The sequence below is a fragment of the Antennarius striatus genome, chromosome 10 (genome assembly GCF_040054535.1).
Source record: "Antennarius striatus isolate MH-2024 chromosome 10, ASM4005453v1, whole genome shotgun sequence".
Taxonomy (NCBI): domain Eukaryota; kingdom Metazoa; phylum Chordata; class Actinopteri; order Lophiiformes; family Antennariidae; genus Antennarius; species Antennarius striatus.
Genome location: NC_090785.1, coordinates 17,867,514 through 18,011,692, shown reverse-complemented (window position 1 = coordinate 18,011,692; position 144,179 = coordinate 17,867,514). Strand labels below are relative to the sequence as shown.

The 144,179-nt window shown below is 41.8% G+C and overlaps 6 protein-coding genes across 6 annotated transcripts in view; 4 read left to right on the top strand and 2 right to left on the bottom strand.

The window, feature by feature from the left end:
• LOC137602355 (endothelin receptor type B-like) overlaps positions 1 to 11,232 on the bottom strand; it is a 13,404-nt gene extending 2,172 nt beyond the window's left edge. The window contains exons 1-8 of the mRNA XM_068324987.1: positions 11,068 to 11,232; positions 5,771 to 6,390; positions 4,870 to 4,982; positions 4,582 to 4,786; positions 1,330 to 1,479; positions 1,101 to 1,234; positions 887 to 995; positions 1 to 779 (exon numbers count right to left, since the gene is read on the bottom strand). The exon at positions 1 to 779 is cut by the window's left edge and continues 2,172 nt beyond it. Coding sequence (XP_068181088.1) covers positions 633 to 779; positions 887 to 995; positions 1,101 to 1,234; positions 1,330 to 1,479; positions 4,582 to 4,786; positions 4,870 to 4,982; positions 5,771 to 6,178 — 1,266 coding nt within the window. The 5' untranslated portion in view covers positions 6,179 to 6,390; positions 11,068 to 11,232 and the 3' untranslated portion in view covers positions 1 to 632. The remainder of the gene's footprint in view (positions 780 to 886; positions 996 to 1,100; positions 1,235 to 1,329; positions 1,480 to 4,581; positions 4,787 to 4,869; positions 4,983 to 5,770; positions 6,391 to 11,067) is intronic.
• Positions 11,233 to 62,861: 51,629 nt separating this feature from the next.
• On the top strand, positions 62,862 to 64,842 carry LOC137603074 (uncharacterized). The gene is made up of 2 exons (XM_068326275.1): positions 62,862 to 62,997; positions 63,447 to 64,842. The coding sequence occupies exons 1-2, from the start codon at positions 62,963 to 62,965 to the stop codon at positions 64,237 to 64,239; spliced, it is 828 nt and encodes a 275-aa protein (XP_068182376.1). The 5' UTR covers positions 62,862 to 62,962; the 3' UTR covers positions 64,240 to 64,842.
• A 12,684-nt stretch (positions 64,843 to 77,526) lies between these two features.
• On the top strand, positions 77,527 to 83,374 carry lpar4 (lysophosphatidic acid receptor 4). The gene is made up of 3 exons (XM_068324876.1): positions 77,527 to 77,811; positions 81,443 to 82,220; positions 82,330 to 83,374. Exons 2-3 carry the CDS (start codon positions 81,645 to 81,647, stop codon positions 82,816 to 82,818), a joined length of 1,065 nt encoding a protein of 354 aa, XP_068180977.1. The 5' UTR covers positions 77,527 to 77,811; positions 81,443 to 81,644; the 3' UTR covers positions 82,819 to 83,374.
• A 1,941-nt stretch (positions 83,375 to 85,315) lies between these two features.
• On the top strand, positions 85,316 to 98,643 carry LOC137602405 (uncharacterized). Its single transcript, XM_068325099.1, has 6 exons — positions 85,316 to 85,908; positions 88,444 to 88,650; positions 88,725 to 88,905; positions 89,590 to 90,511; positions 94,100 to 94,362; positions 97,713 to 98,643. Exons 2-6 carry the CDS (start codon positions 88,466 to 88,468, stop codon positions 98,559 to 98,561), a joined length of 2,400 nt encoding a protein of 799 aa, XP_068181200.1. The 5' UTR covers positions 85,316 to 85,908; positions 88,444 to 88,465; the 3' UTR covers positions 98,562 to 98,643.
• A 144-nt stretch (positions 98,644 to 98,787) lies between these two features.
• LOC137602299 (integral membrane protein 2A-like) lies at positions 98,788 to 104,119 on the bottom strand. Its single transcript, XM_068324877.1, has 6 exons — positions 103,925 to 104,119; positions 103,393 to 103,527; positions 101,459 to 101,644; positions 101,250 to 101,360; positions 100,621 to 100,765; positions 98,788 to 99,951 (listed from the first exon to the last, which is right to left on the bottom strand). The coding sequence occupies exons 1-6, from the start codon at positions 103,994 to 103,996 to the stop codon at positions 99,857 to 99,859; spliced, it is 744 nt and encodes a 247-aa protein (XP_068180978.1). The 5' UTR covers positions 103,997 to 104,119; the 3' UTR covers positions 98,788 to 99,856.
• An 18,252-nt stretch (positions 104,120 to 122,371) lies between these two features.
• On the top strand, positions 122,372 to 130,595 carry tbx22 (T-box transcription factor 22). The gene is made up of 8 exons (XM_068325877.1): positions 122,372 to 122,764; positions 123,052 to 123,295; positions 124,486 to 124,587; positions 124,660 to 124,834; positions 126,397 to 126,561; positions 127,890 to 127,954; positions 128,186 to 128,271; positions 128,356 to 130,595. Exons 1-8 carry the CDS (start codon positions 122,626 to 122,628, stop codon positions 128,895 to 128,897), a joined length of 1,518 nt encoding a protein of 505 aa, XP_068181978.1. The 5' UTR covers positions 122,372 to 122,625; the 3' UTR covers positions 128,898 to 130,595.
• Positions 130,596 to 144,179: the final 13,584 nt, after the last annotated feature.

The window sequence follows — 144,179 nt, the reverse complement described above, 5'->3', positions numbered from 1 at the left end:
CTGTAAGACGTCCGAGTTTCAATTTTCCACATGACTGTGTGTGTGGGGTGTGTTTTTCTTTTTTTTTGGTTTGTTTGTTTGTTTGGTGGGTTTCTTTCTTTTTACTGGTGTGATGTGACCGGGGCACATGAGCACTGACGTTCTCGGTACATGCCGTGCATTATAAGATAACCAGCTTCTGATTGTGTTCAAATGCAGAGTTTCCCTCTGACATGAACCAATAAGGCCAGTTTATCATTTCTAGTCTTGCAACTTGCCTGCAGATAATCCTTTACATATATTTCTATTTGCTATTAAACGTTCTTTATAAACGTATTAAACATGTTGGTCCATTGACAGACTTTTAGTCTTCTATTCAAACCTAGATTTCAAAGTGAGAGATATATCTAGGATTGGATCATAATATTTTGCCATTGCTAGTAAAGCATGAACAGGTGCCGTCCTGTTTCTTCATTCATCAGTTCATATCAGTCCTTTTAATCAGTGTCTTCTACCTTCCGCGTCACTCCCGTTGTCCCCCTTTCTGTTCAGTTGGCAGTGATGACGCTGCTTCTCTGCAACAGGAACACTGGGACATGGGTTTGGCAGAAGCAAGTTGTGTGACGAGTGTGTGTGTGTGTGTGTGTGTCTGTTTAAGAAGTGCTTGTGTATCTCTGACTGGAGCTGGAGCGAGAGCTGGAGCAGTCCAGTCCGTTCCCGTTACAGGAGCCCTTCCAGCGACCTCCTGAACCTCTTTCATCCAGGGGAGATGTCCTGTAGCACCAGCAGCACAGGCAAGACTGCAGGACGAGAACACACACACACACACACATACACTTTTTTTTATTTTTTGCTTTTCTGCAATTTAATCACTTTACATTTTTCTTGTCAGTCTGTCCCCTCTTACCTGGAAGCAATTTTTAAACTTCTTGCTAACAAAGTAGAGGGCGATCGGGTTAATGCAGGAATTTAACGAGGCCATGTTGATGCCGATGTAATCCATCACTAAGAGGAAGCTGGCAGGAAAAAGGACAACAGTTTCAGAAACGACAGGAAGTCGCAGAGCAGAGAACAATGGCTGTACAGCGTATGTGCGTCGGTTGCTGCATCTACGTCTCTACCTGAGCAGTTCACAGCGGTTGGGGTCATTTTGGTTGTAGATTGTTTTCTTCAGAATACGGCTGAGATGAAGGGGCAGCCAGCAGAGAGCGAAAATCAACACCAGGCAGAACACGGTTTTCGCTACTTCCCTCCGCTACACAAACAAACGACAGATGTTGATGCTAATGAGCGTTTTCCATCTTGTTAGGGCGTTTCTGAACAAGCACGGTAGTTCATTCGCACTCATACCTGTTTCATGTGGTCGTTGAGAGCAATTCTCATGCCTTTTTTGCGACTGAGCATTTCACAAGACATGAGCGTGTAGAAGATTCCTGTGCAGACCAGTGGGAAGCAGAAATAGAAGCCAAACAGCCACCAGTCCTTCACATTCTGGTAGAACTGGAAAGGAGAAAACAAGTGTGGTGTTACCCACTGACGTGCTCATCCAGATGAAGACGATGAAGAACACTTTAATAATACCAAATGGAAATTATTAAGTCAAATCCAGTCAAATCATAAACAGTCATGTCATGTATTTCCGTGTAAAAGTGCTTTTAACTCAGAGATTTTTGAACTGAATCACCTAAAAGTGCACCTCGGCATCAACTACTGCCACTTTGTATATGTAATATTACAAGCTGGTTTACTGTGTTGCCAGAAAATTAATCACAAGTGTCTCATCAGCCAGACAGAGCCAACAAAACAGAAGCTTAAACTCATTTCGCGTGAGGTTCAATCAGCCCAGTCTCCAGCAGCGACATGAAACCGGTTGCTATGACGAGCACACAAGCTCATTACTGCCGACTTTGAAGCTACACGTCACCCAGACAACTTCTGATCACCACTTTAGATCCTGGTCTAAACAACATTACTGTTCTACTTTGATGCTAATGTCACATGTGCCTTTATCATCTCTGGAACATTACTTTAATACTAATATTAAATATTCAGTGAGGAAATCATTTGGTTCTTATTAGTTATCTTATCTTTACAAGAATAATTTATATTGTAAAATAATTATAATATTTACAGGATGTCTTTGTGTTTTTTAAGTGAAAATACTCATTCTTCTCAACCCATCAGTGTTTTGTTCCATTATGAGTTAACCAAACAGACCAAGCTTATTTTGGTAAATCTGGATCAACCTTACCGTAATTACTGTGGTAGGGAAACTAACCCGGTCTATGGCAAATAATCTATCAGAAAAGCTGATTTTACTGCTGACTCTCTGCATAGTGTGCTACAACCTACACATGCACTTTCCCTAATCAGGCCAAAAGTATGGAACCAATCTCCTTTGTGGAGGGATGGGTCATAGGATGAGTAGAGGTCATCCCTCTGACTAGAGGGACAGATCTGTGATGTTTTAAAATTTACATACATTGCTAAAATGCAATCTATGTATCTATCACCTAATGTCTTCAGCATTTATGAGTGTATATAGTGTGGTGTGAACCTGCTAATAATCTAGATCTGTTGGATTAAAATATGGATTTGTAGGATTTGATCTTTATTTAGCTGCAGCACAAAAAGAGCTGATTCTTCTTTATGTTTCCTGTAGAAACTACTCCCCACTGGTCAGTAACATCCTCGCTCTCTTTTCCCCATCACTGTTTTCCACAGTGGCTCATTTTGATGACTCGCCATGCAGAACAGTACACTTGGGTTCCTGAACCTGTCTCTGATTAATCTGATTGTCTGAACTGGGAGTGCTCAAGCCTGAATAGGCTGATTCTGGTCAGGAGTTTCATTTTAATCTCTCTTCAAAGCATTATTTGTGGAACAGGCTGGAGCTCATTTATGTTTTTGCTTAAAACTCTTCATCTTCTACTGCTTCTTCCACTTCTTCAGGCTCACAGGGGTTGTTGGAGCCTATCCCAGTGGACTTAGGGGTGAGAGGCGGGAGTACAAACACAGATGTGCCGCTAGGGCATCTCAAAGCCACATGAAAGATGAACAACCACTCATGCACAGGATGCTGGACAACCCAGAGAGAACCCACGCAGACACAGGGAGAACATAAAAATTCTGCACAGAAAAGACTTGAACCTGGAACCTTCTTGCTTTGAGTGAACAGCGCTACCCGGCTGGGGATGTAGCTCAGTGGTAGAGCTGCCCTGGGTTCAATCCCTGGCATTTGAAGCCCTACGGGGGCACAAGCTAGTGCCAATTGTAAATAAATGCAGAGAGTTGCAGCAGGAAGGTCTTGGTTTCATTAAACTGGTATAAGTATATGCTGATATATTGCAGGTGTCGTTGTAGTTGAACACACCATGAATATAATGATATTATTTTATATATTAATGTCCGTTTGTTGTTGAAAACAACCCATTAGGTGCAGAGTCATCCAAATAACTATGTTTGTTTGCTTATTTGTTTGTTTAGTTATTTGCAACTTAGTCTTGAGATGGAAATCTATCTGTGTGGACGCTTCGACACAAGCCTGAGGGAAAATAAGATGTGGTCTTCTTTGTAATCAGAGTAACATTTATCCATGCTAACAACGTGTGTCTACTGTAACCAATTGGGTGGGAATTTACTGACGTCTTTGATGCTTAAAGGGTGAAATATAAAGACTTTACTAGAAAAGTAAAAAATAAAAATCTGCTTTGGTTTGCCTCAGCTAGCGCCAACTTTTTTAATGCTTAACATCAAATAGTAGCGTTAACACGTTAACCTGGGATGACAACCAGCATGAAAACATACTTGCTGGATGTTAGTCTGTTGATGTATGAAATAGTATATAATCCATGCTGTCAAGAGAAGAGTGCTGAGTAGTGAGGTGTGTTCTTAACAGGAGTTCATTTGTTCGTTTTCCCCGGGGCTGGGGAATGAAGATGGGTGGGGAACGGGAAAAATCAGCTCTTGCTTGTACAGATGAGCTCCTCAGTGGGTAGAGATGAGAGCATCTGATCTGAGATCAGTGAAAAACCTCTTCAAGCACGTTTACAATCCAACCTTTAAACTAAGGGAAAGATTGTAAAGATCAGATTTACTGTCTGGTGTGCAGTTTTGTGAAGTACTGTGCAATAAAAAACTTAGCCTCTCCTCAACCGCTGTAGCACTAAAACACTTCTTTACGCCAGAATACATCAGAAATCACGATCAAACAAACATAAAAGGCTTCTCTTCACAGGTGCATGTCATCAAATTTGTATCGGTATAAACTTTTTAAACTAAAATGTTCAAAATTTTTCAAAATATATATATTAAAAGCACTTGTTCAGTGTGTGGGAGGTGTGTGCATCTTAGGAGTTATGATCTGGAAAATAACAAATGGATGGGTGAAAGTCATTCCTCTGTCTTTCTCTTTGTCTGTGGTGATAGTAAGATAACAAAGGTCTGTAATAAAACCGTGATGGAGGAAATTGTGCTTCATAATGACTTTAACCTTTGATACTTTCATACATCGACGTCTCTTTAGGAATCTTAATATGACTTTTACTTGTGATGAATTTCATTTTATTGTTGAAATATCTGCTAACTGGTTAGCAATCTAACCTTCATAAAGTTGGTGGTCTGCTCCGGATGCAGCAGACACACTCGCAGCTTGTTGCCTCTGTAAGGCAATTCCAACATGTCGAAGGCCATCGCCTCGGGGACGGCGAGCAGCACGGCAACCAGCCAGATCAGAGTCACCTCCACCGCTTTCCACAAAGGGATCCCTATCCCCTTCACCCTGCTCCAAGATGTCACTGCATGGTAGCTACACACACACACACAGATGTATCTTTAGCTGGTTTCCAATCAGACGTCTGATGAGAGTGTGCAGACTGCTCGTCTGCTTACCGGTCAATGCTGAGAGCACACAGGCTCAGGACGGTGATTCCCACTGAAGCTTTCTGGATGAACGGCATCAGCTTACAGATATAGACGCCAAACGGCCAGTCCTCAGCCAATAACTGGTGGAAGTCAACAATGGAAACAGACAAGATATAATTAATTGAATTGGAGACACATCCGGACACCTGGACAAAAGTCTCAGACGTTCATGTCCGGTCTTTTTAAAAAAAAATTATTTATTACGGCATCAGTTAAATCTAAAAAGAAAGAGATTATAAAACCATTGTGGACCTGTCAGCCTTTTATCTGGTTACGTCACTGGTAAATTAAGTTGACCTTCCATTTTTCAAAACTAAATTTCTTCAATTCCCATTTTATTAAGTCTTATTTTCTCTAATCACGTTAACCGTCGCAGTTTGTTGTCACAGAAATTATAGATCAAACAAACTGCGACTTGGATATCTCCCGATAAATCTGTTCAAGCCTCATATTGAGTTTTGATGTTGGACTCTTTCCTTTACGTCTGCAAAGTCTATAAAGTAAAAAAAAAAAAATCAAAAAAATCAAGAGAACAGTGTCAAAACCTGCCGCATGTAGACAAACCAATGGAAAAGTTGGTAACAAACCGCAGCTCAACCACAGTACAGCAAGTGGTTTGCTAATTATTTCAAAAGCACCACACAGTGTAATTAGTTTAGATACATTTAAAACTTAATTCGACACATATTCAAACCTGGTTTTTTACTGTCTTTATAGATATTTTCATGTACGTGTAAAATAAACAAAAAATATATCCAAAACTTAGTAAGAACATGATGAATATAAATAGTTAGGGTTCCCCTCAGTCACAGCGACAAAAACAGTAACACTGCAAACACGAACACACTAGAAGAATGGATGCAGTCACCTTGTAAACGTTGATGGGGATGGCGATGACGATGTAAAGCAGGTCCCCCAGTGCCAGGCTGCCAATCAGGACATTGGGTCCATTCCTCATGCACTTATTCTTATATATGATCCTGAGCAGCGTTGAGTTGCCGATGATCCCCACCACAAAGATCAGGCAGGACACCACCGTGTTCACGTACTTGAAGGCGTACTTGATTTCTGTGGGTTTTACGCACATCGGGGGGTAGGGCCCCCGCGGCCGAGGTGGCTGTAGTGGTGAATGTGGGACGGAGTCATTGCTCTTAGGCGACTCCGAAAACTTGGAGCCGACCTGGGAGTCACGGATGAACCGAGAGGCTCCAACTTCAACGACCATCAGGAAACACAAAAAAGCAGCGACCCTCATCCTCGGACGTTTATGGGCCATATGCGGAAAAAAAAAAAAGTTTTGCTCAATCAAGCAGTGTAAAAATTCTAGTATAAAGGATCTCAGGCATACATAGTCACACACACACACACACACACACACACACACACACACACACACACACACACACACACACACACACACACACACACACACACACAGATCCACACACTGGGCCTTGCTTCAGGGATGGAGGTGTGAAAGTCTTCGTCCTGCAGAGAGAACAGACACACCACCAGTAAGACACAAAGACAAACAGAGTCCCAACAACTATCAAGCCATCATACGTTTCTAGATATTTGGATTATTGGTGGTGAACTAAGGTTTGAAACATCCACACCCCAGAGAGATGACTTCATTTGTGCTCGACCCCACCTTTTTTCTCTTTTTTTTTTTCAAATCAAGCGTGATATTTGTTCATGAGTAAATCAGTAGTGAATCAACAGGTGATTAAAATATATATATTTTTAGAGGTTTTTGAAAAATAAGGGGATTACAGAAGGGTGAGAAAAATTAATAAGAACTATTGAGATAAACTAACACAAATTAGAGGAGTGACACATGAAACAGAAAATTGGAATAATGATGTGTGTGAACGACAGACAGAATGCTTTTTTTTCTCTCTAATGGATAGCAGTAGCTTGGCACTGAGCCTCTAAAGAATCATGAGTGCTGCCTAGAACGGCCTGCAGCGTCGCACGGGATGATAGGGCTTATGTCAATAGGAACAATATCTGTTGAGACTTTCAGTTCATTGCACAGAGACAAAAAAACATCACCGAGCAGCTCTGCAAACTTTGGAGATTGTGGATCAGTGAATGAGAATACACCATACAAACACACAACCGGTAGTCCTAAATACATTTGGATGAGTCACACACAGGCTGATTCTGTTTACCCATAAAATTTTTTTTTTTTTTTTTTTTTTTAAATCACATGGGTGAGCTCACACACGTATCACAAGAGAAGCATTTTGAAAAACCCAGCCAGATATATGTTCTTTCTCATCCGTTATTCTGCTTCAATAAACCCTGTCAGGGCAGGACCTTCTAATCTAATCGGAAAGCTGAATTTTAATTGCCTTTATCCTATTAATTTAATTGTATCCCAAACATATCTGACCTTTAGCTCTTCTGGCTACAAAAACTGGCAAGACTAGGGTGGGAAGTTGGCAAAGAGCAGAGTGGAAATAAAATTAGTGGCGGTCAGAATTTGTGTTTTCATGTGATAAGACAAGCATGAGCAATGAAAAAAAGTAGATGGAAATTGCAAAATGCACAGTAAGCAGTGAATTTAAGAAATTCAGTGATGGTTTTATCTTTGGTAATGCTTCTAAAGACAACGAAGAATAACTGATAGGCAGGCAGGACAAGGCCAGGATGAGAGAAAGATGTGAAGACTGAACAGCCACTGAGCAGCGTTCAAAATCATTTGAGAGATTTCCGTCAAGTGTTAAAGGTTTGGAAACATTCTGATGTCACTCCATTACAAGCGCAAAAAACAGCAGTTGTGGTCATATAAAATATTTGTTAAAACTAGTAATTGCACAATAAGAGCGGCAAATGTGTCTGTGGTGAAGCTGATAGGAACTTCTAGACATCTGTTTTAAGAGAAAGGGCACCAAAGAGGTCGTCTTTGTAAGAGGCCTCACGCAAAATAAGTTGGAAACCTGCAGTTTAATCTTTAACAATATTCTGCATTTTATAACCTCGTGTGTTTTTAATGGGAAACCAGAGATTCTAACCAGATCTAAGAAGAGTCAAGTTCCTTAATGAGTTCCTCAGTGGGGAATTTTCAGTCAATATATATTTCACTAACGCACACGCGCGCACACACACACAGACACACACACACACACACACACACACTCACAAAAACATACAAAGAGCTTGTAAACATGCAATTAAGGGAGAGAGATGGTCTAATGAAAGCCAGCTTGGAGGTGAACTGGTACCTCTCCATCTACTAGCTCACACTCCCTTCTTCTGTCCAAGCTAGACTTGAAACAAACCAAGTCCTTGTGGGCTGAGCTACAGCCCCCCCCCCCCCCCATTTACCAGAAGCGGAGTGCTTCACAGGAGTGGAGATGTCTTCATATTTAGTTCATTAATTCTTGATTTTTTTTCTGCCAGTAAAGTTGTTGTTTTAATTGTTCTTCCAGTCGCCCCAGTGCCAAAATTAAATACAGTCAAAAGAGAAGAGAAAGCAAGCGTGAGCATACAACAGAGCACCACCAGCTCCTTTTTGACTTGATTCAAATGCATGTGGGCATTGACAGAGACACAGACTCTGTGTCTTTGTCTCACACACGCACACACACACACACACACCGGCCCCCTTGATTTCAAACAATGGAATTGTGACAGGTAATGAGGTGGTTTGAACACAATCACTGCACAATTACTGAAGCCTCTGTTGTTCATAGGGTGCATGCCTAAAGCACTGCTCCAACTGCAATCCCATTAATCTGTTACTGTCTCAAATAATAGCCAAAGGGCAAAAAAAACCACACATCACAATGACCCCCGTCATCACGGGCATTATCACCCCTTTATGACCGCCGAGGCCACAGCTTGAGAGTCAATTCATCTTATTCATAGCTTTAAATAACTTTTGTGGTTCAATGTCAGGGCATTACAAAGCATGAGCTGTGAAGATGTAAGCCTGTAGGGAAGCATACTTTCGGCATTTATTGTAATTTATTTTTATTCAAAATAATAATAATAATAATAAGACAATTCCAAAACCCACACTAAATGAAAGCAAACACCTCAAAATATCTTGGACCCACTATTCCCCGAAAAGCCCACTGAAATCAGTTTTAAACTTGGTCAAGATTTGCCACGACCCCACGGCCACATCTTTTCAGTTTGACACAGATCATTCATAGATTTTCATCATGAGGCTGTTAATATTGTATTTACCGAAAGTCAGTCAGGTACAACCTGTTGAAGGTGTTTGCTAAACTAAAACTTCTGAACATGATGAAAATTACACCCGATTTGCACAAAGTGCCTGACTTCCTGCTCAGTTTAAGTTGTGACTCCAAGAGACTTTGACATAGATTTTGGTATTAGACACACTGACGTCATGTCCATTAATCAATTTTCTTGTGACAAGATGATCGCAATCATCTCATCTACAGATTTATCTGCCTCGTGGGTCTTGGGTCTGCTGGAATCTACCTCAAATGACTATGGGCAAACGGCAGGGTACACCCCGGATTAAGACACCAGCTCACCGCAGGGCCACATAAAAGACAAACAAACACTCACACCTAAGGACTCTAGGAGAGTCATTGTTTCAGATTCCTGTAACTATATCAGATCATAGCGTCTGTGAAGGTTCTCATTCAAATCAATCATTCAAATCAATCGTTCACATCCATCCACTGGACTTGTAGAAAGTTCCTTAGAGACATTTCACTTCATCCAAGAGTTTTCCTCAGTTCTGCTGGTGGTTGACAACACCAATTTAAACTCCTTAGGATCTGATCATATTTTTAATCTGATCATAATCTTTCTCCCGTTAAAAAACAACAACCAACAACCGCTGCTCTGTTTGAGAACCCAGTATTCCATTACTATCTCAACAGGGTGGTCGATCACCCCTGAAGCAATATGAGGTTGATGGCCGCTAGCAGTTCCGCTCGCCACTAGGTGGTAATAAGACTACTGATGTGGACTAATTCAGGCTGGGACTCTTGTCATTCTTTCATTCATCTAAACTTATTCAAACCCGTGTCATGGGTAACGCTGACTATGGGCGGGGTACACACAGGACCAGTCGTCAGTTCATCCCAGGGCCACACAGAAAGACAGACACCCATTCACACACAGACACACACAGACACACACAGACACACACAGACACAGACACAGACACACACACACACACACACACACACACACACACACACACACACACACACACACACACACACACACACACACACACACACACACACACACACACACACACACACACACACACACCAGTTCACCTGAGATGCATGTTTTTGGAGTAAACTGGAGAACTGAAGACCTCACATTCCAATAATCACATTAAAGCTTAAGTATCTGCTGCTACTGAATACTGCTATAATAATAGTTAAATACTATCGTATCTTCTGTGTGGACCTCTTACCCATCGTGTAGATATACACATATAGATACACCTATCTACATGATGGGATACTGTATATATTTTACTTGTTAGAACTTCCTATAAATGGCAGAACACTGAAATGTCACCTGCTTCACCCATAAAGCTCCTCAGACTGCCCTTCATACAAAATATCTGTGAAATTTACTCTAAGTTCTTTTCTTCTTCACGGTCACAACTCCCATTAGCACATACAGTAAGTAATTTAATTTGCATAAATCCTGTTGTCTATCAATATCAATTGATATTGCAAGATTTTTTTTTTTTAATGTTTTCGACCCATTTGTCGTTGAAGGATCTTATCAGAAAAAAACCCGAAGCGACACATCATATTCTAGGTTATGCAGAAAATGCACCCTATATAGCAATTTATAAAACGTGTCAATTCACATTTTTCAGTCACACGAAAATGCGAAATGAATGTTTGAAGCTGCACAATATGATAAAAGTTAATCCAATCGGGAGCCATGTGGACCTTATTTAACCGAATCAGATGGGCGACGCAGAGAGACGCTCATAGACAGGGTAGGAATGAATATAAAAGGGGCTTGTAATAGCATCCAACCTAATTAATTTATTATCTATATATGTAACATAATTTATGTCTTTTACATCAAAATAACCGCAATCACTTAAGTCATGTATTTGTGGTTATCTGAGCATGACCCACATCTTTTTTCCCCACCATTTAAGGAACTTAATAGTTAAATTATGCTCCAACTTACCGCAAAGCAGCGTGCGATCAGGTCAACACAAATACTTTCTTAACAATATTCCACCACTTGCACTAATTGGTTGATGATGATTGAATAATTGCGATTTCTTTCTCAGTGTCCGCAGTTAAAGCGCACGGTGAGTCCAGCGGGTCCCGTCGTGCGTCAGCGTCCAGCTCAGACTTGCGCTCTGGAGCGCACGGAGACGGCTTGGAGCTTTATAACCACAGACTCCTGCGGCAGCCAATCACATCACACCCAGCAGCTTTCCGTCTCCTCTGTCGTCCGGACAACAAACATACACCCTCGGAGTTCTTTTAGGGGCGCAATTCCTAGAATACAGTGACAGTTTCTGTTTATTAATTTTGTCACATCCACTAAACACTAATGTTGACGACACTTACACAATGCAGGTATAAACTAGAGAAGATAAGGGAGCTGTGTTCCCTGTCATGGAAATAATTCATCCTCCTGGACTCTACCCTGCAGGATTTAACGTCAGTACACAAGATAAACACACTCTCTGGCATCTGCCCCCTCCTAACATGTACATACTGACCCTTGCAATACACTTCACTGGATTTAATTTGAAAAGTGTTGCACAAGGTTTACATGGTTCTGCTCATAAAACATGCCAAGGACCACAATAACCAATTAGAATTAGTAACCTATTTGTATATTCACAAAGAAATAAATGTTTGGTCTGGCGTCTTTTGGTCTACTGAAGACATTTTCAGTAGGTTATAATAAGATTCTGATGAATTGGGTGGAGTGGTGCGGCCTCTGGAGCAATCCCTTATATCTCTATCAGGATCCAGAAGTTTTTTAAAATTATTATTACCACCTTATCGTTATCGGATGAGTGCACTTATGTGGTTTTAGCCTGTAGCTTTATGAATAAAGCTCTCATTGTTGGGAAAACAATTATTTAATGATAATAAATCTAACATGCATCAGTGCACCACCTGGATCCAGGTGTTATCTGGTGATCCACCAAGTTTAAATTTAAAGAACTTGAAGTGAAAATTCTCCTCTGTGAGATAACGGATAATAAAGTAACAGAATTGAACTGAGATTAAATTGTAGCTGTAACAGTTCGTTCAGATAGATGCCAGATTTACTCAACTTGAAGATCATTCATTCATTCATTCATTCATTCATTCATTCATTCATTCATTCATTCATTCATTTTCTACTGCTCCATCCCCTGGAGCCCATCACAGTTGACTGACGGTGTGAGGCAGGGGAAACTCCGGGCGCGATGATCTTCACCTTTGATCTGCTTTCCAGGGATACAGCGTGATATACGGTACATCCACAAATGACTCGCTGCTATGATCAATGCTGATTGTGTTGCTACTGTCATTTAAGGACAATGGTGGTGATAACTGATCTTATGTTGTCCAAAGCCAGGGTTACAATTTTTCACAGTGCATGTGATACACTCATGCACACAAATCACATTGCTCTTGCAAATAAAGACCCCAAAACGTCGCCTGAGGAAAAACCTCATAAATGTCCCCATACCTCACAGCATGGCCATCAGTCACTAAAGTAGTGGGTTTAACACTCCCACCACCCACCCACCCACTCACACATACACACATACAACACACAACAAACAAGGGACCATTCTTTGAGTTTAATGACACGTGTTTTCCCCTACTCTATTTTGGGGGGGGGGGGGTTCTATTTCTGGTGCATCATTATTGCCATTAACACAGACTGAACCATTAGCAGACTTTATTCACCATTACGGCTACGCATCACTGCTCCCCACCTCAATGCTGCAGTGCTCACAGACTTTGTGTGTGTGTGTTTGTGTGTGTGTGTGTGTGTGTGTGTGTGTGTGTGTGTGTCTGTGTGTGTGTATGTGTGTGTGTGACTTAATTCACATTTTACAATATCTACTGTAGTTCCTTACAGATTGTGAACGCAAGTAAGATAGAAACAATGCACCGATCTTGATTATGGAGGAACGTGGAATTGCTTTTTTCAGGCTGGTGTTGTCTTGGGAAGGCAAATATTGATCTGCTGCACGTCAGTCTCTGCGGCACAACGTCTGTACTTGTGTCTCTGAGCAATCCAGCTGCTCGGGCCTCCCTTACTGCCCACAAAAGTACCAAGTGACTGCTACAAGCACATTCATGTTAAAAATAGAAGTAAACTCAGTTTATGAGCCTTTTCTGTCCAACTACTTAATTCACTATCAACAAATCTTTTTGCTTTACAGTAGAGTTTGACTCATTTGTGTCAAACAAAACAATGCACTATTATATCATAGTATTTACTATTTGCTCAACCGTGTCAAATATATTTTGCTGATTTCTGAGGCTTCCTTTTTATACAACAAAGGGTTCATGGAAATTTTATTATGTTTTAGAAATAAAAGATGCATCTAAAATTGATCATTAATTGCTGTGTAAATCTGACTCATAAGCATCACTGAGTTTTTTGTGGCTCACCAATAAGAAGTTCAGTAAAACTGTTGGAGCCCACAAACATGAAGAATAAAGGAAATCAAAATAAAAAACAATTTTTCGTAGCCTAAAGCTTTCACGTAATATATACAACCGTATAAATCACGAATCTCAGCAAAGCGTTCTTCACTCTAAAAATGTACGACTGGTCTAATCGGAAATTATGGAAGAAAATTAAATATATAATTTGCCAAAAGGTCCAAATTGAGCATGTTTGCAAATGTGTGTCAATAATTAAAATAAATTAGGGAGCGTATGTTGCCCACTGATTCTGCAGACGTCAATGTGTGACTCCACATCTAAAATTTACCCAGTTCGACATTGGCTTCACAAATCAAAGCCCCCAGAAACAAGGTTTACAAAATAAAACATAGGAGCTTTGGTAGCACATTTAGATTATTCTCTCATGTGGATTAGGTGGTAACTGTCTGTTAGTTTCCAGGCTGTGAAGCACTGTGACTAAGAAAGATGATTCCCTTGATGTTCACATGATTCCACCATGTATGAAGACATGCATGTCAGGCCAAACACGCAAGACCAATCCTTTAATGATGAAAAATTAACATTCCTGTGTCCTTGAATTCCAAACACAAGAGTTATATTCAATTCTCTCATACAATGGCTTACACCCAGACAAATACACATGAATAGACACAGCAGTGTAAAATTGACTTTGCAAATTATAAGACAAGCAGAGCAGCATGCACACAATCATTTAAAATATCAAGAAAAGTCATTCAAAAATCCTCTTTTGTATGACTAACTAATCTAAAACTACCTTTTCCTCTCATTCCCTGAGCCTGCAACATTTAAAGTCATGCAGGAAAACACACATGGAATGTGTTACAATCCCACACCTGTGTGGACCTTTTCCCAATAAATCAGACCTCCCTTTGACTCAAATGTGTGTAACAGGTCTGTGTTTGTGTGGGATCCCAAATACGGCTGCATTCAGCATCTGTGCTGGTTAGTTTATCTCCCACAGGGCTCTTAAACTAACCCAGACTTTTTTGAGCACTGAATGCTGTAAAATACAAACTAGGATGAATCCATCAGATCATAACGGTGGTAAACTTTCCCTTCTTATTTCCTTAAAAAAACAGGATAAGGATGCCCAGTGAAGAATGGCCACATCAACTGGCTGCACTTATCTGTCATGTTTCTGTTTTGGCTTAGTTGCTACCATCTGTTCTGGGCTGCAAAAAGGATGCCGGGCTCTGGGTTGTTGCGTACGGGAGTACACACTCCTTTCACACCAGTGGGACTTCCTCCAAGGATTCCTTGGCGATTATTCAGTCGTGACGTGGAATATGGCATCATTGCTTCAAGTCCTGCTGTTTTTAATACCATACGGCTGTGAAGACAAACTTCTCTTATCTTTTCTCACCTATTTAGAATTCTTTTCTGTTTTTATCAGTGCCTGGATAGCTCTCACTCATTAAATGTATTGCTAGGTATGCATTTGGGTTGGAAAGTTTTACAAATAACCTTTTTTTTTTCCCAAACAGCCAATCTTTACATCATTCCAATAAGGAAAGAGGGATTAAACAATTATCTTCATCTATTAAATCATAACAATTATCATTATCCTATCTTTCTTGAAGTAAAGCAGTTTGGTCTGTGCTTAATTTCAAAGTTCAAAGTGTCTACAGTCAGCAGGTTCATGCCCAGCTTTCTGGTTTGCAGCTGCAATAGGTTGAAACTGTCATCAAGTTCACAGTAATTTTTTGGGGGGTATGAAACTTGATATTTACTATCAGGTTCCCACCTTTATTAGTTGGTATATTGTTAACCATAACATAGAAACACATGTAAAAAATTGTTGTTACCCTTAACTTGAGACACTGCAATCAAACAGTTTGTGTACCTGTCAGCAGAGGCTGTGAAAGCATTAACTGATCCTGTTGTGTTTGAGGGACACCATCTTAAGATGGCATTTTTCAGCTTCTTCCCCAGATGTTCATCAGGATTTACATCAGGACTTTTCAGAATAGTCCCATGTTTTGCTCTAAACCATTCTTGGGTGCTTTTAGCTGTCATTTCTAGCTGTACATATAGGGTCATTATCCTAGTCTGGAAAAGAGGTGAAGAAGTGTGTACAGGCAGGATGGAACGGGTGGAGGAAAGTGTCAGGTGTGATGTGTGATAGAAGAGTTTCAGCTAAAATGAAAGGAAAGGTGTACAAAACTGTGGTGAGATCAGCAATGTTGTTTGGTCTAGAGACAGTGTCACTGAGGAAAAGACAGGAGACAGAGCTGGAGGTAGCAGAGATGAAGATGCTGAGGTTCTCTCTGGGAGTGACCAGGAAGGATAGGATCAGGAATGAGTACATCAGAGGGACAGCACATGTTAGAGGTTTTGGAGATAAAGTCAGAGAGGCCAGACTGAGATGGTTTGGACATGTCCAGAGGAGAGACAGTGAATATATTGGTAGAAGGATGCTTAGTTCTGAACTGCCAGGCAGGAGGCCTAGAGGAAGACCAAAGAGGAGGTTTATGGATGTAGTGAAAGAGGACATGAAGGTAGTTGGTGTGAGAGAAGAGGATGCAGAAAACAGGGTTAGATGGAGGCAACTGATTCGCTGTGGCGACCCCTGAAGGGAAAAGCCGAAAGGAAAAGAAGAAGATCCTATTGGAAGACCCATGACCTGAGACTGAGATTAAGCTTTCTGATGCTATCAGATTTCTTTTCTTTGTTTCACAACAAGGACACTGTTCTTCTCTTAGTATGCTTTATTTTTGCATATGTGAACATAAAGCGGATGTGTCTTGCCTGAAAGCACCAGTTGTGTCTCATCTAAAGGACATCCTCCCTGAAGCTTTCCTCGTTAGTCGTCTCCAATAAAGTCCACAAATGTCAAACAAGGACATATGGTATAATCTAACACTGATGTAGCTTAATCTTGGAGGTCACCTTTAATTCCATCCTGCTTCAAAGCAGTGATTTATTGTGATTGTCAGCGTTCGTCTGATCGTCCGTTCGTTAGTCCACCAAATATCTTGCAACCGTCGCAGATAGAAAGATGAAACAAAAAGCACATTACTCGGGCGGCAAAGGGGATGAAAATGAGATGATGACCTTGACCTTGAGAAAAGTAGGTCAAGGTCAAACTTAAACTTTTGTACACTCAGGAACCGTAGATCAAAGCTAGTGCTTTAGCTTTGACCTTTGACGTATGAAAGTAGGTCAGGGTAAAATTTTGAATTCAGGGGTTTCGTGGGATGTTGCAGTCTGTGACTGCATTGGTTCTAGTTTCTTCGGAGGTTGTTTCGGATTCTCTTTCCCATTTGTATTATCCATCTATTCAATCTATATCAATCTTCGTCCTGTGGCCAGGTTGGCTACAGACCTTAAACTTCGAAAATAATGTAATGACACAGTGTGGTGACGTCAAAAACTGAACACTTTATTAACTCTGCTTTTTCCGCTTCCAAAGTCCTTGGTATCACAACTTCCCCTCTGCTGGCAATTTTGTCTTTCCATTCATCTTGTGGGTGTTTTGATGCCAACATAAGAAATGGAAAGGAGGAAGTTACGTTTTATTAGTGTGCCATGTGTCTCTAGTCTGTCTCTTCCTGTCTGTCTGTGATCTCTCCTTGTCACTGAGTCTGATGTATGTACTGCATATATTTTTGGGTCCTCATTTTTTACTCGATTAAAATGCATGTGGGCATTGACAGAGAAACAGACTCTGTGTCTTTGTCTCACACACACACACACACACATAAAAATTTATATACTGTATATATATGTATATATGTACATTTATATCTGCTTTAGGTTTGTCCATAATCCAGTGTTGTTTACAACCAGCCGTTGTTTCTGCGGTTTGCATGTGAGGGTAGACTGTAAGCCTGTATGTACTCGTGGGCATCTTGGATCACAGTCAGGAGTAATAAAATTTTCAACAGAAACCATAGGTTGTAAGACTGTATCTGTGCTTTGATGGTTGTGACAGAAACTCAAACTCCATGGAATTAAAATTTATTGGGCTTTTTTTTTTTACTGACTTGAGATTTACCAGGTCAATAAAAAAGCCTGCTTGGTAACACAACTCAGATTTGTACCAGCAAATTTGGTGGTGCAAAGCTTCTTTTTTTTTTCTTTTCCTGTAGATAAAAGAAAAGTTAAAAACAGGTTCAATAAATCAAGAGAAAAGAATTGTCATGTGATGATAATAAAATTGCAAACTGCCCGAACTGCTCAGAATGCTAATGTTTAGAATCATCAATGTTGAGGAGGATCATAGAATCCTGTGTAAATACAATAAATGAGTGTCGACTGCATGATCGCATCGATACATAATCGCCTGCCTTATTGTTTAGGGGTCTATACATTTTTAATGTACTTTTAATGTTGGCAAGACAAACTGAAATAAAATATATATTTTATACCTCACATAAACCTTTGTCTGTGTGATATTTTTCTAGTGAGCAAACTTTTGGGCTAATTTTGAGTACTTTGAGCTCTCACAATAATGAAACAATCAGCAGATGGATTCGATTTTTATTAGTCCTGTAAAGTGACAATAGAGAAAATGAAATCTGTGACAGAAAACAAAGTTGTACAGCAGGTTGCTTTGCTGTTCTTGCTGAGCTCTTGCCACACAGCTACATGGTCCATACGATTGTAGATAATTCTATAAGACACACCATGGAATGTCTACCACTGACTTTGACTTTATCTAAAGTTCTACGACATTATATGTTTGGTGGATTGGAGTTAGCATTTTGACAGATGGTTCAGCCTATCATCTTGTAATAATGCTCGGAAGTGACTGGCCTTCTCCAAACGACTTCCAAAAACACCTTCCAAAATGACTTAGAAGAACAACTCCATGTGAAATTTCAGGTTGGAACTGTCCTCTTCCCGTGAAAATTGCAATTACAAAGATAAGAATAAGAATTCCTGGTCTTTCTGGAAGAAGAGATCGTGTATCTCAATGGGACCTTCCTGGCTGGCTAAAGAAAGACTAAATAAAATATTGGAGCTCAGCTTCTGGTGTGTGTGTGTGTGTGTGTGTGTGTGTGTGTGTGTGTGTGTGTGTGTGTGTGTGTGTGTGTGTGTGTGTGTGTGTGTGTGTGTGTGTGTGTGTGAATATAGAGCTCATGCTGTGAGAGACTAAAAAGTCATTTAGACGTTCTTGATCCCCATCCTTGTTCTTTTTACTGCTGTCTAGGTTAGTTTATGAAAAATCCTTTCTGGCTTGTGACTTCTTGTTGTATGGACCTCTTCTTTAGAGGTTACTTTCTGACCTCATTTTTTTGATGGTGACACACACATACACCTCTTACCACCACATGGTAACAACTCGACCAACTTGAACCGACTCTGACGCCGAACACACTTCAAGTGATTCAATGCAGGTACGATTTGTCCCTGTAAGCTGAGCTAAAAGATGGTGAGTCCTGTGATTTCAACAATGCGTATGGAGTACTTGTAATTCTAAATGTAAACGTCAAGTTTTGTTCAATGACAGCAGTAGAAGAGTTCAATCAGTCTTGTCACTGGGTTACAAGCAGGAATCAGTGGCAGAATATTTACTGTCATCAGTTTCAAGAGAGGGAAAAACATTCAGAATCCAGTTTCATCTGGTTACCCCTCCTCACTGCAGCTGACTGACTCCACAAGGAGTCTCATGTTTTCTCCCAGCAACTAATCAGGCTGGTGTGGTTGAGCTAAGTTTGATGCTCTGATAGTGAATAAAAATTAACTTCTGTTTATTCAGATCTGACAAATTTGTGAATTTGTTACTGTTAGCGTCATAATGTGTCATTTATAAGGAAGCTTGGCTCTTCACTGTGAATTCAAGCTCATATTATCAGAATGCACATTCCACATGTGGATTTACTATGTGTCTGCTTGTGTGTCTGTGTGTGTGTTGTAACATTTCTTGTGTTATTTTCTGTTTATTATGTGTGATGTCTTCACTAAAACATCAAAGCTGGCAGTCAAATCTCCTCTGATCCGACACAGGATTTTTTTGGTTAGCTGTCAGCTCCTAACTCTTAATGTCTTCATTTATTGAAGTTCTTCCCTATAATAAATGTTTTCTCAGCCCGTTTGTGTGTTTAATAACTTGTGATGGTGATGACTTGGTGATGTGAATTGGTGTGAAAGCATGTGCACTCAGTGTTATGGTTACACTATTGTGTGACTTAAAATATTTTCCAAAGATTGGCAGGTCTAGAACAGTGACTCCAAACTGACATCAGCAACTGTGAATCCTCCTGTAGACATCCGCCCGCTTACTGGCTAAACAATTTTTGCAAGGAGCACAATGTTGGTGTCACGGGAACTGATCTTTTTTCCCTCTGCGGCAACAATATGAACAAAAAAGACAGCTTTTATCAGGGTCAGGAAAGGTGGGTACTTCCTCTACGCTAGCAACCCTGAGCAGGAAGCTGCTGACATACAAAGAAACCAGTGAAGGAAGATAAATTCAAGGATGTAAATCCTTTCAAAACTCGGTGTTCTAAGAATTGTTGCTGAAAATACAGCTAAAGGTTACAGTCAGGGTTGATAGTGTTTTTAGATGGATTTTTTTGTGTGTGTTGAAAGTCTTTAAACTTCCCAGTACTCTGAGAGTAAAAGTCTGGCGTCTATGGTTGCTACAAGCCCTCACATCTGCTGCATTTGGTTTCAGATTAGATATTTCACAGACTGGAGATTAAGATTCCACATCTGTTGGATATTCTTCCAGTTAACTTCACAACAGGTTTTGAGCTGCCCTGGGCCAAAGACTGGGAGTAGGTACAGTTGTGACATACGGTCCTCTGCACAGACCTACAGCAGTGAGCCTTTAACTTGCCTTTATAGAACTGCGTACATGATTGATATTTTATTTGAGCTTATATGACTGTAGCTGTTCAGTTGTTTATTATATCTGAGTCACATAAAATAAATGAAAGAGCTTGTTGAGTGTGGTGAGCTTGCCTCTCTCAGCTGGATGTGTTGGGCTGTCAGAGGAGTCGGGCGTTGCATGTTCATGACAGGAGGGGTTGAGATTTCTTTTACTGTGTAGACACTTAATAAATCCTTCTGGTTTCTCCAAGACCATCACAGCTTTATAAATAAAGCTCTAAAAGACTTTGATTTAGCAACTTTACATTTATTTCTTCTTTCATTTTTTCATTTTTTTAGGAGTTTTTTGTTCCTCAGTTGAATTCACGTGGTGTCTTGTCTCATGTTTTTCATTTCATGATTCTATGTGATTTTCCAGTGCTTAATCTAAAAATTAAAGGTCAGTGTTTGTTTACAAAAGATAATCTAAAAAGACAGAGGTAGAGAAACAGAGAAATACTGACAGACAAAAATAGAAAGAGAAAACAATTCATTACTAGACTGAGAGGTGGCTTGAACCTGAAAACCAGCTGAGTAATATTTACCATTTTTGTCCAACCATGTTTCATTTGTTCATTATGGAAAATCTGGAAATCAAAATCACTTTCTGCTTTCCACTTCCTCCTGTTCTTGACTGTCACCCATGCCCCAGAGACTATGGGTCAGTTTACTCATGGCGTTGCAGCACTTGCATTGCTCACAAATCTTCAAACTCCTCCACAAGAGCTTTCAAGGGGATTATCAGTTTGCAGGTGTTTCCATAAAGGGTGATAATGCTCAAGCTCCCCGTCAGTCCTAAACATCTTTTCAAGTAGTGACTGAATTTCCTCTGAGACAGTAGTGATCAGAAACTCAGAAAGTAGAAATGGGAAAAATCCCTGTGTTGGTAAAACCACACCTTGAATTTTCCTGGAAAGCCAAACTTTTCAACATCCTTCAGCTAACCATCCAGCTCTTCAATGTTCTGGATGGAGGCTGTGTCCCTTTGAATACTGTTGAAGAACTTTCCCAAGTTCTTTATCAGCCTTTCATGGATTGATGTTCTAGCAATGGAAAAACAGAACTTCTGTGCCATTCTGCCCTCATTCAACACCAAAGAGCTTGACTTTGTTGGCTGAACAACATCCTGGTCCATCCCATCTGTTTTATATATATATATATATATATATATATATATATATATATAAGAAGAAGAATACTTTATTTATCCCCGCAGGGAAATTACACAGTCACTCAATACATGCTGTTGTGTTACTTCTTTTAACAATCAATGTATACACCGGCCCCCTGAACACAGCACACAAAGGGGCCTGCAAGCATGCAGTTACTACACATCAAGCAACACACATCAGGGAGGCAGAGTGATGGGCAGCGGCTTCTGGAACGCGCCCCAATTGAGCAGCTTGTAGGGGGGACGGTGCCTTGCTGAAGGCCACCTCGGCAGTGGCTGCGAGGTGAGCTGACGCCTCCCACCGTCAGCTCACACTCCTGGTGGCATCCTGGCGGGAGCGGGATTCGATACACCGATGGTTGGGGCGATCTGTCTACAAGACGTCTGCTGTACCACTGAGCCACTGCCGCCCTATATATATATATATATATATATATATATATATATATATATATATATATATATATATATATATATATATATATATATATATATATATATATATATATATATATATATATATATATATATATATATATATATATATATATATATATATATATATATATATATTGTGTGTGTGTTATGTTATCCCAAAAGTAAAAACAGAATATGTAGAAGCCATATGCAAGTTTTGACAATAGTACAATATAAAAACTAAAAACAGACTGTTAATTTCAATGATTTTATCAATAACAATGTCATAACTGTTTAAGTAAATTTATAAAAGCGTAAAATGACATATTTTCATCAAAATGTTAAAGCCTGGTAGTCATTCTTAAAAAAAAAATGTTTTAGAAATAAAGAAAGATGTAATACAATTTTTTCCACTTTTTTTCCAATAGATCCGGTCCAAGCTGATGTTGTATTCATCTGCCAACCAGCAGTGATGTCCCAAAGCATGGTTTGTATGTCAGATTTTCTTTCATATGTTGAACAAAAATAAGGATATATTGATTGCTCGTATCGTAAAAAGGTCTAAGTTGATCAGCTCATATCCCAAGGTTCTACTGTATATCCATTCAAGTGTACAGCTAGGAGGCTGAAGAAAATCTTCCCTTCAACACTGTGTAGCAACATTCTACAGAACTGGCAGATGGTCTTGGAGTCCTCCTTGTTAGAGATTCACACCACTGCAAAATGCTGCTGCTTTGACCGTCATGCTGGTGTAGAAGTTTGGGACAGGGTAGTAGACTTTGTGAGATATTCTCGCCTGCTCCTGGTGTTGACCTGTACGCTACCGCTTTCCGGTACACCTCCTGAATTTCTTTCAGGAGTGGCTCTCTCAGAAGTGAAGTGGAAGTAGACTGGTGAAGTGCTCAGTAGACTGTTGGTGTTATTACAGCCTAGGTCTTCCGGTGGGGTCACTGAAGGTGTCATGGAGGTGTTGGTGGACTTCGTCCTTTTAACAAACCAGGCATCCGCTGTGTCTCTACTCAAGAAGATTCGTGACAAAATCAAAGGAGTTGTTGATGAAGGGAGCTTGTTTTTTAGCCCCCTCCCTCCTTTGTCTCCTATGTTATTGTGCTTCTCGCAGGACTAGGAGCCTCTTCCTGGGAATGAGACACAGTTCTGCCAGCAGTGCCCTCTCCTCTGCGCTTGTTTCTTCAAGGCTTTCAGTTCTTTCCTGATGTTGAAGAGTTTCACCACCCTGTGGGTCTTGGTGTGACAGTACTGTTTATATGTGTGTGTGTGTGTGTGTGTGTGTGTGTGTGTGTGTGTGTGTGTGTGAGTGTGTGTGTGTGTGTGTGTGTGTGTGTGTGTGTAATTTCCCCTGTCATTGCAGTCTTTCTGAATCTCCGATCAGTTAAATTTAGCTTTATCGGAACCATGGATCAGTTAATACACTCTACTAAATTCATGTTTTTGAAATTCAATCAGCTCCCTCAAAATTTGTCAATGATGGTTTGTGCATAACATGAAATGTGTGTAATTTGATCAGGAGTCACATACTGTACCAATTCTAATTCTGTCTAATAACTATAAAACTATTTCAGGCTGTTGTTTCTGAAGACATTTGGAAGTGGTCAAGATTTGAATGTCTCTTTTGTGGACGCGTAGCAACCAGGAACCTACAGCTGTTGTGGAGTGATGATTTAATGAATGAAATACGATGATGCAGATGAAGAGTTTAGGAGGGAAAAAGCAAGAACAGAACCAAGTCAGTACTCTAAAATGTAAATTAATCTAATTTCACTGGTCTTCTCTCCTTCTCTCCAGGAGATTCTTCTGTCTCTCCTTGTGTTGTGGAAATAAACAGCAAATGACATACAAATGTTAATTATTTTAATGAATAGCATGAGCTAGTTGTTAGCTTAACTCTAGCTTTGAATAACACATGCAGGACACTACCTTCACCTTCCCATTATGTCAATCCTACCAAATTAACATGTCCAGTTGGAACGGTGTATGTGACTTGCATAGATCTTTAATTTTAACATGCAAATTTGTAATATTTGAAATACAAAAATCCATTTTCACCTCCTCATTTTTTTCTGGAGACTTATTTTCAAAATCTCTACAACAAACAGTAGGTGTATTCTAGAACAAAATTATGTTGATGTTAATGCCTTATTTTAATGCTTTTTCAAAAGGAAAACAATTAAACCATAGTAACTATAATAGCTATTTTGTAGCTGAAGCTTGACCAGATCAGGACCAGGCTGCTTGGATTCTCTGCATGGTGTTTTATAAGTGCTTGATGGCAGACCTGACACTATGGAATACATTAAACTCACCTAAACAATGTGTAATTAGGAGGGCATTGGGACCCATTACTCCAGGCCCAGAAGTCCCTTTTAATTAAATTCAAGTCTGATCCAACTTGCAATTCACTAAATCCAATAAGAACCTAATAAGTTTAGGTTAATAACATTATAAAGAATGAGGGGAGAAAAAGACCTGGATCCATTTAGATCTATTCCAAAGTTCGTGGTTCTTCTCGCTACATTCCAGAACCTCCTGGTAAGTTTAATGAAAAAGATAAGATAATGTACACTTAATAGATGCAAATAATACAAAATGTCCTATACAGACAGACAGACCTCTCTGGCAGGACTAATAAACTGCCATCAGTCTGGAGTATGACCCGTGGGCTAACTAAAGCGCATAGGAGAGGCTCCAGACATCGAATCAGAAGAGCCTGATTTAAAAACTTACAGTCCAACTTCATAAACCATGCAAAGTTTAGATTTTGACAACCAAACTAAAACAAAACAAATACAATACAGCTCAACTGGAAATAAAGGGGCTTTGCACCTGTTAACCTGCTTCAAACAAATGGAAAAATGATAATAACAAAATTAAGGGCTGTCCAGAAGTGAGAATTGCTGGTATTTTCCTTGAAGGAACTAATCTGAACCTCTGTGAGGAGGTGATGTTTTTGCTGGCCTCAGTCTGACCGTTAATGGATGAGACAAACTTCATGACGATGCTTCTTGAGTGTTAGTGGGAGGGTTTGATGTCAGGGAAGATCTCGTTGAATTATGGAATGCAGGAATGTTTTCTTCATTTTATGATCTTTGCAAGAGAGATTTTTCTGTTTTTGTCAATTTACACATAAACAGTTTGACGGATGACCGTGAAACTGGGTGGAAAAGTGGGGAAATATTTGTGAACAAAAAAAAAAACAACTTTCCAAAGCAAGATCCTGAAGATCAACATACCGTATTATGAGGGTCAGTCATTGGACTGTTTTTATTAGGCGTAGTCAAGTAATGGGATGCCTGAGTTATCTTTTGACTTATATGTGTGCCCCTTCTGCAGGGAGGCTCAGAGGACTCCATCTGATGCCAGTAAAAGAAAAAGCCAGCGGGAACCTCCACTTAAAGGATCAACCTGGAGCAGGTACAGTAAATGCACGTGCCAGTTGAGGATTGTCCCTACCAGCAGTCATTTTTCTGTTGCTGTTTGCTGTGTGTTTCAATTCAGTTCAGTTCAGTTTTATTTGATCATAACAAAAAAATAATCTCAGGGCTCTCAGGTAGAGCAGGGGAAGAGCTGCTGTCATAGAACCTGTCCCCAATGATCAAGCATTTTGGTGATGGAGGCAAGGAAAAACGTCCCTTTAACAAGTAGAAACCTTGAGCAGAACCCAAGACTCATAGTGGGCTGTCATCTGCCTTTACCGGTTGAGTAGAAAAAAAGAAAGAGCGAGAGAAATAGACAAAATCAGTGACATAGAGAAAAAAATATAATAAATACATAAATTAAATAATACACACATAAAAAGAACAAGGTAGAGAGACCAGGAGAATAATAGAGAGGGAGAGACTGAACCAAAGACAGAACTAGGGAGAGACAAAAGAAGAGAGAAAGAGAGAGAGCAACAGAGAAAGAGAAAAAGAGAGAGATGAGATTTTAAATCACGTTTAGTCATAAAAGCCAAATTACAAGATAATCACGTCGACGCAAAATTCAAAAGAGATTGACGCAAAAAGGAATTCACATCTCAAAAACATACAACGATTCAAATTTACAACTGTGTGTTTCCTGAACAAAGAAAACATCTAACCTTTTGACATTTATCAAACCAGAAAAATACAGGCTTTTAAAAAAATTCAATAAAACAACTGATCGTTCTCCACAATCATCTTTTTTACTTTTGTCATTAGTTTCTTCAATCTAAAAACCTCTTGGTCTATAAAAACTGGTCGGTCACTTCCGTCTGGATTCTACAAATAAAAGCTGATGCTAACCAGAAACATGTTGAGGTCAGAAGAGCAATTTTCTACTTTGACCCTTTAACCTTTTGTGTCTTGCTAGAATTTTGTTTATCTTTTGCAAATCATATTTTTCTGTTATGGCCTCTTTCAGACTGTCGTCATTAGAGAGAGAGAGAAGCAGAGAGAAAGAGAGAGAAAGAGCAGGATGGAGAGGGACAGAAAGACAAGACAGAGCGAATAGGAGCAAACTGAACACGATGCAGTTTTTAATCTATCACTTATTTCCCGTGTCCTACCACTGACTGGCAGACAGTGTAATCAAAAACACAGGTACAGTTCTGATTCAGACCTTGTTTTGAACACTGGAAAACGTTGAGATAATTCCATAACAGAACAGCCTCAAGGCACAAACTGATTTTGATCAGTGGGGTTTCAGGTTCTGAGCTTGTGAAATGGAATATGATAGACATCAGAGCATCTTGTCATTGAAACAAAACTTAAGAAAGATTCTATTTTAACCCAAACCATATGTTCAAATATCAAAAGAAAAACACGAGGCCCACATGTGACATGTGACTACTGTGTGACCCTCGCACCCACAACAACAAGCTTGTTTTACAGCTCTAACTACCCTCATGCTATGACCTCTATATGTATCTTGCTCATAAAACTTTATGGTCTCTCCTCTTCAGATTTATCTTTGCCCCACTCTACTGACTTCAAGTTTCTGAAAACAAAATGTGCCATTGTTGCCTTTTTCAGACATAAGATAACAGCAGAAAGATAAGCAGTCTTAGAGGAACTGACATTGGGGATTCCCATACCATATTTTATGTCTATTTCACACGATTTTCTTCATAGAACTGTAAACAACATTTCATGTGGAACATAAATACGCCACTTTTTGTCATGTACAAAATAATTTTGTTAAGTAACAAATTCCCATATGTTCCAGTTTTCTGAGACCAACAAGAGTCAGATATCTCTCAGTTTTTTGTTGTGTAAACCTGTTTTAGTCATAAATTTGAAATTTCTTCTCAAACTGCTTAGAAAAAAACAGAATGTTTGAATTCAAATATTAAAAGTGAGTGGGAGGTGAGTGACTTCATTGTTCCTGATTACAGTCAGCCATATTCATATCTACTGACATGCACCATTTTTCTGTTCCAGTGCTGTCGAATCAGAAGAGCTGTCACCAGTCAATTCCACTCGGGATCTATCAATGGTTTGCATTGATGAGGATTGAAGGTCACAACCTCCTGCTGGACCGCACCAACAATACAAAGTGGATCCTCCGAAGACAGCTTCAATCCAGAGATGAGGCTTCCTGTATGAGGGGATAACAAGTGACTCATTGTGTTTGACCGGAGGGTCAAGAACGGCCCTGATGAAGAGACTGTGACCAGGTGTCATGTGATGGGTGGGGGCAAACACAATCGCTGCTTGAAGGAGAATGTAAACAACTTTAACCTCTTCTTCTTCACCTAGCTCTTCACCTATTTGCATATGCTTCTGTGCTACATAAGCCGTTTTTAGCCAAATAATGACCTTCTGCTTCTAGCCTGCAGTGTTGGGTTTCAGTCCCATGAAGGGAGGCCAATGTTGTCACTCAAACCCTTTCCCAAGGTTACATATCTGCACCATTTTGTGTTTTGTCTTTGCTGTTCTTACAATGTTGTGTTGATAGTGTTTACTTTTATTCTTCTCCAGTTTAATCAAAGCTATTGCATGTCTAAACAGAGTTAAACACACAAACAAAATGTTCCAAATGTCATCAACATCACTCTACAAACCCTTTGTAGAAACATGTTTTGCCATATTTTCTGTCTGTAGAAACTTTGAAGTTTGCTCCAAGATGTAAAGTTCTGGTCTGCAGCTCTGAATGATGGATGGCTGATTTTCATGATGTGCACATCTGTTTCTTTAATGCTGATCTGTTAGTGATTTTAATTGTGTTTTCAGTGGTTGGAAGTGTTTCAGAATATTTTGATTAATAATTTTGAGAGTGATTAGGAAAAATTGGTTAAACAGCATCAGTATCCACCTATATCTGCATGTGTCGTTTCTTTATATTACCAGGGACACATTAAACTTGGACTTATTTTATTGTGAACCATCGTCAATAAAAGACGAACGGATGGATGGATTTTTTCATCCACCTGTACATCTTCTTGTGGATGAGAAGATCGCAATGATCTCATCTACATCCGCTCATCCATCTTGCAGGTCATGGGTCATTTGGAGCCTATCCCAGATGAGAAGAGCGGTGGGGTACACCCCGGATGAGATGCCAGTTCATCAAGGTAATCTCATTCCTGTTCATTGATTAATCATAAGACTTTGAGAGAAATACATAATATCCTGTATTGTATGTATTCTTTTAATTTATATTTTCCTCTTTTTATTCTACTTTGGTTTTCTCTATAGTTCTACTATTTTCACTGATTCAGAAACCCTATATTTCATGATTTAAACACAGGAACATATGAATCATATATGACTTTGTTTTTCAATGCATTAGGTTCATTCATCTGTGTCAGAATTCCTTCAGGCAAAAATACTTTAAAAACCGCAAATGAAAAATATATGAACATGATTATTTTGTCCATGCTGTAAATATTATCAGCAATAATACAGCGGGAGGGTCTTGTAAACCCTGAATATGTGCTGTGTTTGAAGCTTCTCAGGCAAGACAAAGTTAGCACTTTAGAAAGCAAGGGACACAATTACACGTAGATTTCAAAGTACTCCCTAAACTGATGTTATGCAGTTTTAAGTGCAAATTAAAAAACCAAGAGAAATGGAAAATGTGTCCTATTAGAATTATAAAATGCTTTTCAATTCTTGTCCTTGTTGTTTATTGACCACCGACAGTAACACGTTATCTGATGGGTCAAAAATATAACAGCTTGATGATTTATTAATACAATTTCTTAGAAGAAAATTAACACAGACTGTTAAAAAACAAAGCATCATCTATCCTAGAATCGGTCACTAAAAAGTTGTGCTAAAATTGACACGTTCAAGTTCTGGAGCTCTGCAGTTTCTGTTTTGAGTTTGGTGGGAACGAGGATCCTCCTGGTCCGAAGCACAGGTTGGTTCTCCCACATTTTGAACTTGAGATGGCTGCCTGGCGAGGATGTGAATAAATCACAGTCCTCTGGATGAGAAAGTGCTTTCTGCACTGGAATATTGTTATTATATGAATAAAACCCTGTCAGGTTAACGTTGAATGTGAAGATGCTTCAGGGTTGGCTGAACAGCGATGACATTTCCTGGCTGAGAGTGATTTGATTTATCTGCATCAGTCAGTAAACAGTCAAACAGAAACAATAAAAAAAAGCATTAAACCGGTTTCACCCAGGATGACCCACAAGAGCTCGACCTAGACAGATGTGGTGCTGTATTAATGCACAATATTAATACACAAGTTTAACTCAAATAATTCAGCTCCAATTACAAATGTAGTCTATCAATTTCTTCCCTGCCAGTTTGAAATAAATTGTCCATAATTCTAGTTTCGTAGGGAGAATGTGGTCCCTCGCATGCAGAGGAACCTTTCTGGCAAAGTCTTACATTATGTGCTGTTTTGACTGGAACCAAAGCGGCGACAGAACTGAAGAAAGAGCTCAGACTGGAAATTTGACCACATTCCTCTGAAAAGGCCTGACCTGGATGCAATCAGAGTCTTACAAGGTGTTTGTTAGTTCAAGGTTTTCCAAAATCATAGCAAACGCAGATCCACATTCCTGGTGCTCTACTGAATCCCAAAATAATATGATTTATCCGTCACCTGGGAAAAGACTGTCACAGCTCAAGAGATGCAATCTCTGGTGTCAAAATCATGGTGCAAAGCAGTTCGTACAAAGACCTCCTGTTAGCCCCAACAGTGACAACAACAGCTGTGTTTGTGCAGATTTATTGCAAGACAAGGACCTCAAGAATCCTCTTTATGAACACTCATGCAATTTTAATGGACCATGGCATTCATTTTCATGGAACTAGCACAGTTCTCAATCATTGTCATTCTACAATCATACCTTTAGTGCTTTAAATCTGTCTGGGAAAGATCAATTAAATTAAATTAAACTGAGTCTAATCTTTCCAGTGGCCCCACTAGAGTTTGTGCTGCGTGTTATAAGTGGTCAGTTGTAGCATTTGTCTCACAAAGGCCTCATTGTCTCTGAAACAATATAGAACAGTTGTGGTGTAAATAACAAGCACTGTGAAAAATTTAAAACCGTGTCCTGACCCAAACAAAGTCAACTCAACTGTATCGTTGAGGTGGGGAGCCCGAACGATAAAGAAGAGGGTGGAGACAACCAATCTTGACACAGAAAGATAATCTAACCAACAGATTTTTACGAAATCTGAAGAGCTGAAGTTTGTCTTCACTAAATAACTCTTGACTTTCTTTTTCCGCTGTGAGAACCAAGAGGAGAGCAATTTAACTAAGATAAATAAAGACAGATTTGCATGAAACTTCAATCGGAGATGAGAATGGAGGATAGAAGCAGTCATCTATAAATCCAACAGAGCTGGAATTTATGACAATTTTGGTGGCTGCAACATAACAAAGAACGATCCAGGTATGCATTCATGCACTCCGATGGTAGAAGGGTCTAAGTGGTGTAGGTGTGGCATATAAATAGATACTGTACGTAACTTGCAGGGATAAGGGACCCATAAGTCTTGGAGGAGAGTTACAATATGAAGGCCTTTCATTTGAAATCAGGCCTTTACTGAGTGCTTCTCTGCTAACAAGGCTGATTCGACAGAAGCTGTAAACTGAAGAATGAAGTATCTTGATTGAATAGGACCGTTAATGGTTAGAGTTAACCATACAAGAAACAACACAAACTTTCTTTCTGACAGTTCCTTCCATCATTAACCATGACAAATGTATGTACAACCCAAGTCTGGCAATTTTAAAAAAATAACTATAAAGCTTTGTTTGTGCAGGGTAAGGTGCTTTGGGGAAAAAAGAGGGTAGAAAGTTTAGACATAACATTAATCTATAGCAATACAACATTTCAAAAAATGCATCATTTCCCTCTCCCTATTTTGAGCCACAGCAGAGACAGCCATCTATAGCAGTACCACTTGTAGTCTGGGTCTCAAAATGAGCAAACACCTTAACAGTATTGTAGTGGTGGGTGTCAGCTGACTGTGTTTTGTTCCAATTTTTTCCTCTAAAGGACAAAAAAAACCCGATACATGTTGAAGAACCCTCTTTTATCATTGCAACTTTATGCTGCTTGTCTAGCAGTGAAGGCAGTTGGTGTTTCAGTAATTAATTTGTCTTTTATTCTTTGTTTTACTTGGCAGAGGATGATGTAGTTCATTTGTAGACTGGGAAATCTGATGTGGATACAAATTTAATTTCCTTAAAGAAAATCACATCTCTGTCAATTTGGTACATTACTGTCGGGTTAAACACATCACCAACCAAAGTCACTGATTGGGACTTTGGCCCTCCAAGACAATAAAAGCCATTCACAGATGTCAGTTTTTGCTGTTTGTTAATGATGCAACTACATGAGGAAATGCACATTTGCCTTACTGGTGGTAGCCATTGTTGTATGGGTTAGCTTGCTTGCATTGCATGAAAATAAAAATGAAATGGAATTTAATTAATTGTTAATTAGTAAAAAAGCAAAGTGCGATTGTCATGTACTCTTAGATTAATACATATATTTAAAATCAATCAGTTTTAATGGTCTGACCTGCATTTTGATTTGGATTAGCATACAAAACCGAACCATTAGCAAACCTCTTGTCTACAGCCACTTATTCCCCTTACAGATCACGGGTCTGCTGGAACCATTTCCAAACTTCTTCGTGAGATGTTCATATGGAAATGCTTTCATCTAAAGGTCTAACACCTCTGTTAGCTGGTTGCATGCAGCCAGTGATACAGTGAGTTGGTAACTGGAAGGTACCCTGGGTTTGCTGAGCTAGCTTCCTAGTATAGGCCCACATCTGGGAGCTCTATCCAAAGAAGGTGCTCTCCTATCTTTACTATGTGTTGTATATCATTGCTCTTGGCAGCTGCTCAGGATGCTCTCAATGGTGGTCCTGTCAAAGTTGAGCAACAGTCACTCCCTTAACTCCTCGAGTAGGAGCATTCTCTTTCTCTCTCTCATCGGGTTTGGAGTTTTTGTTTTATACTGTAATGATCCCAGGGAAAATTACTTTTCTACCCTGATATATATTTCACACACATATACAGGCTACAGCATAAGCAACGAACAACTTCTCCTTTGCTCAAGGGCACCTCAACAGTGCTCAGGAGGTGAATTCACACATTTCCAACTATCAATTCATACTCCATAATTTTTGGACTTTTTGGTGCACGTTGATCTTGAAATGACCACCCTCTGGTGTTCAAGGCAAGAGCTAGTGAACTGAGCCACCGCCCACCCCCCTCAGTTGGAGGTCAATGTCATGTTTTTAACCACACAGATTTCAAGGAACTTCAGTCTATCCACACTTCATACTGCTGCTTTGTGCATGTGGATGGGGACATGGACTATTTTCCTTGTGTGATCCTTGGGTGGTCTAAATTTCCCAGTTTGGAATAAATAAATAAATAGACAGACAGACAGACAGACAGACAGACAGACAGACAGACAGACAGACAGACAGACAGACAGACAGACAGACAGACAGACAGACAGACAGACAGACAGACAGACAGACAGACAGACAGACAGACAGACAGATAAATAAGGTCTGTCTGTCTGTCTATCTATCTACCTATCATTGTCATCACTTTGAGAATCAGGAAAACTATTGTACAGTTGTCCACAGATTATTTTATGGTGTTCAAGGTGTGGATGCCACAGAAAGGCTTTGGAGTTCCTGTGTTTGAATTACTGAGATGGAAAGTTATACAAGACCTTTGTCAATTCACCAGATTTGACTGATTTTCTTAAAACTTACAGTATCTAACTGTAAATGTTGCAAACTCATCAACCCCCATTTCAGTCCTAAAATGGGGTGTGTTAACTTTGGGATGAATGTAAACAAGTACAAAAAAAAGTTAAGAAAATTCTCTGGGAACGTGAAAGCGACAAAGACACAGTCATTAAATCCTTGTCTGGAGTGCACAGCTTCTTTCTGACGTGGACATTGGACTACCAACCGGGCTTCATATAAAAACCACTGAGATATTGTTTAATGGTGACATCATGGTGGTGGTCAACTCCAGTGGGGGAGACGAAACCATCGAGCTACAGTCCTTTGTTGATAATTGCCATGAATTAAGCCAAGTCTCCACAGAAGCGTTCATGTACTCGTGCAGGTGGTTCCAATTAACTTGTTCGTTTTAGTCAAGAGTGAGCGGAGATTGGTAAAGATGACTGCCGGCAGCAGTGTTTACCTTTCTCTCAGTTGTGCTATAATACTTTCTTCTTTTTCTGGATACCACCATGTGGTGCCTTGAAGTTAGAATGATCTACTTCAGTTGTCCATATCTCAATCTCCTCTAGAAGTGTGCCGGTTGAGTTTGAGACACTGCAGTAGCTCTTTTGAAAATGCAATTCTTAATATCTTCGTGGTGAAGCATAAACCAGGGGGGGCAGAGCTCCCAGCATATAAATGGAAAAAAATCTAAAATTGACTCAAACTAAAGCAACAAATCTGTCATGTGATGAGTTAGGACCCATATGCAGAACACCAGAGAAGTTCATATTCATACTATTTATGTGAACATAAAAATCCAGGAAACGCATGGAAACTCAAGTCCAACAATAGAGGCGTGGACAAGGGTACAAAACAATCTGGCCCAGAACCAAAGGAGAAGCCGGTTTAAAAAACCTCAGCTTAATCAGCCTGATCAGCCATAGGTGTGGAGATGAGGACTTCTAACCTGCCATGAGAGGATGCTTCAGCTCGATAAACACCACCAACCTTCTTGTTTATGGCTGTGGCTCAGTGGTAGATTGCTCACAGTGTCTGCTCCACTGGTGGCTGAGAGAATGAAAGGGTGAAGTGCTTTGAGTAATCAGACAGACTATGCAAAAAATATACAGTATAACTAAAAGTCAACTTACCATTTAACTCTGCTAACATGTAATGTTTTGTGAAATGTACATCAGATTTGACAAACCTTAAATATCAAGTTCTATTTTTAGGTTAGGGAGGTTTTATCCAATTAGAATTCAGCTAGCTCGTGTTGCCAGGTTGGATGAAATCTGCCCAGGACCTTCAGAATCTTATCGTGGTGGAGGGGTTTGTGTGTCCCAATGATCCTAGGAGCTAAGTTGTCTGGGGCTTTCTGCCCCTGGTAGGGTCACCCATGGCAAACAGGTCCTAGGTGAGGGACCAGACAAAGTACTGCTCAAAGACGCCACATGATGATTAAAAACATTGGAACACGTTTTCCCTTGCCCGGATGCAGGTCACCGGGGCCCCCCTCTGGAGCCAGGCCTGGAGGTGGGGCTCGAAGGCGAGCGCCTGGTGGCCGAGCCTGCACCAATGGGGCCCGGTTGGGAGCAGCCCGAAAGGACAACGTGGGTCCCTCTTCCCATGGGCTCACCACCTGTGGGAGGGGCCATAGGGGTCGGGTGCATTGTGAGCTGGGCGGTGGCCGAAGGCAGGGACCTTGGCGATCCGATCCCCGGCTACAGAAGCTGGCTCTTGGGATGTGGAATGTCACCTCCCTGGCAGGGAAGGAGCCTGAGCTGGTGTGTGAGGTCGAGAAGTTCCGACTAGATATAGTCGGGCTCACCTCCACACACAGCTTGAGCTCTGGTACCAGTCCACTCCAGAGGGGTTGGACTCTCTTCCACTCTGGAGTTGCCCATGGTGAGAGACGCCGAGCAGGTGTGGGTATACTTATAGCCCCCCGGCTTGGCGCCTGTACATTGGGGTTCACCCCGGTGGACGAGAGGGTAGCCTCCCTCCGCCTTCGGGTGGGGGGCCGGGTCCTGACTGTTGTTTGTGCGTATGCACCAAACAGCAGTTCAGAGTACCCACCCTTTTTGGAGTCCTTGGAGGGGGTTCCTTGGAGGGGGTTCACGTTCCGGGGGAGGCAGGGGACATTGAGTCTGAGTGGACCATGTCCCGCGCCTCCATTGTCGAGGCGGCCGACTGCAGCTGCGGCCGTAAGGTGGTCGGTGCCTGTCATGGCGGCAACCCCAGAACCCATTGGTGGACATCAGTGGTAAGGGACACTGTCAAGCTGAAGAAGGAGTCCTATCAGACCTTTTTGGGCTGTGGGACTCATGAAGCAGCTGATAGGTACCGGCTGGCCAAGCGGAATGCGGCTTTGGTGGTTGCTGAGGCAAAAACCCGGGCGTGGGAGAGGTCTGGGTTCTCTGAGGCGGGCTCTCCTATCTCTGGGGTTGAGGTCACCGAGGTAGTTAAAAAGCTCCTCTGTGGCAGGGCCCTGGGGGTGGATGAGATCCGCCCGGAGTTCCTAAAGGCTCTGGATGTTGTGGGGCTGTCCTGGTTGACACGCCTCTGCAACATCGCGTGGACATCGGGGACAGTACCTCTGGATTGGCAGACTGGGGTGGTGGTCCCCCTTTTTAAGAAGGGGGACAGGAGGGTGTGCTCCAACTACAGGGGCATCACACTCCTCAGCCTCCCTGGCAAGGTCTATTCAGGGGTTCTGGAGAGGAGGGTCCGTCGGGAAGTCGAATCTCGGATTCAGGAGGAGCAGTGTGGTTTTCGTCCTGGCCGTGGAACAGTGGACCAGCTCTACACCCTCCGCAGGGTCCTTGAGGGGGCATGGGAGTTCGCCCAACCAGTCTACATGTGTTTTGTGGACTTGGAGAAGGCGTTCGACTGTGTTCCTCGGGGGGTTCTGTGGGGGGGTGCTTCGGGAGTATGGGGTACCGGACCCCTTGATAAGGGCTGTTCGGTCCCTGTACGACCAATGTCAGAGTTTGGTCCGCATTGCCGGCAGTAAGTCTGATTCGTTTCCAGTGAGGGTTGGACTTCGCCAAGGCTGCCCTTTGTCACGAATTCTGTTCATAACTTTTATGGACAGAATTTCTAGGCGCAGCCAAGGCGTTGAGGGTGTCCGGTTTGGTGGCCTCAGTATTGCGTCTCTGCTTTTTGCAGATGACGTGGTGCTGTTGGCTTCACCAAGCCATGATCTCCAACTCTCACTGGAGCGGTTCGCAGCCGAGTGTGAAGCGGTTGGGATGAGAATCAGCACCTCCAAATCTCAGACCATGGTCCTCAGTCGGAAAAGGGTGGAGTGCCCTCTCCAGGTTGGGGATGAGATCCTGCCCCAAGTGGAGGAGTTCAAGTATCTTGGGGTCTCCTTCACGAGTGAGGGTACAATGGAACGGGAGATCGACAGGCGGATCGGTGCAGCGTCTGCAGTGATGCGGACTCTGTATTGGTCTGTCGTGGTGAAGAAGGAGCTGAGCCGAAAGGCAAAGCTCTCGATTTACCGGTCGATCTACGTTCCTGCCCTCACCTATGGTCACGAGCTATGGGTCGTGACCCAAAGAACGAGATCCCGGATACAAGCGGCTGAAATGAGTTTCCTCCGCAGGGTGTCCGGGCTCTCCCTTAGAGATAGGGTGAGAAGTTCGGTCATCCGGGAGGGACTCAGAGTCGAGCCGCTGCTCCTCCGCATCGAGAGGAGCCAGTTGAGGTGGCTCGGGCATCTGGTCAGGATGCTTCCTGGACGCCTCACTGGTGAGGTGTTCCGGGCATGTCCTACCGGGAGGAGGCCCCGGGGACGACCCAGGACACGCTGGAGAGACTATGTCTCCCGGCTGGCCTGGGAACACCTTGGGATTCTCCCGGAGGAGCTGGACGAAGTGGCTAGGTTGAGGGAAGTCTGGGCTTCCCTGCTTAAGCTGCTGCCCCCGCGACCCGTCCCCGGATAAGCGGAAGAGAATGGATGGATGGATGGATCGTGAGTGAACAGGAACATATAGTTGATAGACAGATGCGATAGCCAATCAGATCACAAGTTGGCCTTCCATTACCTGCTAGCTAGCTCACGTTGTCCTGACATGTACATGTCCTTTGATTGGATAGTCACTCTGAGAAGGCGGCACTATGCAGACGCACATTTATAGAGAAGCTGTAGTGAGAGGAGGGTCCGATCCCTGAACGAGCTAACCTGTTCTAGCTAACCTGTTCTAGCTAACCTGAACTAGCTAACCTGTTCTAGCTAACCTGTTCTAGCTAACCTAAACTAGATAACCTGTTCTAGCTAACCTGAAATAGCTGACCTGTTTTAGCTTGTGGAGTGTTCTTGAGGAAAGAAAGGAGAATGGATTTTGTATTTAAATGAGCCGTTTGAAGAGTTGTGAATTGACACATTTCCAACTATCAATTCATACTCCATAATTTTTGGACTTTTTGGTGCACGTTGATCTTGAAATCTTGAGTTCGGTGAGTATAAGCATTTCATCTATCAAAGTTTTCATATTAAATGTTCTTGTAATTCAATTTCATTTATATCAAATCAATTATAACAAAATAAAATGACTAATATACTAAAAATGAAAAATGAAAAAAAAAATCTTGCTCTTCTGCAATGTGTGTATATAATGTGGCGCACTTGCGCAGCTGTGTGATTGTAGTTGAAATACACAGAGACTTGTGTCCCTGCTGGAAAATAGCTTGTTTTATACATGATAGAGATGACGCAACAACTAGTAGTGTGTTAGTGTATATTTGTATTTCATTTCTCTAGCTGTGGTGTCATAAATGATGGTCATTTCTGTCGGTTTTGTTCTGTGACATAGTTGTGTGACGTCTATAAAAGGTGTGGCTGTGGGTTCTTCTGTACCAGTGACAATAAAAGGAGTAGGGCTGACGCCTCTTCAGAAGTGCTGGTTTTTGTCCCATTTGAGAGAAGTTATAAACACCTCAGGCCTGAATGCTACATTGGTGGAAGCAGTGGGAGCGGCTTACAGTATTATGGGATGTATTTCTTCACGTCTGACTAAAGAGAACATCAATGAAGGCCTAGGTGTGAAATGCACGGCCCGCCACTGACACAGACAAAAACCAATTCATGCTCACACTGACTGCGATGGACAATTTTTGGAGAGACCATTTCACCTAAATTACATGATTTCTTTGGTTGGTGGAAGGAAGCTCGAGACCTGCAAACAGACACAAACTCAGAAAAGCTCCAGGTGGAATCAAACCTTGGATCTTCTCGCTGTGAGGCAACAGCCCTACCCATAAGAGTTGCTGTGGTTTCTTTTAATTGTATTGTTTTATTGTTTTTATTGAGGCCTTTATTGTACAACTCTTAATGTTAATCAACCATACAACTTGTTTTGTAAAAATGTATTCATCATTGTGTCATGTGCATTTAATTTTCTGCCTGATCTGTGTTATATAAATAAACAGCTCTTCCGTATGTGATGATTATGACATGATTTCAGATGATTTAATGAAAAAATGAATGGGAAAATGTTAGCCAATTATGTTGTCGCTAGCTGTATATTTATACGGTATAATGGTGCTGATATGGATTCATCCCAATGTCTACGATTGTGTCACTACCGCTGTCATGGAGCACATCGTAACTTATGAAATATTTTGTTTGGCCAAGGTCCCCTTTGATCATAAAAAAAATAATGCCACCAAAACATTTGTTTAATTAAGTGCTTCCTGTCCCTTTAATAAATCAGATACAAGTGTTAAAAACATCACATTTCAATGGTTAGGCAAAACCTGAAACTTAGCCTTATTTGATAAGCTTGCCATATGGAAGAGACCTCTGCTGTCACAGGCTAAGCCAAACAACACATCAGTAAGTCAGTCAACCCTTACCCAGTGAACTAAAAAAACCACAAACCCATCCATGGCAGCCACTCATTTTACATTTCAAGGAGGAAGACCAAATTCCACGTGCTTCCAATTATTGGAGCACTTGAAAAGTCAGATAAAGAAAAGTGATTAAGATGAGGATCGACTCTAATTCTGGTACCTTGTGACATGATTTAATTCATTCCGTGATTCAAACAAATGTTCCTCATTTAAAATAACTAAAATCATCTTTATCCATTCCAGCCTTATAAAAAAGCCCCAAACCTCTTAAAATTATGTAAAAAAACAACACTTCTTATCAACGAATAGACATGCACACTATACCGATGGACCTTCCTCTGTGGACCTCCACCTCCGAGCCCACCAGTATCACCCCCATCTTTCCATGTGCTGTGGACCTTCTCCTCCAAGCCCACCAGTACCACCCCTCAACTATCCATCGGCTGGGGTCCTGCTTCCTTTCTTCCTCCTTAACCTTAACCTTAACCTTAACCATATTGATACTGTCTCTATCTGGCCTATCTGTCACTCTCTCTCTGCCTCTCTCTCTGATGCTGTTCTTATCTTCCTTTAATTTCTTTTCCACCCAACCGGTTGAGGCGGATGGCCACCCAAAAGAGTCTGGGTCCTGCCTGGAGTTTCTTCCTCATCGAGGGAGTTTTTCCCCGCCACTGTCGCTTATGCTTGCTCTGGAGGGTTCAGTTGGGTTTCTCTGTCTGTTAAAGCGCTTTGAAATGTCTGCTACCATGATTAAGCGCTATATAAATAAAACTTGATTGATAATTAATTATCTATGTTACGTAAACTGGGTGGCTCAGTGGGTAGTGCTGTCGCCTCACTTCAAGGTGGTTCCAGATTTGGGCCCTGTTCTACCTTTTTTTTCTACATCCAAAAAAACCTGCACTTCATGGGGGTTGCCCATTCTCAAATTGCCTGTAGGTGTGTGTGTGCGTGAGTGGTTGCTTGTCTTTCATGTGGCTCTGCGATGTACTGACGTCGCGCCTGGAGTGACCCCCCGAGTCTGGCACATAAGTCCGCTGGGGTAAGCTCCACCAACCCCCCATGACCCGCGAAAGTGGAAACAGCAGCTAAGAAGATAAATTAATGAATGTTATGCAAACAATGATAAAGTATAAAATGAAACTCAAAAGTCACAAGAACCCGATGTACATCTTTACTCCCAAATAGAGAATAAGATGCGATCTTAACTGATGCTGTATCTATCTGGCAACAAATGGCGGTGTCCCAAAGCATGGTCCTTATGTTGAATTTTTGCTTGTATATCAAACTCAAATAAATTCACAAAGCGATGGCTCATATGTCAGAAAAAGAATTTAAAACTTCACAGATGTCAGTTTGTGAAGAAATCAAAGAAGAACTCAAAAGAAAAATAAAGTATCTCACTGCAAAAAGTCCTCACTTGTTTAATGTTCAGAGACACTATTTTGAGAAAGTCCAAGGATGTCAACTTGGATGATACGGTTCTGTATACAGCTGAACAACTAGGGTCCTTTTCAGGATGTGAGTTCCAAGATTCTTCCTCAATGACTGTGACTTAGTAGTAAAAATGGGAGACAATCTCTAAATCACAGCAGAAAGGCCACTAGCAAAAAAAGAGAAGAAAAGAAAAAAGGGGTCCATTTGCAGCTTTGGGATTGGACTTGTATGCCCAGAGGATGTAGTCTGCAGTCTGCATCTGGGGAACTGATGCAGACTGTCTAGGATTACTTGGTTTTCATGGATGAATTGTTACAGTATGACTCCACCACTTCAACAAAAATGGGAAACAGATACCAGTCATAACCAACTAAAGCTGTTTAATTACAAAAGATGTTGAATGAACCAGCTTAACTCAACAAGTCAAACAAAATGAAAAAAACAGCTGACTTCAGATCTGCTTGCACTCTTCCATGCAGTGCCATCGAGAGCTTGCCAAATGCTGGTGTTAATACAGAGAGCCTGACACTTCCAGTCATCAGCCTGCATTCAGCACCAGAAAAACTCCACCAAACATAACTAAACAAAAATATACATTGAAATATGATGAAAGTTACTGAAATGATATTCTTCTTTATAAAACCTCTGCTAGTCAGTGAGAATAGGGATGAATGAGAGCTTTAGCTTTTTATACTCAGTCTCAAATGTATATTTGATTCTCATTTATCATTTTGGTTAAAGATGAATGAAACCTTTGTTAAATGATGCCTCTGGCAAGATGGGTGATAAAAGGACTGACAAGTCTGAGGAAGATAACATGAACAGCAGCTGTAACCACCGGAGACAAACTTGTAAATATTGTGAGAGAGCAGAAGATAAATAAATGGGACAGCAGATGCAATAGACGCAATGGGTGGAAATTAAATTTTTGTGCAGAGAAATGTCCTATTGATTGTATGATTTAATTATTTCTCACATTTCCACAGCAGTACATTCATATGCAAACATGTGATGCAATAAAACTTTTATCAGGTTGACATTAGAAAGAAACCAACTTTAATGAATTATATTTGATGTGTGTGTGATGTGTGTGTGATGTGTGTGTGTGTGTGTGTGTGTGTGTGTGTGTGTGCGTGTGTGTGTGTACATATACACATATATAGATACATACATATAACTTGCTCACCTCAACTTGCTAACTGTGCTCATCTTTATTGCTCCAGGGAAAGACACGATCTTAGTCATGAATAAAGTATTGAAAATCTTTTCAAACGATCAAAGACATTTATGTTGATTTGGAGGAGTGATGTTGCGGTAACGTTTAAAAGGGGTTTTTTCGACTTTGTGCGTCACAGAGAAGAAAAAACATGCTGGTGTATCAAATAAGTTTGACGTGCATCACAATACAAAATCACTGTTACAAAAGTACCCTGAGCCTGAAAGAGAGGTTTTAGTGACTCATGATGTTAGGAGTGAGGGAATCTTGTGTTACTGATGTTTCATTAACAGATCTGAGAACTGACTTTACAAATGTCCACTCCTCTTCCAGGAGTGGACATACGAAGCAATAGATATCGCATGTACAGATTAACAACACAATAATAACAACAATGACAATAACAATAATAAATGTATGACAAAGGCACGCTGATCCATCCAGTAGAGCGAGTCACCACCAGCCGATGAGGCACACAGAGGTCACCGATTGCCGAGGATCCACCACTCTGAGGACAGATCAAACAGTGCCTAAGTCATTGATCTCAAAAAAGTTATAGTTTAAGGTTACTCTGGCAAAACCCCAAACCACAGCAGAACCAAATGAGGCAGAACCAGCACTCCCCTAGTGGATGGTGAAACAGGACCACTGTGCAGCTTGTGCTATCTCCATCCACGGAAGCAGACAGAGGTAGCCGATTGCCGATGATCCACCACACAAGGGCCTGTGAGAGAGAACAGGAGAAGGAGGGAGAGAGACAGAGAGAGCAGGGGCGAGAGTGGTGCTAGAGGGACCAGAATAGCAGAGGATTAATGGGAGGCAGGGGCCTAAATAAGAAATCCTACGGCTCCTCGGCAGGACTAGGCTAAACCTAAACATTGAGACTGCCACCCCCAATATTACTTATATGTTAGGTAGAACAGATATGTTTTGAGTCTAGATTTAAAGACATCTACGGATTCAGACTGTCTAATACCTATAGGGAGATTATTCCACAAGAAAGGGGCACGATAGGAGAAGGCCCTCTAGCCAGCTGACTTCTTTTTAACTCTAGGAACACACAAGAGACCTGAATTCTGAGAGCGGAGAGCCCTAGTCGGCGTGTAAGGTTTAACAAGATCAGACAGATAGGTTGGAGCAAGCCCATTAATGCTTTTGTATGTCAATAAGAGTACCTTAAAATCGGATCTAAAATGAATCGGGAGCCAATGTAATGCAGCTAATACTGGGGTGATATGGTCAAATTTCCTAGTTTTAGTTAATATTCTTGCTGCTGTGTTCTGAACCATCTGAAGGCCCCTAGTACTAGACCAGGGCAACCCTGATAACAGAACATTAAAATAGTCAAGTCTAGAGGACACATAAATGTCTTACGGTACTCAATCGTGGCGCCAGAGATGGGTGGTGGTGATGGTGGAGCTCTGGAGGTCATGTTATGCAGGTTTTTGATGCGAGGTGTGGTTTTATGGTTGTCTGGGTGCTCATCTCGGGAAAGAGAACGCCTCAGGAGTCTTGTTTCTCTGCTTGTCATCACTTTCCTCGCACTGTTTTTGTCCATCCACAGTAATGTCTTAATTGGATGACTTTTGACCTTTGTGTCCCCTTATATTTATTCAGTGGCTGTCTTTCTGCAGAACCTTTTTTCTGCTTCCACTTGGAGAGCTTGAGTCTGAATTACATCCAGCTCTGATGGTAACACAGCCTTCCTATTGACTTTCTTACGTCTTTTCACTACAGTTTTTATATAGCCCTCCAGTTTGATCTGGCCTGCTGTTTAAATTATTCCCAGAAGTCTTCAAATTCCTTGCTTTGCTAAAAAAAAATCCTTTTGCAAATAAAATGCAGTATCGTAGGTTTCTACTACAGAGAATTTAAATCTGTTCCTGTTTTCATCTATTCATTTGCTTTATCTCTCTCTGGAGTTTCATCACCATCTGTTCATCATCTTCTGTACTCATCTATAAAACTTCATTCTCTAACTAAAACGATCTGACTTTGCGTAGCCCCTGCTGGGTCTTACCATTTTAAACTTTTTTTCAGAGAGAACTGACCCGATTTAATTCACTCATAAAATCCAGAATAATCCAAATTGGTGAACTTCCCTCTCCCATATCATGGCATATATTGTACTAGCGGGAACCCGTGGAATTTCCTCAATAAAACAATAATATCAGACTTCATACCAAACATGAAAATAGATGTACAGTGGTATCTCTACTTACAAAATTACTTGGTTCCAGAAGAAATTACGTAAGTAGAAAATTACGTAAGTAGAGACGTGTTTTCCATGCAAATGCCCTAATCCGTTCCAAGCCCACAAAAATTCAAACATAAATGTTTTATAAAGCATAAAAATTCATCAAAACATGTAACAAATACGGTCATTTACCTTCTAACAGCTTTTCCCATTGTTTTCTGCCCTCTTTGGTTCATGCGCTCCTATCTCACCATGCCGAACAACAGAACAAATTCCAGTCCTCCTTTTGAACTTCTCCAACCACCCACACAATGCCTTAAACTCCTTAAACTTCCTTTTGTTTAATAACGTGGCGATTTTAGATTTTTGGCCATATTCTTTGGCAAGATCAACCAAACGCATCCCTTTCTCATGCTCTTCTATTATCTCTTGCTTTGTCTGTATGGACAAAAAACTATTTTATGCGTCTTTTCTTTTCCTCTTTTCTCCGTCACTTTCTTGGGGTCCATAGTGAATACTGTACTCAAAAAGTTATTACATTTGCGCAAAACTATCAGAACACCTCAAGGGTCGAGTGCCGAATGCCGAGACACTCCATAAGGACCGTTCTAGCTCCACAAAGAGGTGGAGTGGCATCCCTCTTAGCCAATTGGATTCCAGGAAGATACGTAATAGGTAATAGCCAATGGCAGAGCAGCTATGAGAACGTTGCATTCAGGAACCTGTGGGAGATTCAAGTATCAGGCGATACTGTGTTTTAATTCGAGTATCAGCCGATACTGTGTTTTTACATTACGTAAGTCGAAATTTCTTTCGTAAGTAGAGTTAATGTTTTCCTGCTGAGAAATTTCCTAAGTAGAAAATTTCATAAGTAGAGACATTCGTAAGTAGAGGTATCACTGTATTGGTATTATAAACCAAGCGCACCCTCCATCACAGAGTTCTCCCACCAGCAGGCAGCGAATCCCGATCTGACCCAGAACTCGGGTTGGCGTCTTTGGCGAGGAACGTAAATAAATGAATAAACTTAATGAGTCATAAAGAAACAGACGAAAAATATCCAACTGTCAAGCATGTTTATCAATGCGTCTTCGACGTGCCGCTGTTATACGTCAGAAAATAGCCAGTTTTAACTCTGTCCATTCTGTGTGTACATGTAGGCATGGGTCACACACATGACGTCACAGTGGTTTTTGTCGCAAGGAAACCCCCCCTGGATAGAAAAAGTTTCGGTTACAGCGTCCACACGACAAAGCAGATCCGGCGTTTTCAAAAAACTTCACTTTGGCCGTTTTCATCCCGGATATCTGCATTGTCGTGTGGACGAAAGGCGTAACCGCAACAAAAAGCCTCGCTGCCCGATGTCTTATACCATATTGTTCACATGATTCCTTCTGCCAGATGCGCTGTGATTGGTTGGGTGCCGTGATTGGTTGGGCGCTTGATTGACAGGTAGTGGGTGGAGTTGAAGTGTGACAGTGTGACGTTTTCATGTGAACTTATTCATATATATAGGTGGGGAGATCATCTGCACACTGAAAAACACAGCAGCCACTGAGGCAGTAACTCAGTCCACATGCTTGGCTGGGACCAGATGGTGGTCCGTTCACTCCAAACAATGCAGTGTGGGTCGGTGGTTCTAGAGGTGCCAGTTCACTGCCGAGGTTACTTTGAGTAAGGCACCAAACCAGTAACCACTCCCAGGGTGCTGCCACATTGCTGCCCTTCACTTTATCACTCCACACTCCTCTCCATTGCAGGCCTATAGACCCTTTTTCTATGTGTTCAGGTCTTAAAATGTATGCAAAAAAAACTGTGCATGTGTTGTGTGAAGAGGATTTCCCCAATTAGAGATTCATGAAGGTTTTGTCTTTTTCCTTGTACTATTTTTCTTTATCAATGATTTCATTCCCTGAGCAAACAAGTTCCGTGGCGCTCCTGCCTCTTCTGAATCAACTTTGCCATCCAGCAACCAAAGCCCTGCTCTTCATGTGAAGGATGAACCTTTCATACACAACCAGTTCCATTTGTTTACTCATATGGGAGCAGTCATTTTGTAGTTTACTGAATCTTTTTCCAGATTTCGGTTCTGGAATTATAGTTACTCCCTTCCAGCTGATTTATTGCCTTCCATATCTGATGTATTCTCTACTCTTTCCAAAACTTACAGAATAATAACAACAATTTGCTCACTTAAGTGTTTAGTCATTCGAAGGAATTTTCTGCCCTTTTCAGTTCCCAAAAAGAAATATCTACATTTCCACTAATCTAACCACATTCATCTTTTGTGCCATATTTCAATCTTTGTTTTTACCTCAACCTTACTTCACTTCTTCAGGACAATTTTTGAGATGTGTAGAGCAACAAAGGATTTTACCGTAGGTTCAACTTTTGCCTTATGGGTTAATACCACAGAACTTCCATCATTATGACCTTTTACTTGCCTTTTTTATGATCATTGATTGCTTTATTAATTATAATTGATTATTGGATCTTGTGACCATATCAAGATTTCTGCTCATTCAATTTATTTGGGTATCATCTTATTATGGTGTTGATTTCTTCATTTCCTGCTTGTGTAATTAGGGACAGACCTTACTGCAGCTGATATTGCACCATACATTATTTCACAATTATTCATTCCTTTTCAGTTCTGTGCTTATTCTGTTACAAGTCTAGATTTGGTGTCTTATTTTCACTTTATAATGGTAGGCGGCACGGTGGCGCAGTGGTTAGCGCTGTCGCCTCACAATACGGCGGGTTCGAGTCCCGCTTTGTGCAGAGTTTGCATGCTCTCACCGTGTCTGCGTGGGTTCTATCTAAGGTTCTCCGTCTTCCTCCCACCTTCAAGAGCATGCACTTCAGGTTGATTGGCCGTTCCAAATTGCCCGTAGGAATTAGTGTGTGTGTGTGTGTGTGTGTGTGTGTGTGTGTGTGTGTGTGTGTGTGTGTGTGTGTGTGTGTGTGTGTGTGTGTGTGTGTGTGTGTGTGTGTGTGTGTGCATGGTTGTGTGGCTCCGTGTGCACTGCCGTCCTGCCCTGAGTGTCCCCCGCCTCACGCCCTATACCGATGAGATAGGCTCCTGCTACCCGTGACCCGCTGCAGCAGATATAGCGGTGGTAATCTGAAGATGACTGACTTCATAATGGTCTCTTTCACATGCCTGTCACATAGTAACCCTGATATATTTGCATGTGGTGCAATGCACTATGATTAAAATATGTGTTGTCCAATTTGGAAGTCTGTTGAAAATTTGTCGCATCTCCTTTATTGAATGAGATGCACAGGAAGCCTAAGAGAATAAGAGTGGTGTTGGAGATAATTAGTTTCATCTTAGCAGCAGCATAATGTATTATTCAATAGTAAACAATACAAACTAAAATGGTGTCATTTTGGAATGATAAATTTATTAGCTGACAATGAGGAAAATTTATTGTTACTACAGCAGCTCAAGAGGCAGGCAAGTGGGACCCAGTAAAAAAGGGATAGATAAAATAGAATTACCTTTGGAAATGTGCACGGAAATCAAAAATATGTGCATTAAAGTGAACTCACAGTGTAATTAAACACTAGTTGTATGGAAAGTGGTGCTTTGAGTGACAGTAGCAGTAACTCTTAATGCAGCATTTTACGGTTGGTGGGACTGAAGAACCTGTGGAGACGACCTTTCTTGTGTATGTGAGGTGTGGCCCATGTTGAATTACAATTTAGCCAGTATCCTCTTCTACCCCGCTGCCTCAACGGAGACCAGACACTATCCCATCTTAGTGTGCAGTCCAGTTTGTAGTTCAGGTCAACACCCAGGTAATTGTACGGTCTCACTCTGTCAGTGTCAAGTCCTTGGATGTTCGTCGGAGCAAAGTTTGATTGTTTTCTCTGGAAGTCAGCCATCATCTCCTTTGTCATGCTGCATTACTTTTGACAGGGTTGTGCCCATACAAGTTGACAGTGTTGTCTTTTGTATAGTCAGTGTTGATTTCCCAACACAAATCCAACAACGGCAGTGTAGTACCTTAAAGCAGATGTGTTTAGGGTGACGAGGGAAGGTGAGAGCGCTGTACCTTGAGGGGCCACTGTGCTGAAGACCTCCACATCAGACACATAGTCGTGCAGCCTCAAACGCTGGATACTATTTATGAGGCAGTCAGTGCACCCAGCTGGTTGTTAACCCCTCTCTATAACTCCACCTTGAGCAGTGGTGGCTGGAGTGTGTTTTTCCAGTATCCCACAGGTGGGAAACTGGTCTACACAGGGGTACGAGATCTTAGGCACTGGAACAAAAGTCTTTCGTTCCAGCCTCACTGAGGAAGGCAGAGAAGGTGGGAAGATGAGGGGAAGAGAGGGGAGCCCCAGAGATGATATTGGTAATTGGTAAGGGTTGGCACCGGCAAATGGATGCATTCTGGTCGGTACAGATTTAGCTCATTCATCCAGTCTCTGTCCCCATGTTCATGGTTGCTCGTCATGTTCATGGTCATTTATTTGTAGTCCTCACCAAATCTCCTTTGCGTTACTTTGGTGCAGGTATCCTCCTGTAGTTGGCTTTGTACTCTTTTGAAGTTCCCCTTGCAACACCTCCTGAGTTCTTCTCTGTCACTTGATTTAAAAACTCTCCTTTTCTCCAGCGGAAGGGATCTCCACTCAGGGGTCACCCAGCGCTTGTTGTTTGACCTCTTGCCCTCCTGGTGGGCAAGATTGTCTCCATGCAGAAAGTAATGTAGTCTGTCATGCAGTGAGTTAAACTGTCAATGTCCATTGCCATGTGGCCCACAGAGCACCACCCAGCCAGGGGCTTCAAAGCAATGCCTTCCTGTCTCCTCAGCCTTGTCAAATGACTTTTTCACATACCTTTTAGTGGAGGGGCTGATTTTTCATCATTGGTATGTAAACAGAGAACAGATGGACTAGGTTATGAGGCCAGTGGTCGATCTGGGGGAGGGAGGGGGAGCTGTGTCAGTTGTCTGTGCAGGTTCTGAGTCATCCAGGTTGAGATAAAGCAAGAGGAGCACAAAAAAATTTTAACTGGATTCGCTTTAAGTTGGTTGAAGACATTTCACCTCCTAACCATGAGGCTTCTTCCGCTCTGTCTGACTGGTAGAGTCCAGATACTGAAGTATCTGGCTGGATATACTTGAGAAGAAGAAGAAAAAGAAGAAGTATACTTTATTAAATTACATGGTCACTCAGGTATATACATTTTTGTGTTAGTTTAACAGTCAGTGTAAACAAGCCCCTGAGACACAGCACACAAGGGGGCCTGTAGGCATGCAGTTAGTACACAACATCAAACCATATGTGACCAGTAGAAAATGTCCCTCCTGGGCCACCAGAGTTGGATAGCAGTCAGCTCCTCCTACCAATCAGCCAGAAATGGTATAAGGTGTCACTATGCTTTCTTTCTGGCTAGGAGTTGATTGCTACACATGCTGCTGTAAGTTGTCTTCTGCTTTTTATGTTTATGTGCTTTGTATGTGTTTTTAGATATATTTTTGTCATATGTTAGGTTTTGTTCAGGGACTTCCCTCATGCCCAGACAGGTGGATTCCTGGAGAGGATTGTTCCACAGGAGGTAAAATGACAATTCCTTTAGTGTACAAATTGGTTTATTTGGCAGAGGTATTTAACCTGTCTTCTTTTTATTTTACACAGACTGCCACTGCTTTTTTGTTTTTATAGTTTGGTTTCATTGTTGGTTTTATTTTATTCGATTTTATTGGTTAGGCTTTTGTGCCCTTTTATACTCCTTGATTTTATTCTAGGCTTGTATTTTCCCCCAAGACAACAAACAGTACTGTTGCAGCAGTCCTGCTAGCTTTAATCATGTTTTTAATTGTTCTTTCTATTGCATGAGTGCTGCGGGGCCGGTGCCAGGGAGCTGCTTTGGACGGTGGAGCCATCAGCGGTCAGGGTCCCTCACTTCAGCTCCACACTCCCCTTAATTTGTGTGTGTAGTGCTTTTACACAGCCTTCATGTTTTACACTTTACCCCTTGTCTTTTTGGTTATTTGCTGTGTGAGTGTGAGTGTCAGGCACGGAGCTGGGTGAGTGCTCCGGCCTCGATTGGCTCCCTAATGAGTCATCCCGGCCGTCCTGCAGTGCTCATGCAGACCTGATGGGTCTGATAGGTCTCTTGGCATTCTTGTTCTTTTTACTCTTTTAATAAAGTTTTTAGTCTTGGGGGAAGAACTTTGTCTCTGCCCATTATTGGACCGTCGCTTGTCCAATTTTTAAAAAATATCTGTGGCCTGTTCACCAACTTAAACAAATCTTACAATTTTGTTATTTACTGTTCCTGAACTTTCTGAGTTCTCTGTTACAAGCAGCGGCTACATATACACCGGGAGGCAGAGTAACGGGCAGTGGCTTTCGGAAAATGCCCCAATTGAGCAGCTTGTAGGTGGGACGGCGCCTTGCTCAAGGATGCCTCGGCAGTGGCTGGGAGGTGAGCTCACACCTCCCACCGTCAGCTCACACTCCGATGATATCCTGGCTGGAGCGGGATTCGATCCACTGACGGCTGGGACGATATGTCTACAAGACATGTGCTCTACTGCTGAGCCACTGCCGCCCTGAATAAGTATCACGATTTGATCGGTTGTGTTTTTTAATACAGGTCCAGTATTGTGCCGCCCCTGGTGTGGCAGTCCACAACGATTCTGAGGAGAGTGGCAGACGGTGTGTGATGTCTGTAGTGACAACACAACACTGGAGATACTTGCAGGGTACAGCAACATTGACTAGGGAATGGACACACACTGCTCTAGTGATACAAAGATTAAATCTCCTTCAGCCAGGTCTCTGTGAAATGCCTCTGGCTGCAGTCATAGCACTCCCATTAGCACTGCTAGCTTGTCCACTCTCTTTAGGAGGGTCCTCATTAGTATAGTGGACAGTATCTCCGCCTGTCACGTGGGAGATAGCGGTTTGATTCCCTGACGGAATCACACAAGTTTGAATAATTTCCCTTTGGGGTTATTAAAGTATTCTTCATTCATGCATTCATTCAACCTTATGTAATAACAGCTGGAAGGAATGGCAAATACTGTCGTCTCATTTCCTGACAGTCCGTTCCGATTCTGCACCCTATACAGTGCACATTTGATCTTTGCAGTTAATGCATTCCAGGAGCCACACGCAATTAACGAATTCCGTGATGGAGTAACAAACTTATTTACGGTAATTTAAACGTTTGTGGCCCTCCCCATACTGATATTAAACCACGTTCTATTTGTATTACCTTTTCCAACACTCTTAGACTGTTCAAAGCACTTTTGTGTCTCACGTAAGTCCGAGACTCACAGAATATAGCGCACCTCCAGATGCCGTCAGCCAGTAGAATTCACATACAGTATCACGTGACTGCCTACCAAAAGTCCGCAATGAGGTGAAGTCGTGAACTTTGATACATGAGTGCATGCAGGTGCACTGTGGCACTGTGCTCCTCTTCCTCCAAAAGTCAGCAGGGATTTCCCTCAGGGTGTAACCTAGCTTGGTGGTGCACTAGCAGTTCAAGTAAACAACTGCGCCTTGACTTACTGTATTGACCAACACATCATCCATCCATCCATCTATTCATCCATCTGTTCCACTTTGCAGGTCATGGGCGTTGCTGGAGCCTATCCCAGTTTTCTTCGGGCGAGATGCACGGTACACTCCGGACACATTGCCAGCACTTTCGAGACACATCATTCAACAGTCTAAAAAATAAAATAGTAAATAACACAGTGGCAACTGGCTGCCACTCACATAGCACCGTCGAAAACACGAAGGATGGCTGACCCATCAAACGTTTGGACACGTGAGTTGGTCCAAATAACATAGTGGCTTGGCCGAACCTAAGTACATACGGAACCAAATTGAAGACAACAAATCAAAACATCAAACCCATTTCTACCAGTTACATTTCAATCTGGTCTGATAGATCAGCTCCAGCATTTACCATTTCTCAACCAGGAAAGACCAGGAAGGAATCACCCACCAAGGACGCATAGAAACTCTATGAAAAAGAAAACATGAATTAACAAAAAGCTTCACTTCAGTGTTAACATGTGTGCAAGATAAAATCAAATTTAAAGATCTAAATACCAAATTAAAATTCTAAACTGACAACTGAAATGAACATATGGTTCCTACATGGAAGTCCACAACAGTGCAATGAAGACCTTTGCGATGCCTTGGCAAACTAATGAACTGGAGAGAATGTTTTATAGTCACCAGTATGACCCCGACCCTCACCATCATCACAGAAACATGAATGGCTCCAGCTCACTTTAACATCTGCATCTTGTTTTTACGTATGTTTTTTTAACAAGGTGTCCCTACTTTGAATTAACAAAAAGCTTCACTTTGAGAGAAAGGTTACAATCCCTGCTAATCTGAATCACTTAAGGGGCAGTGAAAATGGAACATAAAGGAAAGAGTCTGTCAAATGCATCAATGTACGTACTATAAAAAGTGCTTCTTCAGAAACACATTCTTGCAGGGACTTTCCTTACCTCCAGTTAAGGTTTTTAGCTGTGAGGTAGGTTATCGGGGTAGCCACAGACGTCACGTCCAAGACATCCCTGCTAGAAGACTGAAACAAATATCTTTTTGTGCAAATGGAGGAGGCAGAGGATCATGTGCTTGATAGAATCTGTTTATGAAATAGAAATACAGTGCAGCTCTATGTTCTAATCCCGACTGTCAGCCTCAGCAGTCTGGTCTCTCACTGATGTTTTGTTTCTCTGATTAAAAGGGAGGCTAAACTTGTGCTCAGACAGATGAGGATATGACTTATCAAGAAATGTAACATTATTAGCAGATTCTGTTAAGTTGATTAGGTGCTACGGGGACAACATTTATGACATTTGGCATAGCTGACAAAAAAAAATGCACCACATCGCCTCTTAAAGTTGTTTCTTTTATGTTCTACATGTTTATAGATGGTGGATACTAACATACCTTAGTAATCAGCCTTTGGTGATGTAAGTATTCTAACTGCTGCAAAAGCCAGATACACACACACACACACACACACACACACACACACACACACACACACACACACACACACACACACACACACACACACACACACACACACAAACACACACACACACACACACACACACACACACACACACACACACACACACACACACACACACACACACACCCAGGCTTTTTAAACCTGGCTATCTTGAATACTGCTTGTTTTTAATGGGTGTAAGTCATGTAATACTATTTTTTTTAACTTTCTTAATGAAAAAAAAACCTCAAATCCCACACAAAAAATGTACTATTTAATTTTTTTATTAAAATTTTTGATCATGGTGACACAAATCTAATAAATTTCAAACGCTGCAGCTAAAACGCCTTCAAAATGCTAAAACAGTTCCACCTACAGAACAATCAATCAGTCTGTCTTTTTTTTCTTGTTTGGAGGGAAAGCTTCCTGATAAGACATTAATGAATAGACAGTCCTTGTTCTGCGCCTTTTATAGTCTGAGAAACTTCTCAAAAACACTTTACACAGACAAACCGACACTTTCCCACATGTACACTCATAATTGTACAGTGATGCCAGCAGCTACCATTACTTATGTCACTGTTCATTAAAGGGGTAACCATTCACAATGTCACAAAAGAAAAGCTATGAGGAACAAACTGGATTTCAGTAAATGTCCTAAGGTCACAGTGATTTGCAGCCGGCAGCAGCCGGGGATCAAACCACAAAATAACCAGTCTCCAGCTCTTGAACACTAAGACTAAACATTTATGAGGGCTTAGAATAAGATTAATAGATTCATAAAAGATATTTCAAAAACTGCTGATAGGGATGAATGATCCACACTTGAACTGCAAAAATTTAGTGCAGCGTTTGATGCAGCCGATCACAAGGTTCTGATTGATACGCTGCAGAATTAAGTGGACGTATCTGGCTGAATACTAAAGTGGCTCTGTTCCTACTTAACAAACTGTAAAATATATGTTTCTATTTCTGACTTTGTGTCTATTTGTGAGTATAAATGCCGGCCCACCCATCGCCCCTTCCCGTTTTTGGAATCCTGGACCACCCCAGGGGTCAATGCTTGGCCCATTTATGTTTACACTAAATGTGCTCTCACTTGGCCAAAAAATCCAGAGTTGTTTACTGGAATTAGAATACATTATTAGTTTTGGAATTTGACTGGTTTTCCTTTTGTGTTAGGATCAAATTTAACATTTTTCTTTACTCTTATAGCCCTACATACATGTATTGTTTCAAATACCAACCAGTGCACACAATCAGCTAACAGTTCCTAGTTCATGCATGAAGCCTGTGGGAAAGCAAGGGTCTGCAAGAGCTACCGGTATTTCTTTTACTTTTCGATTTTTAGTATTATTCTATTTTTAACTTCATTTTTTATCTGAATTTGATTACATTTATTCTGTTTGATTATACATTTATTTTTGATGCTACTGTAAAAGCCCTGAAAAGGGAGTAATTAGCTTAAGCATACACGGACACAAACTTTCTCATGTCGGAAGTGAGAAAGAACGGTGTCCCTTAGTGTAGCTGTACGAGCCTATGCTCCCCCTGCTGGAGCCTTCCGGTATTACTGCTGCTCCAGGTTCAGAAATGTAAAGATGTCACTATGTAGAAAACAATACACACCAGGCAACCAAACAACCTGCTACTGAACATAATACACATTGCTCCATCCATCACACTACACTTAACTGTGATATAAAACCTTGCTGGTTTTCTCTTTATTCCTTTTTGATTCTGATTCTGATTATGCTGTTTCATTCACACATTGGAGTAAACTTTATTTTTGCATTTGTGGTAAAGCTCTCAGAAGTAGGTTACACAGTAACAGTAACTATTTTCCTATAATTCATGCAGGTGAAAGGCGGCACATTTCCATTGCTTCTGTTATTCTACAGGTCTCTTTCTGACTTGCATGCTCAATCCAACAAGGCTGTTGTACTCTCAGAAAGGTAAAATGCGTTATTAAGAGGAGGAAGTGACCCAAATGGACTGTCAGTGGAGAACACAACTCAAGGCTGGCAATGTCAAACTCAAGGCCCGGGGGCCAAAAGTGGCTCGCTGCATCATTTTATGTGGCCCACAAGAGCATAAATAGTCAAAGTGTCTAAAAATAAATATGTCAAAAGTGTTTTGAGCAAAGCTACATTTCCCAGAATGCAGTAATTACGCCCATTTTTACACTGACAAAAACTTTTTAACAAAGCTGATGTCCCATTAGTTACATTTATTAGTTACATCTGGCCCTTTGAGGACAGCCTCAGCCTATGACAATGTGGCCTTTGATGAAAATGAGTTTGACACCCCGGAACTGCAACAATTAATGTGATGGTGTGACACCCAGTGGAGAGGGCATGTAACTCCCCATGACCACACTGTTAGTGGATACCTGACATGAAGATGAGGAGTACAGTGAACAAACTGAACAGGTGAATGTGCACCGGGTTATATATGAATGCACATACCATAATAATAAATAAAAACAGCTGAAGATTTCAGGTATAGAAAAAAAAACAGTTTTGGATCCTATGAAATTGAACTCTATTAGTTTCGTTGTTGAGTTAGAAAATGCATGTCATAGCCATTAGCTTTGTATAGAGACTGCAACCAGGGGGAACAATACAAACAATTTATGAAAGCAACAAATTATACAATACTAATAATAATCATGGATTTGATTTATAAAGCACTTTATTTAGAGGCTCAAAGGTCCTCACAGTGGTTCCATTATTCATTCATACTTGATGATGGTAAACTACACGTGGAACCACTGCTGTCCCACGACAGACTGATGGAAACATGGCAACTAATCCGCACTAACGGCCTTTCCGACCACCACCGGAACATTCAGGGTAAAGTGTCTGATGACTCGGGGGAATGGGCTTCGACCCACCAATCCTACGATCATTGCCAGTCCCTGCCAGTATCCTGCGCTACCACCTGAGCCAAATTCATAAACCAGGAGAGAGTCTTGTCAGAGTTGAGCTGTTGTCCTTGACCCATAATTTAGTCTTTACAAAATTAGATTATACAAAGTTAGGCTGTGTATTTTTGAAATAGAAAAAACTTTTTACGAAAATATCCACAGAATGAGAAAAATCTGTTGCACAAAAACAACAAATATGGACCTATCGAGTTAAACAGGACAGTGAGTAATGAATATTTATACTGAAAAACTACACTGATGAATATTTTAAAACAGCATCACTGATTGGCTGACACTGGGGATATGAGGCCGTAGAATACCAAAGCATTGGGTCACAACTTGAATGGACAACAACCAGGCACAATGTTGATATGGATTTATTTGTTTTTATGGTTCTTATGTATAACACATAGATTTATGAAATTCACTTAAACTTCAGGGACAGTAACATAAAATGTCTTCCATGTATCTATTCTAACGCAGTGTTTTCAGTTTAAATCTTTGAAACAAAACCCGAGCAGAACACATCTGAGAGACAAACAACTGGTAAAAATGTGTTATAGCTGATGAACAAACAATTTTTTTATTGGCCCCAAATGCTTCTAAACCGGAAAAGCAGCGGAATCTGGCTATTCATCAAATCTAATCATATAATTACATAATTATATTATGGCATGTAATGTTAGGTTAGATTGCAGTATTGTCTGCTAGATGGATGAATCCCAAGTTTGCTGTTATCCCTTCACCAAATGAATAGCTTCAAGCCTTATTTATATCCCCACCTATTTAGAGGAATCCAAAATAGTTGAATATGTGCAAACAAGCACATGGATCTAATCTGACAGTGTAAAAAGTCTAAATGTATTGAACTTGTCTGAGGCATCACGTGTCTATTCCATATAAATATCAGGACAATACTCATTCATAATTAATTATACCACGAATGAACACTAAATCCTTTTAAATTGAAGTTATTGTTGATATTATTGATGTAAATTGCTGACCTAATAAAAGCGAATGATTCAGGTCATAAGCGTGCAAGACCAAACAGACACATGGCTGTATTTATATACAGGAAATCAGGAATCACATGTTTTTAATGAGTATAGCCCAGACAGAAGTCTTTAGTGTTAAAGTACAAACAAACAGATGTGCATGTTGCTCTGAATGCAGATATATGTGATATATCATCGAGATTTAATCTGTATTTTATAACAGTCGATCTTGCGGCTTTTGATGCTGCTGACCACAAAAGTGATTTTATTAAAAACCAGCATGGTGTCAAAGAGAAACAGATTATTCCTACAATTCCCTTTGCCAGGTGATCTTTGTTTCTAGATGATTTAATCTAATTGAAGGCAGTAATTGCAGGATGTTCACTAATGTTTTACAGTTAAAAACAGCCTGAGATTGAGTTGATCCTAAATCTTACAGATGATAGATGTCTTCACGTTTGATATCTCTGTCTGTGAAATAATGTGACTGAGTTCTAGCTCTGCCAAAAAGCTTCTTCATTGCAATGGATCGTCTTGAATTTTTTTTTCCAGGGGTTTGAACAAGAGCAGATTACATTTTCGTTTTTTTGTGTATTTTTGTGTGTGTGTGTGTGTTGTTGTTTTTTTGCTGTACAAGAACCAGGACTTACTTACTGGACTTAAAATGAGCTTCTTTGCATTTGTTTCAGCAATGCTAACAACTGACTTGATGCAGGCTGTGACTTGTTTCTGCGCCATAATAATAATAAAAATAAGAACGACAAAATATGACTCCGCAGTCCACTGGCGTCGCGACCGGAGTTTCCCCCACCTCACGCCCTCAGTCAGCTGGGATACGCTCCAGCACCCCTGCGACCCGCTACAACAGATGAAGCGATCGATGATGAATGAATGAAGAATAAAAAGAATGACAAAATAGTTTAAAAGGAAAACTAGGAAGAGAGTTTTTGATGCAGCTGAATATTCCTTAAAGAATTAAAAACAGAAATTTGCGACAGCATAAAAAATTGTACAATCAAAACTTCTGTTGCTCATTGCAAACTTGCAAGAAGTAATTCATTACAAACTTGCAAAAATTAACTGGATCAATTCTAGTCTGATGTAGACGGTGAAACACATTCACTCCAAGAAGTCTTTTTAAACTTCTCTTGTTGAAGTCTCAAAACAAATACATGTGTCTCACTTACAAATATAAGATTAATCACACTGATCCAGACTCTACTGGTGGTTTTCCAGTTGTCATCCATTTTCTCAGAAGAGTTTTTTTTTTATTTTGTTATCATCAAAACATCATCTGGTCTCAAACCTGTGACTCAAATACTGTGGCTCAAAACTGAATAGTATTATCCCTCTAAATACCTTTTTCCATAATATCTTCAATTTGCTTCCAGTAAGTTAAGAGCATTAAGGACACGATAATGGTTTTACTTTTTTCCATTCCAGCATCAAATGTTTTTAAGAAAATCTGTTGTGCAGGCCTGTTAAGGAATTTTACTATTTTCTTCCATCCAAATTCTCTCCAGGACAGATGTACTCTTCTATTGTTGTTTATTCAATTGTTCCCATGTTTCCAATTGCAATGTCACCATTGACATATTTCCTTATTTTTCTCATTTTCCCTCTTCTGTAACTCTGCCTGGGTTCTCTCTGGGTCCTCTGTCTTCCCCCCACCATTTTAAACATGCTACATCAGTGAACAGACATGAACGTTAGATTAGTTGTTTGTCCTGGGGCCCTGCAATAATATGGTGACTCATCTTAAGCGTACCCCACCTCCCACTGAATATCAGCTGGGATAGACTCAAACCACCCGGGGACCCTTAAAGGTCCCATATTATGTATTTTTAACTTAAGCTGCCAGATGTCCAACTAGACTGTATTCCAAATATTTTGACCTAAAGTGATCTGTGGTCCTAAATATCAGCTTTTCAAAATCGCTCATCTGAGCTACTCACAAAACGCTTCGTTTCAGGCCTCCGGCTGTAGTATGTTAATGAGCTCCGCTGGTCAACGCCTCCTTCACCTGGGCCAGGCCCCTCTGAAGGAGAGCGTTAGGCTAACGGGACACTGGCAGAGAGGTGTAGGTTCCCAGGTGATGTACTTCCAAGGACAGGCTGGCTATTCCAGTGCCTGTGGAACTGGCAATGGGAGCATATCTGCTCCACAGACAAGAATGTTCCCGGTCTTGTGGTCCTTACATCACATTTCCGGGTGCAGACAGGACACTCGGCAAATAATTTCAGAAGACAGCTTTCATACACTACGCATTTTTTGATCTTCTGGGTGGGAGTGGATGATTCCTGCCTGTATCAAAGAAAATGAGAACACAATTAGAAATTAAACAGTTGTCTTCAGTAGCATACACTTAACTTAAACATGGGTACAACTACTGATGTAAATAACAGCAGCATTACAAAGGCAAATATAGTCAAAAATTGTAGAAAATCTGCAGGACAGGAAGTCCATGTTCCATAGAGGCTCACGTTTTGTGAATATAAACCGTACAATAGAAACGTAATGAAATAAGGACCCAAAAAAACATCATATGACATACATGAGTCTCAATTTTTTTTTTTACCAAACTCTTCACTTCACTTACTGTCTTGCTGGAATATTTGAATACACAACACTATTATTTTTTACTGAACTACTATCAACACATGTGCACTCATTAACACAAACAACAACATAATGGGTGACTTACGACACAAGTGTTGACTCTGACAGTGCTGTGATGGACTCTGCAGGATCATAGGTGCGATCATCCCCCTTTGAAGCTAACATAGTAGAGCTGCCCTCTAATGGATCTTCCTCAAGCTCCTCTTCAAGGTCCAGACGAGTTCTCTTTGAGGGTCTCTTTATAGGTGTTGATGAAAAAAGAAAGGATGGGTCTGCTGGGGATGTTCCAACACCAAAATCTTTACAAGACACAGTTGTCTGAACACCTATAGACAACAATATTTAGAAAATTAGTCTATTTAACCAATTTTATTAAAAACATATTGTATGGAATATGACTTGTACATACCTTTACTTCTATAGTGGGAAAGAAGAGTCCTGAAGGACAGCTGTGTACCAACACTATGGATATCTACTGGCTCACACAAACGCACTACACAAACGCGAAACAAAGGAGACCTTTGCAACAAAGCAGCACTACCTAATTAGCCAAATAGCACTTGATCACTCATGCTAACAGACAACTGCTAAAAAGATAAATGTGGTGAGACTTACCTGTAACCGGGGTGCAGGTCCTTGGTCCCGTATGGTTGGGAGTGATCCTTGAATGAGGATCAGTCTCAGGCAGAGCCCCGTCTGTACTGACCCCCATTGCTAAAACAGGCTGGAGTGAAGTAGTTCGCACACACAAACAAACGTGCAGGTGATGTAGCTGCACAGAGCCATTAAAAATGAAATGCAACCACACTCTCTTCTGTTCTTCATTGGATGGGATAAAGAATAAACACTGGTGTTGATTTGTACAATCAACAACTGAGCAACTACCTTGTCTCCTTCTCACAGAAGCCATTTCAACAGACTGCTGCCTCACGTCCAATGCAAAGTACTTGTCTTGGGGATGACCACGCCCTTGGGCATGTCAACCAATCCATATCATCCAATACTCTGTCCAATAGCACAGAGTCCCTAGTCTGACGTCAAGAACGGGGACTCTAGCGCTCGATTTGAGTCGTTCAGAGCCATGACTTCCTAAAACTCTAAATATCTATTGATGCAGGGAGCATTTGTTTACCAGATTCTAGGAGTTAGTTACTTTAGGGAGGACCACTATGTATATGTAGAGACCTGAAAAAGTGTGATTTTCATAATATGGCCCCTTTAAGAGAATAAATGGCACGGACAATGAATTAATGAATGAAACTGTGTCCTCTCCACTCACCTCATTTATTCCATTATACAGCATTGAGATATTTCTGACACCACCACTGCACCGTGAATAAAGGATTACTTATATCCACCAAGATATTTATCTGAGAGCTCTGCAACAATTTATATTGTTTGGAAGGGAGAGAACATCTGTCTCTTTGGACAACTGAAAAGCCCTTGACCATATCCAAGGTTTATTTCCCTCACTAACAATTCTGATGATAATTTTATCTAGTTCTTGGACTTATCTGTATGGGAGTTCAACTGGAACAAATCTCTAGTGTATTCATTGTTATTACTTCCTCTTCCTGTGCTGTACTTAGAAAATATAACAGGTTCCATTTTGACAGATCCGATTTAATCTAAGAAACTAAAGGTCATAATTTATTCATCATGATTTATTGATAATTTCGTCAAATGTTTTGGGGATATTCACTCCCAGATACGTCATGACATTGCTATTATTATTACATTTGTGCGCCACATGTTCTGTTTAAGGTGTACAGGATGGAGAGGAAATAAGGATCAGTGCTGTTAGATTGACTTCCTGACACAAAATAACAGCATTGATTTTTGGTTGTAGGTGAACAAAGGACTTCACAAAACTGTTTCAAGGTCAGCTGGTCTCCAGCGTGTCTGAAGTGTTTTCCAGCCTCGCTTTAGCAAGAAAATGATGGAGTTGTCTGAAATCGAAGGAACCTCATGATGAACTTTCCACTGATAAGAAAACTCTTCTTAATACGTAGACTATATCAGAAGGAATTATATGGATCAGTGATGAGACGAATGAATTTCTCAGTGGTAAACTTGAAAATTAATGGACGCTTAGACATATAGAAAACGAAGATCAAACAAAAAGTTTTATATTATTCATTTGAGCCACTTCAACACTTCAAAATGTTTTCATGTTTTTCTCTCTACATTTTCTTTTATATGTATCTGTTTCTGGCTGTTATTCTGAATAATATATCCCTGACTTGATGATCCAGTTTCCTAATATGCTAGTTCTACTGGTCAAAACAGAGATTCTTCAAAAGTCCGTCACTAAAGTGGCCAAAAACAGTCTACCTGCCTCAACTGTTCAGAAATGGGTCAGACCTGAGTCTTCATGTCGAAAACCAAATGCGTGAATAGAATAGAATAGAATAGAATAGAATAGAATAGAATAGAATAGAATAGAATAGAATAGAATAGAATAGAATAGAATAGAATAGAATAGAATAGAATAGAATAGAATGCCTTTAATGTCATTGCCATCATACACAAATGTACAACATATTTTGCTTCTCGACGTTAGCAACAGAAACATCCCTCCCCGGATCTCAGTAGCCAGGGGTGTCAGGTGGTTTGGCTACGACTGTGGGGTTGAAAATAACTCATTTACAACAAATTAACCTGACAATCTCTCTTGGTATTGTATCTTTACAGACAGATAAATGAGTCAAAAATTCTCTGATACAATTCATATTTACTTACTACATGTTACTACTAACATGATAAGTAAATTCAAGATTCAATATTTCTGTATTTTTTATGCATTATGATGTGAATGAGAAAAGCTTTTGATGAATTCCGTAGGTTTTCTACAAGAATGCTAGAGAAAAAGATGGTTAGCAGTTGTAATAAATATACCTAAAATCTCTTCAAGAGCACTTACATTTGACAAAAACCACCTGTTCCCAGCCAACCATCAGGAGGGAGTGACTGGTTCATGGCTAAAGAGCAGGAGTCAAAACATAGAGACAGTGGAGTGATCAGAGGAAAGTCTCGCTGCATGAAAACAATAATTAAGGCCCGTGATCACCATGATCACGCCACGCTTGTTACAGACAAAGTTGTAGTTTGCTTGCCTGACTAAACGTGGATTATGTTGGAAAACTGAAACAACAAGGCTAATCGTCGTACAGCTGTGAAAACATTACTTACACTCTCTTTAGCAATGATCTGCGTAGTTTCTGGAATGATATTAGTCACAAGGAAATCTCCTCAAAACCAGTTTCTTGTCTGATTGTATGTGAGGATCTAAGCAACCACTCCCTGGCACCAGCTGTAACCCGCAGAGCTCCTTTTTTGGCTCGGAGTTACAATGAAAAACATGTAGACATAGGTTTACACTTTCAGTGATGTTGGGTAACCCCTCAGACACACATTCTCCACTCACATGAGTCAGAAGGAGTCTGGCTTTCCTCCCATTATGACTCTTGCAGAGAGCAGGTTCAGTTCAGGAGAGAGGACTCCTTCACCTCTCTCGCATAAGGGAAGGAGTTAACATGAGGGAGAAAAGTCATCTTTCCTCATCTGGGTGAAACAGAACAATGAGTTTGAGTCCCGACTTTCTGCCTAGAGACAGGTGAGTCCCACAAAAACAATATTATTCATCTTTTTCTGAGTAAATGTCTGTTAAATTGAATCCAAACTGAAGGTGAGGTTCTGTATTCGTTACATCTTCATGGTGTCGACAGAAACATGTCACATCTAGACGTTGAGTGAGCTTCAGTATTGTGTAATTTTTGCTCTTTTTATTCAAATGAAAGACACCCACACTCATACTTTGACTATAGGATCAGGTAATGTAGTGATAGTGATGTGTGTAACATGGAATCCCCGGTGGCTTGATTGCCTGTCTGGGCATCTGCCTGCTTACACAACCCTGTGGCGTAGTCATAAAGACAGAAACAATGTAAGGTGGAAAATATGCCAAGCAGAGTCACGCACCGCCAGTGTGTCCATGTGAATAGTAGAGGAGACATGAACGAATGTTTCCTGATCCCACTGAGCTCCATGTCTTTGCCTCTGCAGATCCAACCAGGTTCTGAAGTCGCTCTGGCAGATGGGCTGTTGGTACTGGTCTGGTTCCGTTACGAAAGGAGGGCTCTCCGCCTCTAAAGGATGGCTGCGGCGGTTCTTGCTGTTGAAGCTGCTAACATCACTGTTAATTCCCAACAGAACAGACATTCCCCTGTTGGTGGGCTGTGTGTTCAGTCTGAGGGTCTTCCTGCTGCTTCGCTCACCTCACATCTCAACCAAGCCCTCCACTGTTTTCCTGAGCCATCTGGCTCTCACCGACAGTCTTGTCCTGTTGCAATGGATCCTTCGGCTGGGAGTGATGCTGAACCGGTGGACGGAGGAGATGGGCTGGGAGATTAAGCTGGGTCCCATGGAGGAGGTGGAAGTCTTGTGGAGGGAGGTGATGAACTTGCTCTGTCAGCAGCTGCATGATGCTCACCAGCTGGCCTCCCTGCTCCTGCTGGGGCTGGTGGGACTGGAGGCCATGCTGGTGTCACGCTGGCCTCAGCAGACTCGGAGATTCAGGACTGCTCGCCTGGCTCAGCTCAGCTGCAGCCTGGTCTGGACACTAGTGCTGCTAGAACTGTTGTCTTCTCTCCATTCTAAACTCATGCAAGATTCCAGACTTCAGTCGGATCCCTCAGAGCCACAAATCTCTTTTTCTTTCTGTATGGGCGTGTTGCCTCCTCCCTCACTTCCTGCTTTGCCCTGCACCTTGAGGAGGGCACTGTGGCTGGTGAACATATGGCTGCATTATACTGTCCTCAATAGCAAACCACAGAAGAGACAGAGCCTGTTTCATTAAGGTTTGCTTTGAAATGTTCCACAATCTACTGATGACAAACACGTTATAATTAATACCAGATGGTTTTCAGGGTCAAGGAATAAGGCTATTACTGAACTTAGCATCATCTGTGTTAAATCATCTGTATGTACTTTTCCCTGGAAGTGTTGTTGCATTTGATTATTTTTGATATTTTATCATTAAGTATGCAAGCTTTAATGTTTGGTCTGTAAACTATTTGCCTCACTTTTCAGTTCTCAGTTAAGCTGTCATATAGTTCAGTCAGTCAGTCATCTTCAGATTACCGCCGCTATATCCGCCGCAGCGGGTCACGGGGAGCTGGAGCCTATCCCAGCTGGCACAGGGCGTGAGGCGGGGGACACTCTGGGCACGACGCCACTGCGCCGCGGAGCCACACACAAAGACAGACAGACACGCACTCCTATGGGCAATTTGGGAACGGCGAATCAACCTGAAGCGCATGATTTTGGAGGTGGGAGGAAGCCGGAGAACCCGGAGAGAACCCACGCAGACATGGGGAGAACATGTAACCTCCGCACAGAGCGGGACACGAACCCGACGTGTTGTGAGGCGACTGCGCTACCCACTGCGCCACCGTGCCGCCCCTGCCATATAGTTGTTTTATTATCATTATTATTATGATTATTATGATGATTATTATTATTATTATATTATTATTATTATATTATTATTATTATTATTATTATTATTATTATTATTATTATTATTATTATTATTATTATTATTATTATTATTATTATTATTATTATTCCTATTATTATTATTATTATTACTATTATTATTCCTATTATTATTATTGTTATTGTTATTATTGTTATTATTATTATTATTAGTAGTAGTAGTAGTAGTATTACTATTATTATTATTATTATTAGTAGTAGTAGTAGTAGTAGTAGTATTGGTATTATTATTTATACCTGTTAAGCCATAAGTTACATGTTTTTAGGCAAAACATTTATTTGCTGTGCTTGATTATTTTTTATCCAACTTAAACCTGACATCACAATAATAAATTAAAAAAAAACCTCTCTGAAGCTTTAAACACATTCAAGATGGATTATCAACAAATAAACAAGTAATTAAATTAGCACTAAGATGTCATGGTCTCATATTCTGATCATCTATGAATAGACATGTGACTGTCTGCTCTCTAGGAAACAATAAACTAAAGGCTGTAAGCTGAGTTAGCTACGTAGGCTAACAGTCCATCACTAAAAATACCCCCAGTGGCCCAATGAGCTAGCATGCGCGTGTGGGTCTATAACATACACATCAACCTTCAACACTGCTATTGAATCTATCCATTCCTGCACTGGTTCCCATAATATTTGGCGGAAAATGGTTACTGTGGACATAGTTTACTGTACTTTTAGTAGAATGCAGTATCTCCAGCTGCTCACAGAAAATGTCCAGATAGTTGATCAGAACTCATACTCCAACCCTTTCTATCAATACATTACCATTATTACTCTAAAACTGTATTCAAAACCAAAATCTAATTGCTTCTGTCTAGTGTGACATAATGCTGAGTGTGTTTCAACAACATAATGTACACATTTGGTGTATGGGAGGTTCGCTGAGACGTTTACTCTCAATCCTCCTGCTCCTGGGGGTTTTCAGATTACATGTTCCAACCTGATTGGTGTCATAATTGTCTCATTTTCCCTCCTTCACATAATAATTAGCTTTCATTCCTTCCCTCATTTGACATTTAGCTAATGTACCTCGCTATCTGACGTTCTAACTCATGTCCTCGTGTTTCTGATGTGTCTTGGCTCCAAGTGGGTCCCCTCCTCTGGAATCCTTGCTGGTAGCTCTTTTGAATACCAAACCTGTTTTCTCTACACATATTTCTGAACAACCATTCAATTCTGTTTCAAACATTGCATCCTGACAACTGAGATGGTTCATCCGTCTTTATATTTTCTTACTTTGTTCAAATTACATGTTTATGCTGTAATTATATGCATGCAGATAACACACAAATATGCATTTAGACTTAGAACGGTGTGTCCAGAGATACTAGAGGTATTTTCTTTACTGAGGATGTGAGCTTTAAAGATGTACATCCTGTAAATAAACAGTTTTCATAGCAGTCAGACTGTGCTCATAGCAGTCATCTGTGCTCACATCTCATACCAGCCATTGCAGGGAAAAACCTGCGGATGTTTCTGATCCCTTACTCAAGATCAAAGTGGAGAGAGAAATGTATCCTGTTTGTGTAAAGAGCTTCTGAGTGGATGAACAATTTCGTCTTGTGAGTAATTGAAGAGTTTTTGTTGCAGAGAGTGTTTTGTCCAGCAGACAGCAGCACAGAGCAACCGGTCTGCTTCGGTATACGGTATGCTGCTGTCTGCAGGACCCTGGGAAGGATGCAGCTAATTAATGCTGTGTGTGTGTATGTGTGTGTGTGTGTGAGCGTGTGTGTGTGTGTGTGTGTGTGTGTGTGTACGTGTGTAACTAATCAATTGAGGCTTAACACTGGCACAACAGATTGAAGAGGAGTGACAAACACTGGTGGCAGCTTCCTTCCCATTTCTCTTGGTTCATAATGAAGGGACTGCTTTTATGAGGAAATCTGTGCAGAAAAATAGTCTAACATCACATTGTTTGACGTGTTCTGTTAACATGCAATCCCTTTGGACACAGTGAATGTGTGAATCCTTATGGGTGAATTTTTATCCAAGGATTGTCAACATCCTTGTAAGGTGAAGAACAACATGCATGGTGCTCTTTTCCTACATGTACGGCTACTTTTACTAAAAATGGCTGTGTTCCGTTTAAATGTTCCAGTAAGTGTCTATAGAATTACATCATAGTCCCATAGGTTTTTGCCTCTCCATGCACGTACTGTACAACATCTTCAATCAACACAGGAAACAGAGGATGTTTGTGCTCTGAGGAAAAGAGATACTGGAAGTGTGAACTCAGGGTTCACCATGTTCAACAAGTTCTCCTAAGTTGTTCAGACAAACATCTATAGACAAACATCTCCATTAACAAAAATAAATTGTATTGATTGACTCTTTAGCACTGATGCACGGCTCGCTCTTGAGCCCAGAGTGTTAGCCTCTCTGTTGTGGATGTCATAAAAGTGAGGCGCAGTTGAACAACTCAGTCACTGCTCCATCAACACATGTTCTTCATCTCACATCTGTTCAAACACCACAATGAAGTCAGTTGTAGTTTTTCCTGGGCCTATAAAAGGCCTGTAATTTAAACATGACATACAATAAAAAGTGATTTGCATCAACAGAACAAAAACAAACAACCTTATATTTTAGAGAAACCAGGTCCAGATAGAGACAAGGATGGACTGTGCAATGTGTAACAGACCTGGACCTTATGAGAAGCCGAGGGTTATAGGAACAAGGATATTTCATGCTTCAAGCTGTACGTTTACACTGTTGGATTGAGCGATGAAGATGCACAGTGGTCTTCTGACACAGAATGGGACTGGACTAGCTGGTTATTAAGATAAGCTCAGCAGATACACAGTATATCTGTGACATCATTCACAGACATCTTTGACGTGTTAAAACTGTCCACTTTTACATGAATTGAAGTTCTCTAAAGTCTTACATGTTCAGGTGCTTTCTGCACTGAAAGGGAATTACTTTTTATTGAATCATAATTTGGCCTGTTCTCCATATCTGATCATACGTTTAAATATTGGAGTTCTCCAAGGCTCTGTTTTTGGGCCACTTCTTTTCAACATCTGCTCAGATTATAGAAAACAGTGAAATACCTTGCATGTCAGGATAGGACATGTTTCTAGAACATATAATCAGAACACACACTACTAACCAATTAATCAGTATATTTTCTAGTTAGAGGTTAAAGCCAAGCATAAATGATCAAGTGTTCCTTTTGACAAACAGATGCTTCCTGTTTTTCACTGATTTGCATGTAACCAGTATAGCATTGTAATTTCACTTTTATTTAACATGGATTCTTCTACTTCAAACTTTAAGTTTGACTTTTCAAATCAGGTTTTGGGATATTAAAGAGAGTGGTTGCAAACTGTAACTAACTTAATGCCACTCATCTTGCTTTCTCCTAGAGATGTATATATGGTCTACATTAAAGACAGAGTCTTCCATACATCTTCCACATTCATTTTAGGTGTATTTTGTTAATTTTTCAGGGAGTTTATGGATATTAGATGGACGGAACTGTAACTTGGGTTGGTTACCCACAGTTCAAGACAACTTCAGTTCAAGGTGGGACAAATGTGAACAGAACCACTAAAGAAGCGAGAAGATTCAGTGCCCCTGATAGTCTCACCACTGCTGAGATTTACCATTATCATACGTACATTTCCACACAAGTTCTTTGGACCATTGCCTTGCTCGTTGTTGACAAACCTTCAGAAACTCCCTTCCCAAACTGCAGTCGTGTCAATGCGAATGCAAAGGGCATAAAAAACTTTATGTGTTGACAGACCATATATGGGCATACGTGTCGATTTACATATATAGAGGAGCATAAATGGGCCTTTAGGTGATTTACAAATGTGAAAGGTTATCTTGAAATCCAGTGTTTGTTTTGTCTTCTCTGTGCTACTGTGGAAGTAGGGCAGGGTAGCATTGTGGACTCTGTTGAACTTCTCTCTCTGCAAATATGAAAGACTCATTCTTTTGTAATCACCATTAGATAGATGGTTATACACTAAAGGAAACTTATATTCCTTTCCTGCCCCTAAATGTGCCTAAATGTCAGACCACGTGTGTGAGATTTATGCAGTATTGAGTTAACTGCTTCAGGTCAAGAGTGAATTACATTCTTACACATTTAAATTCCTTTTGTGAGACCATGCTTAGGTTGACCTTTACAGTACAGAAATCTAAGCTACATCAGATCCACCAGTCCACCATGTCAGATATGAACAGTCGGCTGTCTGCACAGACTGGGGTCAGTCTGGTCAGCATGTCTGCCTCTTCTGTCAGTCAGGGAACCTGTGGTCACCCGTGGCTGCTCATGCTGCAGACATTAGTGCTGTGGGATAAACAGTCGCTGCTCAGTGTCTGTGTCTAAAGAGTATTTCTGTCTCCCTCAGTGAAGTATCGTCCCACCAGCAGCATTGATCCAGGATCTACTCTGCTGATATCCAAACAGGTCACATATCAGCACTGCTCTAGGATCATTTGTAGACACACACACACACACATACACTGTGGACACCCCACTGCAGTCATGTTAATATCAGTCCAGAAAGCCAACTAAGTCCAAGGCTCCCGTGTTGTAATGCTTTTACGGCCTTTGTCCGGCTCTGTTGTCAGGGCAGAGGTATGTGTGGCACGACGAGGCTGCCCCTAAACTCTCCTGGAGCCGATGAATGAGAGGATGAACAGAGGCAAGGGAAGGAAAGCAAAGGAAACACACTCATCATGGTGTTAAAAACCAGGACAGAGGGGTGGCAGAAGAGAAGAGATGCGGGGAGGGAGTGAAAGGGTGGAAATCAGGGCAGTAATGTGGTCTTTGTTCTGGTTGGTGTGACTCACATAGCCTTCTCCGGGGCAGCAGAACTTAGTTACCGTTGTCAAAAACAGAGAATAAGGAGGGAGGAGTGTGTTTGCAAGGACTGGCAGACTGGAGGAAGTTTTTGCAACCCAATCAAACCTCTAGTGTCCGCTGGTTCATCCAATCATGAAATCATAAAGCAGCTCCGGCTCCTCTTTCTTTCACTAGTTTAGCTCTTTGGCCTCGGCTGCCATTCATGGTGGAGTTGTACAATCAACCTGTCAGGGTAGGTAGTGTGGGAGTTACTCAAACACACTTCAAAAGCTGATAACATCATTCACTGCAGTATCTTACCAGTGATTCCTGTGGAATCACTGGTAAGATAGCCGCTGTGTGTGAGAACTGTTTTACCTCATATAACATGGCATGGATGAAGCAAATATTTACTTATTTTAATTAGTTCATTAGTTTGCTTGACAGGAATGAGATGGATCAAAATAAAATCTAAGTGTGGCAAGGCGAGCGGCTTGAAGCCGTTACCGACAACGCCACCTGGGGGCTTTCACCCCAGGATATGGACAAAACTTATGGATGTGCAGGTTTCGGATTGATTCAAGGCACACGGTTCAAGAATATTCCACGGGACCAGAGTGTGATTTCCAATTAAAAAAATGACTTTATTAAACAGTTATTTTAAAATGAGGACAGACGAAAAGAATACTACAAATATGATTATAAAAAGTATGAGGGATTACCAAAAACAGAGCTGGGGCTTACCACGACAGCGGTAACAAAAAGGGGAGAGATCCAAAAAAACTACACTGCACCCGTGACACAGCAAACCAAAAACGTGGATAAGGAACCACCACCAGGGGAACCGCTGCCGCTCTGGGCCCGCAGCACCTGTCAACGAAAAGAACACAATTAGAAACAAAAAAAGCAAGGCAACCCTCACACACGATAACCAAATAGCAATAAACCCAAAATAAACTGTTTAACACACAAATTATCCAAAAGAGGAAAAAAAGAGATTACTACACAATAAATCAAATATAACCCACCAAACTGATCAATAATAACTCAACGGAAGAAATAACAGATGAATAAATTAAAAAAGGGGGAGAGTCTGCCCCTCCAATTAAAACCACCCTCCAGGGGTAGTGGCTCAGCGTCAATTAGAGGGTCGGGATGCCCTCTCTTGGCTCGCGTTGAGGACGCCGTATGATACGGCCTTGACCACCGGTAATGGTGTCTGGCCCGATATAGGCCGAATCAGCGCCGGATTGTGGTGGTGGAGGCCTCCAGATGAGCCAAACCCCGGAGTAGACACACAGATGCAGGGGGGGGGAAAATAACACAACGAACAGAGAACGAAGAACCAAGAACCAAAACAGCAGTGAGCTCTCAGTGGCGATGATGGCCGCGCACTGCAAAATAAACAAATTAACCTAATTAAAATACGACCACAGGACATTACAAAATAAAAAGTTACAGATAAACATCCTACCGGAGAGCAGGATTGAGGTGTCACTCGCGGCAGGAGGAGGAAGCCCGCAGCCCAGACCAGGAGAGGTGGTTCTGGGGGAGATCCATAACCCATAACGCAACCAGACCTTCAGCAGCTTGATTTAAAAAGACAGACAACTAAGCGTCTTACCCTCAGGATGCGCACCGCACGCGCACCGGCCCAAGGGAGACAGCCCAGGTCCCAGTAACACCACACTGCCGGACGGGGCAAAACCGGAGTAAATACAGGGCCCATACACTGAACAGATCGAGGAGCACGAGCATGCCTACCTTGTTTTCCCACTCAACCGCTCACCGCAAAACGCTGCCACGCCCAGCTGTCAGCTCCGTAAAGGAGGAAGAGGAAGCGGAAAAAGGATGGAGAAGGGTCCGACCAGGTCTATTTATGCGGCACTCGCCAATTGTCGGCTACACTACCCCCTCACGGTGGGGAGTGTAGCACTATCCTGCCACATAAGCACTGTATATAGGATTTCAAGCCATTCTAGTTGTTGTCCCTGATGAGGCCTACAGTATTACCTTGACATACGAGCAACTCGACAGATGAGTTCTTTTGAGATACGAGCCATCACTATGTCCACATTTTTGTTTGAGATAGAAGTGAAAATCCAAAGTAAGACTCGTGCTTCAGGACATCCCGGCTATTTGTCGGGCGATTATAACGAGACTGCATCTTGTTCTTTCCCACGTACTGTCCACTGAGTAAAACTGGAGCTCATGTGTGCTCGTGACTGTTTCTTTTCATGGTTATCATTGTTTACCTAACTTATAATTAATTGTGCACAGAGAGACTATGTCTATTGGTTGTCTATTGTTTTGTTTTTTTATAATTTAGGGGGCGTGGGGCTTTTTTACAACACTGGCACAGTTTGAAATTGTTTTAGTAATATTAAATGGGGAAGATTCATTTGAAAGTTGATTGACATACAAGCTCAGTCATGGTACGAATTAAAGTGGTTATCTCAAGGTACTACATTACTATCACATTTTAAAATCCTCAATACCATACTCTATACATAAAAGTGATTGCAAAAAATTCTTATTTGATAGGAGACACCTGATATTTAAAAACTCAGAAGACTTTTTTGACATGTAGAATTTTTTCTTAGATATACTTCTTGGAGGGCGGCACGGTGGCGCAGTGGGTAGTGCTGTTGCCTCACAACATGGTGGGTCCGGGTTCGGGTCCCGCTCTGTGCAGAGTTCGCATGTTCTCCCCGTGTTTGCGTGGGTTCTCTCCGGGTTCTCCGGCTTCCTCTCACCTCCAAAAGCATGCGCTTCAGGTTGATTGGCCGGTCCCAAATTGCCCGTAGGGGTGAGTGTGTGTGTGCATGATTGCATGTCTTTGTGTGTGACTGAGTTAGGCTCCAGCTCCCCGTGACCTGCTATGGCAGATGAAGCTGTAGAAAATGGATGGATGGATATACTTCTTAGATATGTGTGATGGTGAACACGAAACAAATACAATTTAGTTAGCCAAAGAACAAACCTGAAAATAAAACCAACAAGGGGGCTTTTTTTTTTTTTTTTCCATACTTGATTAATTCCCGAAGGGAAATTAGTGGCACACTCTAGTCAAATAAATCACATGCACATATTAGTGTGTACAGGTCCTTCACAAACAAACGCACACCAGGGGCCTGTACGCATGCAGGGGGAGGTAGAGTGGTGGGCAGCTCCTACTTGGTGCCCCCAAATGAGCAACTTGTAAGGGGGACGGCGCCTTGCTCAAGGCGCCTTGCTCAAGGCGCCTTGCTCAAGGCGCCTTGCTCAAGGGCACCTCGGCAGTGCTACTGAGGTGAGCTGACACCTCCCACTGTCAGCTCACACTCCAGGTGTTTTTGGGCGGTAGCGGGAATGGAACCGCCGATCTTAGAACACTGGATGACCTGCTCTACCGCCCGCTGTACCACTGAGCCACTGCAGCTGCCTGCAGCCCCCTCCCTACACCCCAGATTTATATACTTTATCTATATATCTATATATCTAGATCTAGATCTATATATACAGTTAGGCCTGATTATTTATACCCCTGGCAAATTTTGATTTCAAGTTACTTCAAGTTACTTACTATTGAATTTTTTGAAAGGGACACGCGATCATCAGACAACGTGCGTCCCTCGGATGCAAGCTTTAAACACTTACAATAAAAAATATCGATGCTATCTTTTTCCGCAGTATAATACTGGGAAAAAAAGGACCTCCATTCAAAAAAAATATTCATAATTTATCAATTTCTCCACTTACATTTCAAACCCGTAAATTGCCATTGTGTTTTGATCTCGCACAAGTTTCTCATTACAAGACTCATTGCTTGAGTCAGCCTTGTTAAAATCTACCAGGGGCGGCACAGTAGTGCAGTGGGTAGTGATGTCGCCGCACAGCATGGTGGTTCCGGGTTTGAGTCCCGCTCTGTGTTGAGTTTGCATGTTGTCCCCGTGTCTGGGTGGGTTCTCTCCAGGTTTTACCAAATGGCAAAACAACATCTGCTAATTTTACACGCTGCAGTGAGAAAGCGACGAGTTAGTCTCATGTTATCACCATACCTCCGAAAAAGATGCAAAAGTTGGAGAAAACCCAAGTGACAATGCTTTCCTGAATAAAAAACAAAAGTTAATGAAAAGAAAAAGACAGATATTACTGTGGAAAGTACAGAAGATGATGCAGAAGAAGCTGAGGGAAAAAAAAAATCCAAACATTTGTACCACAATGGATGCGATTTTTTCCATGGGTGAGGCATGGCTTACTGTCAAGACAAAATGCAGCGTCCAAAACATTTGTGTGGAGAAGGCTCTGTCAGCGTGGCGCAGTGTTCACAGGAGAATATATGAATTAGAGGCAAAGAAAACTATTGAATGAAAAGCAAAAGGGAAAAAACTGTATTACACCTTGCTTTATTTCTTAACATTTTTTTAAGAATGACCAGCAGGCTGTAACATTTTGACAAAAATAATATGTAATTTTCCCATTTTTTCCTTTTCACTGAGAGTTATGACATTGTTATTAATAACTTTGTTAAAATTAACAGTTTAGTTTTTATATTGTACTATTGGCAAAACTCAATCCTTGCACATTCGGTTTTTACCATATATTCTGTTCTTTTGGGATGCATAAACGTCATGTTGGAATCCACAGATTTTTGTCCAAGTGCATCCCAGGGATGCACTACTTTCTTGACGTAAAATGAACTCTGAACCAGGAACCTTTTTTTGATTGGAAATGACTCAAAAGATGATATCAAATAGGTATTTACGTTTGAAAAAAAAGTAGCATGTCCAAAACTATGCATACCCTTAGCAAACTGTCACAGGGCTATAAGGCCATATCTGAATGTTTTAGGCATTATTAAGAAATACATGAAGTTCTGTTCTGAGGAAAATCTCAGAGGATATGGAGGCTATCCAACGTGAATGTCTGTGCATCTCTATCTCCTGTGACCAGGAGATAGAGATGGAAAACAATCTGAGGATCACCACCACGGCTATCCTGGTGAATCTGGGCTCTGTTGGTGGCAACATCTCAAGGCAGACATTCCAACACACACTATACTCTGCTTCCACAGACATAGATTGCAGAGAATGCCACTTTTGCAGATAAGGCACTCAAAAACCTGCTTGGCCTTTGCAGATGCTCATCTGGGCTTCTCTTGTATTTCATGATCAGTTTCATTGGTCAATCCAAAGGCTGTCTGCAGAGAAATGGCCTTGGGCACCAGTGGACATTTCTGCACGACAACCACCGAAAACACACAGGACAAGTGTGTCCAAAACAATGTTTTGGTGTGGCTCAGTCACAGTCCTGACCTGAATCCGATTAGGAATCTGTGGAGGGAGCTAAAGATGAGGGTGATAGCAAGGAGACTCTCATCACAAAAGATGAATGAGCAGCTTCCAGCAAAGACATGCAAAAAGCCAACAAGAGATTTCCTATTGATTATTGAGTAAGGTGTGATTATATTTTGTTCTAATTGTAAACTAACTAAATGTGCCTTCAGAGTCACCTTAAAATCATATTTTAATGGAAAATTCAAAATATGAAGTTTGTAGAGTGTGCCACCGTCAATATCAAAACTGAAGTTACTTTGGGGGTTAGGATACAAAGTTTGGCAACTATGTGTTAAACCACCTTTACCTAAAACATGTTTCCATGGAGACCTCACATAAAAATAGTTGTAATTGTCATGAAGGTTGGGGTATGGACCAAATGCAGTACACCGTAGGCAGAGTCTTTGTCCATGATTTTAATCAGAAAATCCAAAACTCTTGAAAACAGACAAGTATCAAAACAAAAATGCAGGCATAAAACAAAACTGAAACCAGACCAAACTACAAGTCAGAAATACAAATCAGAACTTCAAGTCAAGACTTCAGGAAAACTTCAGGACAAACCTTTAAGAAACGAACCGGCAAAAGTCTCTGACAAAAACCTGGCTTAAAAGCCTCAAGACAATTAACCCAATCGCGTCCAGGTGTCGAGATGATCCTCAGGTGTGGAGAGGACCAACAGGTGTAGAGCCGAGGCTCCACCCACAAGTTAGGCCTCTCTCCCTGGCACACATCAGCACAGCCACACCGAATCGTGACATGTAATGGTTAATATGTGTGTAAAATATCATTAGGATGTATGTATCATTTGCAAGGACAAAAAAAATGATCACAGAAAAAGACGGTAATAAAGATTTCTTGTCATTTCATGATCATTAGAATAAAAAAGATAATAAAATAAAATAAAATAGAATAAAATAAATAAAAATAAAGTCAAAATTTAAAAAAAAGAGGCTTCCTGAATTACAAAGTGAAACTGTATTACATAACATAATAAAAGAATACAAACATTATAGATCTATTATTGTTATCCTTGAATCACCCAGTCACTTTTAACCTATGGTGGTCATTGCTGCCAAAATTATACCTTTTCCAAATGAAGGGGAAACGCTTACTCTCCAGCTAATAGCAGCACAATATATGCTGACTAAATGAAGGAAAATGGAAAAAAAGTATTATTAAACGCCACAAGGGAAGAGTGTTCTTGTCTCGATATATTACTCATACACATGCACTTCAACACCAACAATGAAGCGCTGAAACACATCAGTGCTGTGTAATATATTGTGTGTGTGCATGTTCAGTGGGTGTGTGTGTCTGGTTTCAGATCATGCAGTAAGCAGGATGTCCTGTCCTCCCCGCTGCTATTGTTGAGTGGTCAGCCTGGCAGACGCAGACCCCGAAGACCACTTCCCCTCTGTCAAGTGCCTTTCTCTGCATGTCTGTGGTTCACACACACACACACACACACACACACGCACACGCACACACACGCACGCACGCACGCACACACGCACGCACACACGCACGCACACACACACACACTCACTTGAATACAATGGGAATCTATCCAAGTACACCCTGTCACCTTGCTAAAAATACCTCCTAGACATGAAGATTGTTTTGTAACAATAGTGGTGCAGAACTTTGATCAGCTGAAATAGCACAATATTTTTATTCTGACGTACCATTGTATTTGGATAGACTTTTGGAGATGTCCCTTCTGTTTTGAAATTGATTTGTTACTACCTTGCAGGTATAAAACAACCATTAAAGGCCTATTTATAACCTGATTTCCAACTCATCATGGGAAATCGGACTAGCGCTTAGAGCACAGGAGTAGCTTATGGCTGAAATAACCATCCTCATTACAAAAGCAAGTAATTTTTTGAAAATAGATTGTGTTAAACTCTCCATATCTTCAAATGAAGAAATAAATCTGCTGTGATCAACAGAAAATGCGGTGTTATAGTGGAAATCTAAAGCCAACAAGGTAACCCTAAAAGTTCCCCCCAGTTTTTACTCACTTAATGAGTAAAAACATCACTTGAGAGTATGAACAGAAATTCATTTGGAAAACATGAGTCCAAAAAAAACAGCAAATAAGTTTCTCTGTTTCCCACCTTAAACTTTCAGTTTATAATGAGAATGAATGTTGAAAGTGCTGATGTCGAAATCTAAACATTTAATATTAACTTCTACTATTAACTTATCTATAAGCAGATACACTAAATACACAGGGGGCATAACTCAGAACCATTATAGTATGATAGAAAATCACTTTTATGTCAGCAGCATTTGACCAGCCTCCACCCAATGGCCAATTTACGCTCTCCTCTCCTCCTCCTCTTCCTCCTCCTCCTCCTCCTCCTCCTCCTCCATACTGCCCAGCGGAGGTGCTATTGTCTCGTTTCCTGTGGCCATGCACACTGTTCTCCTCGGCATACATGCGCGCTCACGCACGCGTACGCGCCCTCTCCTTCGGGTGAGCAGGCGCGTCAGAGGGATGCTGTCCCTCCTCCGGCTGGACGCACGGAACGAGTCTTCAGGGCTGGGGTGTCGCCGTTAACGGGTGTAAAAAAGCAGTGCCGTGGTTCCTCCGTGACATGCATTGTCCGTGGGGCTTCAGGCACCGAAACATCATAGAGGAAGAACATGGAGTTGGTGTTCTGACAGCCGCTCTGGATCCAGGCCGGCCATCAGTGACCGGGAGGGGAGCTGTCACCGTCAGCTGCCGGTAAGGCTCTCCTCATCCTCACACAGGGACACTTCTGTTCCACACAATTTTTATTTATTGTTTTTGTCTTTCATCAAATACCCTTAAGTTTCGACAAGAGAGAACAACTGAAGGGCTCAATCAGCATTTTTTTTAATTCCTCTTATGCCAGTTTGGAGACAATAAAATGTCCAAAGCTGACATCTAATAGGAACGAATTCAGTTTACCAGCATTCATGTAGTTTAAATGAGGCGTTGACTGAATAACAGTGTAATTACCACTCATGGTCCGTCTTTGGTAGAAGCATAGGGAGTATTAGATTTTAAATTGTATTTAAATGGCAAAACAAAACAGTAGATTTAAAAAAAAGAACAATTAAAATTATAAACAATTTTATCACCACAAATGTTACTAGAATTACTCCAGGGCCAGCAGGCAGGGATCAGGCATTGATGTAAAACTGACATGCATGCAGTACCTTGTAAACATATTATGTTAATGGATAACGGAAAAAAAACATAAATACAATACTTTTCAACCTAGATCTGAACGAAATAATACTTTTATTTATTACAGGTAATTATTAATAATTGACACAAGTTTTACCCTATGAAGTACTTTCTAAGAAAAAATTAAAAGGCAATTTTAAGAAGTATGGTTCCAGTTCATATAGTAAATACGCAGTGTTAACTTCAGAGAAAACAGCTGTTTTATAGAGGACTCACTTGTAATGATAAGGACTTAATTAAGTAAAAGATTCACTGAACGCAAAGAAGATATGAGAAGAGGATATGAGGAGAAATGTACAAACCCTTGTGTCAGTCTCATGAGAACAGTCCACATTATAACCACACAATAAAGTTCACAAGATTTAAGAAGTAAATTGTTGTCGTAGATCAATTTTAACATGAATTAACATCAAAATTCAAGAGGCAGTAATAACAGAAACAGAGCAGGAGTAATATTTTCTGATTGCTGTTGAAGATTGGCCTCTATGCCACTTAAAGAATGGAGAAAAGACATTTGGGATGTTTAATCCTGAAATAAAAACGCTCAAGATATGTAAAATCAAGTTTTGTCCATCTAGCAGCTGTACTTTTATCTGGATCATCGGTGTGGACACTGACTTACAGCTCATCCTCCTAACAGATAGAAAGCTCCTTTTAGGTTTAACATTATCCTGCTGTCAAACCAACAAACCAAGAGAATCACAGGTAATTATGTTCTGATCCTACATCATATTTCTATGGTTCTAAGATATCATGATTATATATCTTCAACATTCTCCTTTTGCCCAGGTGACATCTTTAAACCACTTTTACAGTAGAAACAGCAATTATATTCAAATAACGGCTCCCTATTACTAATAATAAGCAACACTGAGGAAAACACTGACGTCACATCAACCATTCAGTTTACAACTCACTATTACATTATAACTCCATAAACTTTACTAGTAGAACGTGGTGAGGATGTCCACCATGACCCCTGCTGTCTTCACCTCCGTTCCTCCCTCCTTCTTTCTCCTCTCATGAGAGAAAAGAACAGCTGGACGTGAGCTGAGGCTGAACCCGATCCGTTCAGATCAGCAGGTCCAAGAGGCCTGTTCCTGTCGCTGCCATGGCCGACGGCGGGGGGAAGCGCTTCATCTTGCAGCTGTCCACGACCTGTACATGAAATCCATACACACACTCACACGTACACACACTCTTGTTTGAACTATTCTCTGAGAAATCCACAGCATCTTTAATGTGTGCCTGACCGATCGGAGATTCTTCTTTTTTTAAAACAAGAATCTCAGAATGATCTTTTTTTTAAATAAAAATATCATTCTGACAGCTTGTAGATGTTTTTTGTTATAATCTGTGTTAGTTTAATAGATTTTAGTGTATGTCACCGAATCCTACTTAGCTTCTTGATTAATCATACTTGTATTTCCTTGATTAAAATGCCCTAGCATGGTAGAGTGGTGGTTAGCACTGATGAGAGGGTTCTGTGTCTCGGTTCAGTGCTCTCTCCCAGTGCAACCAGTACAACTTAAAGCATACAGGGAAAATGAGGATAGACGTGATAAATGGATCCAGGAAAAAAACACTTGAAATAAGAAAAATGTAAAAAACACGAAAGTAAAATAAAAATCAAAGTGAAGGTTTTGTCCAGTGAGCTTAAACTGTAAAGTTAACTTCAGCTTTAGGAGTGGGAAACTGCAGCCGAACACGAAGCCAGAACTCTCAGAGGTCCTACAGTGTGTGTGTGTGTGTGTGTGTGTGTGTGTGTGTGTGTGTGTGTGTGTGTGTGTGTGTGTGTGTGTGTGTGTGTGTGTGTGTGTGTGTGTGTGTGTGTGTGTGTGTGTGTGTTTTCCTGCAGGCGGGTACAGTGAGGGTATTGTGAGTTCCTGCAGAGACTTTCTGGGGGGCGTGTGAAAAAGCAGTAAAGATGTCACACTGCAGCTGGCACAGGACAGGCCTGATGGACTGCTCACACTCACAGCCTGCTCTTTGTGTGTGAATGTGTGGTGAAAAGACATCTAGAGTGAACTGTATCCACATCCACTCTCAGGCCATGCCACCTCACTGCTGCTTCAGCTCTGATGCGTGATGCTGGAGGTGATGCCACGTTAGGTTGTAGATTTAGGAATTTTCTCACAGGAGATAAAATGATGGTCAAAATGAATTCAGCAGAGACTGAGACATCCTGAGGATTTGGTCTGTGATAAAAGTCAAGCTCCAAAAACTATGTAGCTTTTTATTATCAATCACTATCAATCTACCTTGGCTGAGACGGAGTAAATGTTCCATTCACTCAGATACTGTATCTGAGTTTTTTTTCTAGATTTTTTTCTTTGACTCATGCCTTTGTGGTTTTTATTCATGCAATATTTATTGACCAGAGAAAACTGCTGTGAGTGTAGTGTGAATGCAGTGTGTTACTGTGTATGAATACACACATAGTGCAGTGTTTGTTTGTGTTGACAGGCACTTAAAGGAAGAATGACTTCTACCCTGAAACACTGATCTGTTGTGCTTCTCAGTGCTGCTGTTTGAATTTTTCAGACTTGATAAGAATTTTTATTTTATTTTATTTTTTTGGAGTAACTCAAAAGATGTGATCATCAGTGATGTTAATTTTCTGCTCCCCTGCAGAATTTAAAATCTACAAACACAAAGCAGAGCATATATTAATTACTCCGAATTTGATCGTGTGTCACTGAAGACTTTCGTAAGAAACATGTAAACAAATCAGAACAGCACAGATATGATTTGGTTGTGTTAACAGAAAATTAAAATTTGTTTGTTTTATGAACATTTTTGATCCTTTCTGTAAATCCTTTCTGTTACATTTCACTATGAATATATTGAGAAATTGTAAAGCAGATAATTTTACAGGAATATAAGTTGTCAGTTGTAATTCAGTGGATGCTACCTGTGTTAATTTTGGTCTAAATCAACAATAAAATATTTAATGGTTTAATGAAGTGTGTTTGTAAGTTGTGTTTAGAAATATTTCTATTTGGTATATAGTAAAATGTTTTAAATAAACTAAGCATACTGCATTTGTCTTGGCTCTGATGTCTAAAGGCGTACAGATGTATCATGTCTTTAAATTTAATGGTGAGGATGTGACCATGTGCTTTTCCTTTTCTCTCCACAGGATGACCGGCCAGCCCTGCAGACGTTGCATCCCGACTGCCTCCATCTGTGTCTGACCGTCCACCATGACTTGGAGCGGACTCGACTGGTGGATCCCCTGCTGACACCTGCGACCCTCAGACATAATCTGTGACCCGCCCCTTCCTGAGGGCTTTGACGTACCTGTTTTCCAAGGAGATCGCCCGTTGGTTTGAGCTGTAAAAATGGCGAGTCTTGTGCTGAATGAGACTGGAATGGAGGACTGTGGCATAGACGACTCCTTTAAGTACAACTTGTACTCTGTGGTTTACAGCGTGGTCTTTGTCTTGGGCCTGATCACCAACTGTGCTGCACTTTTTGTTTTTTGCTTCCGGATGAAGATGCGTAATGAGACCACGATGTTCATGACTAATTTAGCGTTATCCGATTTAGTTTTTGTTTTTACATTGCCATTCAAGGTCTTCTACAATGTTAACCGCCATTGGCCCTTTGGAGATGGACTTTGTAAGGTATCAGGAACGGCCTTCATCACCAACATCTACGGCAGCATGCTCTTCCTCACCTGCATCAGTGTAGACCGCTTCCTGGCTATAGTCTACCCTTTCCGCTCCCGCTCCATCCGGACACGCAGGAACGCAATGTTGGTGTGTGCGGCAGTGTGGCTGACCATCGTAGGGGGAGGAATATCGGTTACCTTCTTCTCTACCATTAACAGCACAAACAGAGCCACCACATGCTTTGAGGGATTCTCCAAGAAAACCTGGAGGACCTACCTGTCCAAAATCACCATCTTCATTGAGGTGAGTCATAGCAGCATCTGACAGCTGTATGGTTTAAATACCATTTATACACCTTTAGACACTAACATAGCGTTCACTAACGTTTGTTATTTTTATATTTATTTTATAGATTGTGGGCTTCCTTCTACCCCTCCTGGCCAACTTGGTGTGTTCATCTCTTGTCCTGCGGACACTGCGGCGTCCCGTCACTGTGGGTCACGGTAGTGACAGTAAGAAGCGTGTCCTACGGATGATTTTGGTCCATTTGGGCATATTTATCATCTGTTTTGTCCCGTATAACTCCATCCTCTTCCTGTATGCCCTGGTGCGGACCCAGGCCCTGGCTAACTGTGCAGTGGAGCGCTTTGCCCGAACTCTTTACCCCATCACTCTGTGCCTGGCCAGCCTCAACTGTTGCCTGGACCCTGTGGTCTACTACTTCACCTCAGAGAGCTTCCAAAAAAGCTTGACCATGGGAGGCAAAGGGTCTGGTTCCAGACCCGAGAGCATCCCCCGCAGTGACACGGAGACCCAGGACACAGCGAACACTCTACCCAGAGATACACACTCTCTGGCCAGCAACGGAAAAGACTTAAAGGTGTCCGAAAGTCAGTTCTGATAGCAAAGTAAAGAAGGACATAAGTTTTAAAAACAAAACAATCACCTGTTTGGTCCTGGAGGTGGCAAACATAACTCAGCAGATTAGTTAAGTCCTGAGGTAAATCCTGAGGTATGGCTTGGGCTTTACGGATTTGTCCAACACTTGGAATGCATCTTTGAGTGTTTATTATGAGACTCTATGGGGACCAGAGACCCGGTCATACCAGCACTAATGTCCAGAGACATCCAAAGTCTCTAAAAGAGACTCCAACACATCATCACTCAGGCTTAACACACACAAACAGTCACTCGTGCACTGGGTTGTGGATAAGACGGTGACTTCCCCCCACATTGTTGAAATATACCGTTCACTACTTTTGTAAAACAGTGAATCCTTTAGTTTTATTGTTCTGAGGTTCAGGCTTTCACAGTACATTATATCATTGTAGACATTAATGTTTTGACATTCTTTAGTGTGTAGAGACTCTTTGTTGTTATAACACAGCAGCACAGTGACCCACTGAGTTAAATGTGTCTCATGTTAATGTTTGAGGCCATTAAATATCTGGTTTGAATTTCTTTCTTGGATTTCTTATTTTGCTGTCCTTGTTCCTGCCTGCTGGTTCAGTCAACCATATTCTAAACTGGCCTTTGTCAGCATGACTGTAGGTTTGACTTGCGGGGGAGTTTTTCCTCCCTGTACCCACAATTTCATCAAGCAGTCAGTGTAATATAGTTCACAGAGGAAAGGGCTGCTCTGATCCGGTCAAGGATCTTGGCATGTGTGACAGACCAAATGCTTATTATGACTGGAGCAATAGCCCATTGTTTGCTTCTGAATGAGGTCCCTCTGTCTTAATCTGGTCCTAGACTGCAGATATACTCAAAGTCTCAAACACACAGCAACGAGCACTTGTTCCACAGTAGAAATGGATAGGGGCGAGTAAATACCCCAAACCACTGCACAGCATGAAGCAAAAAACAGCCACACCGTGACTCAGGAGATCTGTGTTTGCTGAGTTGTATGTATGAACTTGTTGTTCCATTTGGTCAACGGTTATACTCAAAAAGTCTTTGAATAAACCAGCAGTACTTTAATTATGCATACCACCATTTCAAATGGCAAATCACAGAGAAATCAAATTCAAATTACCAATCAAGGTAAATTGTTTTTTTGCTTTTGCGTCCAGTTTAACTTTGGTTAACTTCTCACTGACTGATAGCAAACAGTTTGTGTTTTGATGAACCTTAGAGCTTAGAGAGTCCAATGCAGTGGAATATTTTGTTGCTTATTAGCGTTGTTGCACTGTCAACCATGTTTTAACATTTCTTTAACCGCTAATCTTAAATAAGAATATCAATTGGACCATTTATGTAAAGCATACAGATTGTAGAAGTTTTGAACATTCACAAAGCAATCCATAGCACCATCAACATCATCATTGTCAAAATGATGAAGGTCAAAAGTTGAGATTGGAGTCCTTTTCTTCACTGTGTAAGTGTATATTGAAAATAATGATACACAATCATGCAAACATAATACCGGAGAGCAGAAATTACAGTCCAGAGAAAACAGAAAGAAACCCGGAGAGCTCTGGAATGCTTTAGGCCCAGCAGCTGGGACATCTATAGGTTCCTGTATGCAGGTTCCTGCGGGAGAGGGGAACAAATATGCAACGGGGGGACTGGGACATTATCCAAGATGTTAGTGTGAGTTGTTTATCCATTCTTTCACACAGTTAGAGATTCATGGGAATGTACAGTAGTGGGTCAGTATACCTGCAGCAGCTGTATGCACACAGACTAAGAGAGAGAGTAATCCTGTAAGCCTGGTAGGACTCTGACTGATGTGACCATGTGCATCAAAGCAGCAGAGACAAAGAGAAAACAGTGCATGTACTCAGGGATTTGGGGGTCAAGGGTAGCTTTGAGGAGGACGAGGGCACTTGAGCTGAGAAGAACTGTAAAGCAGGAAGTAAGAGGAGTGGGAGTGGAGAAAAATATGCAAACACCAGCCTTTACCCCTTGAGTGGCTCATGTCAGGAATGTGCTGAAATCTTGTAGCTGAAGACCAAACTGTTCTGATGTCTCCTTTAAAGGAGTAATCTATCCGTCTGAACTAGAATGGGCCTCATCAAATGATGCATATCATCAAGCTGTGCCCTCTAGTGGCAATAAGCTGGAATAACATGTAGAGGGTCACCAGAGAGAGTCCTGTGGTTCTTGAGTTCAACATACTGTATTTGTGGATTGTCTGTTTCTATATTGAATCATGTGTGAAGAGCTGAAACGTCACTATAGCACCACAAGAAGCTGTGCCTTGTTACAGGTGTGTAAAAAGGCACCGGAGCATGTCAGTGACTTATTCCCCTGAGTGGACTTCATGTGGTGTGAAACCAAAAGGATGAAAAAAAAACAGCAACAAAAAAACCCCACTTATTTTTAGAGACATGAGAACATGTTTTTCTAGATGCTGCACTGAGACCATAACAATATTTTAGAAGTTATATTCATATCACAGAAGAACTACCATGATGCTTCAGGGCTTCAGAAACACTCGACCACAAGGGAAGATTTCAAAATAACTTTTCCATAATTAATTATTTAATTTATAACACCATCAGAAGGGAAGTGTTGCATTTTAAACAGGAAGTGGAAGAATGCTTTCATATTTCAGACATAACTGGAGGCAAATAGACACATATATATGAACAAAATAATATACAGTTGTATACATGTCCTAATCTATCACGACTGATCACACATTCTTCTTCTGTAGTTGTGCAAAGCTGTGTGCGTCTTGATTGTTGCGTTGCTGGTGAGTCAGTGACATAGCAAATGGTGACAAAACACGCATGCATAAGGGCAGAGCTTCCCCTTCCCCTCACAACCGTATCAAAGCCGCCATCACCTCGTGCAACCACACATTGAAACAGAAACCACATCATTAGCAGGTTATGTATGTACATGGTTTTAACCGACCACTGTTCACGTGGAACAGGGGAACGTGTTTTGCACACCAGTATGCATTTTACAGAGGACTGTGAAGCTGGTGGAGTATAAGGGCACAGCTCGTCGCTCCTGCTGATCATGTTGGAGGAAAAACAAGGTAACGTTATTTAGAGAAATAATGTGTCCTGATTATTGGTGGTCAAAGTTAAGTTTATTAAATTTTGTTTCACCTAAGTCACATTGAAATGCATCCGTAAGTGCACATTAATAAATATGAGTCATTGTTAAATTTGGTGTAAAATATAAAAAATTGATTGGATTTTTTGTTTTCCTTGATATTTTTACAAGTGTAATTTCCCTACATATAGATTTATTAGATGTAACCGTTTGGAAATATAATCACTGATTTGATTTTAAACTGAAAACATAAGACATGGAGCAGTAGAAATAGTTCAAATGTGTTTATAACATGCTTTTTTTCTCATGAAAAGCAACTCAGCTATTCATCCTCTCAAATAGTGGCCTGCCTGTAACTTCCTATAACTTAAATCTTAGAACATGCTATTGTACATCTCCAAACTGCACATATAACACGGGGATCTGTTGGCTGACTGAGTCAAACTGACACCGCCCAAAGCCGACAGCAATACCAGTCAAAATTGGTCAGAACTGCAGCACAGAGGCAGAAACTGTTGCTGGTTCTGGTTTCCCCGTTGGGACCGGCAGAGGAAGGGTGTGGGTTTTTTCTTGACTGCAAGAGGAAGGACCATCCTTCAGTGATAAGAAGACTTAATGCTCTGTCTCTCTACCACAGATTTCCTGACACAGCCTTCAGTGACACACAGTAACCTCTGATTTATTACTCCTTCTTTCAGGACGTCTAGAAGATGTTTAGTGTGGCTTCAAACAAACACACTGCAAACATTTGCCCACCTTAAGAAACATTCAAGATTTAGCAAGAAAGAAAGGGGCTGCACCGTTTCTGTTGCATGGAATTTAATATTCAATTTGTTTTACTTTATTTTATTTAATATTTGAATATTTTCTAAAAAAATTTTTTAAATGATATCTAATTCCGTATTATTTGAGAAATAACTATAGCAATAACCCACAAATAATAATGTTATTATTAAGAGACTGGATTTTAGACAGCAGGAAAAGTAATCTCAGATGTCAACAGAAGTTTATAAGGAAACAAATGATATTCTTGACTCGGATCCCCCATCATCCGGTGGCAAAGCCACGGGTGTTGATGAGATTCGCCCGGAAATGCTGAAGGCTCTGGGTGTTGAGGGATTGTCATGGATGACACGCCTCTTTAACATTGCGTGGAAGTCTGGGACAGTGCCGAAAGAGTGGCAGACTGGGGTGGTGGTTCCTCTTTTTACAAAGGGGGACCAGAGGGTGTGTGCCAACTACAGGGGCATCACACTCCTCAGCCTCCCTGGGAAAGTTTACTCCAAGGAAAGGAGGGTCCGGCCGATGGGAGTATGCCCATCCAGTCTACATGTGTTTTGTGGACTTTTTTGTGGACGATGGGGTGCCCAGGGATATACGGTACTGTAGGAGGTACTGCGGGAGTATGGGGTGAGAGGGCCTCTCCTCAGGGCCATCCAATCCCTGTACGCCCAAAGTGAGAGCTGCGTTCGGGTTCTCAGCAGTAAGTCGGACTTGTTCCGAGTAGCGGTTGGCCTTCGCCAGGGCTGCGTTTTGTCACCAATTCTGTTTGTGATTTTCATGGACAGGATATCGAGGCGTAGTCGTGGTGAGGAGGATTTACAGTTTGGTGGCCTGAGGATTGCATCGCTGCTTTTTGCAGATGATGTGGTCCTGTTTGCGTCATCAGCCTGTGACCTGCAGCGCTCACTGGTCCGGTTTGCAGTGTGAAGCGGCGGGGATGAGGATCAGCACCTCCAAACCTGAGGCCATGGTCCTCAGCAGGAAACCGGTGGACTGCCTTCTCCGAGTGGGGAATGAGGTCCTTCCACAAGTGAAGGAGTTTAAGTACCTTGTGGTCCTGATATTGGACGTGAGATTGGACGGAGAATTGGGGCAGCAGGAGCGGTATTGCAGTGGCTTTACCGTACTGTTGTCACAAAGAGGGAGCTAAGCAAAGAGGCGAAGCTCTCCATCTACCGTTCAATCTTCGTTCCTACCCTCACCTATGGTCATGAGCGAGCGGTCATGACTGAAAGAACGAGATCGCGGATACAAGCGGCTGAAATGGGCTTTCTCAGGCGGATAGCTGGTGTCTCCCTTAGAGATAAGGTGAGAAACACTGCTGTTCGCGAGGGGCTCAGAGTAGAGTCGCTGCTCCTTCGCGTGGAAAGGAGTCAGTTAAGGTGGTTTGGGCATCTGGTGCGGATGCCTCCGGGACGCCTCCCTAGTGAGGTGTTTCTGGCACGTCCAGCTGGGAGGAGACCTCGGGGCAGACCCAGGACCAGGTGGAGGGATTATATCTCAACACTGGCCTGGGAATGCCTTGGGATCCCCCAGTCAGAGCTGGTGGATGTGGCCGGGGAAAGGGAAATTTGGGGCTCCCTGTTGAAGCTGCTGCCCCCGCGACTCGACTACGGATAAGCGGTGGAAGATGGATGGATGGATGGATGGATGATATTCTTTAAAATGAAGATGAAAATATGTGGGCAATAAGAAAGAACATTTGGAACATTCACCCAATTTTGTCTTCTAGGTGAGCGACTGAGTAGATACCAATGACTCTGAATACGTCTGGAAAGTGGGAGGACTCCCCGATAAACCCCGTCTTACAATGTGGTCACAATATGACTGGTTGGAATCAGCAAATGGAGAAGATGTACACTTACTTCTACCTGCTGCTCTTCATCCCTGGGCTGCTGCTCAACACCACCGCCCTCTGGGTCCTGTGCAGACATATCAGGTACACAAACACTCACGTGAGACACCTCAGGTATCTCCTGGTTGTGATTAACTCTCCTGCTTGTGGCTTGACAGTAAGAGGACCAAGGCGGTGATCTTCATGATAAACCTGGCAGTAGCAGACCTGGCCCACATCCTCTCTCTGCCCCTCAGGATCTATTATTACTTCACACACAGTTGGCCATTTGGAAAAGGCGTGTGCTTGGTCTGCTTCTATCTCAAGTACCTCAACATGTACGCCGCCATAGTGTTCCTGGTAAGCAGGCATCAAACGGAAAGAATGCATCGTCTTCATATCCAGGTCCAAAGCAGGGAACTTGTCAGCTATGACCTGATGTCACCAACATCAGTCAGAACCGGGCATAAACCACCACTAATGCAAGAACTGGTACTGCTGAAATGAGCATGCAGTCGGAATCCCGACATGTTTCTGAACATATAATTATATTATTGGTGTGGCTAATGATAAACGCTTGTACATGACAACAGGAGAGAAAACTGTTTCTGTCTGATCAGAGGTGTTCTTGCTCAAATCCATCGGTGCACATTCCTTTGCTTGTAAATGAAGAGAACTAGAACCAGTGCATATTGTATTATGTTTGGGATGTAGAATAAAAATCACAGGAATGACCACAAATTTATTAGAAATTTCCAACCTAAATACGATGCTGTTTGCCTTACTATGTTCAAATTGTCTGTGGTGCATACCCAGAAGAAAGCCAGAATGTCAGTTCAGCCAATAAAAGTCCCAAGACTCTTGACCTATCTAAACCTTTAATCCTGTTTCTATGTTAAAAATCCTTGTAAGGTTGGCCGTAATTTAGACTGTGTTTAAGTTCTATGCAGATGAACCTCCCGTGTCTTTCTACAAGACTGTTTCTCCCATCATCTTGTAAATCTAGCCCGTAATTTTAATGCACCTCTCTCTTTTCGTCTCCAGGTGTGCATCAGCATGCAGAGGTGTGTCTTCCTGCTTAAACCATTCACTGCCCGCCGGTGGAGAAGGCGGTATGACCTGTTGATTAGCGTCATTGTGTGGGTTGTGGTCAGTCTGGCCTGCTCGCCTTTCATTCTTATGAGGAGCAGCAGCACCAACCTCAGCATCGATGTACAGACAGGGTATAACATGTCTTCTCTGGATGCCACCTCTACCCAACAGCCCCTACGTTACACCAGGCTTTATGCACCACCCTTCAGTACCAACCCCAGCAGGTTCAAACCAGTATACAACCCCAGTTCCACTAAAGTGGGCTGTTTTAAAGATCTGCCGATGCGTCGTCTGTCTGCTTCTACCGCCGTCACCATGACGGCCCTCGCCGAGCTATTTGGTTTTGTCATTCCGCTGGCCTGTATCGGCTACAGTTCCATCCGCATTGCGCGGTCCCTCAAACAGACACAGATCCAGGATCAGCACCATCCGAATTCTCTCAAGTCCTCAACACGAAGCCGCCTCCAGTCGGTCACCTCCGACGGTCACACAGAGAAGGAGGCCGACAGCGAGAAGCGGCGTGCTCTGAGGATGGTGCTGAGCTGCTCCACCCTCTTCCTGTTGTGCTTTGCCCCCTACCACCTCAACTTCCTGCTCTACATGATGGTGTCGCAGGGCATCGTGTCCCACTGTGCTACCAGGCTGGCTGTGCTCCAGTTCCACCCGGTCTCTCTGTGCCTGGCCAGCTCCAGCTGCTGCCTCAATCCCCTGCTTTACTACTTTCTGACGGCTGAGTTCAGGCTGCACCTCCGGAGGCGCTCCTCCTCCTTCACCTCCTCGTTTCTCTCCTCTCCCATCAGCTCTCCGACCCAGCTTCAGCCACAGCACAGACTGGTGAGCACGGGGGGCGGCTGGACCGACAGGGAGGAGCGTTATTAAGACGTGTATCCTCAGGGAATGGCAGCTAAACATGATGACGACATGTCCCATGATGCACTCTGCTGAAAGCAGACAGGATCCAAGTTGGACGAGGAAATTCCTGTAATACGTCACTTGAGAATGAACTCCTGGATTGAAATTATGTGTGTTTCAAAATAAGATGCTCAAAAGATTAATGTGGATATTATCACAGCCGCATAAAGCGTATAACTTACAGCTGTAGCCAATCAGCTTCATCCTGGGTGATAAGAATGCGTGTAAATGTACTGTAAATAAAGTGTGTTTTTTTCTTTGCTGGTTGTGTGATGGGATACTGGTGTGGTTTCCTCTAAGGGACAGAGTATGCACGCAGAACCAGTATATTTCTTGCACTTCCTCTAACAATGCAAAGAGGTGAAGACAGTTGTCAGCAGTTGCAGCACATCTGAAAACCAATAACTGTAAAGCTTCACACCACACACACACACACACACACACACACACACACACACACACACACACACACACACACCCATCTCCTCTGCATCTGCTCAACCAAGTTTGTCAGTTCCCGCCCGATGCAGATGCATCTTGCCCACTGTAGGAAAATCTGCCCGATTCTGTTGAAGTCAGGTTGAAATAAATTTCGTCTGGTTGTGACTCACTAAAAGTATTCGAGGGTAAAATATAACAGAGAAACAAATCAGAGAAGGCGTTTCTGTTTCTAATATTAGTAATGCTTTGTTCTGATATACAGTAATGATGTCTTCATCGGTCACAGACAAAAGAACTAGATATCATCCTTAATTGAAAATAACAGAAGTCACGGTGTGAGAAATTCTTGTGAACCACACCCCACAGTCACAGGAAGTGTGTGTGTTAACACCCCAACATAGAAGAGACAAAGAGGCAAGAGAGAGAAACAGAAGGTATCACGAGAGGAAATAATCAGTTTTGGAGAAAAATAAGGAAACTGAATGAACTGGAAGCAAAACAAATGTTGAAAGGGGAGAAACAACTGAAAGAAGGCGGGACGGAGAATAGTATGAGGCTGACAGGAGGGAGGGGATGACATGTGTTCGGCTTCATCATCTGCTGTTAGATGCGCTCTGGTGACCGAGGTGAGGCACTGATAATAATCCAATAGATTTTAATTAAACGCGGCGTGTTTTGTGTGAGAGGTCATGACAGCTGGTTGCTTTCAGTGTTGAGTCGAGTCTCATGGGGGAATCTCCCCCATGTGAGGAATGTCTGTTATGTTGAGGGCTGCTAATACGTGTCTGTGGGCCACAGCCTGTCTGTAGATGGGAGTCGTAACATGTTTTGTGTGTTGGAACGCCACATATTAGGACACGGGTGCTCCCTGATAACTTTTTTTTGGATGCTGATGGTCTAATTGAGGACAGATGTTGTCTCTGAGTTGAATAGTTGTAACATGCAAACAACTCAGAGACGTGAATCACACGATGGAAATGTGTTTCCTTTGGCAAGATCACAAGACGGAGAGGACTGAATCTGCTGAATCCTGAGGTAGGGGTGCAGTTCTTTTTCTTTTATCTACATATAAGTCTGACCAAGTGTACTGGACAACACATAGGGACTCTTTTGGTCATCATTGTATTAATAAAACTATTATAATAAGCCACAAGAGGGACTCTTTCATGTCACACAGACAGTCTCTGTAAAAGGAATACAGTACGTGCAAAAGTGAGAGTGATGAGAGTGAGCCAATAAAACAGGGTGAAGGTCAGCGGGCCTAAAGGAAGTGTGGACCCGAGTCCACTGGGAGAGTTTTCCAACTGAAGGCAGTCAGGAAGGACAGGAGGAAGACTTCTTCAAGTAAATCCCCTTCCACGTTCTTTCCTGTTGTCCATGAGAAACAGTGATGCGAAAGTACAATAAGGGACTTGTGTTTGGGGGAAATGGTAAAATACTTTCTTTAATGATACTTTAGATCTACATCCACATTTAACTCAACACTCCAGATGGAAATCCTGTTGTTTTAACTCCACTGCATTCATATGAGAGCTAAAGTAATGAGTCACATTTTAAATTTGGCACAGATTATTTGGTTAAAGATTAAACAAGTGGTTCCCAAGTGTCGACTGTCTAATGAAATAAATGCATATTTCGGTGTAACCTAACTTCTTTCCTGTGCTGTAGTCGTCTCGACTTCTCAAATTCACCTTGTGACCTCCTGGAGGGACGCTGACCCTTAGATTGAGAACCATTCAATCCTACACAAAACAGTGTGTCATGTGATTTCTGCAATTTCATTTCTCATTCTGCCTCATAGTTAAAGTGTACCTATGAGGAAAATTACATCTCATCTTTGTGTGTGTGTGTGTGCGTGCGTGCGTGTGTGTGTGTGTGTGTGTGTGATACAAAATCATTGTGCAAAATAATTACCTTGACATTCTCAGTAAATCATGCTTATAATACGCTTTGGATGTGACATTTATCATCAATCGAAATATTGTTCATGTGAGAGACAAGCGGAGCACTTAGAAACCTCTTCCTGTGATCAGAGAGTAGTTTCCACTCAATGCATACTTGTTGAACATCATAATTTTGATTAGTTATTTCTGATTCATTATTTAATATTCATTCCATTCATTCATTCATTCATTCATTCATTCATCATCAACCGCTTCATCCGTTGCAGCATGCACACACACGCTCACAAACTATGGATGATTTGGACCGGCCAATCAACCTGAAGCGCATGTTTTTGGAGGAGGGGGGAAGTCAGAGAACCCGGAGAGAACCCACGCGGACACGGGGAGAACATGTAAATTTCACACAGGCAAAAAGTATTAAATAACACCATCAATCATGTTATCAAAGAAAGTAAAACATGAACCATTATACATAGCACCATCTGCAGCAGTAGGAGGGTCAAAAACCCACAAACCATTAATTACACATTGATTCAATTAAATTTAACATCTATAGGTTTCTGTTTTTTGACAGTTTTGAACAAGGAAAGTTTCCAAACTTCTATTCTGGGCTTTGTGAAATGTAAAATCAGTGTATTCCCCGCAGCAGCGACTCTTCTTCTCACATCACACCGGCGTGTCTTCTACGGTAACCACAGGAGCTCTACACACACCCCCACTCTGAGATGTTACACAACAGCCTGATGCAGGTGGAGACACTAAGTGGGAAACTGTCGCCACTTCTGTGGGTTTGAACAATGACTCTGAAATGAAAGCGAAACTGCCATCAACCTACACAATGCCTTATATTCTGCAGGTTTTAAACACATGGCATATAAATTGAGGTCATGGCTGACAGCAGGTGTCGGTGTGTGTGAGAGACACTGAGGGCTGTGCAACATGATACGTCTCAGATGGAGATTCTCTCTTGAACCTCACCGCTCTCCATGCAGCAATCACATCATGCTGCATCAGGAGCTGGCTTCCTGTACCACAAACGTCCTGTTTTGTTTTTTACAGATACCTGCTTCGACCTGTGCCAGCATGAACCAGCCAGGAGATTGAATGCAGTATGAAACATCAACGGGTTATCGGTGCTGGACTCACACTGTGACGTCGTTAAGGACCCATGAACTCCTCAGACATGTCCATCACCTGAACACAAGCAGGTCTGCTGATCTCGACACTGTTAGTTCTCTTGGAGCTGAACAGCCCTCGGCTTGAGATGGACTCTGGCAACCAGAGCTGTGGAAGCAGCGAGGATCTCCGCATGTATCAACACCACGTGTATGCAGTGGTGTACAGCGTCATCTTAGCACCGGGCCTGCTGGGAAATGTGCTCGCACTCTGGGTGTTTAGGATTTACATCAGAGAAACCAAGAAGGCCGTGGTGTTCATGATGAACCTGGCTGTGGCCGACCTGCTGCAGGTCAGATAAACTCTCTTTAATTAACTTTTAAATCTATAATGTTGCATATTAATGGCTATAATAAACTGTTTTGTTGTTTAAACCATGTTGTTTATTTTTTAGTCTTATGTATATGTGTAAATAATGAGCTTACAACTACTCTAATTTCCTTTCTAAGCTGATCTATTGATAACAAAACTTCCTACCTGCATTTAAAATCAGCAGTTTGAGTTATCAGAGAAAAAAAAACTCCAGTGATTTCATATTGTTGTGGATCTTCAGTTTGGATCTTTTTTTCCTAGATCTTCTTCTTTTCCTTTCGGCTTTTCCCTTCAGGGGTCGCCACAGTGAATCAGTTGCCTCCATCTAACCCTGTCTTCTGCATCCTCTTCTCTCACACCAACTACCTTCATGTCCTCCCTCATTACATCCATAAACCTCCTCTTTGGTCTTCCTCTTGGCCTCCTACCTGGCAGTTCAAAGCTCAGCATCCTTCTACCAATATATTCACTATCTCTCCTCTGGACATGTCCTCTGGACCTCTGGCCTCTCTGACTTTATCTCCAAAACCTCTAACATGTGCTGTTTTGTACACCTTTCCTTTCATTTTAGCTGAAACTCTTCTATCACACATCACACCTGACACTTTCCTCCACCCGTTCCATCCTGCCTGGACACGCTTCTTCACCTCTTTTCCACACTCTCCATTGCTCTGGACTGTTGACCCTAAGTACTTAAAATCCTCCACCTTCTTGATCTCTTCTCCCTGTAACCTCACTCTTCCACTTGGGTCCCTCTCATTCACACACATGTACTCTGTCTTACTGCGGCTAACCTTCATTCCTCTCCTTTCCAGGACAAACCTCCACCTCTCTAGCTTCTCCTCCACCTGTTCCCTTCTCTCACTACAGATCACAATGTCATCTGCAAACATCATAGTCCATGGAGATTCCTGTCTAACCTCGTCTGTCAGCCTGTCCATCACCATAGCGAACAAGAAGGGGCTCAGAGCTGATCCCTGATGCAGTCCCACCTCCACCTTTAACTCCTCAGTCACACCTACAGCACACCTCACCACTGTCTTACAGTCCTCATACATGTCCTGCACTGCTCTAACATACTTCTCTGCCACTCCAGACTTCCTCATACAATACCACAGTTCCTCTCTGGGCACCCTGTCATAAGCTTTCTCCAGATCTACAAAAACACAATGCAGCTCCGTCTGGCCTTCTCTGTACTTCTCTATCAACATCCTCAAAGCAAATACTGCATCTGTAGTACTCTTTTTTGGCATGAAATCATACTGCTGCTCACAAATGTTCACTTCTGCCCTTAGTCTAGCTTCCACTACTCTTCCCCATAACTTCATTGTATGGCTCATCAGCTTTATTCCTCTGTAGTTGCCACAACTCTGCACATCTCCCTTGTTCTTAAAAATGGGCACCAACACACTTCTCCTCCATTCCTCAGGCATCTTCTCACTATCTAAGACCCTGTTGAACAACCCAGTCAGAAACTCTACTGCCACCTCTCCTAGACACTTCCATACCTCTACAGGTATATTATCAGGACCGACTGCCTTTCCACTCTTCATCCTCTTCAGTGCCCTCCTCACTTCATCCTGACTAATCTTTGCTACTTCCTGGTCCACAACAGCCACCTCTTCTAGTCTTTGTTCTCTCTCATTTTCCGCATTCATAAACTCTTCAAAGTACTCTTTCCATCTTCCCATCACACTACTGGCACCTGTCAATAGACTTCCATCCCTATCCTTAATCACTCTAACCTGCTGCACGTCCTTCACATCTCCGTCTCTCTGTCTTGCCAAACTGTATAGATCAGTCTCTCCCTCCTTACTGTCCAACCTAGCATACAAGTCATCATAAGCTTCTTGTTTGGCCTTTGCTACCTCTACCTTCACCTTCACTGCATCTCCCTGTACTCCTGTCTGCTCTCCTCAGTCCTCTCAGTGTCCCACTTCCTCTTAGCTAACCTCTTTCTCTGTAAACACTCCTGTACCTCCTCATTCCACCACCAAGCCTCTTTATCTACTTTCCTTCCAGATGACACACCAAGTACTCTCCTACCTGTCTCCCTGATCACATTAGCTGTAGTTGTCCAGTCATCTGGAAGCACCTCCTGGCCTCCCAGAGCCTGTCTCAACACCTTCCTTAACAACTTTTCCTTTTTCAGCTTCCACCATTTCGTCCTCTGCTCTGTCTTTGTCCTCTTCATCTTCCTCACCACCAGAGTCATTCTACACATCATCATCCTATGCTGTTTGGCTGCACTCTAACCTACCACTACTTTGCAGTCACTGATCTCCTTCAGGTTATACCGTCTACACAAGATGTAGTCTACCTGTGTGCTCCTACCACCACCCTTATAGGTCACCCTATGTTCCTGCCTCTTCTGGAAGAAAGTATTCACTACAGCCATTTCCATCCTTTTTGGAAAGTCAACTACCATCTGTCCTCTGTGTTCCTCTCCTGGATACCAAACATGCCCATCACCTCCTCATCACCTCTGTTACCTGCACCAACATGTCCATTAAAGTCTGCACCAATTACAACTCTCTCACTTCTAGGCATGCTCTGTATCACTTCATCAAAGTCCAATCAGAATTTCTCCTCCTACAGCTCACAGCCTACCTGTGGAGCATACCCACTAACAACACTGAACATCACACCTTCTATTTCTAGCTTCAGATTCATCACTCTATCCGACACTCTTTTTACCTCCAGGACATTCCTAACCATCTCCTCCTTCAAGATAACTCCTACTCCATTTCTCTTCCCATGCCATGATAGAACAACTTGAACCCTGCTCCTGAACTTCTAATCTTGCTACCTTTCCACCTGGTCTCCTGGACACACAGTATGTTCACCTTCCTTCTCTGCATCATGTCAACCAACTCTCTACCTTTTCCGGTCAAAGTTCCAACATTCAACGTCCCTACTTTCAGTCCTATACTCTTGGCGCTCCTCTTCTCTTTCTTCATGCAAATGCACTTTCCTCCTCTCCTTCTTCGACCAACAGTAGTCCAATTTCCACCGGCGTCCTGTAGGTCAACAGCGCCGATGGCGGTTGTTGTTAACCAGGGCTTCGACCGATCCGGTATGGAAGTCATAGGTTTGATTCACATCTGAATCTTGTCTGGATTTACCTCAAAATTCAACAAATCTCTGGTCCAAATCCACCCTGAACACAATATTTCATCCAAGTTAACAACTTTGTGAGACATTGTGTCTTGCGGAGACATTTAATGGTGTTAGGATAAACAAACATTGCAGTCAAGCACAAAATCCAGAGATGTGGGTCTGTTTGTGTTTTGTTCCTCTATACCCACCCGTCCTCTCCTCTCCCCTCAGGTGCTCTCTCTGCCTCTGAGGATCTACTACTACCTGAACAACACCTGGCCCTTCGGTCATCCCCTCTGCATGATCTGCTTCTATCTCAAATACGTCAACATGTACGCCTCCATCTACTTCCTGGTGTGTGTCAGCGTGCGTCGCTGCGAGCTCATCATTCGCCCACTGACGTTCAACTCCTCCAGACGCAGAGACCTGTTGATCTGCGCCCTGGGCTGGTTGTTGGTCATCCTGTGCTGCCTGCCCTTTCCTCTCCTGAGGAACTCCAGCAATGACCTGAGCCCCAGTGCCAGGTCCCTCAGCTCAGAGGTCAGGGCCCCCCTCACCGTGACAGACTCGGTGTGTTTCTCAGAGCTGTCCATGAGGACCATCAGCCTCCCGGCGGCTGGGATCCTCCTGATTGTAGCTGAGCTGCTGGGCTTCGTCATCCCCTTCATCCTAGTTGCATCCTGCGCCTGCCTGACTGCTGGGAGTCTCCGGCAGCAGAGATCGGGGGCCATTCCCGACCAGGGGGAGAAGCAGAAGGCATTAAGGATGGTGCTGAGCTGTGCTGCGTTGTTCCTGCTCTGCTTTGCGCCTTACCACATCACCATGCCCTTGGACTTCCTGGTCAAAGCTAACGTCCTGAGCAGCTGCGCCCTCAGGGACCGGATCCTGAGGAGCCACCCGGTCACCCTCTGTCTGGCCAGCCTGAACTGCAGCCTGGATCCACTCATGTATTATTTCACAACATATGAATTTTGGAAGCGACTGAACAAGCCGGATAGACTGGAGGGCATCCCGCTCAGCAGGCAGCTGACCTGCCTGCCGGTGGCGGAGGACCAAGACAACCTACATCGGTGTCAATGAGGAACAATTAAAACACAAGGATTAGTTCTCCATATGATTTACATGAATTGTGTGTGAACAAATGGGATGTGACTTTTCTCTATTTATGCTTCAATGAAAACTGTATCTATTCCTTTTTAAGGAAGTTTCTGCTAAGAATTATGCAAAAAATAGTGACATTTGTTCTCAACCAGTTGTATTTTTCAGCATTTCAGAGGATGACAGGATTTAATAAAGAGGTGGCCCATTCAGTAGATAAAGGAAATGAACTTTATTCATTGACAGTGATCTTTTCAGTAGCTGCACACAAAAATTGGTTTTGATTTAATCATCTCCGATAAAAAGCAAGAACAGACAACATTTTCATGAACACACTTCCTGTGTGATTGTCTTGATGTGCAGGCTCTGAATACCAAACGACTCCAAATGACTTGAAGGTACTTGAACTTTTTTTTTTTTTTTCAAAATTTCAAACTTTTTTTTTTCAGGTTTCTCAAATTCAAAGTGTTTTATGCAGTTATTGCACACTTTTTTACAAACATATTTTTCCTGTTACTATTTTAAATAAATAGCTTTCTATAAAACATGCAGCCACTCGGTGTGAGCTGTTTTATTACAGCAGTCTTAATCAAGTTCATGGGACTACAAATTTATAAACAGGAACTCAAAATGAGACGTTTCCTTGTAGCTTATTCTTCTGTGCTCCGACCGTCGTCGAGGTTTTATCATCACGTGTGAGGCTCTACACAAACACATACACTGGTCATACTGGTGCTGGACTGTTCATGGGTTACATAAAGTCATCACAGCGGGAGGGAGGAGACCTCAGGGCTCCTACATCTCTGGTACATCCATAAAGACACTGACAACCATGTTACACTAAGCTGACACGCGGGTATGTCTGATATGGCTGACGTCTCCATATGACTGGGATCTTCAGCAGAAGGACTCGTCTGGAGGCGTTTGAATGCTAGAATACAACAATAAGTCTGCAGGAAGCTACTGAGCAGAGGAAAAACAACTAAACAAATGACGCTTGGTGCGTCCTTGCTGGTTCAGGCTAACTAGAGAATATTGCAGTAGGAGAGCTTTGATGCGTGCGGGTTCTGGGGCGTACAACACAGGAGGAGCTTCAGGTTATTTAACGCTAAACGGAAATTCACTTTTCACTCAGGTTAAAGCAGGGGACGCAAAAATTAAGAGTTAAATGTTTGTACAAAAGTAACTTTCTGCTAAAAGTTGTTCCCTCCGTCGCCTACTCCTTCCTACTCTACGTCGAAATTGTGCTCCCTCGCTCGGATTCTGGCCTTTTCCCATCAAGCCTTGCAGATCCTGGTCTGCGTTACAAACGTGTTCTCGAAGTGGTGGAAGGTAAAGCATTCCTCCGTAGAGCGCTTCTGGATGCCCACGCCTGCGAAATCAAAGCAAAACATTAGTGCTGAATATTCAAACGGCCACATGTCTGAAACGTTACCTTTAAAATGATGGCTTGAACCATGTGGCTCTGTGTAATTGATAAGCGTGAATCTGCTAAAACTGATATTACATTTTATTTTTACTATTATATTGTTATTATTACATTTTATTTTTATTATTAGATTTTTATTATTTCATTATATTTAGCATTTTATTATATTGTACTTTTATTATTATATTGTTATTATTACATTTTATTTTTATTATAATATTTTTATTATTTCATTATATTTAGCATTTTATTATATTATACCATTATTATATTGTTATTATTACTTTTTCTTTTTATTATTATATTTTTATTATTTCATTATTTTTAGTATTTTATTATTACATTTTATTTTTATTACTTTATTGTATTATTATATAATCAGGTGATTTTGGTAAAATTCACAGTAAATATTTAGTCTAGACCTACACTGGATGGGACTGGACTGTCATGCCGATACAATCGGCGTGTGGGTGTCATCACTGGTACTTTAATATTCAATCTGTCGACAGATTTCTGCTACATTGTGTAACTAAATTAATGACATCACCATGGCAACTCCTAAAAAATGTGGGACAACAGATAACATTGGATGTGCAGGGTGCTGATAAAGACCTGGCAGGCTGGAGCGGCGCTGCATTCGGTAGGTTTCCTTTCCGTCACACAGGCGGTGAATGTAGAAGCCCAGCGGCATGACGTCGAGGATGCGCTCCGTCACCACCAGGTCCTCCTGCACCAGGTAGCTGTGGTAGGAGCCAGACTGGGAGGAAACAGAGGACACGTTAACCTCCCCCCCCATTGGTTAACAAACAGATGCAGCTCAGCGAACACGACTGCAGCCGAGTGTGGAAAACAAAGAGTGGGAAGAAATTGATCTAATTTCTGAATCATCCACAAAGTTGTGCATTTTCTTTCACAGCGGTTAAAGACTGTCCAGGAAGGCAGACATTCACATATAAAAGGAAAGAATATGTGAAAAAAAAAGCTTCCAAATGACAGGAAATCAATGTGTTTTCATAGAATAAATTAACTGTCAGGCATTTTTCATTCCTCATATCTAAAAATAATGAAAGAGGAAAAACCATCTGCTACAGGAACACAATGGAAACATCCTGACTCTCTCTGATTCATGGAGTTACTCACATCCACACTGCCTGGAAACCTTTCCTTTGCTAAGTGACACAAATATGAATGTAATAGAAACCCTGTGATTGTGGCTCGTGCCAGCAGAGCCTCAAGCTCACCATCAGCTGAGAGAAGAGGTCGATGAGGTCCTGGGGGGGCAGCACTACCGAGGTGTTCAGAGGAATCACGAAGCAGGTCCTCAGAGTCAGGTCAAGATACGCCGTCAGCTTCTGCGCTCACACACACACACACACACACACAGATCAGAATAATTCGATCCACAGACAGGAGGCGGTGTGAGTGTGAGTGTGTGGCGTGGGAGCGTCACCCTGTTGAAGTCATGGAGGATGTAAGCTGGGTCTCCGGGTCTGAAGCGGGGTGGAGGGACGCTGATGACGGCCATGCTGTCGGATATCTCCATCTCCTCCTCCACCCGCGGCAGATAGTACGGCTGGCTCTCTGCTGCAGCTCCGCCCGACACGTCACTGAACTGCATCGCACCGTGATACAGCCTCTGGAGGACACGACAGGGCAAAATCAGTCCCATCACCTCCTTCCCTCAGCCAGCAGAGGGCAGGAGCGACATGCAACACTTGGTTATCTTTTTAATACGTGGATAAAAAGTTTATGGCATAAAAAATGTGAATGTTACAGAATCCTCCTGTGGGGATCTTCCCTAACAACTTCTAAATCTGTGAATAATAACCTAGTAATAGTTCAATGTTTAGCTATGAGTTAGTCCACAGTCTGTGGGTCAATCTGACCTGAAACATGTTGAGCTGAACAACGTTTTATATTACCCATCTGAATAACCTTCAAATTACACAATATAATATTAAAAATATTAATATTGCAATACTAAAAATGCTCATTACCATGTTTTACCATTACCCGGCTCTAATTCAAGCAACTAATGTGACATGACAGAGAAAAAGCTGCTGAGAGCAAACAAGTTGCACGAAACACAAACGGATTGTCCTTCACAGATCTGGGTTCCATTTGGACACAGACGTGTTTATTTGGGGCCTGAATAGTTTTTCATTTCTATTCAGAGAAGAAACGCCGCTGTGGACACACAGTCGCTGTCATGATTCAGACCTTTCCACTGGAAATGCAGCAAAATTTAAAAAACAAGACAAAAGAAAAAACAGCCAAGTCTGCAGTTTCCCTGAAGGGGAAGTGAGGGAGAGTCAGCAAACTCCAGGGTGTTGCATCAGCAGCCTGGATACCCCCCACCCCCCCCCCCACCCCAACCCCCATCAGGTGATCCTGACTGCCACTGCAGAATGATCCAGGACGTCTGAATTAAAGCTTTGGTAGAATTCAAGTCTGCTAGGGATTGTTGTGTTTTTGAAATGTCCAATCCTGTCCTGGATGGTGAACGTTTTCTCCTAGGGCTTCCTGATATAACAAAATCCATCTTCCTGTCAACACGCTGCAGACGCCCCACAACATCGCTGATCCCCCACCACGCTTCACTGAGGGTAGGACGATCTTTCCAGCATCAGCTTCATTCTCCTTCCTCCATATATGCTGCTGATCCATAGGCCCAAATGTTAAATCCCGCTCCAAAGCGGTGATGTATTGTACTAGTCAGTGTTTGTCCGTTAGTACGTCCACCAAATATCTTCGCAACTGTTGCAGATAAAAAGATGAAACAAAAAGCACATTACTCGGGCAACAAAGGGGACGAAAATGAGACGATGACCTTGACCTTGAAAAAACTAGGTAAAGGTCAAATTCAACTTTTGTACACTCAGGATCAAAGCTACTGCTTTGATCTACGACAGTAGGTCAGTGGACCAACTCTGATCTTTAGGTCAAGGTAAAATTTTGAATTCAGGGGTGTCGCAGGATGTTGCAGTCTGTGACTGCATTGATTCTTGTTGGTTTTGTTTCCATGGCTCCAGAGGACGGCACCCTTAACGTGTCATCTAAACGGTTCTGTGGTGTCGGGTCAGCAGTGACGAATGTTGAGGAACCTTGGCGCCAAATTCAGGCAAATATACAAACAGTAAAAACCTTGCTGCGTCGGTCTAAACATCTGACTTGTGAATCTATGCTTTAATGATGAATACCTCTATAACAGTGGTCAACAGCTGGTTGTGTTGACCCACTGAAAATGTTCCTGTTTGATCTGATCATTGCAAACAGATGATACATTCTATTTGTGGAGATAAACCAAGTAAACACTGGGTGGAACAGCTGTGTATCTGTAGGTATATATTATATAAGGTGACCCACATGCGGACACACACTCACCTTGGGGGTGAAGTACCGGTAGAGACACGCTCCCCCCACGATGAGCCCACTGAGGATGAAGGCGATGCCCAGCAGGGTGAGCAGGCAGCGACCTGTGGAGCCTTCACTGACCGCCGGAGAGGCCAGCTCCGGGTCCTTCTCAGGTAAAAACACACGAACACACACACACACACACACGCACGCGCGCACACACACACACACACACACAATAGTGAACAGCACGTACATTTCAAATGGACACTGAACTGTAATCCATCATCACGATGAGCGTGGAGACATGTTCGCTCCACGGCGCGCAGACGCAACGCAGCAGTGGATTTCAAGCTAAATATACTATATACTAAATATACTATATATATATACTAATATTATATATTTAACATTAAATGTTTTACATGAAAAAACGACACATAATTAATATAGAGAACAGCCTGCATGTGGTTTGCGGTCTCGGACACCCGCTGGCCGCCGGAGGCCTGCGTCCGTGCGTCAAGCCCCGGGCTCGGACACCGCGCCGGAACCGTTCGCTCACCGTCACAGCGGCCGGCGCCTCTTTGCCCAGCGCCTTGTGCGCCAGGGCCGAGTTAAAAGCGATCTTCACCATGCTGGTCTGCGGACGTTAGCTGTGCAAAGGGATGGAGAGAAGACAGTCGATGGAGGACAGGTTGATGCGCAGCAGCTCAGCGGTGTGACGCACTTTACAGCCTCGGATTTACGCAGCGCTTCCGGTGGCCGGAGGGGATTAAAGCGACGTCCGACACAAAAGAAAGAGACATCATTTTAAATTTAAAATATTTTTTATACGTAAGCAGTTTATGTGATGGCGAATTCATATGACTTTTGTTTTTGTAATGATCTCTGAAACAATTTATTGTTGCCTTTACTGTCTCTCAGGAGACTTGATTTGTTTAGCTTTGGCGCCACCCTGTGGCAGTGAACAGGAACTGCTCATACTTATCCTGTAAAAAAAATCCATTCATCATACTTGAACTATTTATTTTACTTTATTTTTGTTCTCTACAGTACATGACACAAAAATGTTGTAATGTAATTAAAGCCATATTTTGAGTGTTTAACCCACTCATCTATGTGAATATTCCACTATGTAATTACATTCCCTCCTTCAAGCTGGGCACTACCTGCCAGTGTGTCTGCCCACTTGAATTCACACTACATGGAAACATAGGCCAGTGCCAAGGCTATACTGTATGTCTGACACACAACATCCTCGGTCCTCTGGTCTGTGGTGGTCCTGTGCTTCCTCTGCTTTTACTCTCCTGACTCAGTTAATGTTGAATGCATGCATAAATAAACACTTACTGCTGCACCGGCACTCAAATTCCATGCAACTCTGTGGCATCTCTCCAGCCCTCTGCACAGCAACTGTACCATGTGCATCCCTGTGCCTCACAAACACACACATCAGCACACAGGCACTCTGTAAAGCAATGATATTTCCTCTGTAAAACAGACAGATTGGACCGGTAATCACCACTGAAAGGTACATAAACAAAGCAGCTGATTTCTGTACCTAACTGCCCCTCTGCGAAGCCCCCACCCCCTAAAACTGACTTTCCTTGAAAATCCTAAGTGGTTCTGAAGGCCTGTTTATGGGCTCGTCTTACGCTGTGTTTGATGTGAGAGCTTGCCCACACATGCATGCATGGACACACACATACACACACACACACACAACCAGCAAGAGAGAAGGGGCCTCAGCATTAGCAGTAATAGCTGAGATGATAAACAAAAGACTTAGATTTAATCCTGAGGGCTTCTCAGCATCACACACACCAGAGGACAAGAAAAAAGAAGAGGGGGTGGTGAGGAGGCCAGTACATCCTTGTTCTAGAGGAAACAAGGGATGAGTGGTGGAGTCATGGTGTGGGGGCAGGTGGGGGTGAAATGGAGTAATTCTGGGGATAGGAAAGTGATGACTGGGAAAAACACAGCGGGTTTCGGGGGAGGAGGCAGAGCAATCTGCAGTGTCTGATGCTTGAGTGAGTTTTCCGAGGAGCTGATTAACGGAGGATTAAACTTGCTGTCCATCCAGTTTACATCTCAAGCTTTCTAACGTGCCTCCTAGGTAGGATTTTAGTGCCTTTTAGACTGAAAGTGGGCAAAAAATACACAAACGGACACCCATGTTTTTTGTGCACGGACACAGAGAGGCAGCGAGCGTCTTAATGGTGGCTGGCAGGCATGCATGCAAGTTTTCCTGTGGTCTGCAGCAAAAAGTCCAATAAAAACAATAAAAATACATACATCTACATGCAAGCACAAACACACACTCTGCCTGCAGTGTCAGCAAAAAACTGTGAAAGTCTGCAGGGGCATAGCCGGCCTCCTGAAGTGTGAGAAAAAAAAAGTTCCTACACATGACATCATCATCCTCACAAGCCAAACACACACACACACACACACACACACACGCACCTCATAGATTTGTCATCGGTTTGAACTGCAGACATGTGATGGAGCCAGTGACAAATGACTTTGTCCATTCCAGCGCTCCCGAGTCACACACACACACACACACACACACACACACACACACACACACACACACACACACACACACACACACACACACACACACACACACACACACACACACACACACACACACACACACACACACACACACACACACTTAGATTCATGTCACTTTAAGTGGGCATTACATAGACATACATTCCCTTCTTGGAGACTCACTCTAACCACTTGTTGAACCACAAAACCTAAGCCCAACCACTGACCTACAAATCTGCTTTTGTCCCCTGCTGGACGATCCATCTCACACTAATAAGTCTCAAACTTGTCCCCAAATGCAGCCTCCATCAGAAAACACACACACACACACACACACACACACACACACACACACTCAGCCCTGAAACTGCTTTGGTAACAGCGAGCCACAGAGCTGAACGGAACCAAAGAGTCAGACAGCACCGGCCGCTTCATAACGTCACTGACATGTCTTCATGTGGACCCACCATAATCACCATGTGCCTGAAGTGGGAGAACGTTTAGCGGTCAAACGCAGAGGGAGCAGACAGAGATGGATACGGCAGTGAAACAGAAAACCGTGCCTCAGGAGTGGATGTGTGGCGCAGACCAGAGATGCTGCTTCAAAGCACCTTCCAGACGCACCCCGCCCCTCAGAGCAGCGTGGGGCATCCCGTCTCATGATCTTTACCCCGCCACACACACACACATACACTTTTGGAAATCACATGTGGCTTTGAGACAGGGGTGACAAATGAGTATTTCCTCTAAGTATCATCTTGTAAAGCTACCTTCCCTCTCCCATAGCACTCCTCCTCCTCCTCCTCCTCCTCCTCCTCCTCCTCAGCCTTTCTTCATCCTCTCATCAGGGATTTCTAATCATTTCATGCTGAAGGAGTTCTCTTCTTCTGGTTGGGGGACAATCAATATCAGAACTGGGTTTGGACGGGTTTTTCCATAAACACACGTGGGGTATTTTAAGTATTTATGTATTCAGACTCTACTGGTTAGTTTTTAAGTTGCCATCAGACCAGAATAATAAACGTCACTATCACTGGAATGTTCTGAGACATGACAGTCTGCAGTAGCACCACTGGAAACTTTCCTAACCCTGTTAGAAACTAATGAAATATATGAGCAAGTTAAACCAGAGCTGATTTACTTTATTTTAGTGGCATGTTGTGCTTTTAGTGTGAATAAACCTTTTTTGTTTATGTCACCATTATGGATGGATGCATGGATGGATGGATGAATGGATGCTGGAAGCTGACTTTAGTGGAGCTCTGAATTAATTCTTAGAATCAAGAATTCATTCTTGTGGTCTGAATGAATTTCTTAATTAAACTGATTTAAATTTGACTTGGACACAAACAATTTGAGTCTGAAAACTCTTTTTTTTTTCTTGTTGGGAGTCATTAATCCAGCCAGAATTATTTATGAAGTAACAAAGTATATCTGTTTCATATGACTGTATCTACTGAGGAATGAGTGTTTCTCTGTGTTTTTATACTCCCGTCTGTTTGAAGTCCTGAAACGTGCAGAAGAAGTCTGAAGAATGAATTGAGAATGAAGGGGCGGACGTAGCATATTACTGAAAGAAAGGAAAGAGACGGAAGACACATGTTTGTGATGAAGGTAAGCAACTGGCACAGGTAGAAAGGGGAAGGGTGGAAGAATCAAACCGGATGAAAAGGATGAAAGTGTGCCGAGAAGAATGGAGGGATGAGAGTTGACGCGTGTCTGTAAAGTTACTGAAGGTTAAACTCTGGGGAAATGACCTCATCAGCATGAGACGGCTCCAGAGCGCTACATGTACACTCCATCCATGTTGACTCAGTGTTAGCGGAGCGTGCACACACACACACAGACACACACACACACACACACACACACCCTTCTCTGAATTGTGGCCAATAGCATCATAGCCTTCGAATCATTTCCAGATTCAGTGATGTCACCTCTGTCAGGTTCACAGGAGGAGCAGAGCGCACACACACAAACGCACACACACACACACACATATACACACACACACACAAACGCACACACACACATTGACGGAGAGGGGCTCAGCGTCCTCCGTCTGGTGCAGCAGAGAGCTGACAGATGAACCTCTAATGGCCGGAGCCCCGCATGAACTCTGAAAACCCCTGAACAGGTTGCTCGTCTGCACAGGAACAAAAGGAGGCCTGCATAGGTTTCACTGTCATTCAGCAACTACTAGTGAAGCACTGGTGAGCAGAACAAGTTATCACTACCTGCTTCACCAGGACCCTCTGTGATGAGCGACTGAAGATCAAAATCTTCAGAATCGAGACTGAGAACAAATGAGAGCTAAAGCGTTAGCGTCCAAAAGGATGATCTTAAGTGAAACTAGACAAACACTCATGCATTCACCAAATGAACAATCCAGACATCTGTTCGGCTCTCCAGACCCTCGCTCCACCTCTCCACAAAGTTTCATCACTCGGTAGATTCTGTGTAATTATGGGAAATGTTGAAAACTGCCTGATCTCACATTGTCAAAGAAAGTTCTGAACGAATCCTGGATCAGGCCCTACAGATGTGCCCCGTGTCTCCAACCTCCATGGACCTCTGCCCAGCAGCTTTTCTATCCGCCTGATGACAAACAATCAAATGGAACACTGAGTGGACCCCAGGAGGAACACACAGCCTCCATCATGGATATGAGAATATTGGTCCAGGAAGGTGGTTTATAGAGTTAACTAAAACCTATAAGAACATGATGTATTCATGGTTAATAAAGCTTTATTAAGGCCTGACAGACCAATAATAAGACATTAAATATACGAGGCAGGAATATTTTGAGGATATACATTACATGAATAAAATTTTAACACCCTGTGAAATGAAAAACTGTTTTTTTTGGGGGGTTTTCTAAAAACCTCAGCAAATCATTTAACATTCGTTAATAATAAATATCATTGTTCGTTGCCACATTTTGTTCATCTTAGTTTCTAATCTTGACATGTTTTCAATGCATGTTTTACTTTTGGTTAAAATGTGTGTTTTCTTTTAAATTACTTTCTATAAATCATGCATCCTTGTGGTTCATGAATCATATTCTCTCTGAAAAATGAATTTATCAATATAAACTCAAGGTCACTAAAACAAATATCTGCTGGTTGGTGTTAAAATCTGTGACGGAGTGTGTGGTCCTTCATGAGACAGGATGCTTTCACAGGACACACAACACCTCAAGGGATCATCGTGATTTGGATTGTATGTGTGTGTGTGTGTCTGAGTGTGTGCTTGGTGAGGGGTATGTGTGTGTGTGTGTGTGTGTGTGTGTGTGTGTGTGTGTGTGTGTGTGTGTGTGTGTGTGTGTGTGTGTGTGTGTGTGTGTGTGTGTGTGTTGGGGGGGGCTATTGGAGTAAGCTGCTAAAATTGATGACATCCCCAACGCCACCCCCATTTCTCACCATGTCAAAGTTCACCATGGTAGAAAGAAGACAAATGTGATGTGATGTACTGTGGATGAAAGTGATAGCCTGTGTGTGTGCGTGTGCGTGTGTGTGTGTGTGTGTGTGTGTGTGTGTGTGTGTGTGTGTGTGTGTGTGTGTGTGTGTGTGTGTGTGTGTGTGTGTGTGTGTGTCTGATTGTCTGGAAGGACTAGAAAACTCTAAGCCCTGGTCAGGATGTAGTTATGGAGCGCTAATTTGAGAGCTGTCTGATTGCAGGCTTTCTGTGGGCCCCTACAAAACACATACACACACACTCTCTCTCTCTCTCTCTCTCTCTCTCTCACACACACACACACACACACACACACACACACACACACACACACACACACACACACACACGTCCTTTCTCTATCAGTCATTAATCTATCAGGTGTCATTAACGGAGGAGGATGGGCTGATTGGAACCAGAGGGAGACAGAATGATGTCACACACACACACACACACACACACACACACACACACACACACACACACACACACACACACACACTTCACAACCAGTGGGCTTGTGCGTCTCCGTGTCTTTCCTTTCATCATCCCCATCACACACTCACATGTGACTGACATATAGACAGATAAAAGTGTAAAAGTGGCGCTACGAGGGAAACAGGCTGCTTTAGTCTTCTCCAACATCTGAGCCACAGTAAAGGAGGAACGGTTATAACAAGAGTCGTCTGGAGATGGTAAATCCCCAGACATCACCCCCCCCCACAAAAAAAAAACAAAAACCTGAACAATCAATGCATCAGAACCCCCATTCCTGTGGAGATTTTACTGGGGATTTAATTTTACATGCAAGGGTCAAAATGGACAGCTATCAGAGTCGCCTGACGCCAGCCACACCAAAGTTAGTTCAATTTAGTGGTGAGATGACAAACTAGACAAAAATAACCAACCTAAAACACCTAAACAACATGTTTCCATGGGAACCACAACAAATAAAACTAATCAAAATAACAAAAGGCACAACTGCATTATAGAGTTGATTTTTGGTGAAGTTATTTTCCTGACAAGATTAAAAAATTCCCCTCAGACTCACCTTAAACATGTTTCAATGGAAAGAACCGTTCAAAATATCCAAAAAACACAACGGCTACCACAGTTCTTCTACCTGGAAAGTTTAGGTAAGGTCGTCTATGTGACTGTTAGGTATAAAAACTATATATATTACAGATGGGAGGATAGACATCTCTGGTCGTTTCATGGATGAAGGGTTCAGGAGGAGAGAGGGATGAGCCGACTTGAAAGTCTGATGACAATAAGTGCGTGAAGATGTGTGTTTTTAATAATTAGTGAGGATGAATGGAACTAGTTGTTAATTTAGCTAGTTGTTAAATACATTGACTTTTGAACTCTGTTCAGTCTTTACACTTCACGGCTATCTCTGGGGCAGCAGCCATTGTTTGGTGACAGTAATCCCTTACAGAGCTGCTGTGTTTCCACACTGAGAATGGATCTCTTTATTAACACTGACGGAGGCTCATTATCCATAAATACAGGCGGGAGCCACTAATAAATCATTTCTCATGGCCCTGATAGAATGCTAACCACACAGCATCGTGAATTCAAGCCACTGGTTGGCAGGGCAGATCTGTGTGTGTGTGTGTGTGTGTGTGTGTGTGTGTGTGTGTGTGTTACACCACGCTTTGGCAGGATGATGGAGCTCGAACTGGTTTTTGATTGAAATAGCATGTTGTCGCTTGAGCTCCATTTCGGCAGCATTTAAATTACAGTCTCTCTGCCGACTTCAGAAAGACTCCTGGGCTGTTGAGTCAGAAAAAAATAAAAAATAAAAAATCATCTCTACACATGTGAGGACAATCTGAGAGACGCTGGATGACTTCAAGGGGGCGTTAACAGGATTAATAATTGATTACTCCATTTTATACAACACATGGGGATTTAAAAAGGTAACATTTCCAGGGGTCTGTGTTGAAAAGTTTGACTTTTCATGCCCTGACATTGATGCTGTGTAAATATATCAGTGAATAGTTTTCCTTCAGCTTCCCAAACTAGACTGTTTGAAGACATTTACTCACCTCTTCGTAAAGTTACTAAGCTTTCGTTCACTGAAAAGGAGGCAAAATTTCAGTATGTCAGTATTTTTCTAGTCTAGATGGAGATGGTGGCACCTTTCAAACGTCACACTCTGGAAAACTGCTATCCAAAGTTTAAATTTTCAGGTCCCTAAAGCACCGTGTTAGTTTAAACATAAAGTTTATTTTGGAAGCGTCGTCATGTGATGGACCAAATCATCAGGCGTCGCTGAGGATCCAGTTGAAAGTACCGATTCGTTCATTCCTGTTGCTCCTTTTAGCAAAGAGATTGTTTTTTCTTTATTTTGTCAGATAGACGTGAACTGCTTGACAGACTTTCTTGAAATTTGATGAAAGAGTGAGGCACGTGGCAGGAAATACTTGATTTGAGAGTAAACAGATGATTTGTGTATGGTTTTTTTGTCTTTTTTTTTTTTAGAACTTGCTTTCACAGAAGCCCCAGGGCAGCCCTGCTGATGGTTCAAGTCTTGTTGGAATTTGGATGACGGTTTAATTTGATTAAGGGGTCCGCTGGGCGGTGGCGGAGGGATCTGCTCCACTGAGTGCCCTCCTGGTTATAAGCACTTAAATCATCACCAAAGCACGTCAGAGACAGAGTTGGTCATAGCTATCGCATTATCAGTCAGCGTGTGTTGTCTGATTCACGTTAACTCTTGCATTGACGAACAACCAAGAACAAAATCCGGATTAACAGTTGTAATAGTCGCTGGCAGCCTAGCAGCTGCCAGCCGATGCTAACCTGTAAAGAGGAAGAGGAAGTTCAACATCCTCTCGTCTGTCATTCAAGGGTCTGACATTTCATTTCTGATGTGTTTCCAGAGAAAACCCTACGAAGCGAGACTGTTGAACTTGGCCTGGTTTCTTTGCATCCACAATGTCTGCAGGAACTGAAAGCCTACCCGGCACATCTCAATAGCTTCAGATGAGCTTGACCTCTGCCGGCACTCCAGCGCCGCCTCAGAATGGATAACTCCAATGTGGCTTCATTCACGCTGCCAAAGTAAATCACATCTTTCAAAACACAAAACGCTTGTCTCCTTTCACCTCTATTGTTAAACGATATGCTAATTACAATCTCCCGGTAGACGTGTATCTAGCGTATCGTCTTAGTTGGCGTAAGACTTCAGCTGGATGTTTGGTTGACTGCCGTGTAATGTTGTCAACATGACAACGCCACAGTATAAAGCAGAAAACCAGCCTGCTTTGGATCGTGTGGTCAAGAACTGGAGGTCTCGAGAAGGTGGTCGTATTTCACTTGTTTTATTCTCATCATGTTCAGACTTCACCCAAAAAAAAACCAATGAGAAGGGTCACTGCTCCAGTGGGTTGTGTGTTGGTGAAACAAGATGGTGCCGTCCAATCAAAAGCATTCCATATAAATGAGAACCAGCTTTTGCATGTCAGACCTTTGGGGGGTGGGGGGGGTGGGGGTGTTTAGAACTGTAGGTGAGGCGTTGTTGTTTTCTTAATTGGATAGAATAACTGAATAAAGCTGTTGATCTACTGGCATCCCGATCAGTCAGCCCCGTTGGTTGTTTTTTTTTTTTTTTTGGCCTAATATTGGACGATTTTGCTGATGACTCACCTTCTAAAAAACTCCATTGTAATAAGCAGGAAATTAATTTCCAAGTATTTCATACCAAGCATGACCAACTGCTTAAACAGTCATTTCTTTTTCTTTTTAACCACTGGCTATGAAAGCATTGAATTCTTGCTAGATTAGCGCTGTTTCCTCTCTCGTCCTTCTTCTCTCAGTTCTGCCTGTCTACCTCGAGCCAGGACAGACTGGCTGAACTCTGGCAGGTTAACCTTCCTCTGTCAATCCTCTCCTTGTAGCGGCCGGTCCAGCACAGTCTTCATCATCAGTTCAGCCCCCACACAGCCAATCATACCCCTATCCAGGACCGTTTTGCAGAGATGGGGAATGAAAGGTCCGATTAGGACCTGCTGGAAGTATTCAGCACGTCTCTCCCCCCCACCACCACCACCACCACCACCAACCCACTCTCCTTCAGTCTGGCCCGTCACCCCAGTGAAGCGGCCCCTCCTAACCATCCCCTCCGCTCTGAGCTGTGATTGACATGTGAATTACAGTGTGTGGTGATGATAATAAGAGTGCTACCCGGGGCCAGGCCTGCTCCTTCCAGCCAGCAGCCAATCCCAGCTGGCACTGCCTGAAAGACGACCGCTGCCACCCTCTGAAGAGGCAAATAAAAATGACAAGCTCACTGTTAAAAGAACGGCACATTTTTCACATGTTGTTTTAAAAGCTTTTGTGGCTCTGCCAGATTTTTTTTTTTTTTTCCCCCCAACTTTCTCCCATTTCTCCTTCATTTTCAGACATCCCCCCCCCCCCCCCCCCCCCCCCGCCCCCCGACCACATCCAGATATATGAAACCCCTTATTTATCAAAGCAATCTAAAAATAATTTGCCTCCACTGTGGTGAGGCTTTGATAAAAATATTTGTGTTTGGATTGACTGTGGGACAAAAACAGCTAAAGACGTGTGTGACTTTTGTGCACCCACAAAATAACGGTGCCCCCCCCCCCCCCCCGAATAATCATTGCTTCCCCTCAACATGCATGTTAACAACACCAAGACGAGCCCTCAGCACCGTCCGCACTCCTGCTACAGTCAGCTAAATCTGCTCTGCAGGGTCTCAGATCTGGACTTGCCAACATTTATACATTATTTTATCCAAACAGTCCAACATAATGGGTACGTTACACATTAGGGTATTATGAAATTACACTCTAACACCCTGCGGATTAGTTTTCCATCCCTCCACATCCTTCTGGGAAGAGTCCTGCTTGGCAGAGCTGCCCGTCTGAGCCGTCAGTCTCAGGAGCTGATTAGAGCGAGGGGGCGTGGGGGTGGGGAGAGAGGAGGCGCTCACATCCCGGGTCTGACTCTCATTATCAATTACGGCTGTTTTTGTTTCTTTTCACCACAGCCATTAACCACACAGTTACTGACAGTCTGGGAGGGGAGGGGGTGGGGGGACAGAAGAAGACAAGGCAATTTTCATCAAGAAGAATTAGGCATACAAACAAGTGAGAACAATATGTCAAGGAGCCAGATTCCTAGCAGGCCTTCTGAAAGCTGTGTGGATAGATGAAGATCTATCTGTGTTTAATAGGAAGAGGGTGAGTAGCAGGGGATAACTGAAGGATTGGGGGGGGTGAGGGAAAGGAGGGGTGGAGATGGAGGAGATAATGCACAACACACTTGTGGTGAGAGGAGGAGGCTACGTCTTGGCAGACGACGCTCCTCTCCTCTCCTTCTGCCCTGATCCCTTGTTACCCACCCGGCTTGGCGGAGGCAGAAGGAGCCAGTGAAGGCTGGATGCCGTGCCACATGAGCCATTAAATCTTCCTACACTGTGGGCAGGAGGGAGGCGGTAGTACCAGGCCTCGTGCCCAGCTCCTCACAGCAGCCAGAGCTGAGACCCAAAGAGCAGAGGTGCTGGGAAGAAAGATAGCGACGCAGAAAAGCGTTTACATCTGTGAAGGCTGACTGGGAAGCAGGTCATGAAGTGATCACGGTTAACTGGCTGATGTGTCTCCTCAGGGCTGACCAGGACCAAAGGGTCACAAAGGTCAGCCTACCTGAGGATCTGAGAGATGATATCTTTAAAGGATGCTAGTATTTTTCTTTCTTCGTGCAGTTGATTAAATTCACTGAAAAGACCAGAAGCAACAGGTTTAGTTTGTCTCTGAGGGTCTCATAAACCCTCTGCTCATAAGGTACTACAGGTCTGATCTCTAGTATTTCTGAATGAGCTCTAATACTCTATATATTCTCTATAATACAGTACTTTCCGCACTATAAGGCGCATCTAAAAGCCTTTAATTTTCTCAAAAACCAACAGTGCGCCTTACAATCCGGTGCACCTAATACATGGAAAAGGTTTCCAAATAGGCCGTTCATTGAAGGTGTGCCTTATAGATCTGATGCGCCTTATACACGAAAAAGTTTTTAAATAGGTCATTCATTAAATGTGCGCCTTATAGGCCTTATAGCGTGGAAAATACTGTAATATAATGAACATGGCTCTGTGTCGTTACAAGAATCAGATGTTCAACAGACAGAAAACATTAAATCCATTTAGTATCTGGATTTGTTTGACAATAAGACATTTCCTATTGTCATCATATTTTGATATTTTTGTCTTGTCTACCTTATTTTTGTTCAAATGTGATTTTAGTCCTGATCTAATGTTTATGTATTCACACTGCGTCAGCGGTCTAACATCTACTGTCTTTACCAATGCATCTATAAAGCGTGGTAATTTATCCAAGGTTAGTGTCAGTTTCACTAACCTTGGATAAATTGATTGATCAGCTGATAGATTGATTACAGCATAAGAATGCTGCAGCAGCCAGATGAGATTAATGTGGTTCACAGTGTGAGACTTCCTCTTTGTCATCAGCAGCTAAATCACATTAAAAACACATATCCCTCAGCGGTGATTGGGACCAGAGTTTGGATCGCTTTCAGTGGTGGATGAAGAGGCAGGATGAAGACGTGCTGGTCGACACCTTCAGCTCACTCCCCCAGGCAGAGAGCGATGAGACCAGAGCGGCACGACCGTCCCATCGGAGCTGCTGCAGGAGCCATGAGAAGATCCACGCAGGCGCTCGACAGTCTGAGACCTCAGACAGCTGTACCCCCCCAAGAGAGGGACAAGACAGAAGTTATGAGGAGCAGATGTGATACACACACACACACACACATATACACACACAGAGAGGGACACACACAACATGTCAGAGTCGAAGGAATTTGTCATTCCATAATTGTTCATGTTGCAGAAAGCTTTAGATGTTTGGACGCTTTCAGCTTCTGCTCTCCTCTTCTCCACTGACTTCTTCAGAAACACACAGGAACAACAGGGAAACAACAAACCTCGCCCAAAATGAGGCTCTCAGGCTGGAGTGACTCCTGTTGGAAACAATTAGCACGTCATTGTCTCGGCGTAGGGTGTGTTTTCAAGGTGAGCCTTCATTCCTGCCTGAGAACTCACAAGCCATTAGTGCCACGACACACTAAGTGTGTTCAACACACAGCGTATTCAAACACTCCACATGTCAAGGCCATCGGCTGGTGAAAGTTTGACATTTGGCAATGAGTGGGCATCCGCTCCAGCAGCCAATGCCCAGAAACACACACACACACACACACACACACACACACACACACACACACACACACACACACACACACACACACACACACACACACACACACACACAGCTCTACATTGGGTTCAGACTTAAAACAAACCATCAGGGGCCGTCACATCTACTCAGCACTGAGCTACAGACAGACAGGCCTGTTTATAAACACACACGCACACACACACACACACACATGCAAATAACATATGCACACACACACAGTTAAGTATGCACACATATACAGGACAGACAGACGCCTGTGGATGGTCATGATTACTCTTTGGGCACTAGTCCCTTAGCTACACACACACACACACACACACACACACACACACACACACACACACACACACACACACACACACACACACACATACACACGCTCACACGAGTGTTTGTCATGACAACATTAATGTTTAAATAAACAAAAAGCAGAAAAAACATTCCAAAAACATTCACTATTTCCCTGTCAATCCCCTAAAACGTTCACAACCCACGGGATGGGTGAGAACACACACAACGAAACTCCCAATTGCGAACCAATTATCCGTGTATCAATAATAAAAAAAAAAAATCCTGGATGCGCAAATCATCGGTGGAGCGCGGGGGGGGGGGGGGGGGGGGCTGATCGGAAAATGATCGGAAAACCTAATTGCAAAACTTCCGCATTAATGGAAACCCGAGGCTCCCACCAAATTGGATTTGGGTCTCCTGTTTCCGACGTGCGTGCGCCTTTGTGAAATAAGAGGAAACACATGCGCCAAAACATCCTTGAATGCGACAAAAAAGATTCGCAGCGGATTAAGAATTTCTAAAACTGCAGCTTCCTGTTGTGCTCAACGGGGGCCAGACATCGTTTGGCTGACATTTTATAATCCCGGGGATGAAGATTTATGAGCTGACCGCTGAAGACAACATGGAAAACTAATCTCTGGCACTGGAGAGTTGCGCGCAGCGCGCAGCGCGCAGGCTATTTCTATCGTTCTCGGGTGTCTTTCATTTCACTGCGCAAAGACAGACATCACCTTTTTTTTTGTGTGTTTTTTTTTTTTTTGTTACAGTATTGACAGAAAACGACGAGTTGGGGAAAGAATAAACATAAATCCAGGCCTCGGCGCTCAAACCGGTTCTGATGACAGAGAGCATGTGATTCCGGTTGGTCATAGTTCTCCATTTCCCGGCTGTTGTCAAGAGATTTCCATCACTAACTAAACCAACCGTGCCGTAAACACAGTCCTCATTTGTTTTCTCCTCCCAGCAATTACATCGTGTGATTAAAAAACATTTTAAATAGAACCTTTGCTGAGTTTTATTTGTGTAAAGCGGATCTATTTCATGTCGAGCAGTAATGTAATAATCCCGAGCTGTCATTACGGCCCAGTTTTCCTCTGTGCGTCGTTCTGCATCTGATCTCTGCATTTATGAGAACCAGACAGGCGCACACCCTCACCGGGCACCGCAAAGACGGGGGGGGGGGGGACGGGAGACGAGGAAAAACTTCAAATTAAAATAGGAAATGCTAACTTCAACAGAAATGCAGCAAGTTGGAGAAATATTTTACCTTAAAGTAAATATTTTACCTTAAGTTAAAAATGTATCTTAAAAAAAAAGTATATCTCTCCAACTTGCTGCATTGCTGTTGAAATTATATATATATACATACATACACATACACACACACTATTATTGTACATTGGTATTGCACATTTTTATTGGCACGTAATCGATATTGCTATAGCTCAATGTGTTTCTATGAATAAAAGTACCTGTTGCTCAGATCCACATACATGCTGTTAGTGATCTTTATTTGTGGTTTACACTGACATGAAGTAAAAGGTATAAAGATATAATACCAACAATTATAATAATGACTTAATCTGGCGCAAAAGAAATATTTTAATACTGTATTTAATTTATTTTGCTAAGATTTCCTTAGTTTGTTGCATGACTGCAACACAGATTGATCCACTTGTGTATTTGTATAAATAAGAATGAAGAATTTGATTGACTTAAGATAAAATGTAAACTTATTCCAGTTCATCACAGAAAGTGATGGTGCTTGGAGTAAAACAACTACAATTTGTGAGAACAACTCCCTTATAGATCCATTTATTATGTTGAATATAAACGTTTTGGACGTAGCTGAAGACAAAACAGCACATCGAGAATGAATGAGAGCTGAAATGACAAGTATTCTCATTTGCCCAGTTTCCAACTTTATACTTTGCCGCAAGGTAACTTGTGTATGAATGTTTTTCTCGTCTCATATATCCACAAAATGCCTTTTTATTTTTAGATTTGTCTTTACTGTATGATTGTTTGTCTCCCACATGACTCCAAAGAGTCATTGTCCATCTTTTTCATAAACTTGTCTAGTCCATTTTCTCTTTGTGCTCAACTCATTCTCATTCTGAATGTTTGATGACTGCAGACAAGATCTGCCAAGCATTTTGTCAGATTCCTGTCAGCATAAAACAATAGAAACTAGACAGTCTTTAAACCTGACGTATGACTCCATTTCTTTGTTTTGTCAGTCACGTTTGTCCATCTGAATCGGTTAGCAGTCGCTCTTAGGGATGGTATCTCAGTCTTCCTCTCCAACTCGTTCTGATGACTGTAGGTAGAATCTTCCCTCTGGGCCCACCGGCACTAGTAACGACTGAATAATGGATTGGTGTCTTTAACGCGACTACTTCTGTGGCCTTATAAACATTCCCTTGAGTTTGAGGATTCATCTAAAAATGTAAATGATTTACAGTATATGTTTCTAAGTGCACGCTCCAGTTTTCATCACACAGGATCATTTTAAGAATTCCATGTTGTTGTTGTTGTGGGTGGGGGGGAGGACTCTATCGCAATGAAAGACCACTTCACAGACTTTAATTTACTGAGATCAACTCTGCTTCGCAAATAAATAACTGTAAGATAGTGAAAGCGTTCGCTGACAAACTCCACTTTATAATCTTGGGTTAAAAGGCCCACATTGCATGCAGGTCAATAGTGTGTCCTATGCAACTTGTGCTGTGGAGGTACATACAGTATAATTAAACTTTAATGTTCCACTTCTATAGTGAACCGTGGAAGAGGATGCAGTGAGTCTAATTGGATGGATGTTAAGTACTTTGTCTTTACTATAAAACGGAATGTTTTTCCTCATTAGCTATAGAACACTTATTGTTTTGCTTTTTTGTCTACTTGTTGGCTGAGTGTTCATTTTCAAGTTGTTACAATAAGTGCAACAGATCATCACTGCAGTCTGGTCGAAACAGGACTTTTTGTTTTCTTATTAATGATGCTGCTGTGTGTTTGGTTTATTAAATTATATTTTATTTTATTTTTGTTAATGCTTTAATTTTTCTCTACACTTTTCCCTCTGATAGCTATACTTAAATATTCTAGTTATGAGTGTAGAAAGATTACTGCACATTTTATGTTTTACAGTAGCACCCATGCTCTTTGCAGTTAATGCGTTTCAGGAACCACACGCGATTAATAAATCCTGCGATAGAGCGACAAACTATTTATCTTATTATTTACAGTAATTTAAACGTTTATGAACCCTCCTCAGACTGATATTTAACCACCTTCTATCTGTACTACCTTTTCCTACACTCTTATCGACTGTTTAAAGCACTTTTGTGTCTCATGTGAATCCGAGACACACGGAACCGAGCGCACTTTGGGATGCCGTCAGCCAATAGAACGCGCATACGCGGTATCACGTGACATTTTACTAGCGCTTAAGTCACTGTGTCATCCTGAACTTTCTCAGCAACATGGCTTCTAAGAGCCTGCTATATCTCATGCTAGTTGTGGAGCATGTCTGAATCCTAAGGATGTAAAACAGTAGCCCTGTGCTGCTGATTGGAACCACACAGAACTAAAACCACATTTGGAAATGCTTATTTTAAATAGTTTTATCATGTATATTTTCTCCTCTAGATCATTAATAATGAAACGTATGTGATCCCAGTGGAGAAACTGATTATGCAGCGAGTTGCAGGCGGAGCAGAACCCATAGGTAAATCACCAGCTGTGACTCTGATGGACTGGTGCTCACTAGAACACCAGCCAATCCTGGTAATTGGGAGACCAGAGCCCTGTTAGACCCTGATGGACCACTTGATGAAACCACAATCAGAACACCAGCGAGTAGCACTGTTGCATCACAAAAAGGTGTCTGGTTTGATTTCACTTGAAGCATTTCTGTGTGGAGATTGCCCCATGTTTGTTTAGTTTCTGACTGAGTTGGTCAGCTTCCTCCCACCTCCAAATACTTTGGTTGAATTGGATATGCTCAATGAATTATGACTCCATTTGCTGAGCGATCAAAAAGCAAGGATATGATGATGACTTGTAAGATGCTTCATATTTTTCAAACCAAGGAATCATCACTCCAACGGTTCAACAGTTCAGCTTCCCATCATCACAAGGTGAATATCTACAGGTCACTGCAGTTTCTCACCAAATCTATCTACACACACACACTTACTTTACTATTTGTAAGTATTGATGATCGTAACGTTATGTTTTCATTCCACTACATTCATCCCACAGTTTACTCTTCAGATTATAATATTACATTAAATATCCACAATACTGTAATATACTGTACAGCATGTATGGAAGCATGGCATGTGTTTGACATGTAGTTAGAAATAAAGAAATGTGCAATAAGAACCAACACAGCTGAACATTTGTCAGCCACAACACCAAAACCTTTCAAAGTAAAATGTAAGCGGCGTTGTCAGGCCTCCATCTGGCCTCCCCCCAGCCCCACCTCTGAAAACCTCCCCATCAGGAGCAACTGGTGGAAAATCCATGTGAGGGCTGTGCGTCACCAGCACGTTTCTTTTGCGTGTCTACGTGTGAGAAGATGCAAACGATGAGTTAGAGAACCATTAGAGTCCAGCAAAAACAACCACCTCCATGTTCCAGATGGTCCCAATTGAAAGACTTAAATATTTGTGTCTCTGGACTCTCCCTGACGTGTTCTAAAACCTTTTCTACATTTATCTGTCGGATGTCAAAATGAAGGAGAGCAACATGGAAAACGCAGGTCACCTAAAAGTTTGGTTTGCGCTCAAAATTTGAGTTTTGCTTTAAAAAAAATCAGGTGTTTCACATAGATTTAAATCATGTGTTTAGGACTTTATTGTTATTTCGTTGTATTTATGAGTTAATACCTAAACTTGTAAACGTTTCTGTTTTATTAAACTACAAAATGGGACCAAGCGTGAAATAAATGCTCATCCTAGTCAGCACTCATTCACCGGTAGCACCGGTCCTGAGACCATAGAGCCCTGTAACTATATCATCTGTTATTAATTAACATTATGAGAAATAGTTATGAGTTTTTGTCAGTTTGTGGAAATCTTTAGTAAATTACAAATAAACCGAATTCAAGAGCTCTTTAGCATCTAATTCCACCTCTCATTTAGCTCATTTTGCGCCCTTTTGTATTGCTCACAAGGACTACTGATAAGTTTCAAAAGTTTTTAGAAAAAAAATAATGTAGCTAGTAGCTATTGATTAAATAGCTAATGATAAAGGTGATACTGTATCTACTCCTTAATGAGGGAATATGAGTTTTGTTTTGTTTGGGCTTTTTTTTTGCGCATGTGGAGGATTACACGTTGCGCATTTCCCTCCCCTCTGTGACGCGCAAAGGGGAACTAACTTTGTGAGACAGAGGGGGGAAAAGAAGAGACTCAGAGCGCTCCAAGGGGGAGAAAGGGAAATACTGTAGCCGAGGAGAGGCGTGCCAGCAATCAAGGATTTTGGATTGAGGGCGCGAACACGTGGGGGACTCACTGGATCAATTACGCAGCGTCACGGAGCGGTGTGAGAAGAGGAGTTCTCTGAGGGGCTGCTGTTCCTACGGTCGCCTTCACTCCCCCCCCCCCCCCGTCCTTTCCTGGAGAGTTAAGAACGAACCTGTGGAGGAAACACAATTTTAAACGGATACAAGGGAGTCTCGGCGTCTTTCGCGAAGATGCAGGGTCTGAGTTCCAGGGCTCACGCCTTTTCGGTCGAGTCGCTGGTCGGGAAACCGAGCAAGAGGATGAAAGTATCCGAGGGACACGAAGCAGGTTTAGCTGCTGACACCGACAGCGACACCAACATCATCACCGGTGAGGAAGGACATCCCCGTTTATTCACACGCATTTTACATTTAAAAAAAAAACTTGTAGAACTTTATTAATTTTACCTGTACACATCTTTTAAATTACATATTCCACAGTTGAAAAAAAACAAAAAAAACAATACGATCATATCAAACTCTTATGGATGGATTTTTGCTGAAAATATGAAATGACAAATGTATGATTATAAAAGTCTTATTATAAAGACCAGAGTGTCACATAATTGTATTTATTTCCAAGCTCATTCTTACATTCTAGTGTTTACAACGTTACAGGCCTGAACGAGCACCCAGTCGGTCAGATGGAGAATGGAGGTTCCACACCGATGAGGACAGAGGAGTCCTCCTTTGACCCGGAGCGAACCAAAGCTGAGGAGGCTGACCCCCACGGAGAGGAGAACCGGTCGAAGGAGAGCGACTGTCGCCCGGGCAGGGAGGCCCGGGTGGAGCTTCAGGGCTCCGAGCTGTGGAAGAGATTCTATGAAATAGGCACCGAGATGATCATCACCAAGGCTGGCCGGTACACAATGTGGATTTTAAGACTAGCAGCTGCTGTATTTAGGACAAATTCAGGCCGGATTATTCCTGGTTCTGTCTAAAACTCCAAAGGTATTTATTGAATTTAATCAACGCAAGGGGATCAATATGAATTTGACAGGCAGTTATTGGTCGTAATAATTTGGTTATTTTGTAGGAGTTTCCTCAAAACAGTAACAACTGTACACACTGACTTAAACCAAATTAGAGATACTAATATATGATCTTAAAACTCTTCATTTCTTTCTGTAAATACTGTATAATTAAAAAAAAAATCGGTTTAAAAGCAGACCCGACAGTCTCATCATTGATTTAGGATGAAAATGAATGTACAATCAGACATTAGTTCTGTCTGACATGATTGTTCGTTTTTTCTCTTTAGAATAAAAGCTACAGAAGCCACCATAAATGAGATGAATCATGATATAATATACAGTCTATAACTGCTGCGTGGTGCGGGTCGATCGGTGTAAAACAGTTCGATCAAAAGCAGAGCTGTCAATTTTTTTTTTTTAGCTGAATTCGGGAAACATTTATGTGTCGATGACTATAAAACATATCCTCCTAGAAGTCTTGTATTTATTTTCTAGAACGAAATTCCATGTAGAAAAATCATTGCAGTCCTTTTCTCTGTTTTGTAGGTATTTTTAGAACATAAAAATGAAATGTAAAAAAGTTAACAGCATCATGTGAGATGATGTGAGGTCGACCGAAATCTGAGAAATTTTGTCGAACGAAATTAAAATGTTTTTCAAAAAATAAGGCTATCCAATGAAATCATATGACAGAGATATTATTGGTGGATTCAATTACAGTAATCTTTACTTTCAAAGGACTCTATTTGTCAAGAGGTCGCCAGTCTTCTGCTCCTTTTTTTCCCCCCTCATAAAACGAGTTGTCTAACATCTAAATCTCATTCAATCCAATTATGGACAACAGAAGCTGTAAATATCAGCAGTGAAGTTGCCCTCATGCCCCCTCGGCATCCTTGAACTCGCCTCTGAACTTTATTATTCTGCCTTAAACTCTTGTTCCGGGTCTTTTTCTGGGTGTTTTTACGCGTGAAAGCGTGTTAACTAAACACCTTTACCTGCTTTATTAAAGGTTAAAAATACACGAGTCATTTCCATGTATTAAAAAATGCATTGAGCTTCTTCTGTTTCACCTCGGTAGGAGAATGTTTCCCTCGGTGCGCGTAAAAGTGCGCAATCTGGACCCGTGCCAACAGTACTACATCGCGATGGACGTCATGCCAGTGGACTCCAAGCGTTACAGGTGTGTATATTTCATTAACCACGTTCGTGATCTTCACATTGGTATATTTACTTCACTCCATGAACACTGTAGGTACGTGTACCACAGCTCGCAGTGGATGGTGGCTGGGAACACGGACCATTCCTGCATCTCTCCCAGGCTCTACGTACACACGGACTCGCCGTGCTCTGGGGAGACGTGGATGCGTCAGATCATCAGCTTTGATCGGGTCAAACTCACCAATAACGAGATGGATGACAAGGGGCATGTAGGTCTGAGCATGTGCTGCTTTGGTTTTCTTTTTTTTTTCCTGTTGATAATGACCACAAAGTTCAACAGGTGGGGCAAATATGAAAAATATTAGAGGTTACTTATTGTTTCTTTCTCTTTTTTTCTTAATTATTGTGGGCTGCCTTCTAATGTCTGTAGTTCTAATTAAGAAATACCTAAATTATTTCCACATATTACTCAGTGTAATTTAATAAAGCCCACATCAGCTGGAATTTATTGGTCAGAGTTTGTTTTTAGTCAAACTTTGGCTGCTTTAGTGCTCAGATCGCTGTCATAGACACATCAAACTATTTTTAGTATTTAGAAGGACAGTTTGTATGTCTATAGGGATATAGGAAGTGGAAATCCCTTCTGGGCTGCAGATCTTCCTAAAGGTTCAGAGATGTACAGATGTGGTTGCTGGGAGGCTTTTCACATGATCCCAGTGTTTATAAAACCAACCTGAAATTTGCGTGTTGGGAGGATTCAATATTTGGCCATTTAATGAAGGAAAGTAGTTTTGCAGTACAGCTGAGGCTTCTCTAAAACAGACCCATAATCCCTGAAGCTGTGGTCAGTTCACCACCTTAACTCGCCTTTGGAAATCTGCAGAACTCGTGTTGAGTTTAAGCCTTATTGATGTAGTGTTTTGAGTTACGGAAGCTGTGACTTAACGCCAAAGATATATAATATGCAGGGTTTTGGCACCAAATCCCTGCATATTAAATGAATGCGCATATTACTTATTTTACCTCATCATCATCGGTAAAAACTCCACAGCTGTCATACTCTTGTATTTGCTAAACTATCTTCAAAAAAACAAACTGATAATTTCACTGATAATTTTGTTTACATCAATTTAAAATAGTGGAACAAAATAGTTAATATTAGTAGTTTTGACACTAGTTGTTGTTATTGCAATATTTCTTGAGTTTTTGAAAAGTAGTAACAAAAAAGTAGTACAATTTTAACCTATGCAATTTTACATTTTATTCTGTATTTAACCATTTTTATACTATTAATGGTTTTCCTAAGTTTTGATGATTTTGACTGTATTTTGTTCAAAATTCAATTTTATTCCTTTATCACCTCTTGTAGTTAAATTGTGTATCTTGAAATTATCAAACACATTCTTGAAATAAAAAAATTGATGATTCAATCAGTTCATTAAGGACAACAACTAAGCTAATTTCATTTTTATAAAGGTCTTTTTTTCCTGGTAGAAAGGTCAAATGTCAGATTCCATTTTCTGATCTCTGAAGATTTGTTGCTTCCCTTTATGTGATAGAAAATTAGATATCTTTGGACAAGAGAATAAATTTGATGATATCACTCTGACCTTCAGGGAATTAGCATGGTTATTTCTTTACCATCATCTGACATATCAAACATAAAACAATTAATTGGTGGATTAAGAAAAATAATCTGATGAATTCAACTAACTGAAGCTTTGGCTCTGGATGTTTTTTATTTCCTATATTTTATCACAATAATTAGGTTTTAATGGAGGCCTAACATGTACAGTAAAATTGAAAACATGCTCTTCATCCCATCATGCAGATAATCCTTCAGTCAATGCATAAATACAAGCCACGAGTGCACATCATCCAGCACGACCCTCGTCTGGACTTGTCACAGATACAGTCGCTGCCTGCCGAAGGAGTTCACAGCTTTTCCTTCCCAGAGACGGAGTTCACCACGGTCACAGCCTATCAGAACCAACAGGTGATGCCTTCAAGGATCCTAAAGAACATTTAACCAAACCTAAAGACTCTTTAAGTGATTTTTCGGAACCTTTATCTGATCCTATAAAACCTTTAACTGAATCCATAGAACCTGAAACAGATCATGTAGAGCGCACATGTGTCAAACTCAAGGCCCGGGGGCCAAATGCGGCCCACCACATCATTTTATGTGGCCCACGAGAGCATGAAGGGTCATGAAGGGTCTAAAAATAAATAGGTGTGCTCTGAGCAAAACTACATTTCCCAGAATGCAGTAATTGTGGGATAGTTTGAGCGTTGATTGATGGAGTTACGTGAGTTTCATAAACGGATTTATGTTAGAACAGAGAAACAAACTTTTTATTTTCTGTGCAACTTCAACTTGAATAAGTAATAAATTCAGAGTTATTTAACATTAAGAAGTAGTTACATTTATTTTACATTACATTAGTTACATGTATAAAATACATCTGGCCCTTTGAGGACAACCATTATGCTGACGTGGTCCTTGGTGAAAATGAGTTTGACACCCCTGACGTAGAGTATTTAACAACAGCAAAACACAAGAAGTTAAAAAGAGTTTTGAAACTACTGGGTTCTGTGACACACAGAAGAAAACAAAATTTTCAATATATTTATTCGCTTTTTAAACTTTTTTTTTTTAAATTTCTGTATTAAGTCCTAAATCTTTTTTGTGCCATAAATATTAAGGTAGAAAATATTACATCTTCCCAGTGGTTGTGCACACAGAATAGCATGTTTAACACCCAAATTAAGATGGAAATGTTGCTCCATTCTGAATCATTCCCTTCTAAACAGGTTGTTCAGACTCACCTGCTCGTCAGACTGTCTCTCAGAGATCAAATCAACATCTCGTCTCCTGAACAGCACAATTACAATTTTCTATGTGGGGCCAGTTGCTCTGAGTTGGTGTGAGCATTCCTGTACAGACGAGCTGACCCCACCGTTGGCTACCATTCCCCCAGTAACAGAGCCATCGCTGGTGACTGCCAGCTCTTCATCAGGGGTCATTTTACGATCAGCGAGCATATTATTATAGAAACTCAATAACGAGCTGTGACTGGGCCAAGCGTTGGAGTCCACAACCCATTAAAGCACCAAATAAAACCGTACGACCTCGGAGAGCTCTGTTTGACATGGCTGATCGCCCTGGGTGCTGCTGGGTGATGAGGACCCCGAGGGAGAGCTCTGCTGCTCTCCACGCAATTGTAAAACTGACCTCATTGTTAACTTAACATCGTTAGCTTAACACGTCAACAGTTGACTTGTGGATTCTAACTCATGTCTATTCCTTCTCTCCCGGGCAAGATTACAAAACTAAAGATCGACAGGAACCCGTTCGCCAAGGGCTTTAGAGACCCGGGAAGGAATAGGTATGGAACACCTCATGGAACACACACACACACACACTTGTCTCAGGTCAGAAAAGTCTTTGCTAAAGGTCTCAAGAGGCATTTAAGGTTCAAGCATTGACACGTGACACCACATAAAAACCTCCAGATGAAGTTGAACTGTGTTCGTCAGAATTTAACACCTCTCGAATAACATTTGTAGTGCTTTAACAGTACGTGTGTGTATGTGTGTGTGTGTCTTTGTGTGTGTAGGGGAGTTCTGGACGGCTTGTTGGAGTCGTATCCCTGGAGAGGCCCTCTCAGCTTGGACCTGAAGCCCTTCACTATCCAGCTCCAAGGTGCCGAGCCAAACCTTGTTTTTGCTTCTCACCTACAGGCCAGTTTGTTTTTAAGATTCAAGTATCTGGTATCGTTTTCAACAGGCGGCTCAAGTTCGCCGACCAGCAGCGTGAAGACTCTCCTCCCTCTCTCCTCTTCCTCATCCATCCACCCATTCTCCGTCTCTGCGCTCTCCTGCCAGGATGTAGCTCTTGAAGCCATTGCTTTTCCTCTTTACGGAAAAACCTCCACCACCTTGCCCGACTCGCCTCGGCCCGGTAGAGCCTTCTCCCCGTTGGGGGCGGACAGACTGAGAGGCCTGCCATCGCTGTCTCCTCTGACGGACCTCCAGTTCCTCTCAGCGCTGCAGGCAAAGAAAGCTTCTCACTGCAGGGACCCGTGTCTGCACAGGTCTCCTGGAACTTCCCCTTGTCTCTTCCCCCTCAACTGCCCGATCGGCCCTCAGGGACCTTCTTTCTTCCCTCACCTCCCTGACAGCGCAGGGCCCTACTGTCTTTACCGCTACAGCCTCCCCCTAAGCCCCCAACTCTCAGCTATATCCCGGCACAGCAAACTAGCTGAAGACGCCGCAGGCTGTCTGCTGAGGCAGTCTCCGTGGCATCCCACCACCAACCACTGCCTCTGACAGCTGGACCCAACATCCAGACTCGGCCTGTAAAAAAACAAAACAGAGAATCTTATTCAAGCAAGACTCTCAGGAGCAATAAAAGCAGAACTGTAGATGTGGAGACTGTTTTGTCCATTGTGTTGGATTTACTAGCATAGACATTCAACCTGAGGCAGATCACATCGTGTTCTCCAACAGGCCCAACATGGAGCAATCAGAAACGTAGACAGGATGTAGATGTTCAATGTGGGCCACAGAGCAGAGCTCTTTTAGAGCAGAGCAGAATGTGGACTTTGCCTTAAAACCTTCATATAATGTTACCAAAGAGCATCAGCAATAGGACCTGAGGTATGTAACATGAATATTAAGGAACACGAGAATGTTAAAATGACCATAAGCGCCCCATTAAAGCATTTTTTCTTATTTTTTGTTTATATCATACACCAGCATTCAAAATGTTATTTTAACATACATAAAGGATGTATAAACAGTAAAATGTACATATTTCTACGGAGCACAAACGCTGATGTTCTTCTGTGCAACACGATATTGTTTTGAATAAGAAATGATGCACAAATGTCCTTGGAGGTCTTCCAGTGTTTGTTGCGACAGGACGGACATGGATGGACATGCTGTGATGATAAAATGTTTGTTTAAACATGCTTTGTGTCTCTCAAACTCTAAACTCAGACTTCAGTGTCAGACCGCCCCCCCGACTAAAAACCTGAACTCATCAAGTCTCTATTTGAGAGAAAGTAACAGCTGCCAGGATTCAGGTGGCCAGTTTCCACTCCTGTACTTTATTACCAATAACAGCACTAATCAGAGAGGCATGGGGGTGAAAAGGTTAGTCTTTGCAGGCTTTTATTAGGCACAGTCTTTAACGGGATTGCACTAAGGCCCCCTTCCCTCTAAAGTATGCTGAAGCAGTCGCGTCATTGTCATGACATTGGTCCAGGATCAACAGTAAATCAATACTGCTGTGTAAAAACCTTCAGAAACATGTGGTAGATTTTCAGAAAACTGAATTCTTGTGTCCTGAATGAGAACTTTTTGCTACTATGGGCCAATATAATTGTGTTTTTTTGGTCCATACCAAAGGAGGCACGCCCGTTTAGCCACTGATGTGATAATTCCTGCCTTCAGCTCGGACTCAACTCTGCACCATCCCTTCCTCCCTCCGTTTCAGCACAGCTCGGAACAGCGGTTTAGGCAAAGCGGGAGGGAAATCGCCTGTTTCCCGACAAACGGTCATAACCAAACAGCAATTTACTTGTCATAGCCGTGCATGGTGGTGAGCTAATGCGTGCTAGACGTGGAAATAGCAGGAAGGAGTTAATTGAGGAGCTCAGGCAGGGGATGCCCCGTGTTTCAGCGAGCAGTCAGGTGCTCTGCTATCAAACAGCCCGGCCTTTGTCTGCAGACACACTCAATCTGTGCCGGTTATTTGATACTGTCTGTCATTTCCATGTGTGGCTGCGAGGGACAATCAGTTCAACTCCCAGCTAATTCCTGATTTTTCAATTAGACAAATTACTTTCATACCAGGATGTCTGAACTCCACACCTGCTGCTCTACAAGTAAGACACACACACATACACACACACACACACACACACATCACATGAAATAAGACTCAAGGCATCATTTAATTCCCATTCGAATAATATCAAACTATATGCTGTGTTGTAAGTAAGTCTTCTAAAAACACTCATGTCCACATGCTAAGCACTTATAGCTAAAAGGTTCATTTTCTATTTAAAAATGTTACGAATATTACAAGATTCTATATCACATTGATGATAACAGACTTATGTACTAAATGATGTCAAACATACATAAAATCAAAGGTGTTTAAAACTGTCTGGTGTGTCACAATTCGGAATTTTTATGGAGAAATTATTCTATTTTATTGAAAAGATATATTCTTTAATCCCATTATCCTGATATTTTCACAGAAGAAAACATAATTCTAAGGAAGACTTTCAGCTGTGTGTGGCGTTTAGAAGTAAATTTGTCGACATGGTTCAACCCAAAAGTCAGACAGAGCAGCGCTTCTGCCGCTCAGTTTAGAAAGTCTTCTGAAATTAACATCTTGTAAGGATAAAGCATGTTCTTCTCTTTGGTACATGTCCTAATGAACTATATATTTAGTTTGTAGAGACAAACAAACAGATATTGTGGATTGGCGACCCAGTGAGTGTTGGAGGTGGTGCTGGGTGGTTTGTTAGACAGAGTTTGGCTTTTTTCCTCATTTCAGTTTTTATATCTCAGACTATAAAATAAAAAGCATAAAACTATAGCTTAAAATTCAATATACACTTGTGCTCTTGTCTTATCAAAGTTATCAGCTTGTTAAACTGGTTGAAAAGCACTGTTGAGTTAACCTGTGATCACCCTGTCAGTGATTACTGCGCTGTCCATCCATCCACTTTGTTAATTTGCTTGATAATGCGTCAACATAATCCTCTTGAAGGTGTTGGCTGAAATAACAGGGAAACTGTGCCGATTCGATGCTGTAATAACACGAGGAGGGAAGTCTTTGGGCCATTTCAGAGTGATTGACAGGCAGTAAAGAAAGAGAAATTTGACCCTGAAGTCATTTGTTTCCAATCAAGTGAAATGGCATCCTGAAACAGGAGAAAAGCTCAGCACAGAGCTGGGTGTATATATACTCTGCCTTCATTAGATTAACATACATGGCACACACACACACACACACACACACACACACACACACACACACACGCACGCACACACACACCACACAAACATACATGTGTCAGTTATCTTCTAATAATAGCTGCCACACACTCCCTCACAGGCAGACCACACACACACACACACACACACACACACACACACACACACACACACACACACACACACACACACACACACACACACACACACACACACACACACACGCTTCATGCCCTCCAGCCCTCACTCGTATTTGGTTCTGTAGGTCTCTGGTGGAGGTTTATACATGGACTCTATTTTCTCTGCAAACTCAATAAAAGCTGGTTATTTATCAGGTCAGATTATGGGATGTGACTGAGCTCAGCTGTAAAGTTGAAAGTGAAACCAGCTGTGGCTGAAATTGCAGTACACTGAGTGAGTGATGTGAAAAGCAAGACTGTTTAACAGTTATTAAGCACAACTGTGCTGCCCCATCAAGCATGCATGTTACTCAGGCCACAGTTTACCTCCGTGATGTAATTCCTCTCATCTCTACTGCTGAGGGAAGCATCTACACACCGGTTTACCTTTGGCTAAAAGTAAAGACCTGGTGTTGTGGTCAGAGGTCATTAGATCACTGGAGTGCTGACAGAGTCAGGAGCCTCAGTGTGTGTGTGTGTGTGTGTGTGTGTGTGTGTGTGTGTGTGTGTGTGTGTGTGTGTGTGTGTGTGTGTGTGTGTGTGTGTGTGTGTGTGTGTGTGTGTGTGTGTGTGTGTGTGTGTGTGTGTGTGTGTGTGTGAATCAAAGAGCTTGTTTTGTTCTTTCTCTCGCGTATCACTTATTTAGTTTCATACGTTTTGGTTTCGTGAAGCAAAGACTTCTGCATTATGTGTTCATTATCAACAGAGAGAGTAGAGACAGAGTAAAGTACAACTTTATTGATCCCTTAAGGAGGGAAATTAACAAATTACAAAAAAAATTACAAAAATAAACTGCAGGACGAACCTGACCATCATTTTTGCTTGATTTAAATTACAGTACTGTTTAGATTTGAAATTACATTTATGATTGAACCTTTTCACTCAGAATATGACTTTTTAATAAAATATACAGATTAAAAATGCATATATATATATATGTATATATATATATATATATATATATATATATATATATATATATATATATATATATATATATATATATATATACTGTATATATACTGTATATATACTGTATATATGCAATATATACTGTAAATATAAAGTACATATATACTTAATTAAAGCATATATTTACTTTATTAAGTATATGTTCTAACTGTTCTTTGCCACAAATACGGCAAATAACAGTTAGAACATGATTTACTTTAACGGATAAAACTACAGTATTATCTTTTGGATGTTACTTTATCCATAAGACTGATCCAACAATGTCGTCCACTGGGTACCATACGTTGCTCAACTGCAAACACTTGTGTAACTGCACCTACACTATGCATGGAGTTTCATTTATGGCGGTATATACTGTACATACAGTTTGGTGTTTGCTTGTAATACTTTTACTGAAATAAAAAAATAACAACATTAAAGTAACATTTTTTTGTGTTGTAGGTAAAGAAAACCTGTTCCATGTTAACATGTGTTCAATTATTTTGTATTGCAGTGTTCATAGAACAGTTACTGAGACTCGTTGCTGCAAAGTTTAGATTTTTTTCTTTTATGAGGGTCCTGATACTTTTGCATGACTGAAGTATTTGATTCCTTCCCCCATCACTGCTGCTCCTATATTCCTGTATGTTAAAACCACCATTGGTATAACTTAAAACTTACATGAATTATCATGTTTTACTAGGGGCCTCTTAATCTAATTCCCTTTCCTTACCTTCACCCGTTCCGTTGACTCTTTTGTCATCAGTGGCTCCTTGAGTGCGGGGTGGTTGTCAGCACTCCACTCATGGCCAACAAACACAACGCACACTCTGACCCCGGCTGTCCATCACACTCGGCCACTTCTCCCCCTAAAACAGAGAGTGTGTTCATTCCTTCCCCCTGAGGGGCCAACGAGGGGGACTCTACAGGTGCATGCATGTGTGTGTGTGTGTGTGTGTGTGTGTGTGTGTGTGTGTGTGTGTGTGTGTGTGTGTGTGTGTGTGTGAGAGAGAGAGAGAGAGAGAGAGTGTGAGGGCCACTCTCTGGCATTAGTTTGTCCAGACCTATAAATCAACCCTTTCTGGAACAAGAGATGTGAGATATTCTTTTTCTCTTTGCCCCTATCGCTGACGGAGGGATGGATCACTCTTACGTCTTTTCGTTTCCTGTGTATGACAGGTTATCACTCCTGCAACAAATACAGCAAAGAGAGAGAGAGAGAGGGGAGAATAAGGAGAGAGATGGGGAGTGATTGAGGGCGAGCGATGCTCCGTTGTGATGTATCGGGTGGCAGACGAGGGGCTGGGGTAAAGGCCACGGGGCAGCGACAGAGGAGTGATTTAACGCTGGCCTGCACTCTCCACTCCTCTCCTTCGTGCCCTACGTCTTTCATGTCTCAGCCCAGGGTCGACCTGCCCGCTGCCCCAGATGGTGCTGTCTATCTGGTCTGCTTTCTACAGGATGTGCCCCCCTACCCCCACTCCAACCCCAAAACTACAAACCTATACTCGCTTAATTGATTTCAGGGAGGGCAGGGCCTCTCTCTTTTCGGTTTCACACACACACACACACACATTCGCCAACAGCTCGTGTCCCAGCTGCACACACACACACACACACACACACACACACACACACACACACACACACACACACACACACACACACACACACACACACACACACACGGGGCTGGTGCTGCTCGCTGTCAACGCTAATTCAATTTGAGACGCAGGAGTGTGACTAACAGCAGACCCACAGAGTGTTTTACCATATGCACCACACACACACTTACACACACACACACGCCCCAAGCAGTCACATCCACTGCCATAGTAATAATAATATAATTCCAGTGGTATAAATCCTATTAATAGATCTCATTTCCTGTTTCTACCATTATCAGGAGACGGAGCTCATGTCAGCTGTGATGCATTATTAACCCTTCAAATTCAGATCATAATCTGGAGTTACTTCACCGATTGAGACACATGGTTATATAGTTACAGCATTTGAATCTGAAGTAAGTGAAACTTAGGCTTCAGGATAAATACTAATAAGACGGATTAAGTTATTGTTAGATTTTAGTTCAGGCACATCTCAACATGCAACCTGTGCAAAGGAAACAACATGGATGGCTTTTAAACACATTTTGCTGATTTAATGAGAGAAGTAAGCCAAATAAGGAGATGTCATTTACTGGATCTGGAATAATAATGGCTTTTGATTGACACACAATATCCACACAATGCTGAGAATCGTGCAGTCTATCAGCAATCATGGAGACTAAAGCCATTCTAGCAACTCTTTTGGGATGCAGTTGGTTTGTGCTGCATGGTAACTTCAACATGCTAATAAGTGTAAAGGCAACACCGCCAACATTCCAAATTTTACCCCTAGTTTAGTGTGTTACGGTGCAAACAAATAGTATATTAATTAGAACTACAGTGTTTTCCGCACTATAAGGCGCACTGGATTATAAAACGCACCTTCAATGAATGGCCTATCCCAAAAAAAAAAAGTTTCGTACATAAAGTGCACTGGATTATACAATGCATCTGAGAACTCACCTTCAATGAATGGTCTGTTTTTAAACTTTTTTCATATATAAGGCACATTGGATTATAAGAAATTGAGAAAATTAAAGGCTTTTAGGTGTGCCTTATAGTGGGGAAAATACTGTAAATCAATATAGTGCTGAGGCACATGGAGTACTTGATGATTAAACTTTTGACCTGATAGCACTGAATGACAAAACAGACATGTTGTTTTAGCTCATTGGCTATACATTTCGCCAAACAAGAACATACCCCCATCATTGATTCTTTCTTTTAACACCTTTGAGGAGCATGATACAAACCTGACTGTTTAATTCAATCACATTAACAAATATGAGTTGATGATCCTTCATTCTATAATGAAGATTGGCACGTATGTTCGTAGACTGACGGACAGCATCAACGGAGTGAATCAGGTGGCTACCCGCCCTTGTTCACAGGTTGTTTAACTGGAAGAGATGTCAGGGCGGCTGCTGGGGTGAGGAGAAATCTAAATGAAGCGTGCCCTTGCAGGGAGGGGATGGATAGGGTCAGCTGTGTCGGCCCAAGGGTGTGTGTGAGCGCACGAGACAATAAAACTGATTAAAGGCAGGGTTAACATATCTGACAGGAAGCAACGGTCACCGGGAGAGTGGAAACTGTGGAAAGCCAGAGGTTGCAACGATTAGACACACACTTAACAGCAGCAGCGACAGCAGATGGAAACTTGGGGGGGGGGGGCTCCGCACAGCAGCGATTGGTCACACATGCCCATCGATATTCGAGTAGAACCAATCAGCTCGGTTTCCTGTGTTTGACCTGACCTTTCACGGATAGTAATGGAATATTTCACGTTTGTATCGGAGGAGAGGAGTAAGGGAAAAAAAAAAAGAGCCAGAACCTTATTTTATGAAACTTTCCCATTTGATTTGTGACAAGATTGTGACTAGAAATGTAATTTATTACACAGCAGGTAATACACCAAAGAAGAAAAACACCCATATGCTTGGAAATAAAAACTACACATTCAATAATATTATCTCTATGTTGACAGACTGTAATGAATGAATGAATGAATGGAAACCGTCCTGTAATATATATCATATTTATGTAATTTTAAAAAATCATTTCTACCCATAAACCAGACATTGAAGTTTTGGCTAGTTTTATACTTTATTGTTTTTTATGTCTAAATTTACATAAAAATTAGGTTCATCTGTCTGAGATGAAAGATTTGATTTGTCATTATCTAAAAGTTTAGTGAATATTTTGTCATAGAACTTTATGTACACATCCCCCGTGTACAGGTATGTTTCATTGTTTCTGGAATTTTTATTTTATTTTGAAAAATGTGATTTTTCTTGGTTTTGCAACAGTGGGGAAAACTTTCAAAATGTCTTTCTGCAATGAAGAGCCTCTAATTCATTGATTAGAACGCACTGCAGTTATTGTACTAATCATAGAGAACATGGGAATTTTAAAATCAAAGAAATTAAAAAACAAGGGACAATTCTTTTTTTTTATCATTAATTTGTTTGTTAGTATGTTTTATTAATTGAAGTATTTGCTAAAAATTAAAGAAAGAAAAAAATAAAATATTCCAACTAGCCTGCTGGTCTGAAGACGACTCACTTTAACAAAACAGAGAAGCAAAATCATCTTCGAGAATCTGAACCAGAGAATAAGTTTGCATTAAAGCGTGTGTGTGTGTGTGTGTGTGTGTGTGTGTGTGTGTGTGTGTGTGTGTGTGTGTGTGTGTGTGTGTGTGTGTGTGTGTGGTTCTGAGCAGCTCTCCACACGTGCAGCGGCAGACAGTTCGGGCCAGGGGGACGGGACCACCAGCCCGCCGGATCCACGCCTGTCAGCGAGAACCACTCTTCAAGGAGCGGGAAGAAGCCAGTCGGTATCAACGCCACCGCAGCGCTCATAGAAGAGCCATCTCCAGAACATCTAGAAGGAGCATCCCATCAGATGTGAAAGACTAACTCCATTTAATCATAATTAACAGTCAGACACTTAAGTCTGGAAAAAGATGGCAACACAGGGAAATGGAATTTAAATGTCAGGTGATCTGATTCCTGGAAGAAATGACTGACAGCTGCTGGATCACAGATTTTTTTGATTTTTTTTTTGTAACTCTAAGACATATGTGCATGGGATGTGCAGTCTGGGGCCAATGATGATGATTGTGAACGTAGTTAAGTTTGCGCTGATGATGATTAGGGAGGACACAAAAGAGGTCAGAGGTGGCAGCACGTCACTCTGAAAGACTTCCACCAGCCACGGGGCTGCCGGTGTCTTCAAGCACAGATATTTGAGTGTGCTTGGACAGCACCTGTAATGGCTCCCAGCTGAGCCTGGCCTCCCCCCACCCTCCACCCCCCATGGGAGATGGTGAATTCAGTATGTGTGCATTTGTAATGAGACGCTGGCATGCGAGCGGCAGAAGGTGCTTCCTCTACAGGTGACACCTTTGACCTCTCATCTGTTCCCTGTTGGAGGAGAGAGAGGAGGGGTGAGATGGGGGAAAAAAAGGGGGGGGCAGAGAGAAGGCAGGGATGCAAACCTGTTCCAAAACAGAAATAAACACAGCAAAAGCAAATTAAACGTATTCAAGTCTTTTAATGAGATGACAACATGTGTACCGCTGCAGTGCTTACTGCAACGTGCAGCAAAAACCAAAATGTTTTTGCTAAACCAAACTGGAAATAAACAGTTAGTATGAGCCCCCATTTATGGGGAAATTATGAGAAATAACATGTTTTAGTAAAATGAAATGAGAACAAACAGAACACAAACAAGCTCTCCGTTATAATGAAGAACAGGTATTAGTTATTAAACATTTCTTTTGAGTAACTGTGTCATAAATGTCAGTCAGGAATATGGGCGTGAAACCTTATAATTAAGAGCTACAGCGCTACAGCTTACCATTATCGTATCAGAAGTTTAAAGAATGTGGCAGCTATTTTTTGGCTTGTCTTCCTTTTATTTTTTCTCTCCTTCTGGCGTGGTCGTGTAACGTGTTGTTCTGATGCCCAGTAGTCTGAAGAGCTCATCCTGGTGACATAAACACATGAAAAACACCAAAAAGAAAAAATATTTCCTCCTCAAAATGAGTCCGTTTTTAAAAACCACAATGTTGGGGCGGCAGTGGCTCAGCGGTAGAGCGGGTCGTCCAACGTCCCCAAGATCGGCGGTTCGATTCCTGCTCTCGTCCAGCCCCCCCAGAGCGTGAGCTGACACTGGGAGGTGTCAGCTCACCTCCAGAGCACTGCCGAGGCACCCTTGAGCAAGGCGTCGACCCCCTTACTAGCTGCTCAATCCTCATCAAGAAGGAACTTCCCGCCACTCTACCTCCCATTGCGTGCTTACAGGCGTGTGTGGGTGTGTTACAGGGAACTGTAACATTTATTTATTTATGTATGTATGTATGTATGTATGTATGTATGTATGTATGTATGTATGTATGTATGTATGTATGTATGTATGTATGTATGTATGTATGTATGTATGTATGTATGTATGTATGTATGTATGTATTTATTTATTTATTTATTTACTTATTTATTAATTACAGTGTACTATTAATTTCCCCTAGGGGATCATCCCAGTATATAAAATTTGAAAAAAAATTCAAATGTCTTACCTCTCTTCTAACATCAGCAGCTGTAGCTCTGCATAAAGTAAAAGCCTCTTCAGGTACAAGTAGAAGTAAATTACCCCTGTACAGACTTCACTGGATGTAAAGCATTTGCTGTTTCTTTCCCAACATTGACCGTGTTAATCAATCAATCAATCAATACAGTACTTTATTGTCATGTGCACAACATTCACACAGAGCAGTTGCTCTGGTCTTCAGCCTGTGTCTTCCTGTAATCCAAACTCAGTTCCTTGATTTTGCTGACATTCAGAATGAGGTTATTGTCCTGGCACTAAGATGCCAGGGTTTTGACCTGACCACATGTCTCATCACCACAATAATAGTTGTGTCATCAGCAAACTTCAAAATTATTGATGGTATTGATGGAGATGTGTGTGGACATGTGGTCATATGTGAACAGGGAGGTCTGGGGAGGACTGGGCAAAGAAGTAGTACAATGGTGATCTCCTTCAAGGTTAAATTAAGATTCTTAAATAAATGCTACTTGTGGTTTGTAAAAAAAAAAAAAAAGAGAGAAAGTATCAAGATATCACCTTATCCACTCAGATCTGAGTGATCACACTGTTCTCCACACTCATTGTTGGCAGAGAAAGGTGCTAAGAGCAAAATAAATAGCTTTCCTTTGTGTTTATCCACTACTCTCCATCAGAAACTACAAACTGTTTTCAGTGAAACAGATATTGTAGTGAACATTGTGAGAGGACAGATTGACAAGGGAGAAATACACTGAGCTGCTTGCTTTTCTGAATTTGTATTATTATATATTTGTGTTCATTGCGAAACATCATGAATGTCAGAACTTATGCGTGATTCAGGAGCTCTCTCTGCCTCTGAAGAGAGGTGATGATGGAATCTTACTTTTACTTATCAGCTAGGTCATGTGTCTGTACAGTGGATGTACTACCTACTCTGCTGAAGCCGTGGATAAAGTCGGTGAGGAAGTTTGGCCTGAAGGGAGCTCCAGGTTGAGATCCAAACTTTAAAGAAGAAAAAAAAAAACCCCCACAGGAACAGTTACACCATTAAATCTACTTGTTTTCTGCACTCTTAAAGAGAATAAAAATCATAGAACTCATTCCGACCACACAACAGTATTTTGCTAGCTGTTTTTTCATTTCGTATTTAAAAGGGAACCATGAAAACAACAAAAGAGATTTATTCTGAGCCTTTAATCTGAGAGTCACTGAAATAAAGCCCTTAATGCATTAGTCTGTGTGACTTTTTAATGTTTGGCTGTTTTTGCAACAGCAAACCCACTTCACGCAACAGACCAACCAACAATCAGTTATTTCATGTTTGAATGATTCAGAGTTATGTGTGATGTTAAGACCTCTTTCATAAGTCATCTTTATAAGATTCCCCCATTGCTAAAGGACGGTGCTTACCTGAGCTGCTGTCAGAGCGGTGGTGTTACCCATTGTGTCTGCCATCGGGGCTGTCTGTATGTCAAGAGTTTCAAACCGACTGTCAAACGTGTCATGTTGGACAGAGATCCACAGCAAAAATATAAGAGAGGAAACAAAATTCCAAAAAATATTCAGCTGGAGGTTAAATGAATCCTGTCAGTCATTGTCCAAAGTGCAGTACCCAAATGCTCCCACTAGGTGTCACTTCTACCCTATCAACCACTCACTGTCCTGTGTAATCTCCTAACGCATCCCTGATATTTTAAGACTGATGCTGACTGACGACTAATCTCATCAACCCAACCTCCCAGTAGTGGAATACATTTTTTTGCTGTAGTGTAATGGTTCCTGAGACAGAGAGCATCATTAAAAGAACATACAGAGAGTCAAAGACTTGTTTTCAAGTATGCCATCTCGTCTCTGGATTCCATTTCTGCAGACACCATTATGAAATTATGAAATTACATCAATCCCTGAGTGAATTTGAATTATAGCAATTTTTGTCACTTTCGTAAAAAAAGAAAAGAGGTAAAAGCCTAAACTTTAAAGCATATCTAATGACATCATGTAATTGGTGGCTTTTTGTTTGGATGCCTTTTCTCTCTCATCACCTTGCTTTACCTTGCGTGGGACCTTTGATGGCAGTCATCTTAAAGAAGGTTATCTGTGGATTTATGGCCCTCCAACAGTTGGTCTCTGCAGCTCTTCACCATCCAAAATAAGACATTTAAAAAATATTTCAAAAACATCTGGTACAAAGTACATGTTCAGTAAAATATTTTCTAAATATGCGAACCAACATCTACTAAACATGTCCTCATATCAGAATTATTACTATGAGATAAAAGTTTTTTTATTTCTAACATTTTTGTCAGTGAACAGAGGGGCCATTTTAAAGACAGGTGTATACAAGTAAGACAGGAAGTGGTAGGGATAATAAACTGGACTTGTTTACTATGCTGCAATAATAATGCAATAATACATAGAAAGTACTGGGCATAATAATGATCAGAGGTAGGGAAATAAGTAATAGTCATAAACTTGCAGACACAATGAAATATGATCTTTGGAAGTTTGGTCTAACTTGAATAATTCCTAAAATAAAAACAATAAAAAAAGAAGCCATTATTCTGGATGATGACGACAGTATGTATGTGTGTCTACACACACACACACACACACACACACACACACACACACACACACACACATGTATATATCTGTATCTATATCTAAATATATATATATGTGTATATATATATATATATATATATATATATATATATATATATATATATATATATATATATATATACAGAGAGAGAGAGGGGGGCACACACATACTGTATATGATTTCAAAGGAGTACTTAAAAAGTGTAAAACGCTGTTTAAAAATTAAATGAACGGAACATCAGATCTGTGCACCTTTCGACATAACTCAAACTGAAACAGTTTAAATACACAATATTCAAGTATAATCTGCAAAAATATATGAAATATACACTGGAAGTATATGTTAAATTTAAATATAATGCCGGTAACATTTCAAACAATTAGGAATGGGGACAACAATCGTACCAGGTGATTCTATCATCACTGAGTAAAAGGTTTAGGCTCAAAAAGCTCTGCCATCTAAAAGCAATGAGGAGAGGTTCACCGTGTGATCAAACAGAATTATTTCCATGGATGTATGACCACTGCATCCATGTGTGACGGGTTCATGACATACTGTATGTAGTGCCTGATAAACACCATCTCTACCTGCTGCAGCAACAACCGCCTGAAGCTCATTACTACTAAAATCAGTGAGCTTATGGTTGACTAGAATTCTTCAAATAAACGCTGTAAAGAAGCACCAAATATTAAAATTATACAGTCACCACAGTTTCAAGGTGAACAACCAAAGCGAATCTCTGTAATTCAGACTGCATCTGCATTTGACTGAAATATGAGAACATTCTCCTTGTGTGTTCCCTTGACATAGTGAGTAACGCCAGGAAAGTGTTTTGCAGAACATTTTCATGTCAAAGGTAAATTGACCTTTGACTTTTAAATATAAACCATTATCATTTTATCCCATTAGTCATCTGTCATCATTAGTGTATGAATTCCTGGATTATGGCGGAAAACATGTTTTGGAAGGTCACAATGACTTTTGAACATCAAATTCTACGTTTATCATGAGATCAGTTGAGTGTTTGTACCAAATCTGAAGGACGTCCATCAAGGCTGTCCTGAGTCAACAGGACTGGGACAGATGGACATAAGAGAAGTTGAACATGCATACAGAGGTAGACAACCTTAAGAACATAATGTCTCCAGGTATGACTATTGTCTTACTGTGAAGACATAAAAATTATGTTCAAATATGGCTGCATTTCTCAAAGCACAGACGCGTGTAAACGAACTCATGCCACACAAAAAATGGGACAGTTTCACTTTCAAAAATTTGACAGTTTGTCTCCTCTCTTCCCAAATGTTGGCTGACAGGTGTTAAAACAAAAGGTGACACAGCAGTACTTATGACAAATATGATGCTCTGCAAACTTTTCTAGACTATGCTGCAGGTGAATGAACCAAAAGTAGATAAAGCTCAACGGTTTGATGATTTAATATTTTGTCTTTGTACATTCATATTGAAGTGAATATTGACAAAAATAATTTCAAATTCACTGTACCATGTTTTCTGACACATGGGTTTATGATTACAGATTAGATTCGTTTTCTGCACTGGCCTGCTGGCCTGACCTTTGAACCTTCACCATCCACACCTGTTCTCATCCTCAAGACATCAATGGATAGATGCTTCTGACAGATTGCATACTCTGGATGGATCCTCACTGCCTCCATGTGGCCCTTCTGGATAGCCTGAGAAATAAATCAAATGGGGAGTAGATACTTAATCCAGATTATAGCCCAGACTAATCCTGGATCCTGCTTTATGGTGAATTCACAATTTAACAAGCCAACCTCCATCACTTTGGTCTTTTCTGCCTTTTCCTCTTCATCACATTTCATTTCAGAGAACAATGACTAATTCCACAGTGTGAGTAAGAAAAATAATTTCCACCATAATCAAATTAGGTGAGCTGTCTTAAATTATCTACAGTCACTCTCCATCATCGGTGAATGACTAAACGAATCCATCTGTTGTCAGGAGAAGCTGATCAGCTCCTGCTACTGCTCGGTACCGATGTACTGCTCGATGACACAGAAAAGGATGCCCTCCATGTTCGACATGTTTGTTGTTCTCCTCGGTTTAACGTTTCAACCTAATCCGCGGTTTAATTAGGATTTTATTCACACCAGCGCACATCCATCCCTGTAAAAACCGAGCCGCGTCCCTCTGCCTGCTTCCGCCATCGCTTTTGTCTTAAATGTGGGTTTTCTCCACTTACATCTTGAGGTCAAAACGACAACCTTAAAACTGTTATAAAATATTTCTTCTTTCATAAAAAAAAAAATTTGGTGATTTAATTCGGCAACTAAAAATGTGTAAACACCTTACAAATGCTGGAAATAAAGCACGTTTATGCTGCGCATGCGCATTACCGTCACGCTTCTGACTTCATGAATTATTCATTATAAAACTGATATATTTTTAAAATGTATTTAGTGAATTACTTTATTCCACAGTGGTATTTCTTTACTGTGTGTTTACTGTGTCTACTGGATAAATACAATAATACACAGAAACGGTGGCTGGCCCATATTAATGAGCAGAAACCTCCTCTCATCGTCGTCACACGGTCACGATTTTGCGGGGCGTGCTCGCGCCTCTGACGTCACGACTGTTCGGGAAGTGGACGGGCACGCGTGTCCAAAGCAGACATGTCCCATCCGGGCTATAAATAGTCCGGACG

Coding starts and splice junctions, on each gene's coding strand:
- LOC137603074 (XM_068326275.1), top strand. CDS start 62,963: ATGAGTTTGAGTCCCGACTTTCTGCCTAGAGACAG. Junction 62,998..63,446: donor GACTTTCTGCCTAGAGACAG/GTGAGTCCCACA, acceptor TTGCCTCTGCAG/ATCCAACCAGGTTCTGAAGT.
- LOC137602299 (XM_068324877.1), bottom strand. CDS start 103,996: ATGGTGAAGATCGCTTTTAACTCGGCCCTGGCGCACAAGGCGCTGGGC. Junction 103,528..103,924: donor AGGCGCCGGCCGCTGTGACG/GTGAGCGAACGG, acceptor TTACCTGAGAAG/GACCCGGAGCTGGCCTCTCC. Junction 99,952..100,620: donor GCGCCGCTCCAGCCTGCCAG/GTCTTTATCAGC, acceptor TTGATTTCGCAG/GCGTGGGCATCCAGAAGCGC.
- lpar4 (XM_068324876.1), top strand. CDS start 81,645: ATGGCGAGTCTTGTGCTGAATGAGACTGGAATGGAGGACTGTGGCATA. Junction 82,221..82,329: donor AAATCACCATCTTCATTGAG/GTGAGTCATAGC, acceptor TTTATTTTATAG/ATTGTGGGCTTCCTTCTACC.
- tbx22 (XM_068325877.1), top strand. CDS start 122,626: ATGCAGGGTCTGAGTTCCAGGGCTCACGCCTTTTCGGTCGAGTCGCTG. Junction 123,296..124,485: donor ATCATCACCAAGGCTGGCCG/GTACACAATGTG, acceptor TCACCTCGGTAG/GAGAATGTTTCCCTCGGTGC. Junction 124,835..126,396: donor AGATGGATGACAAGGGGCAT/GTAGGTCTGAGC, acceptor CCCATCATGCAG/ATAATCCTTCAGTCAATGCA.
- LOC137602405 (XM_068325099.1), top strand. CDS start 88,466: ATGACTCTGAATACGTCTGGAAAGTGGGAGGACTCCCCGATAAACCCC. Junction 88,651..88,724: donor GTCCTGTGCAGACATATCAG/GTACACAAACAC, acceptor GTGGCTTGACAG/TAAGAGGACCAAGGCGGTGA. Junction 90,512..94,099: donor GACCGACAGGGAGGAGCGTT/ATTAAGACGTGT, acceptor CCTGAACACAAG/CAGGTCTGCTGATCTCGACA.